This window comes from Barbus barbus (genome assembly GCF_936440315.1).
Source record: "Barbus barbus genome assembly, chromosome: 11".
NCBI classification, from domain to species: Eukaryota; Metazoa; Chordata; class Actinopteri; order Cypriniformes; family Cyprinidae; genus Barbus; species Barbus barbus.
In genome coordinates, this window is record NC_136739.1 from 17,791,532 (window position 1) to 17,897,499 (window position 105,968).

The 105,968-nt window shown below is 41.2% G+C and overlaps 3 protein-coding genes across 4 annotated transcripts; 1 reads left to right on the plus strand and 2 right to left on the minus strand.

Annotated features, from left to right (window-relative positions):
- Nucleotides 1–600: 600 nt before the first annotated feature.
- Nucleotides 601–73,403, plus strand: LOC306877412 (collagen alpha-3(VI) chain-like; the record flags this gene model as incomplete). Its single annotated transcript, XM_079429188.1, is given in 61 exon segments — nucleotides 601–1,102; nucleotides 1,701–2,315; nucleotides 2,419–2,481; nucleotides 8,073–8,687; nucleotides 8,791–8,853; nucleotides 14,722–15,336; nucleotides 15,440–15,502; nucleotides 27,095–27,694; nucleotides 27,899–28,498; nucleotides 32,431–33,030; nucleotides 33,156–33,721; nucleotides 37,715–37,782; nucleotides 37,842–37,996; nucleotides 38,547–38,710; nucleotides 39,389–39,497; nucleotides 47,508–48,086; nucleotides 49,574–49,614; nucleotides 49,616–49,690; nucleotides 49,693–50,203; nucleotides 51,412–51,956; nucleotides 51,998–52,481; nucleotides 52,607–52,722; nucleotides 52,726–52,728; nucleotides 52,732–53,224; nucleotides 53,328–53,542; nucleotides 53,546–53,662; nucleotides 54,006–54,119; nucleotides 54,234–54,326; nucleotides 56,040–56,111; nucleotides 56,203–56,229; nucleotides 56,347–56,391; nucleotides 56,478–56,531; nucleotides 56,627–56,689; nucleotides 56,817–56,882; nucleotides 57,313–57,366; nucleotides 57,709–57,744; nucleotides 57,898–57,960; nucleotides 59,921–59,983; nucleotides 62,467–62,529; nucleotides 62,830–62,868; nucleotides 63,007–63,057; nucleotides 63,506–63,541; nucleotides 63,650–63,712; nucleotides 63,794–63,856; nucleotides 64,204–64,236; nucleotides 64,330–64,366; nucleotides 64,618–65,111; nucleotides 65,713–65,815; nucleotides 65,945–66,646; nucleotides 66,761–66,863; nucleotides 67,037–67,089; nucleotides 67,175–67,435; nucleotides 68,207–68,287; nucleotides 68,504–68,584; nucleotides 68,960–69,031; nucleotides 69,236–69,316; nucleotides 69,550–69,624; nucleotides 70,692–70,877; nucleotides 71,351–71,413; nucleotides 72,311–72,499; nucleotides 72,600–73,403. Coding segments are annotated over 61 exon segments (12,297 nt in total). The 3' UTR covers nucleotides 72,641–73,403.
- An 18,664-nt stretch (nucleotides 73,404–92,067) lies between these two features.
- LOC306877326 (COP9 signalosome complex subunit 8) lies at nucleotides 92,068–102,769 on the minus strand. Of its 2 annotated transcripts, none has more exons than XM_079429028.1 (7): nucleotides 102,443–102,769; nucleotides 102,039–102,109; nucleotides 101,905–101,953; nucleotides 101,691–101,823; nucleotides 95,813–95,920; nucleotides 95,374–95,436; nucleotides 92,068–94,618 (listed from the first exon to the last, which is right to left on the minus strand). In XM_079429028.1, exons 1-7 carry the CDS (start codon nucleotides 102,512–102,514, stop codon nucleotides 94,539–94,541), a joined length of 576 nt encoding a protein of 191 aa, XP_079285154.1. In that variant the 5' UTR covers nucleotides 102,515–102,769; the 3' UTR covers nucleotides 92,068–94,538. The 2 variants fall into 2 exon arrangements, with proteins under 2 accessions (XP_079285154.1, XP_079285153.1); XM_079429027.1 differs by having other exon boundaries at nucleotides 92,647–94,618; nucleotides 95,813–95,950; nucleotides 102,443–102,570.
- Nucleotides 96,340–98,814, minus strand: LOC306877045 (tripartite motif-containing protein 54-like). The gene has a single exon (XM_079428567.1). It carries the CDS (start codon nucleotides 98,696–98,698, stop codon nucleotides 97,658–97,660), a length of 1,041 nt encoding a protein of 346 aa, XP_079284693.1. The 5' UTR covers nucleotides 98,699–98,814; the 3' UTR covers nucleotides 96,340–97,657.
- Nucleotides 102,770–105,968: the final 3,199 nt, after the last annotated feature.

The following is a 105,968-nucleotide window of genomic DNA, read 5'->3' on the forward strand; positions in this document are numbered from 1 at the left end:
AGGCCCATTCTACTAGAAGTATTGCGGCCTCCAAGGCCTTTCTGGCAGGGGTTCCCATGCAGGATATCTGCAATGCTGCTGGTTGGTCCACGCCCCTCACCTTTGTTCGGTTTTACGACCTTGATCTTAGGGCCACTCCCGGCTCCTCTGTTCTCTCGCCCTCGTTGTGCTCCCAGTGATACACACAGGGCAGGTATTTTGGAAGTCTGGAGGCGTGGGTATCTCGTTCCCCTAGCGCTTCGACGCAGCTCGAGTTCCTGGAAGGGAACGTCTCGGTTATGTATGTAACCCCGGTTCCCTGAAGGGAACGAGACGCTGCGTCTCGAAGCCATACTTCCTGTATCCCTGCGGGCGGTTGCTTCATTCCTGGAAGCAAACGCCGGCTCCACCGCACGTGCTTATATGCTTTCCGGTCAGTGACGTCACCCGCCTATGACGTCTCGCCCTTCCATTGGACACGTTACACTCTGGTTCAGAGCGCGGTCACGCTGTGGGCGTTCCCCTAGCGCTTCGACGCAGCTTCTCGTTACCTTCAGGGAACCGGGGTTACATACGTAACCGAGACGATCTTTCACTGCAATGCGTGACTTTGTTGAAAGGATGGTGGAGAGACTGAATGTGTCTGCGAACAGGAACCGTGTATCAGTGGTTCAATACAGCAGAGATCCAGAGGCCCATTTCTATCTTAACAGGTACTCAAAAAAGGAAGACATTCTTGAAACAATCAGGGGTCTGAGGCACAAAGGAGGTCCTTACCTCAACACTGGAGCAGCTCTGCAGTATGTGAGGGATAACATCTTCACAGTTTCTTCTGGCAGCAGACTTGTAGAAGGTGTGCCTCAGTTACTCATTCTGCTGAGTGGTGGAAGGTCATTTGATAATGTTGACACACCGGCCTCATCCCTGAAGGAGCTGGGAGTACTTGTCTTTGGGATAGGGTCAAGAGGCTCAGACAGCAGGGAACTCCAGAGGATCTCTCATGAGCCTAGTTATGCACTCTCAGTGAGTGACTTTGCTGACCTTCCCAGTGTCCAACAGCAGCTTTTCACTAACATTAATACAGTACTTGTAGAGCGCACGCCCATCACTACTACCATAATAGGTAAGAAATTTACAAATCAGTTTTGCTGTAGTTCCTTTTAGGTAAACTTTTTATATATATATATTATGCTTTACCATGCTAAAACCACGAATGTTATTTAAAAGTTTGTGGCTTGTTAAGGTGAGGTGTACTGTTCTCTTTTGTTCAACCAAATGAGCAAAAATTTCTAGTCTTTCACTAATGGAGGGTCCAACATCTTATCTGTTGACCATAATATCATAGAAACTATGGTATGGAGCATTACACAGCCTCCTTGCAGCACCTTGACAACCACCCTGCTAATGTATGACCTTAGTGAACATATGAAAATGTGCTTCATTTAGAACATTAAATGTCCTGATACCAATGAGTATTGTATAGCAAATTTTACATGCATTTCTTTATTCATAACTTTTCTTCCTTTAATATGCACAGAGGTTTGTAGTTGTATAAATATTTCCATTATTTTTAGTGCTTTTTGAGAGATCAGATTTTATATTAAATGTGTGTAGACCAGTGTTGCTCAGTCATGCTTTACATGATATGTATATAATAATTGTCCATAAATGTTTGTTTGTTCATTTATTTAGCCTGTTTTATTTTCTCTGATTTCCCCTAGGTCCTCAGCTCCCACAGGCCAAGGCTGCTGATATTGTGTTTTTGGTTGATGGCTCAATCAATCTTGGCAGGGACAATTTTAAAGAGGTCATGGAATTTATTCTTAATTTAATTGACTTGTTCTTCACTGAGAGAGACAATTTTCAGATTGGTCTAGCACATTATGCTACAGATGTGACCGATGTATTCTACCTGAATACTTACAAAAATAAGGATGACATTATTAATGCCATAACTCGAGCCGAGTACAAGGGAGGTCGGGAAATTAAAACAGGCAATGCCATTCGCCATGTTCAGAAAACACACTTTATCAAAGAAAGAGGCAGTCGGAAGGATGCGGGAATTCCACAGATCCTGATGGTTGTCACTGGTGGACGGTCAAGGGATGACAGCAAATCAGCGGCACTAGCTCTCAAAGACAGTGGTGTGCGCATCTATGCTGTTGGGGTGGGTGATATTGAGGACGAGCTCAATAATTTGGGCAGTGAAGCTACTACAGTGGCCCGAGTCAGCACCTTCCAAGAGCTCTCTGAACTGAATGAGCAGATTTTGGAAACACTGGATGATGAGGTGAAAGTAATAGGACTGTGCACTGGAGTAAAGAATGCCACAAGAGGTTTGTTTTTTTTAGGTTTTTTATAAAGTGAAAGTACATTTTAATTGCTCTAAACAGAGCTTTACTCTCAATTTGTATTAATTCTTAATTTTGTTTCTTACAGAATGCAAGTTGGATGTTCTTGTGGGGTTTGATGTGATCACTACAACTTCACCAACTGTAACCGGTATGTGCATGGCAGAACTTTATAGTACGCTGTGTCTCGTCTTTCTACTTAAGGCACTTCCTTTTTTCTTTTCTCTTTTTTTTTACCTTTTTTATTTGTGAGCATTGGGAATGTTAGGCAGAGCTTAGACTGTTAATCAGGTGGTAAACTCATATGACACTGTAAGAAAAAGTGATGAGGACTTTGCAGATCTTGATGAAGAAGTATTATTGCAGCATAGAAGTGACAAAGTACATGGAAAAAGTACCTTGTACCTTGCATCCAAAGTACCTTGGAGGCCGCCACACCTCGGGTCGAGTGTGCTCTGACTCCCAGCGGCAGGGGAAGGTCAGAGGTCTCGTACGCCAAATTGATGGCATCCACTATCCACCTGCTAAGAGTGGGCTTCGAAGCTGGAAGACCCTTCTTAGGTGGACCAAAGCACACGAGCAATTGGTCCGTCTTTCTCCACAGCAGCTCTGTGGATGTAAGCGTCCAGTGCTCGCACTGGACACATACAGTTGTGCCTTTCCTGGTCGGGCTCCCTGAAGGGAGGAGGACAGAAGGCCTGGAGTACGACCGGCTGTGGTACGACCGTCAGAACCTTCGGTATGTACCCCGCACGGGGGTAGAGGAAGACTTTCGCCGAACCGGGCGCAAAGTCGATATGCGAAGGGGCCACAGATAGGGCCTGAAGGTCACTCACCCTCCTCAGAGAGGTGATAGCCAACAGAAAGATGGTCTTGATCGTGAGGAGTCTATCAGTTATCTATAGGCTCAAAGGGTGCTCTGCCCAGAGCCTCTAGTACCACAGCCAGGTCCCACGTGGGGACATGGGGTCGTACCGGTGGCCTCAGCCTCAGCGCACCGCGGAGGAAACGTGTAGTAGGGGGTGTCTGCCCACTGACTGGCCACCACTAAGGGCGTGGTACGAAGAGATAGCTGCCACGTAGACCTTAATAGTGGAGTGGGTTAACCCTGCGGAGAAGCGGGCCTGCAGGAACTCCAGAACTGTGTGAATCGGGCAGTTGACTGGGTCGAGCTGGCGGTCCCCGCACCATGAAGTGAAGAGTTTCCACTTCAAGGCGTACAGTTTCCTCGTGAAGGGAGCTCTGGATTGGAGGATGGTCTCGACAACCTCGGTTGACAGACCGGAAGCTATGAGTTGTGCCCCCTCAGGGGCCACACCCACAGCCTCCACCATTCCGGGTGGGGGTGCACAAGGGTGCCCCCGGCCTGTGAGAGGAGATCGCTCCTGATCGGTACCGGCCACGGGGTGCCGTCGAGGAGAGAAATCAGATCCGAGAACCATACTCGGCCCGGCCAGAACGGCGCTACTAACAGTAGGCTGACCGCGTCCCGGCGCACTCTCGCCAAAACTCCCGGGAGCAGACGAAGCCTCGGCCAGGTCTGTACCATAGCATCCAGTCCCAGAGGCGCTGGAGGAGCTAGAGAGAACCAAAGGGGACATTGTGCCGACTCTCGAGTCGCAAAGAGGTCCACCTGTGCTTGGCCAGAAACCTTCCAAATCTGCTTCACCACCTGGGGGTGAAGCATCCATTCCCCGGGCCTCGGCCCCTGTCTCGACAGGACGTCTGCTCCGACGTTGCGATACCCAGGAATGTGCACAGCTCTCAAAGATAGGAGCTTGCCCTGGGACCACACAAGGATCTGGTGTGCCAGCTTGTACAAGGGGCGCGACCGCAGACCTCCTTGGTGGTTGATGTAAGAGACCACTGCCGTGCTGTCGGTGCGGACCAGCACGTGGCGATCTCTCAGGTCTGGGAGGAAGTGCTTGAGAGCACAGAACACAGCTAGGATCTCTAGCCAGTTGATATGCCACGTCAGGTGGCGACCACTCCACAGACCGCGGGCAGGGTGGCCACTCATGACCGCACCCCAACCAGTGAGGGAAGCGTCCGTCGCTAGCGAGACGCGGCGACAAGGAGCTCCCAGCACAGGGCCCTGGGACAAGAACCAGGGTTTAAGGCACGGATGCAGCGCCATGACACCTTGACAGCGCGGAGCGAGTTTCCCCTCAGGGAGACCCCCCTGGTCTTGAGCCACCACTGTAGGGGCCTCATGTACAGCAGGCCAGAAGGAATCACGCTGGACGCAGCTGCCATGAGCCCAAGCAGCCCCTGAAACTGCTTGACAGTGAATGGCTGGCCCTCTCGCACTCTCCTGACTGCCGTGAGGATCGACTCGATCCGAGCAGGGGTCAAACGAGCCTGCATCGTGGTCGAATCCCACACCACGCCTAGATAAGTGGTTCTCTGAACTGGAGAAAGCACACTCTTCTTGGCGTTTAGTCTTAACCCCAAATCTTTCATGTGGGCAAGAACGACATCTCGATGCCGAACTGCCAACTGCTCTGGTTGAGCAAGAATCAACCAATCATCAATGTAATTTAGTATGCGGATGCCTTGCAGTCGCAACGGGACCAGGGCCGCATCCACACACTTGGTGAAAGTGCGGGGTGAGAGTGCTAGGCCGAAGGGAAGAACCCGATATTGGTACGCTTTGCCCCCGAAAGCGAACCTCAGGAAGTTCCTGTGAGAGGGAAGGATGGACACATGGAAATAGGCGTCTTTGAGGTCTATCGTGACAATCCAGTCCTCGGACCTGATTTGAGACATGATCTGCTTGACTGTCAGCATCTTGAACTTCAGCGGTCTGACTGAGAGGTTCAAGAGACGCAAGTCCAGTATGGGCCTCAGCCCTCCATCCCTCTTCGGAACAATGAAGTACCGGCTGTAGAAGCCGGTGTACACTTCGTGAGGTGGAACCAGCTCTATGGCTTCCTTTTTCAGCAAAGTGTTGACTTCCTGTTCCAGGACCAGAGCCTGCTCGGGGCGGACCGTAGTCACACAGACCCCGTTGAACCGCGGGGGCGGCCCATCGAACTGGATGGAATAACCAGCCTCTATCGTCTGCAGGACCCAGAGAGACACGTTCGGCAGCCGTTGCCAGGCTGCCAAACGATCTACTAAGGGAATCAGTCTCTCGAGACTGACCTCTGGTGTTAGAGAAGCGGCCAGACCGCTGCCTCGCTGCGGCGCACCAACAGGAGACGCGTAATCTGGCGGCTGAGGCGAGTTTCTCAGTCCCGCTGAAATCACAGGCCGAAGAACCTGAGAGCAACGCAAATCCCTGGAGGGCACCTGAGGGGAAACGGTCACCGTGTGCCATGGTGTAAGCCGCTCCACCCCAGTAGGGGTCGCCCTCCGCGGTCCTGGGGCTCGCCCGTCAGGACCTGTTGCGCGAGGAGCTGGTATGCGGAGGAGGCTGCGCCCGCCCGGCAGCCGCCTCACATAACCTCTGCCCACAACCCGGGCACGAGCCTTTAAATGACGATGCCGCAGAGGGAGACAGATAGCTAGCAAGCGTCTGTTCAATCCGCGGCATCGCCGTGAACCCGCGCTCATTCAGTTCCCGCGGGAACGAATGGCCGGGATGAGAGGTTTCACCCGCGATCTCGACACCTCGGTGAGGAGATCGGGAAAATGGAAGGCTCGTGCGAGGAAGTGGCTCCTAAAACTGGGGCGAAAAAGGTGGCGAAACCTCATCAATGCTCGTCACATCAATCTCCTCGGAGGAAAAAGACGAAGCGTTGAGCCCTCGTCTCGGGGGGAAGATACCGCTTCCAAACCGTGAGACGGGGCGCCAGATCTGGCGAATATGGGAGGAGATAGGGAAATGCCCATCTGACTCTCGCCAGCCAGATCAGCCTTTTTTTCCGAGCCCCATGAGCGCAGCTGCCGACCGGCTTTATTTGTGTCTGTACAAACACTGGAGCTTACAAAGCTCATCGATGCCTTCCTCATCCACCTCCTCGGAGGAAGACAGGCAGGGCGTCGCGCCCTTTCTCTGTGGGAAGAGAACCGCTTCCAAGCACAGAGAGCGGGCGCTGGATCTGATGATCCATATGCGAGCCGTGCGAGCTCAGCCACCGCTCTGATTTTGCAAAAGCGGGACCGACAGCGCGCTTGGAGAGCTCGCTATTACATTGGAGCGACGGAGGCGGCGAAAACCTCGTCAACGCTCGTCTCATCAACCTCCTCGGAGGAAGAGAGATGCAGCGTCGAGCCCTCGTCTCTGGGGAAAGAGAACCGCTTCCCCACCGAGAGACGGGGCGCCAGATCTGGCGGATACGGGAGGAGATAGAGACATACCCGTCTCACTCCCGCCAGCCAGATCAGCCTGCGAGCCCCACGAGTGTAGCAGCCGCTCTGCCTCGGCAGCAGCGGGGCCAACACCGCGTGGGGAGCCGCTCACAGTGCAGGCACTCGGCTCCCTCGAGAGCCGGTGCCGCACCCAAGCAGACCACGCACAGATTGTGTGTGTGTCCCCACTCGTGATGTAACGAGGGCAAGGACTAACACACCACCTGAAACGCGATCTGGGATCGCCCCTCGTCTTTGCCTAGCTTAGGCATCTTCTCCTTTGTTTCTGAGACAAACAACACCAAATAGGACTTACAAGACAGAGAATCAGACTGACAACACACAGAGCGCTTGCTGAATGACAAAAAGCTGACGCGGGCTCCGCCGCACGTGCTTATATACTTCCTGGTCGTGACGTCACCCCACCCGTGACGCCTCGCCCATCCATTAGACTGGTTGTATACAATATTCAGAGTGCCGGTTACGCTGATGGCGTTCCCATAGCGTCTCCGGACGCAGCTCAATGTTCCTGGAAGGGAACATCTTCACAGTTTCTTCTGGCAGCAGACTTGTAGAAGGTGTGCCTCAGTTACTCATTCTGCTGAGTGGTGGAAGGTCATTTGATAATGTTGACACACCGGCCTCATCCCTGAAGGAGCTGGGAGTGCTTGTCTTTGGGATAGGGTCAAGAGGCTCAGACAGCAGGGAACTCCAGAGGATCTCTCATGAGCCTAGTTATGCACTCTCAGTGAGTGACTTTGCTGACCTTCCCAGTGTCCAACAGCAGCTTTTCACTAACATTAATACAGTACTTGTAGAGCGCACGCCCATCACTACTACAATAATAGGTAAGAAATTTACAAATCAGTTTTGCTGTAGTTCCTTTTAGGTAAACTTTTTTTATATATATATTATGCTTTACCATGCTAAAACCACGAATGTTATTTAAAAGTTTGTGGCTTGTTAAGGAGAGGTGTACTGTTCTCTTTTGTTCAATCAAATGAGCAAAAATTTCTAGTCTTTCACTAATGGAGGGTCCAACATCGTATCTGTTGACCATAATATCATAGAAACTATGGTATGGAGCATTACACAGCCTCCTTGCAGCACCTTGACAACCACCCTGCTAATGTATGACCTTAGTGAACACATGAAAATGTGCTTCATTTAGAACACTAAATGTCCTGATACCAATGAGTATTGTATAGCAAATTTTACATGCATTTCTTTATCCATACCTTTTCTTCCTTTAATATGCACAGAGGTTTGTAGTTGTCTAAATATTTCCATTATTTTTAGTGCTTTTTGAGAGATCAGATTTTATATTAAATGTGTGTAGACCAGTGTTGCTCAGTCATGCTTTACATGATGTGTATATAATAATAGGCCATAAATGTTTGTTTGTTCATTTATTTAGCCTGTTTTATTTTCTCTGATTTCCCCTAGGTCCTCGGCTCCCACAGGCCAAGGCTGCTGATATTGTGTTTTTGGTTGATGGCTCAATCAATCTTGGCAGGGACAATTTTAAAGAGGTCATGGAATTTATTCTTAATTTAATTGACTTGTTCTTCACTGAGAGAGACAATCTTCAGATTGGTCTAGCACATTATGCTACAGATGTGACCGATGTATTCTACCTGAATACTTACAAAAATAAGGATGACATTATTAATGCCATAACTGGAGCCGAGTACAAGGGAGGTCGGGAAATTAAAACAGGCAATGCCATTCGCCATGTTCAGAAAACACACTTTATCAAAGAAAGAGGCAGTCGGAAGGATGCGGGAATTCCACAGATCCTGATGGTTGTCACTGGTGGACGGTCAAGGGATGACAGCAAATCAGCGGCACTAGCTCTCAAAGACAGTGGTGTGCGCATCTATGCTGTTGGGGTGGGTGATATTGAGGACGAGCTCAATAATTTGGGCAGTGAAGCTACTACAGTGGCCCGAGTCAGCACCTTCCAAGAGCTCTCTGAACTGAATGAGCAGATTTTGGAAACACTGGATGATGAGGTGAAAGTAATAGGACTGTGCACTGGAGTAAAGAATGCCACAAGAGGTTTGTTTTTTTTAGGTTTTTTATAAAGTGAAAGTACATTTTAATTGCTCTAAACAGAGCTTTACTCTCAATTTGTATTAATTCTTAATTTTGTTTCTTACAGAATGCAAGTTGGATGTTCTTGTGGGGTTTGATGTGATCACTACAACTTCACCAACTGTAACCGGTATGTGCATGGCAGAACTTTATAGTACGCTGTGTCTCGTCTTTCTACTTAAGGCACTTCCTTTTTTCTTTTCTCTTTTTTTTTACCTTTTTTATTTGTGAGCATTGGGAATGTTAGGCAGAGCTTAGACTGTTAATCAGGTGGTAAACTCATATGACACTGTAAGAAAAAGTGATGAGGACTTTGCAGATCTTGATGAAGAAGTATTATTGCAGCATAGAAGTGACAAAGTACATGGAAAAAGTACCTTGTACCTTGCATCCAAAGTACCTTGGAGGCCGCCACACCTCGGGTCGAGTGTGCTCTGACTCCCAGCGGCAGGGGAAGGTCAGAGGTCTCGTACGCCAAATTGATGGCATCCACTATCCACCTGCTAAGAGTGGGCTTCGAAGCTGGAAGACCCTTCTTAGGTGGACCAAAGCACACGAGCAATTGGTCCGTCTTTCTCCACAGCAGCTCTGTGGATGTAAGCGTCCAGTGCTCGCACTGGACACATACAGTTGTGCCTTTCCTGGTCGGGCTCCCTGAAGGGAGGAGGACAGAAGGCCTGGAGTACGACCGGCTGTGGTACGACCGTCAGAACCTTCGGTATGTACCCCGCACGGGGGTAGAGGAAGACTTTCGCCGAACCGGGCGCAAAGTCGATATGCGAAGGGGCCACAGATAGGGCCTGAAGGTCACTCACCCTCCTCAGAGAGGTGATAGCCAACAGAAAGATGGTCTTGATCGTGAGGAGTCTATCAGTTATCTATAGGCTCAAAGGGTGCTCTGCCCAGAGCCTCTAGTACCACAGCCAGGTCCCACGTGGGGACATGGGGTCGTACCGGTGGCCTCAGCCTCAGCGCACCGCGGAGGAAACGTGTAGTAGGGGGTGTCTGCCCACTGACTGGCCACCACTAAGGGCGTGGTACGAAGAGATAGCTGCCACGTAGACCTTAATAGTGGAGTGGGTTAACCCTGCGGAGAAGCGGGCCTGCAGGAACTCCAGAACTGTGTGAATCGGGCAGTTGACTGGGTCGAGCTGGCGGTCCCCGCACCATGAAGTGAAGAGTTTCCACTTCAAGGCGTACAGTTTCCTCGTGAAGGGAGCTCTGGATTGGAGGATGGTCTCGACAACCTCGGTTGACAGACCGGAAGCTATGAGTTGTGCCCCCTCAGGGGCCACACCCACAGCCTCCACCATTCCGGGTGGGGGTGCACAAGGGTGCCCCCGGCCTGTGAGAGGAGATCGCTCCTGATCGGTACCGGCCACGGGGTGCCGTCGAGGAGAGAAATCAAATCCGAGAACCATACTCGGCCCGGCCAGAACGGCGCTACTAACAGTAGGCTGACCGCGTCCCGGCGCACTCTCGCCAAAACTCCCGGGAGCAGACGAAGCCTCGGCCAGGTCTGTACCATAGCATCCAGTCCCAGAGGCGCTGGAGGAGCTAGAGAGAACCAAAGGGGACATTGTGCCGACTCTCGAGTCGCAAAGAGGTCCACCTGTGCTTGGCCAGAAACCTTCCAAATCTGCTTCACCACCTGGGGGTGAAGCATCCATTCCCCGGGCCTCGGCCCCTGTCTCGACAGGACGTCTGCTCCGACGTTGCGATACCCAGGAATGTGCACAGCTCTCAAAGATAGGAGCTTGCCCTGGGACCACACAAGGATCTGGTGTGCCAGCTTGTACAAGGGGCGCGACCGCAGACCTCCTTGGTGGTTGATGTAAGAGACCACTGCCGTGCTGTCGGTGCGGACCAGCACGTGGCGATCTCTCAGGTCTGGGAGGAAGTGCTTGAGAGCACAGAACACAGCTAGGATCTCTAGCCAGTTGATATGCCACGTCAGGTGGCGACCACTCCACAGACCGCGGGCAGGGTGGCCACTCATGACCGCACCCCAACCAGTGAGGGAAGCGTCCGTCGCTAGCGAGACGCGGCGACAAGGAGCTCCCAGCACAGGGCCCTGGGACAAGAACCAGGGTTTAAGGCACGGATGCAGCGCCATGACACCTTGACAGCGCGGAGCGAGTTTCCCCTCAGGGAGACCCCCCTGGTCTTGAGCCACCACTGTAGGGGCCTCATGTACAGCAGGCCAGAAGGAATCACGCTGGACGCAGCTGCCATGAGCCCAAGCAGCCCCTGAAACTGCTTGACAGTGAATGGCTGGCCCTCTCGCACTCTCCTGACTGCCGTGAGGATCGACTCGATCCGAGCAGGGGTCAAACGAGCCTGCATCGTGGTCGAATCCCACACCACGCCTAGATAAGTGGTTCTCTGAACTGGAGAAAGCACACTCTTCTTGGCGTTTAGTCTTAACCCCAAATCTTTCATGTGGGCAAGAACGACATCTCGATGCCGAACTGCCAACTGCTCTGGTTGAGCAAGAATCAACCAATCATCAATGTAATTTAGTATGCGGATGCCTTGCAGTCGCAACGGGACCAGGGCCGCATCCACACACTTGGTGAAAGTGCGGGGTGAGAGTGCTAGGCCGAAGGGAAGAACCCGATATTGGTACGCTTTGCCCCCGAAAGCGAACCTCAGGAAGTTCCTGTGAGAGGGAAGGATGGACACATGGAAATAGGCGTCTTTGAGGTCTATCGTGACAATCCAGTCCTCGGACCTGATTTGAGACATGATCTGCTTGACTGTCAGCATCTTGAACTTCAGCGGTCTGACTGAGAGGTTCAAGAGACGCAAGTCCAGTATGGGCCTCAGCCCTCCATCCCTCTTCGGAACAATGAAGTACCGGCTGTAGAAGCCGGTGTACACTTCGTGAGGTGGAACCAGCTCTATGGCTTCCTTTTTCAGCAAAGTGTTGACTTCCTGTTCCAGGACCAGAGCCTGCTCGGGGCGGACCGTAGTCACACAGACCCCGTTGAACCGCGGGGGCGGCCCATCGAACTGGATGGAATAACCAGCCTCTATCGTCTGCAGGACCCAGAGAGACACGTTCGGCAGCCGTTGCCAGGCTGCCAAACGATCTACTAAGGGAATCAGTCTCTCGAGACTGACCTCTGGTGTTAGAGAAGCGGCCAGACCGCTGTCTTGCTGCGGCGCACCAACAGGAGACGCGTAATCTGGCGGCTGAGGTGAGTTCCTCAGGCCCGCTGAAGTCACAGGCGGTAGAACCTCAGAATAACACTCGCTGGGACCTGCTGTGCCCTGGAACTGCAGGGTTGGCAGACAAATCCCCGGAGGGCACCGAGGGGAGACGGTCACCGTGAGCCGCGGTGTAAGCCGCTCCACCCCAGTAGGGGTCGTCCTCCGTAGTCCTGGGGCTCACCCGTCAGGACATCGTCAGAGAAGCGGCCAGACCGCTGCCTCGCTGCGGCGCACCAACAGGAGACGCGTAATCTGGCGGCTGAGGCGAGTTTCTCAGTCCCGCTGAAATCACAGGCGGAAGAACCTGAGAGCAACGCAAATCCCTGGAGGGCACCTGAGGGGAAACGGTCACCGTGTGCCATGGTGTAAGCCGCTCCACCCCAGTAGGGGTCGCCCTCCGCAGTCCTGGGGCTCGCCCGTCAGGACCTGTTGCGCGAGGAGCTGGTATGCGGAGGAGGCTGCGCCCGCCCGGCAGCCGCCTCACATAACCTCTGCCCACAACCCGGGCACGAGCCTTTAAATGACGATGCCGCAGAGGGAGACAGATAGCTAGCAAGCGTCTGTTCAATCCGCGGCATCGCCGTGAACCCGCGCTCATTCAGTTCCCGCGGGAACGAATGGCCGGGATGAGAGGTTTCACCCGCGATCTCGACACCTCGGTGAGGAGATCGGGAAAATGGAAGGCTCGTGCGAGGAAGTGGCTCCTAAAACTGGGGCGAAAAAGGTGGCGAAACCTCATCAATGCTCGTCACATCAATCTCCTCGGAGGAAAAAGACGAAGCGTTGAGCCCTCGTCTCGGGGGGAAGATACCGCTTCCAAACCGTGAGACGGGGCGCCAGATCTGGCGAATATGGGAGGAGATAGGGAAATGCCCATCTGACTCTCGCCAGCCAGATCAGCCTTTTTTTCCGAGCCCCATGAGCGCAGCTGCCGACCGGCTTTATTTGTGTCTGTACAAACACTGGAGCTTACAAAGCTCATCGATGCCTTCCTCATCCACCTCCTCGGAGGAAGACAGGCAGGGCGTCGCGCCCTTTCTCTGTGGGAAGAGAACCGCTTCCAAGCACAGAGAGCGGGCGCTGGATCTGATGATCCATATGCGAGCCGTGCGAGCTCAGCCACCGCTCTGATTTTGCAAAAGCGGGACCGACAGCGCGCTTGGAGAGCTCGCTATTACATTGGAGCGACGGAGGCGGCGAAAACCTCGTCAACGCTCGTCTCATCAACCTCCTCGGAGGAAGAGAGATGCAGCGTCGAGCCCTCGTCTCTGGGGAAAGAGAACCGCTTCCCCACCGAGAGACGGGGCGCCAGATCTGGCGGATACGGGAGGAGATAGAGACATACCCGTCTCACTCCCGCCAGCCAGATCAGCCTGCGAGCCCCACGAGTGTAGCAGCCGCTCTGCCTCGGCAGCAGCGGGGCCAACACCGCGTGGGGAGCCGCTCACAGTGCAGGCACTCGGCTCCCTCGAGAGCCGGTGCCGCACCCAAGCAGACCACGCACAGATTGTGTGTGTGTCCCCACTCGTGATGTAACGAGGGCAAGGACTAACACACCACCTGAAACGCGATCTGGGATCGCCCCTCGTCTTTGCCTAGCTTAGGCATCTTCTCCTTTGTTTCTGAGACAAACAACACCAAATAGGACTTACAAGACAGAGAATCAGACTGACAACACACAGAGCGCTTGCTGAATGACAAAAAGCTGACGCGGGCTCCGCCGCACGTGCTTATATACTTCCTGGTCGTGACGTCACCCCACCCGTGACGCCTCGCCCATCCATTAGACTGGTTGTATACAATATTCAGAGTGCCGGTTACGCTGATGGCGTTCCCATAGCGTCTCCGGACGCAGCTCGATGTTCCTGGAAGGGAACATCTTCACAGTTTCTTCTGGCAGCAGACTTGTAGAAGGTGTGCCTCAGTTACTCATTCTGCTGAGTGGTGGAAGGTCATTTGATAATGTTGACACACCGGCCTCATCCCTGAAGGAGCTGGGAGTGCTTGTCTTTGGGATAGGGTCAAGAGGCTCAGACAGCAGGGAACTCCAGAGGATCTCTCATGAGCCTAGTTATGCACTCTCAGTGAGTGACTTTGCTGACCTTCCCAGTGTCCAACAGCAGCTTTTCACTAACATTAATACAGTACTTGTAGAGCGCACGCCCATCACTACTACAATAATAGGTAAGAAATTTACAAATCAGTTTTGCTGTAGTTCCTTTTAGGTAAACTTTTTTTATATATATATTATGCTTTACCATGCTAAAACCACGAATGTTATTTAAAAGTTTGTGGCTTGTTAAGGAGAGGTGTACTGTTCTCTTTTGTTCAATCAAATGAGCAAAAATTTCTAGTCTTTCACTAATGGAGGGTCCAACATCGTATCTGTTGACCATAATATCATAGAAACTATGGTATGGAGCATTACACAGCCTCCTTGCAGCACCTTGACAACCACCCTGCTAATGTATGACCTTAGTGAACACATGAAAATGTGCTTCATTTAGAACACTAAATGTCCTGATACCAATGAGTATTGTATAGCAAATTTTACATGCATTTCTTTATCCATACCTTTTCTTCCTTTAATATGCACAGAGGTTTGTAGTTGTCTAAATATTTCCATTATTTTTAGTGCTTTTTGAGAGATCAGATTTTATATTAAATGTGTGTAGACCAGTGTTGCTCAGTCATGCTTTACATGATGTGTATATAATAATAGGCCATAAATGTTTGTTTGTTCATTTATTTAGCCTGTTTTATTTTCTCTGATTTCCCCTAGGTCCTCGGCTCCCACAGGCCAAGGCTGCTGATATTGTGTTTTTGGTTGATGGCTCAATCAATCTTGGCAGGGACAATTTTAAAGAGGTCATGGAATTTATTCTTAATTTAATTGACTTGTTCTTCACTGAGAGAGACAATCTTCAGATTGGTCTAGCACATTATGCTACAGATGTGACCGATGTATTCTACCTGAATACTTACAAAAATAAGGATGACATTATTAATGCCATAACTGGAGCCGAGTACAAGGGAGGTCGGGAAATTAAAACAGGCAATGCCATTCGCCATGTTCAGAAAACACACTTTATCAAAGAAAGAGGCAGTCGGAAGGATGCGGGAATTCCACAGATCCTGATGGTTGTCACTGGTGGACGGTCAAGGGATGACAGCAAATCAGCGGCACTAGCTCTCAAAGACAGTGGTGTGCGCATCTATGCTGTTGGGGTGGGTGATATTGAGGACGAGCTCAATAATTTGGGCAGTGAAGCTACTACAGTGGCCCGAGTCAGCACCTTCCAAGAGCTCTCTGAACTGAATGAGCAGATTTTGGAAACACTGGATGATGAGGTGAAAGTAATAGGACTGTGCACTGGAGTAAAGAATGCCACAAGAGGTTTGTTTTTTTTAGGTTTTTTATAAAGTGAAAGTACATTTTAATTGCTCTAAACAGAGCTTTACTCTCAATTTGTATTAATTCTTAATTTTGTTTCTTACAGAATGCAAGTTGGATGTTCTTGTGGGGTTTGATGTGATCACTACAACTTCACCAACTGTAACCGGTATGTGCATGGCAGAACTTTATAGTACGCTGTGTCTCGTCTTTCTACTTAAGGCACTTCCTTTTTTCTTTTCTCTTTTTTTTTACCTTTTTTATTTGTGAGCATTGGGAATGTTAGGCAGAGCTTAGACTGTTAATCAGGTGGTAAACTCATATGACACTGTAAGAAAAAGTGACGAGGACTTTGCAGATCTTGATGAAGAAGTATTATTGCAGCATAGAAGTGACAAAGTACATGTAGTACCTTGGGTTCATCGGAGTCGGAATGAGCCCAGAACATCATAAGTTCTAACCTTTTATACATTTCCAGTTTACTACCCTACATGTAAATGAAGTTGCTCCTTTTGTAACAGTTGTAGTCTGTATGTTAATTACGTTCTGACACCCCTTTTGTCTGAGGTGGTTCTCAGTGTCCCACACCTGCTCTCATTTTACAATTGGTCACCTTTTGCTCAGGATGTGATCATCCCAAATGGTCTACAAACAACTGTTGACTTTCTTATTCTCTATAATAATTAAGCCATTTTGGGAAATGAGCATGATCAAACATATTGCGGAGTGGAAGCTGGGTCGAGGCAGACTATAGATTCTTACAACACTCTGAAGGTTAATAAACGTTTTCGACATTAATTGGCGTTAATGGTGCTGTTTTTTCCCCGTCCTAGCTGTTTACACCACGCCCCGAAAGGACGTAGTGTTTCTTCTGGACAGTTCAGATGGCACTAGGAATTCATTCCCAGCTATGCTGGGTCGAGGCAGACTATAGATTCTTACAGTCCCCTCATCACCTCATGCACACTGGTTATCGCTCCATCCAATCAGGCAAAATTTATCATAGATACTTTTCTCAAATTTGGCAAAATTACATACAAACATTTTTGGGGGGGTTTGGGAGAGGAGCACTTGAGAACCACAACAGCAAAAGGAATTTTCTAAATGTACTAAACATTATGACAGTACAAACATAGACAAAAGCCAGAGGAGCAAAAACATCAATCAACAGGCATCGTGCGTGTGTGTGTGTGTGTGCTGTTTTCTTCACGTGTGTTCTGTCCCTTTTATCAATGTGAACATCCTTTGTCCACATGTGTGTATTCAATAGACAATCCTGTATTTGAGTATGCATATATGTGTGTCTTTCTAGTGTCATGTGTAGTGAGTCTGTGTCTTTGTGCATTTCTTTGTGTGGGTATGTCCTTTGCCCACACGTTTTCCATCTTGGTGGAACAACTGCTGTCCATAGTCTCTGAAATGGTTTTATCTCGCCTGGTTTCTCTTTTCCATTTTTTTTATTATTTTCACTTTGAAAAAGTCCTTCTAGAAGAAGCAGTCATTGCTGTTGTTGCAGTTTGTGAACTTCCATCAGGCCCATCCATCCCATGGTGGGTCTCAGAGTTCTGAATCTTGAAGGTCTGGAAATCTCTGGATTTCTGGTTCTGATGATCACTCTGTTCTTTAAGAAGTCTTTTTCTTGTGGAAGTCCCCTGGCTCCACTAGTTCTGCTGGCCTTCTTGTCCTTCAGATGACCGAATCATCATTCTCCTGGAGGTTACACCTGTCAAGCAAACATCTCAATGCTTATACCTGAAACAAGATCGAAAAGAAGTCGCTGCCCCTCTTTCCCCCACAAGAATCTTTTCACATTTAAAACATCATTGTTACAGAAATTTAATCACAGAATGCAATTAAATCATTCCTCATACATTATATTTAAATATCAATGCCATTAACACATTTCTTATAAATTATAAAGAATCACCAATATCAATGCCATTAACACATTTCTTATAAATTATAAAGAATCAAGAATCACCCCCTTTTTGATAGTAAACATATTTTTCTAAAATATAATACTATCATAAAACCATTTCTCCAGTTCACATCAGCATCGGCTTGTGACTGAACTACAGTCATGTTGTTCATGCAGTGCTGTCTGGTAAGGTGTGAATGGCTTTGTAGGGTCCACCCATTTGGCCCAAGGAAGGTATCCAAATAGTGGATGAAGGTTTCCTGCGTGTTCGGTCTTTTCAATGTGCAAAATTCTTCAATTTAAGTTAAACTCTAATCTGACTCCATTTGATTATTTAATCTGACTCCATTTTATTCTGACCTCGTATTTAGCTTGAAATACCAATTGATTGCTTGTCTATTTCTAATTAGTATTCTTCTGATATTTGATTATTCTAGTTAACCCTTGACTTTATATTTACTCGTTCATTCGGTTGCTCATGTTGCTAACAAGGATGCAACGTAATCTACTAGAGTCAATAATTACAGAGTAAAACAGAATAAGGTCAAATGTAACCATTTATTATCAGTCAGGTAGATACTGTATGTATATGTCAATTCCACAGCAATTCAAAGAGATCAAATCATATCAATACAAAATATCGAATTCTCAAAGATAAATCTACAAGTAAAGAATGCATACCTGACTTTATAGAAATACATAGTGTGAGTATTGAGACACCACACTACGGGCTTCTGGCTACAGAATTCGCCCCGACCCTTTTGCAACATTTTCCTTAAGTACCTCAGACCAAGACCAAAACCCCTGAAATGTAGGCAGGAACTAACAATTTGAATTTGCTTTGATCAAGCCGAGTTAGCACCTTTTTGGGACAGAAGGTAATTTGCATGAAAACCACTAGGAGCTGATCCACTCTCTACAGTATGCAAAATATCTCTGAACTCTCAGGATCCGTATTACCTTTTAGTTTACTTCTTATAAGAATGAGACCATTGTACCAGTCGCCCTGAGACAATTCAAATGATACCAAACATGACTGTAAATAACACTTGTATTAATGTAGAATATTACATTCTTCTATTGACCATTCTGAGTGAGTTGAGTGAAGGGAAGGATGGATGAGGGGAAGAGGGGATGAAAAGGAGCTGATGCATATGTGAGAGAGGCATTTTCTCTCAGTGGGATGTGGAGACAGATGTCTGTATGTTAATGCACTGTGTGTGTGTTGTCCATCTCAGGAGTTAAAAGTGTCTGAGGTTCTGTAATTCTTACAGTTTTCCTCCCTTTGACCACGTGGGTCAATTCCAGATGATTCCCAAAGGGGTCACTTGTCAGACACTTGTTGTGGTCCTTGTGATGTAGTATTTGCAGTTGTAGATGCCTTTGGAAAGGCCTTTGTGTACACCAGTCTCAGCAGGTGCATGTAGCTTTGATTCGGCAGGTAGATGAACGGGTTCAGGGTTTCACCTGTCTGGTTGAGAACAACCTGTGTGCATAGTTCATTGAATCGATCCAGTCCTTTTATTACTTGAGTCGTTCCATCATGGAGAAACCTCTGTCTCTAGTGACACCTTCCCTAGGACTTTCTTGCCTCTTTTGTTGAATCTTGTCACCTCCAATTCTGCAGATTTCTGGGCAGACTCCAACAGGTGAAGGGTTCTCGCTGGTTACACACTGCTTTGTTTGAGACACTTAAACAGCATCTTAATGGCTCAACAACTGAACAATGATGAACTCGATGTCATTGAAAATGGAAAGAAAGCTGTGAGATTTGGCACAAGAACATATAACAAAGCAAAAAACATAACATCATGTCAACAAGTGCGAATGGTACATTGGGTCTCTGGTGTCTTTTGAGGTCTCATGTCATAAGGTGGTCCCATTTTAAAACAGCCAATTCCTCACTACCACTCTGATGGACTTTTAATGGTAGTGGAATTAAAGAATGCTTGGTCTGAGTGGCTTATATGAAAGTAGCAAAATGTCAGTGTACTTTACATGTTTATAAAGATGCTATGCATCATTAAAACATATGACAATAATAATAAATATTCAATCCCGATTACAAAGGTATAGACATATATATAATTCTCCGATGCAAGTCACCTAAGATTTCAAGGTAGTGATCTAAAGTGTGCTTATGTGTTTATACAAGAATGGAGATCCTGGATCCTTTGTAATAGTGTGTGTGTGTGTGTGTGTGTGTGTATGTGTGTGTCATGCAAGCTACGTCACATTCGATGGCATAGTCAAGTTGTAAATTTTGTAGCTGATCAACAGAAGTGCCCGCACTTCATATTTAATCATTTTCATAATATTTCTGTTATTAGTGATCTGTTGGGAAACCAGCGGGCCCTCTGGTTTGCCAAAACATCCCAATAACAATCAGAACGTTTAAATCTTTTGAATTTTCATGGCAGATTTGACTCTGCATTCAGAATTGTACATCATCGATTTGTGACAGTAGCCATGCAGATGTATTATGTTTTCCATGAGTTGGCAGATGGTTGTAAATCACAACTATTATGTGTGTCTTTCTGAGACTGCCATCATGAGATTAACTAAGTCCTATATGTGAGAATCTATGTGTTTCTGTCAGTGTGAAGATGGAAAATAGATCTTTAGTGGGGTACCACATTTGGAATCTAAACCATCATTGTCTTCTGTGATGTGTAGTGTTCAGACTGGACAGTCTAGATGAGGTGATGATGCGATGGGGGAAGTTTGTGTTCTGTGCTCATGTCTGGGAGATGGGTGGAGTCTAATCTACAACAATTTGTGTTGCAAAAATTTAGTTCCGGTGCTAATCCGGAAAGGCCATGCAGATATTTGTGTGGTAATGTACTATTGTGAGGTGTGACTGGCCTCTTGAAATGTCTGCACCCATCTCCCGCAATTTCAGGTTATATTCTAACAGTTCCGCCGTCCTGGATTGATGTATCTGGAATCAGGTGCCTTCCTGGTATCTCACTTTCAAGGAATTGCAGTGGTCAACCTGAAACAGAACCAAATACTGAGAGAACCACAGTTAATTTTGAGTATTTTTCACCTCCCTTTCAATATTTTTCTAGCAAATTTAGAAGATCAGGTGGTGTTATGTGGCTGTATTTTACTGTGGAATATTAATCTTAATCAGTCCTTCTGATCAGATTAAAATTTTGGTTGGTGCTACCCAGCGAAGAGTGAATTGGTTTGCATTCGCTTGTGCCACACTATTAAAATGAAAACCCAACTCCTCCCTCTTGGCACTGGGTAGTATATCAATCAAATAGAATTCACGTGTTAATTCATTTAAATGTTAAATGTTTAATTAAATTTAAAGGGCAGGTTCAGAGCTGATGCAATGCACAATCACTGTTTTTATGTTTCAAAGGACTATTTATTTCATTTAGTCTTGCTGATCATTTTCATTGTTGAGACAATTGTGAAATCACTCTGTGGCCACATGGCAATTCTATGCTCCTGTATCTGGTTTAACTGCAGCTATATGGAAAATAGCACAGTGTACCACTCAAGAGACAAACAAATTCGACATAGACACACACATGTAACTTAAAATTGCTATGCAATTCCAGTATTACAGTTATTCTAATTTCACACAAGACATACGGTCTAGCATGTATGTAACATCTACAACCTTAAACCTAAGTGCTTCGCACACTTACAGTACAGCAGTCATGTGTTTTATAAAGAATAAACTCAACTAGTCTATGTGCACATGTAGCACAAACAACTATAATGTGTGTAACATGCGCACATTGTGTTTAGCACAATTACAAATTTGAAAATTCAAACAGGATCATTGAAATTGGGATGTTTACATATTAAAGTCATCACTATTAAGCTGCTAGCCCACTAGCAAGTGAAGTCAACATCTGGAGGCCTTGCATGAGCAATGCAGTTACCTCACAAAGAGTTTTACATGAGGATGACTTTTTACATGTAAACAATTGATCTTCGCCTTTAGAAAGTGATATCCTATGTTTCAGAAAATAAGGTGGAGGTCTACCCCTTCCCAGTGACCAACATTTTTCCTCTGTATGGCCTGTTTTGAGACAGGAACTACAAAACCTGCTGTCTTCACCATACGGTTGTCTGCTGTGTTCTCCTGGAGTTTGAGGTTTTTCATGACTCCCTAATGCTTCCTTTACACCATGCATTCTGGTACATGACTCTGTGCTATTATGGTGCTGCATCACCTTAAGGACTGAAACTGGCACGCTATCTTGAGCAGTAGCACATGCTTTCTCTGAACTAAAAGTTCTAGATTTCCATCTGTTTTCTATCCTTGAACCCCAACACACTATCGTTCTGAACGTGTTTTTAGCTGGATCTACTCCGTTTGACAACGCATTTTGGACTGGAGTGCCAGCATTGTTCTTTATGAGTTTTAATAACGGTTCGTGATCACAGCTTTCATTTTCTAGACCGGAATTTTCTTTGTATGTCACCCACAGACGTTCAGCGTATGTTTCAAACGGCTCATTGCTGCCCTGTTTAATTTCTAGTATCCTGCTCCAATCCGCGCTCGTTGGTCCTCTCAGGTCTAGCAGTGCCAGTTTTAATCTTCCATATATAGCCTCGTCAGATTCATTATTGTTTTGCTTGACTACGTCTCCAGATTTCATTTGAGGGGTTAATTTTGATCGGAGTTCTTCCGGAATGGTTGATTTGCCATACATCCCTCGTTTCTAATTTGTACACTGTGGCTTGTAACATCAGTGCTTCCCAGTAGGGTTGGAATGGCCCTCTTTTGGGCATCATTCCCACGATCTGCTTATGTTTTGAACACTCTTCACATGTTAATGGGAGGCTAATCGTGGTTATTTCATCATTCGCGTTTGTCATGGTTTTGAGTACAGCAACTCTAGCTGACGTGGAGGGCTTTTCGCTGGGTTTAAGGTTAGCTCTTGTTATAATCGGACTTCGCTGACTTTGTTCATGTCTCTGAACGGGAGCTCGTTTACGAGTTTCTCTCCGTGTTTGACTCTCTAATGTGGCTACATCATCATCGTCACTATCGCTGTTTTTATCAGGATCAAAAGTTTCATCCAGTGCTGCTTGCTTAACTGCGGCCACTGGAAATCCGACATTGTCGCAACATTCTTCAAGAGCAGATATATAATTACTGCCGGTTTGGAGTTTCTCCTGAAGCGCATCTATTTTTCTCGCCATGTTTTCACTTTTCCTTGCCCAACCTTGTCTTTCGTATGTAAACGCCTCGACCTGTGCTCTTAGCTTTTGCAATTCATCCGAACGCACTTTCTCGATTTCTCTGATACTCGCTATTGTGCGCTCATTTTCGGCTAATGTTTCTAGGTCGTTTTTCCGAAGTAAGTAGACGATGGCAGCTGTTGTTTTTTTATCTTTTGATTTAGATGTCAATTTTTCTCCTTCTGCCAAAAACCAGGATATGATTTCATTGTTTTTCCACTTAAGGTTTAATCCTTTATCGTTTAAATGAAGAAGGATATTTTTTATATGCACAGCGTGAATTCCCATGATCTTTTGATCTGCACTGCTGCTGTACTGTCCCTGAAAAGCCATGTTTTCCAGCAAATTCTCCCCCCCCACCGGATTTCTACGGTCTCCGGTCTAACAATGGGTATGTCGACCCGTTCTAAAAATGTGTCTATATGTGAGATGCAAAAAGCTTTCCCTCAACACTCCTAAAAATAAAATGAAGGAACTTACCGCAGCAGTTGCAGACAGGGAAGAAGAAGCTCAAACCTCATGTCCTCCGTCAGTGAGAATCAAACCGAAATTCGCGCTGGAATGACGTCACTCCCCTGAGTAGGGAGATCACGTCGGGGTCACCACTTTGTAGGGTCCACCCATTTGGCCCAAGGAAGGTATCCAAATAGTGGATGAAGGTTTCCTGCGTGTTCGGTCTTTTCAATGTGCAAAGTTCTTCAATTTAAGTTAAACTCTAATCTGACTCCATTTGATTATTTAATCTGACTCCATTTTATTATGACCTCGTATTTAGCTTGAAATACCAATTGATTGCTTGTCTATTTCTAATTAGTATTCTTCTGATATTTGATTATTCTAGTCAACTCTTGACTTTATATTTACTCGTTCATTCGGTTGCTCATGTTGCTAACAAGGATGCAACGTAATCTACTAGAGTCAATAATTACAGAGTAAAACAGAATAAGGTCAAATGTAACCATTTATTATCAGTCAGGTAGATACTGTATGTATATGTCAATTCCACAGCAATTCAAAGAGATCAAATCATATCAATACAAAACATTGAATTTTCAAAGATAAATCTACGAGTAAAGAATGCATACCTGACTTTATAGAAATGCATAGTGTGAGTATTGAGACACCACACTACGGGCTTCTGGCTACAGAATTCGCCCCGACCCTTTTGCAACATTTTCCTTAAGTACCTCAGACCAAGACCAACACCCCTGAAATGTAGGCAGGAACTAACAATTTGAATTTGCTTTGATCAAGCCGAGTTAGCACCTTTTTGGGGCAGAAGGTAATTTGCATGAAAACCACTAAGAGCTGATCCACCCTCTACAGTATGCAAAATATCTCTGAACTCTCAGGATCCGTATTACCTTTTAGTTTACTTCTTATAAGAATGAGACCATTGTACCAGTCGCCCTGAGACAATTCAAATGATACCAAACATGACTGTAAATAACACTTGTATTAATGTAGAATATTACATTCTTCTATTGACCATTCTGAGTGAGTTGAGTGAAGGATGGGTGAGGGGAAGAGGGGATGAAAAGGAGCTGATGCATATGTGAGAGAGGCATTTTCTCTCAGTGGGATGTGGAGACAGATGTCTGTATGTTAATGCACTGTGTGTGTGTTGTCCATCTCAGGAGTTCAAAGTGTCTGAGGTTCTGTAATTCTTACAGCTTCTTCCTTATTTCCTTTCAACAGTGCCAACTGAGTTTCTAAACTGCATATCTTCTTAAACAAATCACGGTAGCCCATCCTTCTTTTGTGTGAAAAATGACACTGTCTTGCCATGTGTCCCATCCTTCCACAAGCAAAACAAAGCACTTCCTGATCTTTCCTACTTTTCTCCAAACAATGCCTTGCTACTTTGGTCTGTAGTTGATGTAAATCAATTTTTGGACCTGTTTTCTTAAAGGAAAATTTACATTCCCTAGAAATATGCCCCTCTTTGCCACATGAATAGCATACTGGGAGATTATTAGGATTATAAGGAGGTGGTCTCTCCTCGCTTTCTCCACTGACATGGTCTTCTCTTTTCCAAGAGACCTTACGACCACTATTCTGATATGGCTTTTTAGCACTTATTACAGACACAGAATGTGTTTTCTTTGTATTAGCATTATTACATTTACATTTACATTTATTCATTTAGCTGATGCTTTTATCCAAATCGACTTACAATTGCTATATATGTCAGAGGTCGCACGCCTCTGGAGCAACTAGGGGTTAAGTGTCTTGCTCAGGGACACATTGGTGTCTCACAGTGGATTCGAACCCGGGTCTCTCACACCAAAGGCATGTGTCATATCCACTGCGCCATCGCCACCCCTTATTATTGTAAAACTGTGTCATTTTTAGCAATAATGTCACTATAATCAGATTGAGGTGTCACAAGCATTGTTACAGCAGAACAAGGGTGAGTGGGTCACATTTGCTAATCAAGCCAGACTTGAAACGGACACCATTCTGAGTAATATCAGGATCGCCACTGAACGTTTTAAACGTCTCCAGTAGTCGTTCTGAAAATGTAGCTGGATGCTCCCCTTTCCTCATTTGAATTTCATATATTTTATCCCAGTTAACTGACATCACACCTAAGATTTCAAGCAATGCCTGTTTCCTCTCTGACTTATTTGCAGTTCTGTTCTTTACTTTCTGAGTTAAGGCTCCAGACAAAGTGTCAGGTACGCACATTCTTAACAAAACGCATGCATCGCCATCTGTAAATTTGTAAACCTCAGCATATTCTTCCAAGTTTTTAAAAAAAATCGAATGGATCTCGCTTAGCAGGGTCAAATTTTCCAATGTTGTTGATCACAGCTTCCAGTTCATTTGGATTAAACCCTCTGACCATAGTAGAGGTCATTGGTTCTTCTCCTTCCTCACTAGTACGCATAGTTGTAGTAGCATGAACTGGTGCCATAGGGAATCTATCTGTGCTGTCAGAATTGTGAGAGCTGAATGACTCAGAATCTCTTTCCCAACTCTCCTCTTCCTGCAAATCTAGCATTTCTGGAATTGGATTGCATAGCGTGACCCCTAACGGTGTCTTATGTTTGTTAGTTGTGCCATTCTTTATCATAAACTGACAAGCAATCTTTGCTTCCTCCAACTCATTGGACAATGCTTCTACAGAGGATCTAAGCATGTTATTGTTAGTTGTAAGACGTGTGATCTCATTCTGCATCCTAATCTTTTCTTCTTTCCATATTGTTTCACTTGCATGGTAATTTTTAGTAGATATTACTCCTGAACAGAGTCGCTCATTTTCAGCCTCTTGCTCATCTACTCTCCTCTTAGTTACTTTGTACGATGCAAAAACAGCTTGAAGTGCATTGACAATTTTTCCTTTTTTGTTCTTAGGCATTTTTGGATAGTTTTCAAATTTAGAGATGGCCCATTCATATGGTTTATCAATAATCTTCTCTATTCCATCAAACATTCCCTAAGTGCCATGTTTAGCGATGTATTTAACAATCATTTCTTCCATTTTCAAAACCTTATTGAACTACGTATGGTAATTCAAATCTTTTGTTCTCACTCTTTTTTTTTCTTTTTAAATGACTACACTTTATCTTTAAGATATCTGTTCGTCTATTTATTCACAGTCCCTGTGCTTTGGACGCAAATGAATAAAACAGCCACACTACGTCGGGCTTCTAAACCAACATTTTCACTTCTTTGCACATGGCCACACTCCGTCGGGCCTTAAACTTCACTACACTAAACTGTTAAAAATGCAACACTGTCACAGTACGTCGGACAACCACACTACTTCGGGTTTATGTTATATTTTTAAAACAGTTTACTTAGCCACAGTACGTCGGGCAAATCAACACTATAACACACGATAGTTATGAAATTATTCTGTGACCACAATGCGTCGGGTCAATTCGGTTACTTTAGAATTTCATCAGAACTATCACAACTTCACAGTCAGTTTCAATTACGTTAGAAACTTAAACTCTGTTTCAGTTACTTTAGAAACAATAGGTCTAATACAGTTCTGCTACCACACTACGTCGGGCTGATTCAATTACTTTAGAATCTTAACAGAATTATAACACACCAACACCAAGTTTCAGTTACTTTAGAAACTTTGACTTAAGCACTTTGCTTCAGTTACTTTAGAAACAACAATTCCAATACAACTCTGCCACCACACTGCTTCGGGTTGATTCAGTTCCGTTAGAATCTTAAACAGAATTAGTAAAGAATAGGCTTAAGAACTCCTCCTGCTGATACTGGCTAAACCAGACTGTCTTCTGTCCTTAAAATTTTATTTTCTACATGTAAATTAAGTTGCTCCTTTTGTAACAGTTGTAGTCTGTATGTTAATTACGTTCTGACACCCCTTTTGTCTGAGGTGGTTCTCAGTGTCCCACACCTGCTCTCATTTTACAATTGGTCACCTTTTGCTCAGGATGTGATCATCCCAAATGGTCTACAAACAACTGTTGACTTTCTTATTCTCTATAATAATTAAGTCATTTTGGGAAATGAGCATGATCAAACATATTGCGGAGTGGAAGCTGGGTCGAGGCAGACTATAGATTCTTACAACACTCTGAAGGTTAATAAACGTTTTCGACATTAATTGGCGTTAATGGTGCTGTTTTTTCCCCGTCCTAGCTGTTTACACCACGCCCAGAAAGGACGTAGTGTTTCTTCTGGACAGTTCAGATGGCACTAGGAATTCATTCCCAGCTATGCGTGACTTTGTGCAAAGAGTAGTGGAGCAATTCCACATAGAGGCCAACAGAGACCGTGTTTCTGTGGTACACTACAGTAGAGATGCTGAGGTCCATTTCTATCTGAACAGCTACACGACAAAGGAAGAAGTTCTTGACCGTGTCAGAGGCCAGAACCACAAAGGAGGCAGACCCCTCAACACGGGGGCAGCTATCCGATATGTCAGAGACAATGTCTTTACTGACTCCTCCGGCAGCAGGTGGCTGGAGGGTGTTCCGCAGATACTGGTTTTGCTTTGCGGGGGAAGGTCATCTGACAGTGTTGATGCAGCAGCCTCCTCTCTGAAAGAGCTTGGCGTTTTGACCTTTGCAATAGGATCGAGGGGCTCCGATAGCAGAGAATTGCAGAAAGTTTCATATGACACCAATTATGCTCTGACCATATCCGACTTCAGGGAGCTTCCAAATGTCCAAGAGCAGCTGCTGGCCTCTGTCCAGGCTGTTCCAATTCCCATCACTCCAATTTCACCAACAATCACTGGTATGTGTATTGTAGAGCTTTACAGTATGCTGTCTCATCTTTCTAATTGATGTATGTTTTTTACATCATTTAGTGCACAATCTTAATGCTTGTTAGCAAAAGCCTAGAAACGTCCCAATAGCAGACTTTAACATGCCTATTCCTTCAGAGTATATCAGATGTTGAGTTGTCACATGACTTTGTGCTCCATTTCCATATCCATAGCTGAGCAAAGGAGGGTTAGGAGGGATGTAGTGTTCCTGATGGATGGTTCAGATGGCACTAGGAGATCTTTCACTGCAATGCGTGACTTTGTTGAAAGGATGGTGGAGAGACTGAATGTGTCTGAGAACAGAGACCGTGTATCAGTGGTTCAATACAGCAGAGCTCCAGAGGCCCATTTCTATCTTAACACTTACTCAGAAAAGGAAGACATTCTTGAAACAATCAGGGGTCTGAGGCACAAAGGAGGTCCTTACCTCAACACTGGAGCAGCTCTGCAGTATGTGAGGGATAACATCTTCACAGTTTCTTCTGGCAGCAGACTTGTAGAAGGTGTGCCTCAGTTACTCATTCTGCTGAGTGGTGGAAGGTCATTTGATAATGTTGACACACCGGCCTCATCCCTGAAGGAGCTGGGAGTGCTTGTCTTTGGGATAGGGTCAAGAGGCTCAGACAGCAGGGAACTCCAGAGGATCTCTCATGAGCCTAGTTATGCACTCTCAGTGAGTGACTTTGCTGACCTTCCCAGTGTCCAACAGCAGCTTTTCACTAACATTAATACAGTACTTGTAGAGTGCACGCCCATCACTACTACAGTAATAGGTAAGACATTTACAAATCAGTTTTGCTGTAGTTCCTTTTAGGTAGGCTTGTTAAGGAGAGATGTACTGTTCTCTTTTGTTCAACCAAATGAGCAAAAATTTCTAGTCTTTCACTAATGGAGGGTCCAACATCGTATCTGTTGACCATAATATCATAGAAACTATGGTATGGAGCATTACACAGCCTCCTTGCAGCACCTTGACACCCACCCTGCTAATGTATGACCTTAGTGAACGTATGAAAATATGCTTCATTTAGAACACTAAATGTCCTGATCAGGGCTCTGAACCGGTTCAAGGAACAAAAACGAAAATCGGAAACGAACGAAATTTTGACTGGAACAGAACCGGAAACAGAAACTAAATCAAATTTTGTAGTTCCGAACAGAATCGAAAATTTGAAATGGCCATTAACCGGTTAATAACGTTATTTTATCGTTCCATTTAATATTTTAAATTTGCTGTCAACCAATCACGAATTCAAGTAGTACAGACTATACAAATGTGATGCTGACGAATCCAGCGAGTGAAATGACCGCCCGTGCTCAGCTGTGAACCCTAGTCGCAATGGCAATGAATTCTGCTACCATCTGTTTTAATGGAAAATCTGACAGGGTAGCACAAATCGTCAGAACACCGGCGTTAGTGTTTATCCGACGTCAGTGTAAGATGTATTCAACAGATCTTACACACCAGCGGTGCTTCGATGAAAGTAAAAGCCAATAAATAATATTTTTGTAGGCTATACGTCGAGAATATGGAAACATTTGGATTTGTGCCGAGTGAGAGAGGTAGGCATCAGTTTCACCTTTAATTTGTTTTTGGAATGACGTTTTTATAGCCTATAGGCTATCCTTAAGTTTAGAGGATTTGTTGTAGAGAGAAACTAAATACTGTGTTTATTAGGGATGTGCGGGTCTAGTCGACTAGTCGACTAAACGGTACAGCTCCTACTAGTCGACACTGAAAACAATAGTCGATTACACGAGAGAAAAAAAAAAAACCCAAAAAAACATTTTATCATTCAAATTACCATCATTTTAACTTTACATTTTAAAACATTTTAAATAAGTTAAAATAAAACTTTTGAAAAAGAATACATATCAAAATATTTAAATATTTTTAAAAGCATATCTGGGCAGAAACTAAATTTTTACCTCAGACCTCTCATGCCTTGTCTTCACATCAGTTGCGGCGAGCTTAGAATGACACACGAAAGACCTATGCGTTAGCTTGGAGGCTAGCCAAAGCCAGCAATGTCAATCTTTCATACGTCGCTGCGGTCCGTGATCCCATGCACGCAATCTATTCTTCTGAACGAAGACCCACTTCGGTGGTGCTGCGGGATTTCCAGGCTCTTTTCGAAACTCTCTGCGTGCCTGTTACTTCAGTTCCTGCCGAACGAGTTATTTTTTGTTTGTTTTTTTCAAGTGCAGAATCGTCTAGTCCAGTCTTTCGCCAGACCACGTTAACAAATGTGCATGGAGTAAGTAAAACTAGCATTCTTTTGTTTTTAGACAATATAGCCAACATGAAGTAAATTTTGTAAAGCCATTTTAATGCTATTCCTTGATAAACGTTCCTATTTTTTTTTTACTTTTGTTTTTATATGTTGGCTAACTTTATATGAAAATGAAGAATTCTGTCAGTCTATTGATTGATTTTCAGCCGATCTGAATAAATAAGCTATGCACCGGTTTATGTTGAGTGTTAGAGCCCTGCAAAATTATTTTTATATTGTAGACATCTATCGATTAGTGATGAAAAAAAAAAATCACCGCGCTGGTGGAAACAACAGGAGACCACACGACTGAGAGCAGCTCGATGGTGTTTAGTGTCCCGCAGCAGCAGCAGGTGACTTCAGCGCAGCGGAATAGTTCTGCGTTCAAATGCACGCAATAGGCTAAAGCTTGCTGCAAAACCCCAGCAAACATAACCATGACTGTGTCTGCTGGAAATAGTAAGGAGATATTTGAACTATTTACTAATAAACTAATGTTTTCTGAGTCCGTGTCGCAAGGATGAAGTTGCTGATCCTGACTCACCGTCTCCTCATTAGATGCGCCTTTAGAGAGAAATGCATCTTTATTGATTATGATTAAGATTATAATAAAAGAGTTTTTGTTTTCAATTTTTTATTTCGTTAAGTGATCATTTAAAGCTTTCTATAGATATATTTATCATGTCTGTGAGGCATGTATTCGCTCAGCTTCGTTTTTTATGAAGCGCTCCTGTTCAAGACGAGACGGCAGAAAGCACATCATGTTTGTTTTCTTTGTTTTATAAAAGAACTACCTTTTGTTGGTATTGTGAGTGCGCACAAATACAAGTAGACCCTTTAAAGGTCGGAATGATGTATTATTCTTACCTTTATCAAACAAACAAAAAATGACGGCGTAGGCTATTTTAATTAGTTTCCACTGAAAGCAATCCAAGTGTTTGCTGGTGCCTCCATGTCCTGCAGAGCGCGCTTTAGCTTCCACTCTCTGCACAAACTTACATATAGGCTAGCGCACATTATTATTATAGCAGGTTTAACGTTTAAACATTGTTATATACTTGAACTGTTTTAGTATATCTATAGATTTTATTTTAGGCAAGTTGTGATGATATGAGAAGGCTAAATTTATCAAACATAGGCTATGATCAGCTCATGCCGCTGACCGCTTGGTCGTTACTTCAAAAAAAAAAAACGTATAGGCTATTTAATGAACAAAAATGCTCCCAACGTTTTTCTAAATTAACTTAATAAAAAAACAAAACAAAATATAATAATTTTGCCATTACACACAAAACGGAACTATTTTAATAGCCGAAACAGTAATATAAACTGTTTTAGGAGAAGGGGGCGGGCCTAGCCTGAGCGTCTCGGGCCAGGGCCGGGCTAGGGCCTAAATTTGAGGGCCGTGCAGGGCTCTGTTGAGTGTATGCTCTTTATTTTTTTCTGTTTAACGACCGCCTAATATTAAATGATGATAACGCGAGGCAAGCATAATCATGACCTATTTTTAGCAGAATTAATTGAGGGATTTGACAGTGTGATTCAAAGATTTAAGTATTTCAAGTGTAGGCTGTTATATAGACACACACACTTTTTTTGCCATTTTTTGGGGGTTTCTAGCTTTTAGACTAGTCGACTAGTCGGATACAAAACTTCCATTTAAACGACAGTCAAATTAGTCGTAGCGCACATCCCTAGTGTTTATAATGTTTGTAAACATTTTTGATTTACCGGCATTTTAGCCTACATCATTTCTGAATAATAGGCTAATAAAATGCAGGCTTAGCCTTTGTTTTTTTCCCCTTAAAACATTTTATACAAGTAGTGTTTTTTTTTTTTTTTTACAATTTGCAGCAAACATCTTTAAAAAATTCTTTAATGTCTTTAAAGCATTAATAGATTTTTTTATTTTGTTTAGTAGCCTACATTTAGAAATGTAAAAATCTAGAAAAGATGATGCTGTATAGCCTATTAGCACAGCGGGTTAAGATACCATCTCTTTCTGTATTTTTATATATCGATTCTGCTCGGAGTGAACCGATTGACATTATTTTTCGTTTTCAAGCCCTGGTCCTGATACCAATGAGTATTGTATATTGTATAATTTTACATGCATTTCTTTATTCATACCTTTTCTTCCTTTAATATGCACAGAGGTTTGTAGTTGTCTAAATATTTCCATTATTTTTAGTGCTTTTTGAGAGATCAGATTTTATATTAAATGTGTGTAGACCAGTGTTGCTCAGTCATGCTTTACATGATGTGTATATAATAATTGGTTGTGTTAAAACCATTGTTTAAGGTTAATCCACATTAGCAGAGCATTTGATGCCAAATTTAATCATGTCATGTTTACTTTTACACACGCACATAGCTTTAATAGATTATGCAGAAATTTATTAGTAAATGTATTAATTTTTGTTTCTTATCAGTCCCACTCAGTCTTGGAAGAAAGGACATCATCTTCCTCATTGATGGCTCTGATAGTGTTGGACAAAGTGGTGTTGCTCACATTCGTGACTTTATGTTGAAAGTGGTTGATCAGCTTGATGTACGACCTGACCAAGTTCGCGTAGCTCTTGTGCAGTATGGTGAAAGGCCTAAAACTGAATTCTCTTTGAACTCTCATGACAACAAGCAATCTGTAATCTCTGCAATTAAGAGATTGCGCCATATGGGTGGACGCGGTGCTGATCTAGCTGAGGCAATAAAGTATGTCATTCGAAACGAACTCCAGGCATCTGCTGGGGTACGTCTAACACAGGCGTCCCAGCATTTAGTCGTGCTAACTGGTGGAAGATCAACCTCCGATGTATCTACTTATGGCCCACTGCTCAAAGACTCTCGTGTCAATTGTATAGGAATTGGTGCAGAAAATGCAGACCTAAAACAGCTGGCACAGATTACTACCACTACTGATGATGTCCTGCAGGTGGCTGCTTTCCCAAATCTTCCGAACATACAGAGCAAGTTTATAGCCAGACTTAATGGAACAATTATAGAGGAGACTCCCACTGACAATGAAGATACAGGTAGGTAGAGATTTAATGTCATTGTTATGGTAGACATACTTTACATGATGTGTATATAATAATAGGCCATAAATGTTTGTTTGTTCATTTATTTAGCCTGTTTTATTTTCTCTGATTTCCCCTAGGTCCTCGGCTCCCACAGGCCAAGGCTGCTGATATTGTGTTTTTGGTTGATGGCTCAATCAATCTTGGCAGGGACAATTTTAAAGAGGTCATGGAATTTATTCTTAATTTAATTGACTTGTCCTTCACTGAGAGAGACAATCTTCAGATTGGTCTAGCACATTATGCTACAGATGTGACCGATGTATTCTACCTGAATACTTACAAAAATAAGGATGACATTATTAATGCCATAACTCGAGCCGAGTACAAGGGAGGTCGGGAAATTAAAACAGGCAATGCCATTCGCCATGTTCAGAAAACACACTTTATCAAAGAAAGAGGCAGTCGGAAGGATGCGGGAATTCCACAGATCCTGATGGTTGTCACTGGTGGACGGTCAAGGGATGACAGCAAATCAGCGGCACTAGCTCTCAAAGACAGTGGTGTGTGCATCTATGCTGTTGGGGTAGGTGATATTGAGGACGAGCTCAATAATTTGGGCAGTGAAGCTACTACAGTGGCCCGAGCCAGCACCTTCCAAGAGCTCCCTGAGCTGAATGAGCAGATTTTGGAAACACTGGATGATGTAGCATCTGCTTATGATCCTTGAAGGTCATTGGGACTTTATGTCTTAAGAGACCCCTTTTAACCTTTGGACATTTGCATATAATTCACAGACCTGGGCCCATATTCGACATTTATATGGGTGCTTAATTGCCAGTGGTTGTCCCCCCTCTGTCAGATGCTAAGCAGAATTGACTATCTGTTCTCTCCATCGGACTTCAAACACATTCCAAGAGAACTAAATGACCCTCGGTACCAGGCCCTGACCAGTGGAATACCTCCACGAGTACAACACACACACAACACACACGCATATAGATATTTCCTTTACTTAGACCATAATTATTCAGTTACAAAGGTATCTGGTATAGGCATGTGTTGTTTGTGTGTTTCCTTATTATATTAGCCTAGTGACCACTCATTATTTGTATTAGTAAGCTGTAAACACTAATTTTCAAGTGTATGAATGGATCTCTGGTTTAATATATGTTAGATGTCTCTTTCTTGATATCAAAATGATCTGCTCTTTATTTCTCAAACAACGATGTACACTATGTGAACGTGAAATACATTATGTATTTGTACTGTACTGTGGGAAGAATAATACCGATCGAGCAGAACAGTCATAAAACATGCAAATGAGGTGTAAGTGAGACAAAGAAACACTTTCCCGCTGAAACTATGTGCCTTGCTATTGGTCAAACTGACCAAAAGTGGGGGTTACTGGATCCAGATAAAACTTCTTCCACACCCAAAAGGGATGTCTTATTTTTACCTTCGGTGCCCTAGAGACATCGTGGAAACCTCGCGACTCCCCTTTCGGGGGGAGTCCGAGCTCCTGGCAGCTTTGAGCTCAGTAACTTTGGCGATTTAACTTGGGACCAATCAACCCGTGGCGGGAATGACGAAGCTTTCACTTCTAAAGGAATTCATCAAGAATTAAGAAACACATTATACAGGCACCTGGACACTTTACTCAGCATCAACAAACCAGTGCAAGTAACCGCTTGTTAACTGTTTAGACGCGCTTCTAGGCTTCGACCCCTTTTGATTAAGGTGATGTAATTCTTTGATGGTTTTAACAGGTTGTGTTTAGCTGATGTGCAAATCCTCTCTCTCTCTTGCGCACGAGTGCGCGCTCTCTCTCTCTCTCTCTCTCTCTTCCGCTCGAGCGCGTGCTCTCTCTCTCTCTCTCTCTCCCTCCATGCCTTCCTTGCGTTGGCATCTATGTTTAATGTGTATATGTTTGTGTTTAGTTCAATGTTGTATGTACCCCTGTAATGTAGTTTAATAAACATCCATATGTATTCACACTTGGTTGTCTGTGTCTGCACCTCACAGAACGATGTCACTTTAAAGTTCCGGTCTTGTTACATGCTAATGAGCGATGTATTAAGAAGGAAATAATTTTTTGTGACCAGAGAAATAATTTTCCTTAGAGTCAATAGACGATTGAAACTGTGCGTACTGCAGACAAACAAATAATTTTATTGTACTATTAATGCTACAGTTAATTCCTGAAGATGAATATATAATTGATAACAACCCGTTATGATAAATTATGTTCATCTCACTTTGAGCTAATTTGCTACAGTTTGGTGGAGGACGCGGGCAATGTTTTAAACCTGGCTCACTGAGAAACCAGTCACTGTTAATGACGTAAGTTAACTGCTGTTAATAAATTAGACCCTATAAAACAACCAAACCTTTTATAGTGTGTCTTAATGCTAATTTATCCGCCCTAAAGTGAGCGAAGAAAACCTCTTTTAGCGCGAAGAAGATAGCGAGCGATGTTCCTCGCTTATCTTAAAATTAAGGCCTTATTATGAATAGCTAGATGGATGCCATTGTTCCAATGCCATACAACTAGACTATTACTCCCGTGGGTTTAATCATTAGCGTAGCTCACTAATGCATGCCCCCTCGCCGACCACGGAGCAAAATTAATCTTAGAATACTGCAGGTCAGTGTCAGATTAATGATAACTGGGAGTCAAAATCTTGATTAAGTAATTGTTGCAACAACCGCATAAGTCCAAGATATCTGCGAAGAAAACCCAGATCGGCAGCGTGTATAAATAGTTTTATATTAAGTTTAACTGATCCCGGGCAAAGAAATCTCCACTTTCAGTTTTGAACAGCATAAGTTCCAGATATCTGGCGAAGAAAACCCAGATCGGCAGCGCGTATAAATAGTTTTATATTAAGTTTAACTGATCCCGGGCGAAGAAATCCCCACTTTCAGTTCTGAACAGCATAAGCCCCATGTCTGACTAACTCTCAGATCGGCAGCGCATAGAGTTTTAGATTAAATCTATTTAATATTGGGCAAAGAAAACCCCCACTTTCGGGGTTTTGTTTTAAACCGCGTAAGTCTCTCCTGAACAGATAAAATCTCTTCAGGATAGCGGCTTCAGTTTAGCTGTGTGATGAGAAAAAAAAAAGCTCACTACAGTTTTGGTAGGTCGTCTGTTTATTGTCACGTATCATTGCATTCATATTAATCCATTGATGTGATGCAATTGATGGTCGATTTAATGGTTTAATGTGTTGCCATTGTCTGTGAAGTGAACGCGCTGTGTAAGTTATGAATGAAGTGTGAACGACAGACTGAGTGCGAGATTCCCATACATGTTTACATCCAGCTCACGTGCTCCGCACACACCGGCTGTTAAGCGTGCATCGGTTTCTTAGCAACGTCTGACCCCGGAAGGTGATAGCGAGGCCTTTCCGGTTTAAACTCAAGATGGCGCACACGTCACAGACTAATGTAAACAGACCACTGCAGGTAGCCAAAGCTACCGCACTAACGGCCCTACATGGATAGAAGCTAAAGCCATTACCTCAGCTGTTAGCTGTTAGCATCTGACTAACACTTAGAGAAACAGTGTGTGTAAAGTGTAACATTTCCCTTCCTCCCTCTACACTTTCTTCTGTTGGGCTGTCAATTACTTTGGTCTCCCCCCACATGCTTTTTTTTTATTTGTGTAGTTTTTATTTTTACTGTGTTAATTGCAGTAATTATTTATTTATTTTATTTGGGCTTATTTTATTTAATCTACTCCAGTCTGTAGTTAAGTCTAGCTACATCTATTGAGGAAAATTTAATTTACTTAGATTTTAAATCTATTTAAAACAATTTTCCATTTACTTTCCTAAGCAATTAGGACATTCTAACTTCGTTTCTAATTTTCGATTCTACTTAGTTACCCTTTTCCTCTCCTTCCCCTATAGGCATAGGCATAAGCATAGGCAATTCTAGCCACCGCGGTACACAATGAGCCCTCAAATCTATTAGTGGCCAACCGCAAACCGGCATCAAGCTGTTTCATGTATCCTAGACGCTTAATCTTTTTGGTGTCCCCTCTCAATGTTCCCTGTTAGGTAGCATGCCCCCTGGGGCTTGGGCAGTGAGCTGACGAATCATCCATGGGAGTTCTCGGTGACTGGACTCCTCTGCCCGACCTACCCAACATGTACTGGGGGGGGGGGGGGGGGGGGGGTGCTCTGTCTGTCCAGCTATCTTTCTCATCACCTCCCTAGGCAGTACAACCCCAGAGAGCCCCGCTCTGCAGTCTTTGTCACAGCCCCTAGAGGTGCTAGTAAGCCCTTGACTTCCAACTATCCCTTTCTAGGTTTGAATTTTGATTTATTTATTAATTTCGGTTCTGTCTGTTTTAGTTGTTTTTGTGGGCCTGGAAACCTAACCTGTTTGAACCATCAGAAAATACTTGGTAATAACGTTGATAAACCGAATAGCCTAAGTCATTAAATGACCCCCTAGGTTATCACCCATCAACAGTGTTACTCATAGTTTTGGGTGCTCACTCACACCAATTATCCTCTCCTGCCTTATCAGCCACGATATTTAAGTGTTTAGTTTGCGTCACTAACTGATCACACCAGTTAACCACGCAACACATAGCCCCAAATATTTTAGCTCAATAAATCTTTATGGACTTGCATTGGTTTTTGTTATGCTTTTCCCTCTCCACCTGTGTTCCACCTGTGTCCAGGTCATCCAGTCCTGCCACCCACCTGATCAGCCAAAGGATTGGCTGAGCACTGCAACCGATGTCCTCCGGTCCGGGACCACTCCTCAGCACCTGAGCGAAACAGCTGGATGACAACCTGAACTGGCAGACAGACCATGAGAGAGCACAGCCACAGAGAGCCATCCAGGATCATCGGTGCTCTTGCCTACATCCGCAACATCCATTTAACGCTGAGCGAAAGATGCTTCAACCACAAGGAGGCCCAGAGGAGCGGGAGCGTGTGCAGACCTGCTGGACCAGCAAGTGACAGTGGATGAAGAGGCCGAGGAGCTACAAGAGGAAGTAGAAAGTTTCAGCATGCCTCTACAAAACCCACACAGACACTGAGCACAAAGAGCATCTGGAATAAAAGCCAGAGAGGCTCCAGCAGGCTGAAGCTCTCTTAAGTACTGACCCAGGCGAACCAAAACAACGCCTGTGAATGCCACCTGCAAGCAGCCTGAGTTGAAATCCAAGTCTCTGCTCAGCAACGCTGAAACTTCAAACACTAACCAACCAAGTCAAGGTGAACTCAACGTCACAAATGAACTAAAATAGGCTTGCAGACCACAAGGTGAACAGAAAGGGAAAACACAACACAGAATTTCCCCTGACAAGCCGGCCCAGGCCCCCCAGCCAAGAGTCCAAACCTGCACAGGGGGGCGAGAGCCCACTGTTCACACGTCACCAGCCAGCAATGGGGGGGGGGGGGGTGCAGCGATGATTCCAGAGGATCACTGCAGACACACACACCGATCACCACCCATCATGGCCTTCACCTGCACAGTGACCACCTGACATCTGCGCAACGCAGCCCATATGCCCTACAGAGAACGCAGCGCTGCCTCCATAGAGACTGTTAAAATCCTGCCTATCTCTGCAAAGTACCCAGAACTGACTCTGGAGAGCACACAGGCCAGCAACAGAGATCCTGAGGACATAAAAGAAACTGATCCTGAGAGTGGCTTCCCCAGCAGGGCAAACAGGATATATCAGACTATCAGACTTTTAACTACGAGTGGCATGAGAAACCAACAACCCACCAGAAAGCCCTCCTACTAAGAGAAATGCCCAGATCTTGGCAAACAGTCTCTCACCACAGAGACGTCCATCCTGACACCAGATGGTCATGTCACCCAAACAGCACATCAGCAGACAGCTGATCATCCACGACAGACCAAAATACACATACGGCCAACTCCCCTGTGCCTGACCATCAGCTCCATGAGACTGTACACCCTGTGTACATACCCCAAATGGACAAAAGCTCTCTTGTCACCAACATGGACCTGCCACATGGTTTTGAGCCCAATGGACTTTAAGCATTCATAGAATTGGCCTCAAGTGCGGGAACGTTCACATTTCCAACCAGCCAAGTCATCTGAAGTGCAATGCCAGGTCACAAAGATCAGGCCTGACATCTCAGCTGGTCGCGAGAATTCAGTCTCAAGGTCAGACCAGCCCATGACCCCGACTCCTCCTGCTCTTACATCTTGAAAGGCACATCACTGTGATAGATGCTTCATCAGAAAGTCAACACAGTTCCTAACCAGCAGGAACAGCATATCCGTGATGGTGCCGGTCCCAAGCACCAGACAGAGCACTGAGCAACAAACCTGAAATCTCACCAGCAGAAACCCTCTTGACACGTCCCAGCTGTTCTCAGAGCTGAACAGTGTGGCTACACCTGAGACAGTAGAGATCTTGAGGATTCTAAAGGAGCTCATTCAGAGGAGGCCCCGTAAAGGAGGAAAAAAAATGGACAGTACAAACTCCTTATAAGTGTGATAACTGAAATGAATGACCGCCCAAAGTGCCCACCAGCTGAACACTCACCCAGATCTCTGCTAACCAGCCACATCGCCGAGTAATGGCATCACCCAACCACTTCATCTGATGGCTGCACATCTAGGATGATCCAACACCTGTCAGCATACCGGTCACCACACAAACCCGGTACGAGGACTCCTGAGGAACCCAATTGAAAAGGAGGGAAACCAGTAAACAGCATGTTGGAAAACAAGGCGAGACTTAGAGATCTGGTGACCCTGTAGTAAATCCAACTTTTATGTCACTTTCAACTTCTTGGCAGACCCCAAGCTGATGCTCAGAAACAGAACTGAATGAATGAATGAATGATGCATTTATATAGCGCTTTATTGTGTATTGCTGTACACCCAAAGCGCTTTACAATCATGTGGGGGGGTCTCTCCTCAACCACCACCAGTGTGCAGCATCCACTTGGATGATGCGACGGCAGCCACAGCACAACGGCGCCAGTGCGCTCACCACACACCAGCTACAGGTGGAGAGGAGAGAGAGTCATAGAGCCAATCAAGTGTATGGGGATTATTAGGAGGCCATGATAGACAAGGGCCAGTAGAGGGAATTTGGCCAGGACACCGGGGTTACACCCCTACTCTTTACGAGAAGTGCCATGGGATTTTTAATGACCACAGAGAGTCAGGACCTCGGTTTAACGTCTCATCCGAAAGACGGTGCTTTTTGACAGTATAGTGTCCCTGTCACTATACCGGGGCGTTTGGACCCACACAGACTGCAGGGTGAGCACCCCCTGCTGGCCTCCCTAACACCTCTTCCAAAAGCAACCTAGTTTTCCCAGGAGGTCTCCCATCCAGGTACTGACCAGGCTCAACCCTGCTTAGCTTCAGTGAGCAACCGGTCTTGGGCTGCAGGGTGATATGGCTGTGGCTATATCTGTAACTGAACTCTTAAGGCCCAGAGGTGTGCACTGAACATGCAGCAATACATGCATACCACCTTCTCAGTGATAAAGAGCCACTGGGTCACATTGACACTTTGCTGAAATTGAGACAGCCGAAACCCCAGGCTGAAGTGCGAGAACCCCTGCCACTCCAGCCAGACAGGCCACCCAGACAGACTGTCAGGTCACCGAGGTCACGAGAAAATCTCACAGCCAGCCATGAGGACATGACCTGAAGTATCACACGCTTCAAGGCACTCACTGAGCACACACCAGACCGGCCATCACAGCAAGTGCACAAGTTCCCTATGAGACCTTGCAACCCCCTGAGAAATCCCTGTAAAGTGCCAGAACTTCCGGCCAGAGCACACCAGACGTTTACTCTGGTAAAAATGTGAGACTGTAGTACCAGAATACTCAAAAGGGGAATGGACAGCAACAGTGTGACACACAGACAGCGTGGCCAAACCCTCAACCACACACCTTCAAAGGAAATGAGGGAACCTGGCCCCACTCTGTGCCACACCCCCTTTTCTGAGAGACATCCTGCATCTGCCGACAACTGCTAGTGCCTAAGCTGCTCGTCACAAGAGGCAATGATGCAGAGCTAATGTCAACTATGTGGACTCACTCAAGACCACATTACATCATCAAACTCAAATGGCATCTGCACTCTACACCATGCCTGATTTACTCTCATCCCAAGGAGTTTCATCTGACAGCTGGATTCACCAACTACTGCCTTAGTCCTGGTCTAAACCAACAAATGGCCAGAACTAAAGGGGGGTTGCCCACTTCAGCAGAACACTGCTCCCAAAGGAGAACTAACTACTCAGATGACAAAGAAGCCCTGCTCTGAACTTCATGAACCACCCAGCGATTCTCCAGTTCAATAGAACATGGAAAGTGATCACAAAGACATGCCGCCAACCTGTAACGGCCCTCAACAGCCAAAGCAGCGGTGCAGAGGACCAACGCACTCAAAGCCACATGGTCACTGGCCTTTTAAGGATGCAATGTGGAGGCATGGTGTGTCCAGAGCAGGTGTTTGTGGGTTAACAGCAAGCGTGGAGAGCTATGGTCTCAACCAAGACCCGCCCACCCACCCATGACATGGCAGCCGTAACCAACAGGAGACCAACGTTTACTTCCATGGTACCCACCTCGCAGCCCTGGTGCTAACCTTATGACTATCCATGGATGGCATTGCCTAAAAAAAACCTCTGACTGATCTATGACACTTATTCTTGGCCACCTCCCTGACCCCTCCAACCACCCTATCACATCGGCTCAACTGGCTGCTGCTCCAGTCCTCACTCTGCTGCATGACATCAAACACATGCTGCGTGTGCTGAGCTACATTCTATAATATGTCCCTGATGACTACACTGCGCCACAGCTTGTGGTGCCACAGTGACAAAGGGGGGTCAGGTTAATGTATGCCCACAACACATCACGTGCTGGACACCACAGTACCAGAGACACTCAAGAGACACTAAAACAAGTGGCATACGGGGCTGGCATACAGCAAGATATAATATGTCAATGCATGTCAGGTTGCTGTCAATTCTGAACAGCAAATTGGAACCACAAGGCCCCACTACAACACACTCCACTTTGGGTTCGCAATCACTGAAATGACACTTAGCTGTTTCACCACATATGGGCCTATAACACCATACAGATCTGTGTCGGTCCTCACTTTCCAGTCTGCCAGCATGTCACAGACTGCAAACCCCATTGCCCAAGGAGGAGATGTGAACACCTGGCTAAGAGGCATTACACATAGTCTTACTCACAAGACCATTGAACTTTTAATATTCTGAGTAATAGTCACGATTCGGAAGAGACTTCTGACACACGACCCAACCCAGAATCACCACCACGGGGAGCTGAACAAGGCCATCAGTTCCCTAAGCTACGCTTTCACGGCCCAGCTAACCCTAAGCGACGAGCACAGCACCCATCGTCAGAAGGAGCTGACACATGCCCAAAGCCGCATAGACAAGCTGACAGTGAAAGTCCAAGATGATTTCAGGCATTAGACCACTGAGTTCCTGAGAGAGCTGTTGCACATATCACGCTGCACAGACAAGCTCGAAGTGAAAACCCAGGATAAACTCAAGGAACTAGACAGAGTGAAGCAGGAAACAAAGGAAAAAGTTGAACAGCTCCAAGAAGCCCTTGCAGTTGCTGAACATGACCAACGAGAACTAAAAGCTTCCCAGAAAGACATGAGAAGACATCTACAGTCTGCAGAACAGCGACAAGAGAAAGCCAAAACTGACCTTAAAACAAAGACTCTAAAACCAATGCTCTGAAAGACCACCTGAAAAGGAATTAGAGCCAAGAAAAGCGGAGCCCTCATTAGCATTACCACCGCTGAGCAGAACGGGGTCCCCCATACAAGAATTGGTACATGATGGAAGCAGTGAATGGGCACAAACAAAACATCACCAGCCCTCATCACAGAACTCTTCCCTTCTAGCAAAATAAGAAAGCCCCTCCATGCAGACCCTGAAGCTGCACATGAGACGACTCTTAATTGAATTTGGCGCTCTCTCCTGAAAGCGTGACGCACGCTGTGACGCAGCTGTCATCTAAGGGGGGTGTAACTTAGCGATCTGCTTTTTCTGCTTTTTTTTTTTTTTTTCTTCAACATTTTTTATATGTGTGTGTGGGGAATGTGGCCGTGTCTGCATGATTATCATCTGTATGGACGCACATCAGTGTGTTTATTACCGACTCTATGACAGCTATCATTGTGATTCAATGATCAGTTATTATTGATTATATGGCCCATCTGTTTGATTATCATCTGTATAGACGCACATCAGCGTGTGATTACTGACTGTATGACTATGTCTGCCAGTATCAGTTTATGTCTGGCAATCAGAATATATACTTCAGTATACATACTATATACAAAGCATTTTTTTTCTTTTTTTTTTTTTTTTTCCTTTTTTATTACTCAATTATTTTTGTATTTTTTAGTGCTCAAATAAATCACTTATATGATGTCTAAAATTCTGTCTATTATTCTATAATTGAAAAACTATGCAGGAATATGTATAATGACTAAAATAGTTTGTATAATTCTGCAATACATTTGGTGGTTATTTTTCCTCAAACAGGGGGGCTGGGGGGACTATAAATAGTTTCAGAAAAAATATTGCAGGAATCTCATTTTTCATGGTATCGTCTTCAAATTTGAAATATAAACTCATGAGACACGTGGCTTTCAATCCATCCCTTTTCTGGATTGCTCCAGGACTTATTTCATGTATTTGCATATGAAATAAAAAAACATTTTTCAAGGCATGTCAGTGTCTATAACTTTTTATCTTTTTGAGCATTATCAACTCTGGATGATGGATAGTAAAGCCTAGAGTGTCATCTTTCCAAAGATACCTAATTTGTTTGTGTAGCACACTTTGTCAGGAACTGTTACCATTTTAATTTAGGTATGTTATTTTTATCTGTGAGGCCCCAAATGGGGGGTGATGGCTAACAGGTTAAAGACCTTGACAAACTGGCTAAAATGTCACCCAGTTTGACCGAACGCTGCAGAAGGCCAAGATATCCAGAAGTGGAAGCTCACGTGACTGACGGAGACAGGTAACACCACCTCAGATCCACATCCAGTCCTGAGAGTCAAAGGTCTATGAACAGGTGCACGGCTGCACTTCCTCAGACCTTTGAACGGAACCACCGGAGAAGAGCGACCCAGGCGGAGGCAATGCTGAACGTGACTAAGGTTAACACCCAAGCTGAGGATCCAAAGGCTGAGGAAGATTAGAAACCACCTGTCATCTGTCCGTTGTGATCTACCTGCCATCTGACCTTCATGATCTACCTGCCATTTGACCATTAAGATCCACTGTTGTCTGAAGATGTCTCCAGGTGAACATCTTCAGCCAAAAGGGAGGATATTCTGTAGCATCTGCTTATGATCATTGATGGTCATTGGGACTTTATGTCTTAAGAGACCCCTTTTAACCTTTGGACATTTGCATATAATTCACAGACCTGGCCCCACATTGAACATTTATATGGGTGCTTAATTGCCAGTGGTTGTCCCCCCACTGTCAGATGCTAAGCAGAACTGACTATCTGTTCTCTCCATCGGACTTCAAACACATTCCAAGAGAACTAAATGACCCTCGGTACCAGGCGCTGACCAGTGGAATACCTCCATGAGTACAACACACAAACAAGACACACGCATAGAGATATTTCCTTTACTTAGACCATAATTATTCAGTTACAAAGGTATCTGGTATAGGCATGTGTTGTTTGTGTGTTTCCTTATTATATTAGCCTAGTGACCACTCATTATTTGTATTAGTAAGCTGTAAACACTAATTTTCAAGTGTATGAATGGATCTCTGGTTTAATATATGATAGATGTCTCTTTCTTGAAAACAAAATGATCTGCTATTTATTTCTCAAACAATGATGTACACTATGTGAACGTGAAATACATCATAAGATTTTTACTGTACTGTGGGAAGAATTACACCGATCGAGCAGAACATTCATAAAACATGCAAATGAGGTGTAAGTGAGACAAAGAAACACTTTCCCGCTGAAACTATGTGCCTTGCTATTGGTCAAACTGACCAAAAGTGGGGGTTACTGGATCCAGATAAAACGTCTTCCACACCCAAAAGGGATGTCTTATCTTTACCTTCGGTGCCCTAGAGACACCGTAGAAACCTCGCGACTCCCCTTTCGGGGGGAGTCCGAGCTCCTGGCAGCTTTGAGCTCAGTAATTTTGGCGATTTAACTTGGGACCAATCAACCCGTGGCGGGAATGACGAAGCTTTCACTTCTAAGAATTCATCAAGAATTAAGAAACACATTATACAGGCACCTGGACACTTTACTCAGTATCAACAAACCAGTGCAAGTAACCGCTTGTTAACTGTTTAGACACGCTTCTAGGTTTCGACCCCTTTTGATTAAGGTGATGTAATTCTTTGATGGTTCTAACAGGTTGTGTTTAGCTGATGTGCAAATCCTCTCTCTCTTGCGTGCGAGCACGTACTCTCTCTCTCTCTCTCTCTCTCTCTCTCGCCTCTCTCTCTCTCTCTCTCTCTCTCTCCCCCCCCCCCCCCCCCCCTCCATGCCTTCCTTGCATTGGCATCTATGTTTAATGTGTGTATGTTTGTGTTTAGTTCAATGTTGTATTTACCCCTGTAGTGTAGTTTAATAAACATCCATATGTATTCACACTTGGTTGTCTGTGTCTGCAGCTCACAGAACGAGGTCACTTTAACGTTCCGGTTTTGTTACATGCTAATGAGGGATGTATTAAAAAGGAAATAATTTTTCGTGACCAGAGAAATAATTTTCCTTAGAGTCAATAGACGATTGAAACTGTCCGTACTGCGGACAAACAAATCATTTTATTGTACTATTAATGCTACAGTTAATTCCTGAAGATGAATATATAATTGATAACAACCCGTTATGATAAATTATGTTCATCTCACTTTGAGCTAATTTGCTACAATGATGAGGTGAAAGGAATAGGACTGTGCACTGGAGTAAAGAATGCCACAAGAGGTTTGGTTTTTTTAAGCTTTTTATAAAGTGAAAGTACATTTTAAGTGTTCTAAACAGAGGTTTACTCTCAATTTGTATTAATTCTTAATTTTGTTTCTGACAGAATGCAAGTTGGATGTTCTTGTGTGTAAGAATTACAGAACCTCAGACACTTTGAACTTCTGAGATGGACAACACACACACAGTGCATTAACATACAGACATCTGTCTCCACATCCCACTGAGAGAAAATGCGGGAAAACGCCTCTCTGAAATATGCATCAGTTCCTTTTCATCCACTCTTCCCCTCACCCACCCTTCCTTTCACTCAACTCACACAGAATGGTCAATAGTAGAATGTAATGTTTGCATTAATGCAAGTGATATTTACAGTCATGTTTGGTATCATTTGAATTGTCTCAGGGCGACTGGTACAATGGTCTCATTCTTATAAGAAGTAAACTAAAAGGTAATACAGATCCTAAGAGTTCAGAGATATTTTGCATACTGTAGAGGGCGGATCAGCACCTAGTGGTTTTCATGCAAATTACCTTCTGTCCCAAAAGGTGCTAACTCGACTTGATTAAATTGCAAATTACAATTGTTAGTTCCTGTCTCCAGTTTGGGGGATGTTTAGTCTGGTCTGAAGTACTTAAGGAAATTTGGCAAAAGGATCAGGGCGATTTCTGTAGCCAGAAGCCCGTAGTGTGCTGTGTCAATACTCACACTATGTATTTCTGTAAAGTCAGGTTTGCATTCTTTACTCATAGATTTATCTTTGAGAATTTGATGTTTTGTATTGATATGATTTGATCTCTTTGAATTGCTGTGGAATTGAGATAATACATACAGTATTTACCTGACTGAGAATAAATTGTTACATTTGACCTTATTCTGTTTTACTCTGTAATTATTGACTCTAGTAGATTACGTTGCATCCTTGTTAAAGACATGAGCAACCGAATGAACGAGTAAATATAAAGTCAAGAGTTAACTAGAATAATCAAATATCAGAAGAATACAAATTAGAAATAGACAAGCAATCAATTTGTATTCCAAGTTAAATAAGAGGTCAGAATAAAATGGAGTCAGATTAAATAATAAAATGGAGTCAGATTAGAGTTTAACATAAATTGAAGAACTTTGCACACCGGAAAGACCGAACACGCAGGAAACCTTCATCCACCATCGGAAACCTTCTTTGGGCCGGATGGGTGGACCTTACATGTGGGTTTGATGTGATCACTACAACTTCACCAACTGTAACCGGTATGTGCATGGCAGAACTTTATAGTACACTGTGTCTCATCTTTCTACTTAAGGCCCTTCCTTTTTTCTTTTCTCTTTTTTTTTTTTTTTTACTTTTTTATTTATGAGCAGTGGGAATGTTAGGCAGAGCTTAGACTGTTAATCAGGTGGTGAACTGATATGACATTCTGAAGCTTAATAAACGTTTTCGACATTAATTGGCGTTAATGGGCTGTTTTTTCCCCGTCCTAGCTGTTTACACCACTCCCAGAAAGGACGTAGTGTTTCTTCTGGACAGTTCAGATGGCACTAGGAATTCATTCCCAGCTATGCGTGACTTTGTGCAAAGAGTAGTGGAGCAATTTCACATAGAGGCCAACAGAGACAGCAGAGATCCAGAGGCCCATTTCTATCTTAACACTTACTCAAAAAAGGAAGACATTCTTGAAACAATCAGGGGACTGAGGCACAAAGGAGGTCCTTACCTCAACACTGGAGCAGCTCTGCAGTATGTGAGGGATAACATCATCACAGTTTCTTCTGGCAGCAGACTTGTAGAAGGTGTGCCTCAGTTACTCATTCTGCTGAGTGGTGGAAGGTCATTTGATAATGTTGACACACCGGCCTCATCCCTGAAGGAGCTGGGAGTGCTTGTCTTTGGGATAGGGTCAAGAGGCTCAGACAGCAGGGAACTCCAGAGGATCTCTCATGAGCCTAGTTATGCACTCTCAGTGAGTGACTTTGCTGACCTTCCCAGTGTCCAACAGCAGCTTTTCACTAACATTAATACAGTACTTGTAGAGTGCATGCCCATCACTACTACAGTAATAGGTAAGAAATTTACAAATCAGTTTTGCTGTAGTTCCTTTTAGGTAAACTTTTTTTATATATATATTATGCTTTACCATGCTAAAACCACGAATGTTATTTAAAAGTTTGTGGCTTGTTAAGGAGAGATGTACTGTTCTCTTTTGTTCAACCAAATGAGCAAAAATGTATAGTCTTTCACTAATGGAGGGTCCAATATCGTATCTGTTGACCATAATATCATAGAAACTATGGTATGGAGCATTACACAGCCTCCTTGCAGCACCTTGACAACCACCCTGCTAATGTATGACCTTAGTGAACATATGAAAATGTGCTTCATTTAGAACACTAAATGTCCTGATACCAATGAGTATTGTATAGCAAATTTTACATGCATTTCTTTATTCATACATTTTCTTCCTTTAATATGCACAGAGGTTTGTAGTTGTCTAAATATTTCCATTATTTTTAGTGCTTTTTGAGAGATCAGATTTTATATTAAATGTGTGTAGACCAGTGTTGCTCAGTCTGTGTTGATTGATTAGATTTTTCGTTTATAATTTCTAGAATTTCTAATAGTTTTCTCTAATGTATTTATGATTCATTAAGGCAAATCAGGAGTGTGGGATGTGAATTTGTTTGGGTTTTTTCCCATTAAAAAATGTATATATATATATATATATATATATATATACATATAAATGTGTGTGTGTGTGTGTGTGTGTGTGTGTGTGTGTGTGTGTGTGTGTGTGTGTGTGTGTGTGTGCATGTGCGTGTGTGTGTGACCCTGGACCACAAAACCATTCATAAGGGTCAATTCTTAATTGAGAAAAATTGAGATTTATGCATCTTCTGAAAGCTGAATAAATAAGCTTGTTAGGATAGAACAATATTTAGCTGAGATACAACTGAATTTCTTGAATCTGAGGGTGCAACAAAAAAAAATCTAAATATTGAGAAAATCTCCTTTAAAGCTGTCTAAATTAAGTCCTTAGCAGTGCATATTACTAATCAAAAATTATGTTTTGATGTATTTACAGTAGAACATGTACATGTATCTTCATGGAACATGATCTTTACTTAATATCCTAATGATTTATGGCATAAAAGAAAAAAAGAAAAATCGATAATCTTGACCCATGCTATTTATGACTGGTTTTGTGGTCCAGGGTCACATATAAAACATATGCTACTATGGTTGCTCTCCAAGGTTACAATGTATCATGGTTGCAGTGTTTTAAGTTCAATTGAAAATGACACCTTGCACATCTGGCAATTCCAGGTGGAAACAAAATACAGAATGATGATACAAAACTTGCTGATACAATGTCTAACCGTTAGGTAGTGGAATCAAATGAAAATTAGTTATGTTCACCTATCTGAAACAAAGGGTTGTACAGTTCATGTAATGATATTCATACTGTTGTTGGTGGGTGTGTATACAGACTGGCCCTTGTCTAGTCAGCAACATTTGATATTAAATCAGATTTTTTTTTTTTTCATTTTAGTGGCGACCCAAGGACCTAAGAAGGACATCATCTTTGTGATTTGATGGCTCTGAAGGTGTTGGCAGAGAGTTCCCAATTATCCAGGACTTTGTGCGCAGAGTTGTGGAGAACCTCAATCAAAAGGTAAGTTGGTGATGAGTGAAGGTGTCCTAAAGATCCGAGTAAGCGTGGTGCAGTATGGAGATTCCCCGTATGCAGATATATACCTCAACTCACACAGGACCAAAGAAGGTGTCCTAAATGGCATTAAAGAACTCCGACAACGAGGGGGGAGACAGCGTAACCTTGGTCGGGCCATTGACGTTGTTAGTCGTGAAGTTCTGGCTTCTAGACGTGGTGGAAGGAAACAGGAGGGAGTTCCACAATTTGTTGTTGTGATTTCAGGAGGAAAAGCAACAGACAATATAAGAGCAACTGCAACTGCACTGAAAAAGTCAGGAGTCGTCCCCTTTAGCATAGGAACAAGAGACGTGAACACTCAGGAATTGCAGGTGACATCTTATGTCCCCAGATTTGCCTACACAGTTGATGACTTGCCTGGACTATATACAATTCAGGACACACTCATAACCACCCTGACAGAGCTATCTAGTGAGGACTTGGCCAAATTGCGCCCTGAATACCCTCCAGGTAACTGCAATCATTTCACATTTGGGTTTGGGTTGATGTGGTAATGCTGCTGAAAAGGCCAGCATAGACCAGAATACATTTCCATTCCCAACTTACCTTTTGATATCTGGTCCAGCAGGTGGTTAAACTTAGTTCTTAATCTTAGTTCTGTTTTAAATTTAAGTTTGTGAAATTGGTTATCCAGTATGGTCTATCACTTATTGCTTGTTGACCAAGGAAGTCTTGCTGTTGTTAACCTAGTTAAGAAGCTTGCTAGAAACACTACCATTCTATGCTGGTAACAGCATCTAAAATGCAAAATGAATATCACCAGCTATGTTGGTCTTTTCAACAGTGATAGCAAAGTGTTCATGACATACATTTTTATTATATTCCTTAAAAGTCTGTTTATAGTCACTCGTTGCACTACAGTCATAATTTAGTAATACATGGCCATTTTCCACCCATTCTCTAACCATATGAATCAAATGCTCAGTTTTGCTGCTGCTTTTTATTTAAGACTTCAATTTTCACTGTTATGATTGGCTAACATTTTTGCATAGGAAAAATGTGTCCTTATTCTTGTTGCTCTCCGAAATTGTATAAAGCCTGCTAATCAGATTAGAAATTATTAGATCAAGAAAGTGCTTTCCACTGTTGCGTGCAATATGCAATGGAATGGCTAAAAAGACAACATTAATTATGGTCAGCTTCTCCATCAGCTTGTGGTTTTAAGGCATTCTTGACACAGCAGCAAAACACAGCACTCATGGTGGGACACACTGAAACAGCCAGACCTGCTGCAATGGTCAAAGGCTCACATCAATTAAAATAGCGCAAACAGTTAAAGTTCTTAACACAGTACTCATGACAAGATGCACTAAAATAACTGGACAAAGATACCAATCTAACTCATATTTACATTTAAATTTATAAAATAGATAGGATATTAATAGAACAAGTGCTTACATCATCTCATCTAGTGTAAAGCAACTCAGAGCAGCAAAACATATTCAGTTGATAAAGTCCTTTTTTAAAACTAATTGAATATACCTGACATTTGCATAGAACTAACTGAAGAATTGAGAAAATCGGTTCAAAATTTGCACCACAGTTTGTGAATCCTGTGGTCAGACTGTCAGGTACAATTGTGTATTAATTAAGATCTATTTATTATTGTTATATTTATTTTTTATGTCCAATTTTCATCTCTTTATTTCAAAACATAGAGACTGTAATTCCAGTACCAGTACCTCGTGGAGATAAAAGGGACGTTGTTTTCCTTATTGATGGCACAACAAAGATGCGGAGTGAGTTCCCTGCCATAAGAGACATGGTTCAGCGAGTGGTGGAGAAGTTAGATGTGGGTCTAGACAATGTGAGAGTCTCAGTTGTGCAGTACAGTGATGATCCCAAACTGGAGTTTCTTCTCAATGAGCACTCCACCAAGGAGGAAATTCGCCAGGCAATACGAAGAATGAGAAGCAAAGGTGGCAATCAGCTTAACACTGGCCAAGCTCTGGAATATGTTTCAAAGAACATCTATCAAAGATCAGCCGGAAGCCGTGTAGAAGAGGGTGTGCCCCAGTTTCTCATCTTGGTAACCGGAGGAAAGTCAAATGATGATGTGTCTGGCCCTGCTAACCAACTGAAGTCATGCCGCGTTGCTCCCTTAGCAGTTGGAGCACATAATGCTGATGAAGAGGAACTAAAATTAATTTCCTTTAGTCCAGAATTAACATACACCATTAGAGACTTCCAGCAACTTCCAAGAGTGGAGCAACAGCTTTTAACCAAAGTCAGTACCATGACCAGAGATTAAATTGTGCAGCTCTTGTGCAGTATGGTGAAAGGCCTAAAGCTGAATTCTCTTTGAACTCTCATGACAACAAGCAATTTGTAATCTCTGCAATTAAGAGATTGCGCCATATGGGTGGACGCGGTGCTGATCTAGCTGAGGCAATAAAGTATGTCATTCGAAACGAACTCCAGGCATCTGCTGGGGTACGTCTAACACAGGCGTCCCAGCATTTAGTCGTGCTAACTGGTGGAAGATCAACCTCTAATGTATCTACTTATGGCCCACTTCTCAAAGACTCTCGTGTCAATTGTATAGGAATTGGTGCAGAAAATGCAGACCTAAAAGCAGACCTAAAACAGCTGGCACAGATTACTACCACTGCTGATGATGTCCTGCAGGTGGCTGCTTTCCCAAATCTTCCGAACATACAGAGCAAGTTTATAGCCAGACTTAATGGAACAATTATAGAGGAGACTCCCACTGACAATGAAGATACAGGTAGGTAGAGATTTAATGTCATTGTTATGGTAGACATACTTTACATGATGTGTATATAATAATAGGCCATAAATGTTTGTTTGTTCATTTATTTAGCCTGTTTTATTTTCTCTGATTTCCCCTAGGTCCTCGGCTCCCACAGGCCAAGGCTGCTGATATTGTGTTTTTGGTTGATGGCTCAATCAATCTTGGCAGGGACAATTTTAAAGAGGTCATGGAATTTATTCTTAATTTCTTAAATTAAGAATAAATTGACTTGTTCTTCACTGAGAGAGACAATCTTCAGATTGGTCTAGCACATTATGCTACAGATGTGACCGATGTATTCTACCTCAATACTTACAAAAATAAGGATGACATTATTAATGCCATAACTCGAGCCGAGTACAAGGGAGGTCGGGAAATTAAAACAGGCAATGCCATTCGCCATGTTCAGAAAACACACTTTGTCAAAGAAAGAGGCAGTCGGAAGGATGCGGGAATTCCACAGATCCTGATGGTTGTCACTGGTGGACGGTCAAGGGATGACAGCAAATCAGCGGCACTAGCTCTCAAAGACAGTGGTGTGCGCATCTATGCTGTTGGGGTGGGCGAGCTCAATATTTTGGGCAGTGAAGCTACTACAGTGGCCCGAGCCAGCACCTTCCAAGAGCTCTCTGAACTGAATGAGCAGATTTTGGAAACACTGGATGATGATGTGAAAGGAATAGGACTGTGCACTGGAGTAAAGAATGCCACAAGAGGTTTGGTTTTTTTACGCTTTTTATAAAGTGAAAGTACATTTTACGTTTTCTAAACAGAGGTTTACTCTCAATTTGTATTAATTCTTAATTTTGTTTCTGACAGAATGCAAGTTGAATGTTCTTGTGGGGTTTGATGTGGCTGCACAGAACATCTTTGCTGCTCAGAAAACATTAGAAACAAAGGTGGCTACAATTCTCCAACACATTACCCAGATGCAGCCCATCAGCTGCACTTCTGCCCAGGTTCCCTTAATACAAGTGGGCATGCTAGCAATGGACTCTGCCTCTGAACCTGTTCAGCTGGACTTCACCAACAGATAGACAGAGCTTATTGAGCCCTTCAAGGCCCTCCGAAACCGTGGACCTTTTGTTCTAAATGGTGCCACAATCAAAGCGTATGCTGATAGATTCAAAAGTCAGCCTTCAGATAGTGTCAAGGTACATCCTTTTCATTCAGGGCAAATTTTAACCTTAAAATCTAACCATATTGTATGTACTGGTTCTCTGTATATTTATAAACAATTGTATTTGTATTATATGATCCACTTAACTGATGGATTAGATGCCCAGTATAATATCATGAAAGAGCGAGTTGAACTGATGCGTTCAGCTAGTAAGAGTAATCGTGATTATAGATAAGAAAATGTTTGACAAATTTCATTGCTTCACACTCAAATATCGATAGGTTGTATGTTCAGTTTCTGTATTTCTCTACTCACCAAAACATTTTAATATTTTTTTTTCTTAAGGTGTCAGTGGTTTCATCCTTGTTGCACTGGAGAGAGTGCCACGATTTGAGGATGCAGTTCTCTTGGAATTTGGCCGTGGCTTTAGGTGCACACGACCTCTGCGTGTCAACCTCATGGACTTGGATTATGAACTTCTGGAAGAACTGGTGAGAACTGTCCTAATTGCTCAGTCAAATAAGATCACTAATGTATGGCCTACTACAATGACAAAGACAGCTGAATATGTTTGTCTAATATTATTTTGGTTGTCTCTTTTTAAGGATAATATTGCTGAGCGGGAATGTTGTTCTGTTCCATGCAAGTGTAATGGCCAGAGAGGGGACAGAGGAGCTGTTGGTGTTCCTGGACCAAAGGTCAAATTCATTCTTCGAGAAACAACATATTTTTTGTAATATTTCAAAAAGTGAAACTTTCATATATATTTTAGATTCATTATATGTAAAGTAAGACATTTCAAAAGTGTTTTTTTATTTTATTTTGATGATTAGAGCTTACAGCTCATGAAAATCAAAATCCAGTACCTCAAAATATTAGAATATTTCCTAAGATCAATCAAAAAAAAGGATTTTCAAAGCAGAAAAGTTCAAGTTCTTTACAGTATGTTCATTTTCGCGCTCAATACTTGGTCGGGGCTTGTTTAGCACAAACTCCAGCATCAGTGAGGTGTGGCTTGGAAGCGATCAGTCTGTGGCTCTGCTGAGGCACTATTGAGTCTTTAGCTCGTCTGTATTGTTGGATCGACTGGTTCTCATCTTTCTCTTGAAAATATACCATAGATTCCATATGGGGTTCAGGTCAGGCATGTTGGCTTGCCAATCAAGCACAGTAATGTCATGGTCAGCAAACCACTTGGAAGTGGTTTTGGCACTGTGGGCAGGTGCTAAAGTCCTGCTGGAAAAGCAAATCAGCATCTCCATAAAGCTTGTCAGCAGATGGAAGCATAAAGTGCTCCAAAATCTCCTGGTAGACGGCTGCATTGACTCTGGACTTGATAAAACACAATGGATCAACACCAGCAGACGTCACGGCACCCCAAATCATCACTGACTATGGAAACTTCAAACTGGACTTCAAGCAGCTTGGGTTCTGTGCCTCTCCAGTCTTCCTCCAAACTCCAGACATTGATTTCCAAATGAAATGCAAAATTTTTATTTATCTGAAAAGAGGACTTTGGACCACTGAGCAATAGTCCAGTTATTTTTCTCCTTAGCCCAGGTAAGATGCTTCTGACGTTGTTTCTGTTTCAGAAGTGGCTTGGTAGCCCTTTTCCTGAAGACATCTGAGCTTGGTGACTCTTGATGCACTGACTCCAGCTTCAATCCACTCCTTGTGAAACTCTCCCAAGTTTTTGAATCAGCTTTGCTTGACAGTATTCTCAAGCTTGCGGTCATCCCTGATGCTTGTGCACCTTTTACTACCCAAATTCTTCCTTGCAGTCAACTTTGCATTTAATATGCTTTGATACAGCACTCTGTGAACAGCCACTCCTTTCAGTAATGACCTTCTGTGACTTACCCTCTTTGTGGAGGGTGTCAATGATTGTCTTCTGGACCATTGCCAAGTCAGCAGTATTTCCCATTATTGTGGTTTCAAAGAACAAGAGATACCCTGAATTTATACTGTAGAGATGGTCGTTTAATGATACTCAAATATAAATATTCTAATATATTGAGATACTGGATTTTGACTTTCATGAGTTGTAAGCTCTAATCATCAAAATTAAAACAAAAAACTTTTGAAAATGTCTTACTTTACATGTTATGAATGTAAAATATATTTGAAAGTTTCACCTTTGCATATGCATATACACACCTTTTCCATTGTTTTGGTAACATGTTACGGAATGCATGTGTTAGTTCATGAATTTAAACCACAACACTGGAGTTTCTTTTCTATTTATTTTAATGTTTTTGCTCACAAATACAATAAAATTCTCTCCCTATCCAATATCAATCATCAACATAAGAATTCATCATGAACAACCTGAAACTTTGCTGTTGTTATTAAATCAGAGTGTATATTTTAGTTAGATGGCAACATTTTGCCAAAAAAAAATATTTTATCAGGGAGAGAGAGGTCCACCTGGTGTAAATGGAACTCAAGGATTCCAAGGATGTCCAGGTCAAAGAGGTGTTAAAGTAAGTTCAGCTAAATTTCACTTGAGGTGGCACATTATGGTTAAAATATATTACGTGACTAATCCAATGTATTTATTTTACTTTTATTTAGGGATCTCGAGGATACAGTGGTGAAAAGGTAAGAACTCCTTATTTACTATGACATGATTACAAAAGTGTTATGTATAATAATATATTACCATGATTAACATTAACATAAGAATATGTTTAATTGATAGCATTTGTTTTGTTTTAGGGTGAAACTGGAGAGATTGGTTTAGATGGAATCAATGGAGAGGAGGTCAGCTATTTTTGATTTTGTTATTAGTGATCAATAGTTTGTACAAATCTTTGTGTATGCCTATAAAATCTGTTGTTGTCTTTCAGGGAACAAGTGGCATTGCTGGCCCTCCAGGAGATAGAGGAAACCCTGGCCAAAGGGTAAGTCATGTAGAATATAGTTATGGGTAGGGTCATGAGGAATATATTCAAAATAAAGAAATATGGTTTATCTGATCTTTTTGGTGTGTTTCTAGGGACCTAAAGGGGCCAAAGGCCAGTCAGGAGATGTTGGTCAGACTGGAATCCGTGGTGATCCCGTATGTATTATATACATAGTCAGATATGTCTGCTCTCTTATTTACTCAAGGATTTGACTTTATTTAGAATGAGTATATCTTCCTTTAATAATTAAGGTTGATGCTGTTGTTGTTGTTGTTGTTTTAGGGCATTCCAGGAAGAGACAACAACCAGAGGGGACAAAAAGGTGATCCAGGCGATGCTGGCCCACCGGTATGGTCCAATTTTTTTTTTTTTTTTTTTACATAATACTGTATGTCATTCTGGTAGATTCTTATTTAATTCTAATAACTCTATTTAATTAATTATGTCTGGTCAGGACTGTAGCACATGTTCACACATCAATATTGTAAAGTACCAAGCTTCATATCAAGCTTTGTTTATAGTTCTGCAATATAATCTAATTAAAAATCATATAAGTTGTTTTATTAATTATTTCTCATTTGATTAAACTATTATTTCTCATTGCATATAATTTTAGCTTCTGGTCATGGTCAAACTTTAAAACTTGGCCAAGCTGTACTTATAGTATTAGTTGTTGCACATTTTGTTAGTGTGTCCTATTAAATGTGTGTTTGTGTCTATGTGAATAAAATCCACAACTTTAATGCATTTTTGAAGTTCACTGAAGTGTTTTCTTTAGGGAGAGCCAGGAGTGGACGGAAATAAAGGAGGACCTGGTGAACCAGGCAGACGGGTATGCTTCCTTGACCAAAGAGAATGTCTTTTCATATTTACCCAGCAGTACTGAATATGCTAAGATCCTTTCAATCAGTTCATAAATAATCTCTTAAAAACCCAAAACAGCTCAATCATATGTTTAGAATCTAAAGAGTTCAAAGAAAACTGTTATAAGAATACATTTCTGAATTAGCTTTGACAGCTATTCATATTAGTACTTAGTATCAATCAGTAGAATCAATTTCACATCTTGTTGTCTATGGCAATACATTATTTGAAATGTTATGTGTAAGATCCATGAAATGTTGAATGACAGATGTTCTGTTCATAATCTTATTTACCTTCTTTTTTGAATTAGGGCCCTGATGGTAGAAGAGGGCCTCCTGGTCAAGCGGTGAGTACACATATAAACTATTTCATGCCATTGAGGGAAATTAACATTATTTTAATACTCTCACAGAGATTCATCAAGAGCTGTAGTTTATGGGTTAAACAGTTTTTTTAATTCATTTGAATTTGTTGAATTTATTGATGGTCCTATTTTTAGGGTGCTCCTGGAAGACCAGGAAGTGATGGTTTACCAGGAGAGACAGGAATTGGAGGATCTCGGGTAAATTAATCAGCTGCAAAAAAAAAAAAAAAAAAAAAAGTAGTTGTGCTAAACAAAAGACAGATGTTGTATATGCATACATAATGGTTTAATCTGGTTTACAGTCTGGTTACATTTATTTATTGTGTATTGTGGCGGGAGGAGCCAACGACAGACACAGTGGGCGTGGCGTCAAGCCTCGGAGAGGTTTTTATTAAACAAAACATTAAAATAAAGTGTCCAAAGGGGGAAAAGTGTCCAAAATAAACGGGGATCTGGTGTCCTCGTCGTGCTGCGGGGCTGTGCAGGAGGGCAGTGTTCAGGAGGGAAGGGTCCAGGTAAGGGGCGGAGTCCGGCGGCCGCACGCGCTCCCGTCTGGAGGTCCCGGGGCGCGGGTGACGGCGGCTTCTGTGGCGGCTTCGTCCAACTCCTTCATCCCCGGGTGCTCGACGGGATTCCACGGCCCGGCGTCCTTGCCCGACGGCCGTATCGCGGGTGCAGTGTCGGCCGGACTGCGGGTCCGGCCGCTCGCGTCTCTGACGGCGGCAGGTAGTTCCCTCTACGCTCCCTTTCCTGGACCCACGAGGACACCAGCGTGCATGCACGGGGAAGAGACCGGTCTCTCGAGGAGAGGCGCGCTCGGCGTTTAAACGGCGGCGGTGATGAGGCTCCATTCACGTCAGGTGCGCCTCATCACACGCCGCCAGCCCTGCGTGTTCAGCGCCCCTCCTCTCTCACACACCCACTCCCGTCGGGAGCCTGGTGAAGGGCGGCGAATACGGGACGGGGTGGTGATGATGGACAGGGGGGAGGCAGCCGACTCGTCACATCCCCCCCCCCAAGCGACATCCCCGTCCGAGGGTCGCCGCCCACGCGGGAGTGCTACCTTCCTCAACCAGGCTCCAGCGGTCGGAGTGGGCGGGGCAGGGATTCCTCTCCGGGCAACTCTCCCTCTCGCACCGCGCCGGAACCGGGACAGAGAAACCGGGTATTAGTTGTCAGCCTCAACCAGCCACAGGGTAAATGACCAATAGAAAGAACGTCACTTACCCCTTCGGTGGCTGGGAGGCTGTCCCCGTCGTTCCTCTGTCCCCGTGCGGGTTCCACGGCTTTTTGCGAGCGAGAGGGGATGACGTCATCAGATGTTGCCCAACTGCGCTGTCTAGGCTCCGCCTGCCCGCATTCTCCACCACTGTGGCGGGAGGAGCCAACGACAGACACAGTGGGCGTGGCGTCAAGCCTCAGAGAGGTTTTTATTAAACAATATTTAAAATAAAGTGTCCAAAGGGGGAAAAGTGTCCAAAATAAACGGGGATCTGGTGTCCTCGTCGTGCTGCGGGGCTGTGCAGGAGGGCAGTGTTCAGGAGGGAAGGGTCCAGGTAAGGGGCGGAGTCCGGCGGCCGCACGCGCTCCCGTCTGGAGGTCCCGGGGCGCGGGTGACGGCGGCTTCTGTGGCGGCTTCGTCCAACTCCTTCATCCCCGGGTGCTCGACGGGATTCCACGGCCCGGCGTCCTTGCCCGACGGCCGTATCGCGGGTGCAGTGTCGGCCGGACTGCGGGTCCGGCCGCTCGCGTCTCTGACGGCGGCAGGTAGTTCCCTCTACGCTCCCTTTCCTGGACCCACGAGGACACCAGCGTGCATGCACGGGGAAGAGACCGGTCTCTCGAGGAGAGGCGCGCTCGGCGTTTAAACGGCGGCGGTGATGAGGCTCCATTCACGTCAGGTGCGCCTCATCACACGCCGCCAGCCCTGCGTGTTCAGCGCCCCTCCTCTCTCACACACCCACTCCCGTCGGGAGCCTGGTGAAGGAGCGGCGAATACGGGACGGGGTGGTGATGATGGACAGGGGGGAGGCAGCCGACTCGTCACAGTATGTACAAATATTCACACCTGCCTTGAAATAAAATGTTCAATGTTATAATCAAAGAGAAAATATATATTATATATAATATAAATATTGCGTATCTGTACTTGATTCAGGGTCCAGCTGGACCAATTGGAGCACCTGGTATAAGAGGAGAGGATGGAAACCCTGGTCCAAGGGTAAGAGATGTTCAAGCATGTTCTTTTTCTTGTTTTCTATGCTTTCTAAAAGGATGATTGTATCAATAATAATGACCATTCATCTCTGTTGTATACATCCACCCAAAGGCTAATGTGAAAAATGCATCCGACATTCTATGTAAAACGGTGCATTTTAATCGCTGTAAAATTGAGAAATCAATTAGCCATTTTGATCAATATGTGGATTGTCCAACCAGATGTGGGAAATATGTGGATCTCTGTTATGGGTCTATTAAAGGGGCTTATAAATCATTTTTGAGGGCCCCTTTGGGCCTGTCTGATCATCATGTTGTTTATTTGGCCCCTGTTTATAAACCTGTCCTGAAAAGGGAGAAAACTGAGAAAAGATTAGGTCCTGTGTGGTCGGAAGACTCGATTCAAGAGCTGATGGGATGTTTTGAAACTTTAAATCTGTATGCACTGATTTAGATGATCTCACAGAGACTGTGACTAATTACATTGTATTTTGTGAAGATCTGGTCATTAAAAAGAAACCTCGTATAGTATTTCCGAACAACAAACCATGGATTACTAAGCATGTTAAAAATGCTGTTAATCTGAGAAATATTTATTATAAACAAGGTGATAGTATTTGGTACAGAGAGGCCCATAAATTGGTGAGAAATCAGGTGAGATTAACCGAATTGCGGTATACGGAAAAGGTAGAAACCATGTTTATAAGTGGGGAATCTAATTTATCTTGGGATGGAGTGAAGTCTATAATTGGAACTAAACAGAAGACAAAAAGTATTACTCTAGGTGGGAAATCTGATCATGAATTAGCAGATGATTTTTATTTATTTTATACATGTTTTGATACTCATGATTTTACATCCGAATTGTCGAAGTATGGTGGGAATATTGTGACTTTGGACACCTCTGTTAAATTTCAAATCAGTGAAGCTGATGTACGTAGCTGCTTTGGTCAGGTTAAAGAAATGAAAAGTCCAGGCCCTGATCATATTAGTGGAAGATTGTTGAGGAATTGTGCAGAGCAGCTTTCAGGGATTTATTTATTTATTTTTAATAAATCAATGCAACTTTCTAAAGTCCCTCGTCTTTGGAAAGATTCCATAGTAGTGCCAATTGCAAAAAAAAAAGTAATCCTGTTTCTCTTAACGATTATAGGCCTGTTGCACTCACTTCCCTTGTTATGAAATCTTTTGAAAAAATAGTTAGGAAGGGGATCTTCGCCTTAACACAGTCAGCACTTGATCCTATGCAGTTTGTGTACAGATCAGGTAGAGGAGTGGAAGACGCCACTTGTACCTTACTAAATATGATTCTAAAACATTTGGAAGGTAAAAATAATTATGTAGGTTTGCTTTTTATAGATTTTTCTTCTGCTTTTAATTGTGTTCAACCACATATTCTGGCGAAGAAACTTGTTGAGAATTTAAATTTAGACTTAAATATTGTGTGTTGGTTAGTGGATTTTTTAACTAGCAGATCCCAAAGAGTACGTGTTAATGTTTTTTTTTTTTCTAATGCAATGTTGTTTTCTACTGGTACCCCACAGGGTTGTGTTTTGTCCCCTCTCTTGTTGTCTTTATATACTGATGACTGTTGGAGTGTTTTTGAGGGGAGACACATTATAAATTTGCAGATGATTCTGTGATTGTGTCTTTCCTTACTGGATCAGACGGGAGTCATGGTCCAGTGGTAGATCATTTTATTCAATGGTGTGATGCATCATTTCAAAACATTAATGCTTCTAAAACAAAAGAGATGTTCATTGACTTCCGTAAGAAGAATATTGTACCTGTGCTGCCTTTTGTCATTAAGGGGCATCAGGTAGAATTGGTCAAGGAGTACAAATACTGTGTAAGCTAAAATTTGAGGCAAACACTGATATGATTAGAGGGATTTTTGAGGAAACTTCGAACTTTTCATGTGGATGTTTTTTATGAAGATGTTTTATACTTGTTTTATTGAATCTATTGTGAGCTTTTCTGTTATTTGTTGGTATGGCAATTTGAATGTAAAGAGTAGGGGAAAGTTGAACAGTATAGCTAAAATATGCAGTAAGATAGTGGGGACTGATTTAAGGACTATCGCACACATTTATGAACAAGGTGACTAAGAAGGGCCAGTTAGTCCTTTCTGATGTCACCCATCCTTTGTGTGATGAATTTCAACTGCTTCCTTCTGTTCAGAGATTTAAACTCCCTTTGTGCAAATCAAACAGATACAGGAATTATTTTGTACCGGCAGCGATTGTGTTTTTAAATTATTTATTAGAAATGTGTTTTTTTGTTTTTTCTTTTGATTTGTGTTGAGTGGCTGCTATATGTGCATGTATACTGCTGTCTACATGAAGAATTGCCTTTTTTAAGGACAATAAAGTTAACCTACCTACCATTTGGGTTTTATTACTTATTAAAAGAAAAACAATATATATATATATATATATATATATATATACTGGTTTCTATGATGAAAGCTTTAATCTTATTTTTTAGGGGCCAGGAGGACTGCCAGGACCTGCTGGAGAAAAGGGTAGAAGAGGTGCCGTTGGCCGGAAGGTACTGGTTATCTTTAACAACATTTAGCAATTCATCGCAAGGCAGTTGCACTCTCATGTTCCAGTTACCATTGGCAAGCTTAAGAAATGTTTTAATGAAAACATCTCAGTGTCAACTGAAAGTAAAGCTTCTGGGGAGTTTGTATTTATACAGTTTGGGAAGAGGAAATGAACTCACATTTTTGTTAAATTAAGTGTGAGGATTAGGGTGCTCTTTCAGCTGTTAAATGTATGACCATTGCACCTTTTATACATTATTATTTATACAATTATGATTCACTTTTTCTCATTCACTCTAAAGGGTGAACCAGGGGAGCCAGGACCTAAAGGTGCCATTACAGTCTGCACAAATAGATTGAATAGTAATAAACATTACTTCCATATTAAAACATATAGCACATTGATTATTTATCAGATCAATCTACTGTATGTCAGCAGTTTAGCCTAGATCAAACTAAGTAGTTTCTTATGTATACAGGGTGAAGATGGACGAGATGGGTTTGGTATACCTGGACCCAAAGGACGAAAGGTGAGTGTGTGTATGTGGAAAGGGTTTAAACAATGTTTTTTGTGCTTTTTCAATGAATCATATAGAATTGTTGTGCATGCGCCTGTGGAACCTTCCAGAGTTTACATGCAGTAGGCAATTAAAGTCACAGTTACAATATCTTATATAATATCTTATAAGGGTCCCTGCTCACGTGATTGAACATGCAGTAGTCCTGCTGAAGGGAGGCATGAGGACTGCAGATAAACTGAGCAATGGAAAGAGTAATAAACAGCATTGTCCTTAATGTAAGATACCTAAGACAGTGCTACTGGGAGGCTCATTATTCCATTTCTGATCATCAAATGCCTGTGAAACTTGTTCAGTTTATGTCTCAGTTGTTGTATCGTTTTACGTTCATACATGCTATATACATGTTACTCAGCAAAACATGTATTTTACACTGAACACTCTTTTAATGATATTTTAGGGTGATGAAGGTTTCCCTGGTTTCCTTGGTCCAAAGGTGAGATTACTGAAGTTATCTGCTCCTTTGAATGTTTTACAGTATATAGTAGTACTGCAGTGCAAAACAGTAAATGTAACTAAATGTTAAATCTGAATTGATTCAAAGGGGGAAGCAGGTGACCCTGGTTCAAAGGGAGGACCTGGACCTAGAGGAAACAATGGCCAGAGAGTGAGTAATATTGATGGAACTATTTTTAAGTGGGTCATAACGTCCATACTGCTGGTAATCACTAATAATATGTTTGTGTAGGGTACCTCAGGGGAACCTGGTGGACCTGGACAAAAGGGAGATATTGGATACCCAGGGCCCTATGTAAGCACCATACTTTAATATAATACTGCTTTAAAAGTATATTTAAAAAAATAAATAAAAATAAATAATACATAAATTGTTACAAGTCTTTAAATACAGGAATATTGACAACAAGGTGACTAAGTTGAGTAATGATTAGGGATGTTCTTTCTTACAAAGTGTACAATTCTCTCTGCAAGTCATAAGCTTTGATTTACTCAAGCTGTTAAATAAAAAAAAAAAAAAAAAAACTAGTGACAGACATTAGTTTGGCGCTCAAAAATGCTCAGTGGAATAAATCCAGATTGTTCTACCCAGCTGTGTTCAGCTGTTGAGAAAGTGATTTTTTTTTCTGTTGTCAAAAACAGGGTCTAAAAGGACCCAGAGGATCTGGTGCAGTGGTATGTACTTTTTCCTTTCTTTCACTGTATAAGTGACTTTATTGTTTAGGAACCTGCTTGAAACATTAATGCCAAATATTTTTGTCCTCACAGCAATGTGATCTGGTCAAGAAAATTAGGGATAACTGTCGTAAGTATAGTGATTGTACAGTGTCTATTTATGCTGTCTTTCTTATAGTTTGAGTTATATCTTTATATACCTTCTAATAATTATACTTTTACATTTTGAAATCGTTCTCTATTTTTTTTTTTTTAGCCTGCTGCTTTGGTAAGTGAATAGTGTACAATCTCTTCTGCATTTGCACTGTACTGTTAGGGTCACATTTTAAAGCATTCATTGCATAAAACTGTACTTCAGCTTTTGAGTTTCTGAATCTCCAGGTGCTCAGGAATGTCCCCTATACCCTACTGAGTTGGCCTTTGCCCTGGATGCATCGGATGGTGTATCACGCCCTGCTTTCAACAACATGCGTGACACTGTTCTCCGCCTGGTCAGTGACATCACTATTGCTGAGAGCAACTGTCCCCGAGGTGCCCGTGTTGCTCTAGCACTCTACAACAATGAGGTGACTACTGAGATCCGCTTTGCAGATACCCAGAAGAAGCGATCACTTGTTGAGCGAGTTCAAGGGCTCCAGACTCAGCAGACCCGTAAGCAGCGCAGCTTGGAGACAGCCATGAACTTCGTCGCACAGAACACATTCAAGAGAGTTCGCAGTGGGTTCCTTGTGCGCAAGGTTGCTGTTTTCTTTGTCAACGGCCCTGTTACAGTAACTCAAGAATTCAGTGCCGCTGCTTTGCGCCTCTACGATGTAGGAATTTCCTCTGTATTCCTTCTTAACCGTGAAGATCGCCAACTCACAAGAGCTTTGCAGGTAGGGGCAGTAGAAGGGCAAGTATTGTAATTTGTAAGAAATAACTTTTTTTCCATTTGCATTAGTGTTGGTAAAGGTTTTTATTCATGTAGTATGCTTCCTCACTCCTCTGTGGTTTCATCAGCTGTCCCTTGTCCTTATACATCAGAATCCTGTTTAGAATGTCGACTCAAGACAGTAGTTGATCCTCAGAAAACAATTTGTAACAGTAGTTGTTTCATTGCCCCAGTATATAAGCTTCAACCCTTTGCACTGAACTGCATGTATAGTATTGGGCATTAATGCTTAGTTGGGCTTAAAAATTTCAGGTCGTATGCACAGTAACTGTGATTTTGAATAATTTGTTAAGTAACTTCACGCCTTCATTTAGGTAACATCCAAATCGATTTGCAGCTTCCATAAATTTGCAGTGTTTGACGTTAAATGGGGGGAAATGTCAATCACTTGGGCAAATTATCTGTAACTCTACACAAACTCTATCTGACAGGTTTAATTAGTGTTTTAGTGAATCAGAAGTAAATAAAGTAAAAACCTGACAGCCAGTTGCGTTTGGCATAAAAGAAAACATACCATTAAGGATGTTACATTTACTCTGTTTCAGCTTAACAACACTGCTTTAGCCCAGATTATCGTTCTACCCTCACCTGGAAGTGCTGAATACAACAATGTCATCAAGAAGATCATGACCTGCCATATCTGTCTGGGTAAAACTGTGTTATCATGTACAACAGAGTTCAACAAACAAGAAAAGCCACCAACATTTTTAACACTGCAAAACAGTAGCAACAGAGAATGTTTGAATGTTGTTTTTCTTTTTTAACTTTTTTTTTCAGATTTCTGTGCCCCGGATCAGATGTGTGATTATGTCCCATCACGTGGAGTACGGGACCGGAGGGATCCCACCACTGACTTGGACATCGACATGGCCTTTGTTCTTGATAGTTCAGAGAGCACCTGGCCCTCCGTATTCATAGAGATAAAGCAATATGTGGCTCTAATGATAGAACAGCTAGAGATGTCCCCTGAGCCAGCCAGCACTACTCATCATGCTCGAGTAGCACTTGTTCAGCATGCACCTTATGAATACTTGCACAATGGCAGTGGCATTCCCATCAGCGTGACCTTTGGTTTGACAGATCACAAGTCACCAAACAGTGTTCGAAGCTTTCTACAGGATAAGGTCCACCAGCTTGAAGGAGGACGGGCCCTTGCAGATGCTCTTGAAGGCACTGTTGAACATGTGTTTGAGAAGGCGCCACATCCCCGCCATTTGAAGGTATTAGTTCTGTTGGTGACTGGACCAGTTGAACTGCATGAGGAGAGGATAGTAAGGGCAGCCACTGAAGTCAAATGCAAAGGATACTTCATAGTGGTGATGGCAGTTGGAAAGCTGTTCAGTGCAGGTGATGTCCGTGTCTTGGCCCAAGTGGCAAGCGAGCCTTCAGATGTATTCTTCAAGAGGGTGGATAGACCTTCAGGCTTCTATGATGACCATATTCAGACATTTGCCAGACTGTTGCCCAAGTACCTTGGCCGTAAGTCAAATCATTTTTTTTACATGTTCAAAATGTCCATTGATGTATTAGCCTGTCATTTTGTAGCAGGTACCAAGAACTGTTATTTACAGTTTCATCATTCTTTCTATATAGTTGAAAATGCTTTCTACTTGTCACCTGAAATCTCTAAGAAGTGTCAATGGCATCAGAGTGACCAGCCACACAAATTCCCATTCAGTTTGCCAAAAACAGAAGAGTGAGTATATTTATGAGCAATGTGGTCTGTAACCCGCATATGTGCACTTTAGATGTTACGTCTGCATAGACCAAAAACAAATCACAAGACAGCAGGAGTTGCTAAATAATATAATTATCATTCATATTGAGTTAATACATTGTGTGAATGTTGCTGTGGTGTCTTTTTTCCAGGAAACACCAGAAGCATCATGGACAGCAGGAGGTTCATGACAGAAAACATAAAGGTACTGACATTATGCACTGTAGGTTGTGGGTATTTGTTTATAGAGAAATGTTTGGGGTTGAATTCTGGTGTATGTTGGTGTCCAGAAACAGGTATGGAGAAAATGCATCTGGTTAACGTCACCTCCAGCGGATTCTCCCTGCAGTGGTTGAGTGGCGATTCAAATGCCACCCATGAGGTTACTGTGACTCGCCTGAAGGATCATAGTTTGGTGCTGAGGAAAAATGTGACCGGCAGCCATCTCTCCATTTCTGAGTTGGAGGCAGCCGAAACCTATCATGTAGTGGTCAATACTCACAGTGTCAATGGTCATGTTGCCAGCACCTACAAAGGCATTGTTCCCACAAGTAAGCTCATGTTTTTTTCACATAAATTACTCTTTGATTATGAATTCATGGAACATGTCGTGTAGATGAAATTATAAGTATGAATTGATAAGTAATGAAATGAAAAGAAATGCATTAAATGAACAGCTAAAAAATAAATTCTGACATATACTTTATTATGAAGCAGTATGATTTTTATGTATTTCAGTGGAACACACAACTAGTTATTTAACAGAATGTGCATACTGTTCTGTTCCATACATTGATTCATTTAGACTTAATTTCAATTGCTATATGGAACTTCTGCTGCAGATTAAGTGTTGTACATTTTTGATAGAAGATACAAGAGCTTCCTCCTATGCATTCAGCAGGAAACACAGTGCACTTAGCGCCACAAAAGGAGAATAACTAGGCTTAAACCTTATTTGGTTAGCGAAGAATATTTGTGACCTTTTCTGGAAGACTAGATTTTCAGTGAATAGCAATTTACGGCCTTTTTCTTACAAGCGTTTTGGGTGGATTTGTAGAGTACAAATCATATGGGCTACTTCTTTTTTCTTTTTGAAGCTGGCCGGCCCTAGTTCTTATTTTCTAGTGCAAAAAAGTAGACTGGATGTTCTGCTAAAAAAAAACATTTCATGTTCCCTGATCATTAAATTTGATCATTTCAATGTCAATAAATTGAATCGATGACAATTTTATTTAATTATTTATTTATTTTCATGAACTGTCCTTTAATGTTGGCCAGTGCTGGATGGGGTTAACTTTACATTTATTCTTCATATTCAACAGAATCAGCACATCTGAAGGTCCTTACTGTAAGTGATGTGATTGGGATTGTGCCCTCTGCACCCTTGAGTAAACCAGAAACAAGTAAGTGACACAGAATTAGCTTCACAGATTATTTATTTATTTATTTTTCGCACATTTGATATACTGTAGTATAACAGAGCTATGTGTTTTTTTATGACTCTAGCTTCCGTATTGTTACATAAAGATAGTACAGAATAAGAATGCTTTAAATCTTGCCAGAACACTATGAGCACTCTATCTAGATCTAGTTATCCTTAAATGTGTCTTTTTAAACAGAATCAGCAGAACAAATAATACTTAATGCTAGTGAAATGATGGGGATGATGTCCACTGCACCCTTGAGTAAACCAGAAATTAGTAAGTGAAAGAATATATCACCAGGACACTTTTTAATAAACATTTATATATATATATATATATATATATATATATATATATATATATATATATATATATATATATATATATATATATATATATATATAAATTAATAGAAACTAAAATTAATGATCATTATTTTTTTAAATTAATAAATTAAAATATTTGTATAAATTAATAAAAAAAATATTTATTAATATATTTTATTAAATAATAACGTTTTTTAATAAAAATGCTTTTGATAGACCTTGTACACCAGTACACAGTTGAGAGTTTGATGAGAAATTATTTATTATGACCAAAACCTATGATTTCTGCAGGATCTATAGTTAACCTCGGATTTCTTTTGAACAGAATCAGCAGAACAGAAGGTTCTCACTCCAAGTGAGGTGATGGGGATTGCACCCTTAAGCAAACCAGAAATTAGTAAGTGACAGAATATATATCACCAGGAGATTTTTTTTTGTTGTTTTTGAATATGGGATAACATGCAAAGCAGAGAAAATACTGTTTTTAATAGACCTTGCTCTCATACAGTACATAGTTGAGAGTTTGATAAGAAAGCATTCATGATAACTGAAAACTATAATTTCTGCATTATCTAGTTAACCTCAGATTTCTTTTGAACAGAATCAGCAGAACAGAAGGTTCTTATTCCAAGTCAAGTGTTAGAGATTGCACCTTCTGCACCCTTAAGTAAAGCAGAAATTAGTAAGTGACAGTATTTGCTCTATAATCTATATAAGCAAGAGGATTTTACTCCCATACGTACAAAGAAACATACAGCTTTTGTATTTGGAATCGAAACCAAACAACACTATGAACACATCTAATTCATTCTTAGTGCATTCTTCCATTCTCCCAAGTATTAAAGCATTAATGTTGGCTGAAAGCCATGAGGTTTGTGGTATCTAATTTAACTGAAATCTGGTCTTTTTCAACAGAAACGGCAGAACAGAAGGTTCCAAGTGAAGCCATGGGGATTGTGTCCTCTGCACCCTTAAGTAAACCAGAAATGAGTAAGTAATGCTGAGGATTAACAGCGAAAGGATCTTTGCATGTTAAAAATAGCAGATTCTTTTATTATTATTCAAATCCACAAACAAGCAGCACATGGATCAGCTCAGTTTTTCATTTACTTGTTTGTGAGCAGACAAGTATTTTATTTGATACTTTTTGACTTCTTTAAATCATATATGAAAGCAGCATTGTGAGTGCTTTGGGATTAAAAAACATATCCTTAGAGGTTTCCTGTGTTTTAGAAAAGTCAAAAATCGAATGTCTGCATATACAATATTCTTTGTACTGATTGTTTTAAAGGCAAAACAGATACATTTGTAAATTTACAAGTCAGAGCATCTTATAAAACTGCGTGTTAAAGGGCGTTTTTAAAATTTTTTACAGAATCTGTAAATGATGATTTCTTAATTCTGTTAGGTCGAAGGCCTCCGGCATTGCAAAACAATGAGATCATTGTTTTTATTAGCTGGAAATAGGGAACCCTATTTAATTCAGAAACTAATAAACTAACCTAAATTGTATTGAACCAGGCATCGTTCGACTTGATAACCCACTAACAAAGTGCAATACTTACTTTGAAAGGGGAAAATGGTTGTTTCACATAAAAGGCAGGTTTACACTGTAAGGGTTATGAAGCAGAGATTTGTGCGATGGCCCCAGCACACACACAGTTAATGAGACTGAAATCACAGTAATTACCTGCAGATGGCTGATGTATAGCACATAAATCAAATGAACTGGAAAAGGTATATAAAATATAAATGTGTTTCAAAATGCTTTTGCCAACAAGGTCACTGTTTCCTTTTTTTGTGACCAGGTATTTGACAGTGCTGATAATAATGAATGCATTTAGAAACATTATTCCTATTTTATCCAAAGATATTTAAAAACGTAATAACGTCTTTGTAAATAGCAAACATAAAGTTTTAGCAGTACAGTTTGAATTCAAGCTTGATTTGATACTAATATTTACTGACTATGTTCATTTTACTGACAACACTAACTTTGTCTTTCCTTTTTCATGATAAACCCTCTTTGTTTGTCTCCATTTGTTTGCATGTTTCAGTTAACAATCTTATGGACCCATGTTCACTTGAATTTGATATTGGACTGCCATGCAAAGATTTCCAAGCTAAGTGGTACTTTGACAGAAAGAATGGATTCTGTACACAGTTCTGGTATGGAGGTTGTGGAGGAAATGACAATAGGTTTGAGACTGAGGCTGATTGCCTCAAACGCTGCATGAAGCCAGGTATGTGTGCCCTTTGAACCCTTGACCCGATCCCTGCTGCAATTGATTTGTCCTGTTATTTCTATTTCAAAAACGTCACGATTGAGCCATAAAATTATGAATTATGAATATTTAAAGCTGAGTATACATGTTGCAGTACTCAGGGTCTTAAATCCCAAAACAAGATGAAACTGAAACAATCTATAGTTACAAAATTAGATAAATTATCATTTAGATGGTTAATTTAAACTAAAGCATGTACAGCACACTAAATGCAGTGCCTTGCTCAATGGTACAGTGATGTATAATGTATGATCCAAGTACTAACTCTCCAGCACACAAATATAACCTTTGTTGTATTACTAGCCTAGGTTAGCCTTGTGTTACTTGGCTACTTGTGGCTTCTACCAAAGCAAGCACCCTTAAAAGGAAGTACTATCAAATGAAATATAGGAAAATTCTTGAATTTTTCTTTTTTTTTCTGACTACCGCAGTGGCTGAACCTAAAGCAAGTGATGAGCATGTCAAAGCTGTTCTCCCCCCAGCTCCAGCTCCAGGTCAGTCCACCGGTTACACTAACATCTAGAAACCTTTTCTTCAGTATTTTTCAACAGTCATGAAGTGTTGCAATTCTGTTACAGGACCATTTTCAAAAAAATGCTTTACTGAGAGCAATACATTTTAAATTCAGAAGAGATTATTTGTAGTATTGTCAAGTCACCTTTATTTTTATATTGGTTTATAACAATAGAGATTTCAATGCTGCTTCACAATATTAAACAGGAAAGGAATTGAATCAATGATGAAAACTTTACAAAAGAGACCAATCCAAATTCTGCTATAGCAGCTGTATCAAGACAATAGTGTCAGTTCAGCTCCAAGTAAGTTCAGTGTTGGTTCAGTTTAACTGTGTGAAGTTAATTTATTGTGAAGCAATTTAGCAGTAAGCAGCTACAGTATACTAAAGACAGTACTGTTGTTATTCAGTTTGAATAATGCCTGTGCATTGGTTTACACAAGAGACATCCTGTCATGGATAAAAATGCATAAAATATGTTCCATGTGAAGACTAAGAACTGCTTTCTTGCGAAAGACCTTGGCAAGTCATGTAACTCACTTGCCTTAGTGAATAATACTTTTTAATGATTCCAGGAAATAATTGCATCTAAATTCTAATGTAAATGTTATGTTAAGTGAACTGAAAGATTTATATAGCTATAGAAATTATTAGGGTAAAATATGTGGTTGCAAGAAATCACGTTGAAACACCACTGTCCCGAGATGATCAACTCTGAAGCCAAGCCATCTAATTAACAAAACAAACCTGCCATTTTTCAAAACCTCACTGAAATCTTCAGTATGCAATGCAATTATCGAAAAAAAGTTTTTGCAAATAATTAGATATTCAATTAAAATTCTGTCATTTTTCTCATCCTCACTACACCGTCTAACAGCTGCCCTGCGCTCCAGTGTGGATATCTGCAAGCTACCAAAAGAAGAGGGCTCCTGTGCTAAATTTGTGCTTAAATGGCATTATGACCCACTTAGTGGAAACTGTACCCGCTTCTGGTACGGAGGATGTGGAGGGAACCAGAATCGCTTTGATACACAAGATGAGTGTGAGAAGACTTGTGGAAAAGCAGGTGTGTTTACTTCTAAAAATAAATAGCATGTCAAGGTAATTTTAGTGTAAGGATAGATTGATAAAGGCGGCATTACTTTAACATTGTTTGTTTTTAACAGTACCTGTAAAACGAGGGATCATCGCTGCTGTTAAAGCATAGGAACTAATGAAGACTGTAAGCTAACCGCTGACAACACTCAGAGGATATAGCACCTAAAACAAGAAGCACAGCCACAGCCAAGATGCCTGCACTGGAGCTTGCCAGAGGATTAATTCAAAGAAAACCTTGAAGTAGTATTTTCCACATAAGAAAAAAGCAGAACAAGTTTGTTTTTTTGTTTTTTTTTTGTTTGTTTTATGCTGGTGCTACATTCTGTTTTTTAATTATTATTATTATTATTATTATTATTTCATGTGTGTGTGGGTTTGAATAAAACCCATTGTAAATGTCCAGGGCAATTTTAAAAAAAAATGTTATGCTGTTTTAATCATGTGGTTTGCTTGTGGAAATATCTTGATCAAAACATATCAGTAAATCTTTGTAGTTATGAGACAAGTTCATGACCATTTAGTTCCATTTTAGAAAATTTTGCTAAATTACTTCAGTCCCCTTATTACGTTTTTTAATTTTTTTAACTGCTTGAGAGGAATAATTTTAATTGCTCTTTCTGGTCATGCCGCTGGAGATCTCCACTGACTCTAAAATCTCCAAACAAATATTAGCTTGATGTTCGATAAAATGAACATCATCTGAAACCTAGAAAGTAATTTCTTTAAATAAATATGCATTTTTGGAACCATTGCCTTACAAGTTTTGGTTTCAAAAAGCAATTGGAATGTATTTTTTAAACTGTATGTTTTTTTTTTTTTTTACTTTGTATTTCACTTGGAAATGGGCAGATATAAATAAATTAGTCTTTATATAAAACTTTGATTTTGATTGTGATTTTTTATTTTATTTTTGTAATGCATTACAGAAGATTCACATTTAAAAGAGTCATGCTGTGAAGAATATTATTTTATTAGTCTGATCATACAAGAAATAAATGAACAGATGTGACCTTTGCATGCTCAAAGGAAAGCATAGTGTTTAATTCAGGACATACTGCATTGGCATCTTATATTTCAGAGTTACAATAACAAGATTGTCCCTTTCCTTTATCCCGCACACATACACAACTTGACACGTAAGTTCAGACTTTGAAAAGTAAGATAAAATGAATCAGCTTGTTGAAAGTGCAGGAATCTGTGCATATTAAAAATAGGTCAGCTACTGATTTCCTCTGTTCCACCGAGGCTGTAATTTCCTCTCTCTCCTTTTATCACACTGGAAATTACCCCAAATCAAGACTGTTTGGGGAGGACAGGCAGCTTCATCAGCAGATGTTTTGTAAATCAAGTTCTATGGCAACTAGAGATAACAAACTTTGAGATAAATTTCACTGTGAACTCTGTGACCCACTTTAGACAGATTAAAATTTCTTACATTTTCATAGTAGCACTTCCTTAAAACTTTCCAAAACCAGTTCCAGTCTTTCATATTCATAAAATGAAGTTATTGTAAATTGCTTAAAATGGAGAAGTGTATAATCTCCATCAACAGTTGAGTCAATAATGCATTAATTATCCATTTTTCCATTCTTAAACTGCATGTCACATCTTATAAACAATTTACAAAGTGTCTCTTTCTGATTTGTTATCCACACGTGTTGCATTTTTCTCTGCCAGTCTGTTTGTAAATCCATCACAGCAGCATATACGCATTATGTTCAATCCTGAACAATCTGCACATGGTTATGTGGATTTTGCAGCAGTCCTTCCCATGCTGAGGTTAACTGTGTGAGAAATGCATCAGTGCTTAAGTCATACCAATAGTTTCCTGCAGAGCTCAATGCCAGATTTTTTCAATGCTAAAAACCATTTTTAAGATTATTTTTATTCCTGGTTTTATGCAATTGTAACCAGCACGTCGGATTATATCAATGAAAAGGAGAAAAAAATATCTACTGGGTCTGAGCTCACCAAATATGTATAATTTTCTGTTACAGTATTTGGAGTCTCGGGTTCGGGATCTCACACTAAACACAGAATATAAAAAAAAATGTGTCTATGAAATGTGTCTGCACTTGTATTAAATTCAGATCCCAGTTTAATCACTAACTGCTTGAATAAGGCACATACACAGAAATCAGTTTTAAAGTGCACTTTTTGTATTCAATGTCTTTGGTTATGTCTTCCTTTTATATACTGCACTGCAACATGTTTGAAACCTTTTCACATTCAAAAGAAAATTAGTTGATCACATTTCAACCACTGAACAGTAACGCTCCCAGTCAACAATTCCAATTGAAGATGGAGGAAAAGAAAATAAATGAATAAAAAAAATACAAATAATAATAATAATAATAATAATATGGAAACAACCAAAGTATGTGGATGAATACCAAAGTCCTGAATGAAGTAGGAATGTTTTTGGCTCAGTTCAGTCAATGCGTGTATGAGTGCCTACAAAATCCTTGCCGGAACGAACGATCTGTAATGAAATCCAACTCATTTCTCCTCTCCTGGCACGAATCCATAACGACCACGACGCGATGAATCAGTCCGGTCTCATCAAGCACACACGGCATCCACTGAGTACTAATGCAACAAAACAGTTCAGGAATATATTTAAAGAAAAAATGGCGAGGATGGAAAAGATTAAGCAACAGCCGAAATGCGGCTCATATCTCTCTCAACACGAGCTGGCGCGCAAGTGACGTCAGCCAAAACTTCATTAACTTCACATAACATTGACAACTTAAAACTTACAACATTATTTCCCAAAATAACTGTATAAACATGTTAACAATTCTAGTAATATAATGAGAACACTTTACGTTTGTCCACTTCGAGAACAGAATTAATCATCCACATCATCTTACATTAACAAACTAACATACTTGACATATATGCGAAAAATAAGAATAACATTGACTTACCTAATGCAACAAAACAGTTCAGGCATATATTTAAAGAAAAAATGGCGAGGATGGAAAAGATTAAGCAGCAGCCGAAATACGGCTCATATCTCTCTCAACACGAGCTGGCGCGCAAGTGACGTCAGCAACCATCGACGCACTGGTTTAATAGTTAATTCTGTTTCGCAACAAAATTAAATACAAATATAAACATATATATTTTCCATGCCTGAACGTGTTATGCATTAGGGAAAAAAATACATACATGAAAAAATAAATTCTCAATTATCAGAAATATGAATTATTTGTGTCAATCAATCCATCAACTCAATTATTTGAGTGGGTTACATCCTCCCCTGCTCAAAAACTCTGATGTCCTCATCAGATACTTAATTAATGGTCTGACCCCTTAAGGCTAAACAACACTTAATTCTGAGTTTAGAGATTTAATTTGAAAGATGACCCATAAGGCTAAACAACAGTTCACCCTGAGTTTGTTGCACTCTCATCTGCTGTTGCATCATTTCAAGTACTTGACTAAAATAGTTGGGTTGTGATTCTACATTTACACTTTGCCGCACACATTGTGCTTTCCAACCAACATAATCCTTCAATTTACTTGGGGGTCTCTTTTCTCTTTGGGACCTTCTTAAACCAAAAAGAGAATCATGTCTCTCTTCAGCACTCAACTCATGTTGTACTGACTCATCAGCAACTTCCTCCACTAAAGATGAAACATCTTCCGCTCCTTCCATCTCGCAACTGTCTGAAATCCACATGGGAGCAAAAGATCTCTGTGAAGGACACGCTCAGGGCCATCACCATTCTCAGGCTGAACGACGTAAACCGGGATATCTGTATTTGGCTGCTTTGTCACCACATATACAGTGGATTCCCAGCGATCTGCGATCTTGTGTTTTCTTCTAATGTTGACGTTCCTTACCAAGACACGATCGCCAACATCCACCGAAGCAGCTGTAACTTTCTTATCCCATCTGGCTTTATTCATCAATTGCCTCTTTTCAGTGTTTTGAATGGCCAGTTGGTATGCATACCTCAGTCTTCGCTTCAGCTCACTGACATAATGAGTGTGAGTTTTGGAATTATACCCCTTCAGGTTAATCCCGAAACAAAGGTCAATTGGAAGACGAGGTTGGCGTCCGAACATTAAAAGAAAAGGAGACTCACCAGTTGCGTCATTCCTAGTACAATTATATGCGTGCACTAAGGGACGAACATATTTTCTCCAATGTTCCTTTTTCTTATCACTCAGGGTTCCCAGTAGATCAAGCAGGGTTCGGTTAAACCTTTCTACTGGGTTTCCCCGTGGGTGATAAGGTGTAGTGCGGGATTTTACCCCAGCTATTGTACACAACTTCTTCACGAGCGCAGACTCAAAATTGGCCCCCTGATCACTATGTATTCTTTTTGGGAAACCAAAATGGCAGATCAAGTTCTCCCACAACACTGAAGCCACAGTCTTGGCCGTTTGGTGCTTTGTAGGAAATGCCCAGGAGTATTTTGTGAAATAGTCAGTGATGACTAAGATGTTACGAGTGTCACTTGAGTCTGGCTCTAATGAAAGGTAATCAATACAGACTAGCTCCAAGGGAGAATAAGCTTTGATGTTCACTAGCTCTGCAGCCCTTTGAACACGGGCCTTTCTCTTGATACATCTCTCGCAAGCTCTGCACTTTCTCTCCACAGATTCTGCCATTTTAGGCCAATAAAATCTGGCTCGTGCAAGCTCCAAAGTTCTTTCATAACCCATATGCCCAGTTTCATCATGAACTCCTTCAAGAGCTCTGTCTCTAAAACTAGAAGGAATGACCAACTGCCCATATTTTTGTCCATACTGATCGGATACCACACGGTACAGCACACCATCTAGAAAACTTAATCTTGGTCTTTCCCTCAGCATTAGACTCACTTCTTTCGACTCTTTGAGTCTATCTGCATGAGTTAAAGTTTCTCCAGACTCTACAAGACTAATTACCCTACCAATGGCTGCATCCTCTCTTTGTAGCTTGTACCAATCAGCCGGAGCCATACTAGGCAGAGCAGTCTGTCCAGGCAAGTCTTCTGGATCTACCAAATCATCAGGAACTACATCTTCATCGCAAAGTAACATCTCCACAGCCGGACTTGGGATAACCCTGCCTTCCAGCGAGTCTCCCTCACATCGCTGTGCAGTATGCACCTCACAAAATACATAATGTTGCAAACACACAGCTTTGATCTCTTCCTGACCAAATTTCTCAAACTCCGTAGATGCACATTCTGCTTTGCTCAACAAACTCGCAATTCGTTCATCTATCTGGATGGTCTCTGCATCATCAGTAAGTGGTTCTTGAGGACGTCGAGATAGCCCATCCGCATCTACATTAGTTTTGCCCGCTCTGTACTTTATATCAAAATCGTACATTGACAAAGCTGCGAGCCATCTATGGCCAGCCGCATCCAATTTAGCCGTCGTAAGCACATACACTAACGGGTTGTTGTCAGTTAGCACGGTAAACTTTGTGCCATACAGAAAATCATGAAATTTTTCGCACACAGCCCATTTAAGGGCTAAATATTCTAACTTGTGCACAGGGTAGTTTTTCTCACTTTTCGACAGGCCGCGGCTGGCATAGGCAATCACTCTAGTCTTTCCATCCTGAACCTGATATAAAGCGGCGCCAAGGCCATTGACGCTGGCATCAGTGTGAAGAATATAGGGTAGCTTCCAATCTGCAAAACCCAGAACAGGCGCAGTTGTAAGCTTCTGAATTATAGTGTCAAATACAACTTGACACTCATCATTCCATTTCGCAGCAAGAGACTGCTTTGCCCTTAACACGATAAGATGGTGATAACCGTCTAGTGGAAAATTCGCCTTGGAGTAGCCCATTCAGAGGCTTAACTATCCGGGAATAGCCCTCAACAAAGCGCCTGTAGTATCCGGCAAACCCTAGGAATCCCCTCAGATCCCTGACAGTCTTCGGAATGGGCCATTCCTTTATGGCACAAATCTTGTCTGGATCAGGGTGTATACCTTGGGCAGAAATAACATGCCCCAGATACTTGACTGAAGTCTGAAAAAATCTACACTTGGAAGGTGCCAACTTCAGTCCAAAAGCAGAAATCCTTTGGAGAACCTTCATGAGCCTATCCTCATGCTGTTCAAGTGTGTCTGAAAAAATTAAGTCATCAAGAAAAGCTATGACTTCCTGCAAATTCAAACCTGCCATGACTTTCTCCATGGTTCTTTGAAATGTTGCAGGAGAATTTGTCAGTCCTTGTGGTAAACGTCGAAATTGCCAGTTTCCAAATGGCGTAGTGAATGCTGTTTTGGGACGGTCACTTTCTTCTACCTCCAACTGATAGTATCCACTTTTTAAATCTAGGACCGAAAACCACTTAGATCCTGACAACAAAGTGAACGTCTCCTCAATCCTTGGGAGAGGATATGCGTCTCTTTTAGTCAGTTTATTGAGTTTACGATAATCAACCACCATTCTTAAATCTCAATTTTTCTTCCTCACCAGTACAACTGGGGAAGCATAAGGACTGTTAGATTCCTCAATGATCTCACTAGCAAGCAAATCTAACAGATGTTTCCTCAAATCTTCAAAGTCAGCTGGAGAGACCCGACGGGTACGCTCTTTAAAAGGAGTGTGGTCAATCAGCTCTATCCGATGTGCTACACCTGACACATGTCCCACATCAAGATCATGTCTGGCAAACGCACTTGACACTTCCCTGTTTATTCTTTCAATTATGTGAGCTTTGAACTTCCCCGAAATAGGAGAGTCACTAAAGTCCAGAGTCACAGGATCATTGGACTTAACCAAAAGGTTTGCCATCAGGGATGTGGTGACTTGTGAAGTGCCAGTATCATCTAAAAGAGGTACAGACTTAATCCAGTCTACAACTGAACACTCAGCAACCACTCCCTTTGGCTGTAGGGTCACATTGTGATCTGAAACATTTCGGATGACTATCTTGACTTTATTCCGAGCACTGAGCTCTGCTTGTATCAATTTGCACTCTGCAACTAAACCACCGGGAATAGGATGCATCAAGGGGTCATCAATAATCATCGTCCTGTTTATGCCACAATCTTTCACCCGATACACCCCGGTCACCTCACACTTTTCCCCTTTACTGATAGTTACAGACTTCCTGCCTGACAATCTAACTGGGGTAGTTTGCTGCACTTGTTTACAGGGTGTCGAAGTACTGTCACACAAACGATAAGCAGCCATCCAATTGGCACTGATAGGCACATACTGTAGATACTCATTTTCCTGCAGCAGCCTACAGTCTTGAACAAGATGGCGGAGTACATTTGTACCCACTAGTAAGGGCAACCGAGCACTTTAGGCCTGATCAGGGCAGACTAAGGCTAGTGCAGCAACAACTGCATCAGTTCCACAAGTAGACTTAGGAAACTGTACATCTATTTCGATGTACCCAATGTAGGGAACTATTTGTCCCGCAGCTCCCTCAACCCGAATGAGGTCTCCCATAGAGGTAATGCTCCTATGGCGTAAGTACTGCTTGTAAAATGATTCGGCTACACAAGTCACTTGGGATCCAGTGTCGATTAAACAGTGACACTCAATCCCATCCACCCAAGCTTTACTTTCCCAAGGTTCCCCAATTAGACCATTAGGAACCTGGTTACTCTTTTGTATGGAACTTTTCACAACTTCAGCTTCTGTTCGTTCCACAACAGAAGCTACTCCGAGTTTAAATGAGCAGTGGGTGTCGTCATTTTGGTGGGAGAACTCCTCTGCTCGTGCCTCTGCAATAACTTTTGCTGCACCAAGGCTGCATTCACAGGGTTAGTGCAATATTGCAAATAATGAGAGTCCTCACCACAGCGGTAACAGAATCCTCCCATAGGTGGTGACTTAGGTTGATTTTGAGGCACAGTGTGTGATGGTTTCCCTCCTTTGCCTCTTTTCTTCTTAGCTCCACTGGCCTGAAGTTGATCATGCTCCTGTTTATTCACCAAGACTGGTTTCTGTGCTTTAGCTTTAGCCACCTCAGTTTCAAGCTCCTTTATACGTCTTGTCAATGCCATACTGTCTTGCACTTCCTCAGGGTTTGTTGTGCATCCTTGGTCGACAGTAACATGCAATTGGCTCTGTGCTCTAGTGGGAGGTGTACATAAGTGGCGATTCATACGTTTCTCCTTAAGCTGCTTTTCATGCTCGTAAGACCTCAGTTTGAATAGCAAGCTAGAATAGCTCAATTCAGATTGTGATGCATCTGTTAACAAATCTTTAAGACGCAACTGGGTTATCAGGACTTCATCCCAGCAACCTCTGATGAACTGTTTGAGAAGCAGAGTGTCAGAATGTTTGCCAACCACTCCCTTCTTTTCAACCACCTCTTGCATTAGGGAATGAAGCCGTCTCAAATAATCAGAGGGGTTCTCACCCCTGTTCTGGTGTCTCTATAAACTGAATGTACAGCTCATCTCCACCAGTGACACTACCATAAGCCTTTTCAAGCTCCTGCACATACACTTCTGGTGGTGCATTGGAACCTGCCCCGAGAGCAACATTAAGAGCCGGAGGGAGAAGGCTATCCAAGATGTATCTTCTCTTATGCCTCTCCATCTGAGAAGTGTCTGAAAGTAATTGCCTAGCATATAATTGCCACGTGGTGAAATCGACTTCCCCATTGGGCTTAGGGTGATGTCCAGAAAACAGTCTCAATTTTGGGGTAGAGGGGACTTGTGCCTGATATTCAGTGTCATGCTTCACCACGTGTTCCACCACCAATCGCTGGACCTCTTGTGGTATGGTGAAAGTGATTGGGGTTTCGTTTATCAAGTTTCCTTCCATAGGGGATGCATCATTTTGAATTGCAAACGAGACTTTTGATGCTGAATTTGTGGTTACAGTCGGCATCACTCGAGGCCTTGCATCGTTAAATGCTCTTGTAGCAGGGGTTGAAGTTATAGGGCCTCTGTCAGCATTATCAGCCTTGTGTGCAAGCTTAGTCACCACCTGCTGACTTAAATCATTTACATTTACACAATGCAGTTTGGCCAAATTTTCGATCTGCGCCATCAGCTGATCTGCCATATCATCCAAAGTCTGAACAGTGTCTCTCGGTACTGGTGTTGGAGCACTAGAGTCCCATCTCACATACTTTATCGGTCTACCATCTAGTGGCACAACACCCCATACATTTTGGCAGTCAGCATTCAAATATTCTTCTTCAGCAATCAATGGGGTGGTAACCTCCTGAAATTCACAAAGAAGCTCCCCTGAGGATCTGTCACCTAGCCACTCTATTTTCTTCACCTCATCAAGGTGGTCAAAGAATCTCCTCACATCTGTGAGAGTAGTGTTTGGAGCTACCTTAGTAAGTATTACAGACCTCTCAGGATCAAAATTATATTGCTTGCACAGATCCATTGTGAAAAGAAAAAGAGGAACTCAAATCCAATAAATGTATTGACAAAAAAAATATATATATATTCAAAGCAGTTAGGATCAAAATCTATTACAAGTGCAGCCCCACGTTGGGCGCCAAATTTTTCTCTCTCTATTCTGTAACCAGCATGTCGGATTATATCAATGAAAAGGAGAAAAAAATATCTACTGGGTCTGAGCTCACCAAATATGTATAATTTTCTGTTACAGTATTTGGAGTCTCGGGTTCGGGATCTCACACTAAACACAGAATATAAAAAAAAATGTGTCTATGAAATGTGTCTGCACTTGTATTAAATTCAGATCCCAGTTTAATCACTAACTGCTTGAATAAGGCACATACACAGCAATCAGTTTTAAAGTGCACTTTTTGTATTCAATGTCTTTGGTTTTGTCTGCAACATGTTTGAAACCTTTTCACATTCAAAAGAAAATTAGTTGATCACATTTCAACCACTGAACAGTAACGCTCCCAGTCAACAATTCCAATTGAAGATGGAGGAAAATAAAATAAATGAATAAAAAAAATACAAATAATAATAATAATAATAATAATAATAATAATATGGAAACAACCAAAGTATGTGGATGAATACCAAAGTCCTGAATGAAGTAGGAATGTTTTTGGCTCAGTTCAGTCAATGTGTGTATGAGTGCCTACAAAATCCTTGCCGGAACGAACGATTGAAGAAACTTTTCCTTCCTTACGAACGATCTGTAATGAAATCCAACTCATTTCTCCTCTCCTGGCACGAATCCATAACGACCACGACGCGATGAATCAGACCGGTCTCATCAAGCACACACGGCATCCACTGAGTACTAATGCAACAAAACAGTTCAGGCATATATTTAAAGAAAAAATGGCGAGGATGGAAAAGATTAAGCAGCAGCCGAAATGCGGCTCATATCTCTCTCAACACGAGCTGGCGCGCAAGTGACGTCAGCAACCATCGACGCACTGGTTTAATAGTTAATTCTGTTTCGCAACAAAATTAAATACAAATATAAACATATATATTTTCCATGCCTGAACGTGTTATGCATTAGGGAAAAAAATACATACATGAAAAAATAAATTCTCAATTATCAGAAATATGAATTATTTGTGTCAATCAATCCATCAACTCAATTATTTGAGTGGGTTACACAATGACTCACTGTGATGGCAAGATGACGTTCTCCACATCATCAATGTCTCGTGTTTCAGTTGCTCTTGCTAATGTATGTTTGGTAACACTTTAGATTAGGGAACACATTCTCTATTATCTAAGAATTTTCCCTCAAGAAACTTCTGATGTGCTGCTTCTTATTAATAGTTAGTCAAGGTACTTGTTAAGTTGAGATATTGGGTCAAGGGATGAAGAATATGGTCAAGCAGAATAAAGCATTAATATGAGCCTAATACTGTAAGTACTAATAAACACTCTATATGCTAGTAATATGCATGCTAATAAGCAACTAGTTAATAGTGAGAATTGGTCCTTAAAATAACGTGTTACCATACATTTCATACATTATGATGTTTTTACATTCTTCTTCTGGTTTTATTAAACAGACGTTATTGTTTCTTGTGAACTACTGTAATGAAAAAACAATGCACAGTACTGTTGACAGTGCTAAATCAACAGTTTATTGCATTGATATTTTTCAGAAGATTTTGGCACTCTGCTGCATTCTTTTTCATAGGTCTTACACAGCCATACTAAAAATATTTCTCAATACTCTGAATTTTCAAGAATATGGCATATTTATACAGTGTCTTTCAATATGTAACCATTCAGAGGTGCTTTAAAAATAATTGATAAATTTGCATTTCATGCATATATTTTCTTCCTACTGAAGAAAATCTTATTCCTGACACTGGATTTTTTTTTAATTAAATCTAGAGATTTATATTCATCTCTCAACAACTATCTTAAGGCATCATGAAACAAGTTCAAGAAAGGAGTGGAAAAAGGAAGTATTAATATGTTCATAAAGTAAGGAAAAGAGCTACAGCAGTGTGAAATAGATATGACTACACTCTGAATATCAACAGGGGATTACAAAAGGTCTGTACGGTTCAGATATCTAAGTAACAGAGTATGCATATAGTTCTCCTGGTTCATTTCAATCTAATTCAAATGAGAAGTTCAAGCTCCTTTGCTCTGCGACTTTGTGCTCTGAGTTTATCAGGCTCAGTATATGACTCATCATAATGGCATTTTGGCTTTCCACGGGTGCAATAAAAACAAAAACCAACCATATATTTCAGTTCATAAAAGGGCTCACCATAAGTCCAATTAATTTATCTGCAAGCTGCATCACAAGGAAAAACTGTCTCCATTTGTCTGATCGTGGGAGCCAAGTATTTCATGGCACCGGCACAGTATCTCTCTCCAAGGTCATTGGCACCTTAGTGTAACATGATTTGTCTGCAATTTGTTACGCATTTTTGCTTTGCGTTTGGTGTGAAGAGGCAATAACAAATCAAACAGGAAAAAAATATATAAAAATCAAAACAAAAATCAATTTGTTGTATGTACACATAAGTGTAAAACAATAACTTTAAACATGTATTTTAATCTAATAATTGTAGTTACTAATTTGATACATTTTATTTTCTTATTTAACATTTATTGCTAAAAAAAATTGTATTGGTAACTTGTATTTGTGAAGTGACATTCAGCCAAGTATGGTGACCCATACTCGGAATTCGTGCTCTGCATTTAACCCATCACGCGTGCACACACACAGCAGTGAACACACACACACCGTGAACATACACCCGGAGCAGTGGGCAGCCATTTTATGCTGCAGCGCCCGGGGAGCAGTTGGGGGTTCGGTGCCTTGCTCAAGGGCACCTCAGTCGTGGTATTGAGGGTGGAGAGAGCGCTGGACATTCACTCCCCCCACCTACAATTCCTGCCGGCCGGAGACTCGAACCCGCAACCTTTGGATCATAAGTCCAACTCTCTAACCATTAGGCCACGACTTCCCCTAACATTTTTTTTTTTTATCTGGTATTTACCCAATCTGGTATTTACCCAGATATTCAAAATTCAGTTTGAAGATCAACATGAAGGTTAAAATAAGAAAAACTAAATAAATAAAAATAAGATTACAGTTTTGGCCTTACCTCATTTCCTTTCCCTCTGAATGATGAAATGTTTTGGGGGGGAAATAGTCTCTAATCACAATTATGATAAACTGATGTTTGAATGCAAAAATGGTAGCAGATTGCCTGTTTGCCTCTTCTTTGAAAGACAAAGTACCTTAATTAAACTGTAAGAAAAAAATATGTATATCAAGCCATAGATGTAAACTGCATTTTGCTGTTTAGAAGAGAATAAATTGAGCATTTAGGCTCCTGTGGCATGCTGTACATCACTATAAGTCTTTCTGAGGAATCTGCTGTCAGAATGGTATAATATGAACCCAAGTTTAATATTTAGAGCTAGGTTACTGTTACAATAATTTTATATTATTTAAAAAGTAAAAATAAATATTTTGCTTTTATTACACAGCTGTACATAACTGTCCATTTATTTAGTGAACAGCACCATTATGTCCACCTCAGCATAGCTAAAATTGCATCCCACACTCATCTTCAGACTTCTACCCCCAGAACACTGATTAGCCCTCAACCCACAGACATCCCCCTGCTCCAGATGAAAGATGGGAAAGGGCTTTTTCCACTGACTAGTAACATCCTGATGCTTCTCATCTGCCTCCGTTTAGGGTCTGGAAAAAATTGCAAGTCAGCCAGCAATGAGACACCAAATGCTCCCATTCTTTGGTCCAACACGACCTCGGACAGGGAGAAGCAGGCCAGAAGGATATTCTCCACAGATATCTGTATTTTTCCCATGCACGTATGGAAATTTCTGGTGAAACATTTTGAAATACACACGTTATCTTGTGCTACTGATTATTCTAAATGACCCACTCTATCTCAGTGACTGAAATAGAAAAGTAACAAGCAAATGATTGGAACTAATTGTGATGAGAACTCTGGCTGCTTTGGTTAGCACATCTGCCTTTCCATATCCTGACAAACTTCAGCTTCTAGGAAGCATTATGTAATTTCTTGGCCTGTACATGTTTGGGTTTGAAGCCCATGGAAAAGTACTCTAAACTTTATGGAGCAGTGGCATGTTGAAATAACAAGAACTTTCTCAGTAATGTTTAAAGTGTTGAAAATGAGATGTCTCATTATTCTCATTAGTTTTAGAACACTGGTATTTTCACCAGCTAAAATGGTGTTAAGTCAGTTATTTCTATCTTTTGCTGTAGTGTGTCAGTAGGAAATCAGTTTACATTTCCAAACATTCATTTTGCCATTAATTGTAATAATCCAATGAGATTTGCACTTCCGCAAATGACGTCACTTGCAGTATTTTTTTATTTTATTATTAATTATTTTTAGAATTGAATCTCTCAACATTTTACACAAGTAGCCAGGTGGTGAAGACAAAAAAAAATAAACTAAATTACAATGTCACTTGCAATCTCCGCGTGCACTTTTTGCTACCTGTGACGTCACTTGCAATCCACACAAAAAGCAAAAAGTCCCCACCTGGCTACTTGTGTAAAATGTTGACAGATGAAATTTAAAAAATAATTAATAAATACAATAAAATTAAAAATAAAAAAGACTGCAAGTGACGTCACTTGCGGAACTGCAGGTGTCTGAGAGTGCAAGTGCAAGTCTGCAGCCAGATCCTATTGGAGAGGTCTGATCTCTTCATGAAGAAACAGAACAAACTGAGACAGACTAAATCCAGAAGAACTGTGGCAACGTCTCCAAGATGCTTCAAGCAACCTACCTGCAAAGCTCCCTGCATGAAAAACTATGCCAAGTGCACCAAGAACAAAAGCTGCTTAATATGCAAAGGATGGTCACACCAAATGTTGATTTCAATTTAGTTAATAGAAGTTAATCGATAAAGAAAATCTATTTATGACATTATTTTTTACAGCATCCTGATTTTACAGCATTTTTACACAAGTGCCTAAAACTTTTAACTGTACTGTAGCTTTGCAGGTATAGGTTTCTTGAAGCATCTTGGAGACGTTGCCACAGTTTTAGTCTGGATTTAGTCTGTCTCAGTATGTTTTGTTTCTTCATGTCATTCCAGACAGACCGGATGATGATGAGATCTTATCTCTGTGTGGAGCACTGGCTGTTCTCAGACTCTGATCTGACTCTGCTATTATACTATTTACAATATGTTGTAGGCCTAATAAGACAGTCACAACGCTTAAATCTGAAACAGACTTTTTGATGGGGCATAACTGCAGGGGCCCTGGAAATAGCTGGTAAATGAGTTTTTTTCCTATTGGGTGGGCTTCAGGTCATCTGTCCAGGCAGCACAGTTGATAATTACACTGTGTCCATGCAACTCGTGATCAAAAAGCACAGGTTGTATGAATTATTTGGAACACCCAGACAGCTGAACAACTTCAACAAACACACAACGTAAGATCAATAAATTAAGAATGGGATACAATCTTGGCTGACAGCTAAACCCCTGCCCAAAGAAAAACAATGACAATAGATATTTGTAGAAAGAAGATAAATCTTTTTCTTTTTATCTAAGATCAAAATACTGGAGCTAAAAGGCACAACTGATTGGAGCCTAACGAAAAGCAGCTGCTGTTTGTTTGACTGTCTTAAAATAATTGTTTTTTAATCCTTGTGAGCTCATCTTACCATGGAGAAGAACCTAAAACATTTGCTATATGGACTGCAGTGTGTTTTGTATTCGGATGCCACCTTCATGTGTGGTGCACTGGTGTTCATGTTGGTCTGACCGCTTCCGTAGTTTACATACAGAGACATAATGACAAAGCAATGTTATCCACCTCTGACTTTTTATGGACTAACAGGGCATGTGAAATACACAAAAAATCTGCTAAAATTAGGGAATTCCATATGGGGTAAATTAAATGAGTCACTCTTTTAACTGCATGAGGTTGTAAGCATTGCACATTCTTTAATCACAGTGTCTACCCCTCCCCTGAATCATCAACAACAATTAACTCTAAAATGTTCAAAGATTTTATCGTTTTACACCATAAATTAGTCAGAACAAACAGCTTCTTCAGAATATTTGGTCACACTTTATATTAGGTGGCCTTAACTACTATGTACTAACATCAAAAAATAAGTACAATGTACTTATTGTGGCCATATTGTCTTGCAAAACACTTTTGCTGCTATTTAGGTGGGATACAGGTAAGGTTAGGGACAGGTTTGGTGGTATGGGTAGGTTTAAGGGTGGCTTAAGGTGTAAGGGATGGGTCAACAGTTTAATTATAAATGTAATTACAGAAATTAATTACAGATGTAACTACATAATGGTATTTTTAAAAATGTAAGTACAATATAAAAACATGTATGTACACAATAAGTGCATTGCATCAAATGATTAATTTAAATGTAAATGCATAGTAGTTAAGGCCACCTAATATAAAGTGGGACCGAATATTTTGACCGCGGTCAAGCCAGCCGCAGTTCAGGAAAACACGGCCAAGCCAGCCGCGACTGAAATTAATTACGCGTATTACTATATTTACGGTAATTGCAGGCCCAACGTATTCAGAGCGCTTTTCATTCTAGACGCCCAGAATTGAGATATAATTACATTTTTCGTAATTTTTTGTTTGTTTTATGTAAATCTTCTTAATATTCGTGTAGAAAGGGAAGATTCGTAGAAAGGGAGATATGGGACATTAATCGATTTAGAGGGATATGAAGACACAATTTCTAATAAGTAGATTAAATGAATGGTCAGTTCTTATACAGGACATCCCATATGCACACCTCATATGAAACCATTTTACTGCAGCATTTTTGAGATATGGGACATTGTTCAATTTAGAGGGGGATAAAGAGCCCATTTCTAATAAGTACAAGAAATGAATGGTCAGTTCTCATATGGGACGTCCCATATTATATGCATACCTCATATGAAACCATTTTACTGCAGCATTTTTGAGATATGGAAAATTATTACATTTAGAGGGGTATAAAGACACCGTTTATAATAAATACAAGAAATGAATGGTCAGTTCTTATATGGGACGTCCCATACTATATGCACACCTCATATGAAACCATTTTACTGCAGCGTTTTCAAGATATGCGACATTATTCAATTTAGAGGGGTATAAAGACACCATTTCTAATAAGTACAAGAAATGAATGGTCAGTTCTTATATGGGACGTCCCATTCTATATGTATTCTTCATATGAAACCATTTTACTGCAGCGTTTTCGAGGTATGGCACATTTAGAGGGCTATGTGTACTGGACATAGCATGCATCTGAATACAACAAATACAACAAAATGCTATTTAACCAAAGAATTAGAATCACTGTCTATTTTTTAAAAGGCACATAATACATGAGGGGTACCCAATCCTTTTTCAGGAGATCTACCTTCCTGCAGAATTCAGTGTCAGTCCTGCTCCAACAAGCCTGCCTGTAACTAATTAAGAGTCAGGAACAATAGATAGAGTAGGTTTGGAGCTGAACCTTTAGTGAGATCTCCAGAAGCAAGACTGGGCATACGCTATGACCCATCCATGTTCCAAACTGCTACAGAGCAAAGACTCCATATTAAGTGTCCTGAAACTGTGTGTTCATTTTAGCTGTGCTGATAGAGTAGGAGGTACCTAGCATGCAAAGCAAAGGCCATTATTGTTATCTACATATTTATATTGATGTTTCTATAAGCCTCAAAATTGGAGAAATAATGTACTGTCTTTAAGATCTTTGTTGAATTTGGATGCAACTTCAAACTGCCACAGTACACAGACTTCTCATTTGGTGTGCTGAAAAAGTAGGAGGTACTTTTGGAGAAATAGCCTTTTTTTACTTATTTGAAATAATATTTATAGTTTTCAATACTGGAAAATTTGTGCAATGTCTGAGAATTGACATGACTTTGAACTCCAAATTGCTACAGTAAAATGTTTTTAATATAAAGGGTGCAGATATGGGAGGTCCATTATAAAATTTGGTTGTTGATTTTTTTGGTACTTGTCAGAAAGCATAAATGTACAGTTGTATAATTCTATAATTGAAATAATAGCATGCACTTTAAAAATGATACAGTAAAATGTTTTCCTCTGATGTATGTATAGAAGATGGGAAATGACTTATAAGAATCAACTGTTTTTGTACTTAGATTACACGTAGATTAGACCTCTCTATAAGCCTTTGAAGTCAAATATAATGGTGCATTTCTCTAGGTAACACTTTATTTTAGGGTCTCTTAAGTTGCTGCTTATTAGCATGCATATTACTAGAATATTGGCCATTTATTAGTAGTAAATAAGCACATATTAATGCCTTATTCTATAATACCTTATTCTACATTCCTAATCCTACCAAATACCTAAACTTAACAACTACCTTACTAACTATTAATAAGCAGCAAATTAGGAATTTATTGAGGGAAAAGTCATAGTTAATAGTGAACAAGTGTTCCCTATTCTAAAGTGTTACCTTTCTCTAAAGTGTCTCAGCAAAATAGCTTCATATATGAATTGACCACTCGTGACTTCTACTTAGCCAAAAATTAGATCTTTGTAGCCCTCTAAAGTGTTGTAATATTACATATCTCTAAAATTCTGCAGCAAGCTGTTTTCATATGAGGTGTGCATAAAATTTGGGATGTCCCATATATGAACTGATCGTCCATTTCTTCTTATTAGAAATGGGGTGTTTTCGGGACACTGAAATGAGACAATTAGCACATTACTCTGCAGTAAAACGCTGCAGATTTCATATGAGGTATGTAGATAGCATGAGACGTCTTGTATATGAACTGATAATTTTTTTCTTCAATTTATTAGATGCCCTCTGAAGTTGAATAATGCAACATTTCTTCAAAACGGTGTAGTAAAAATGATTAATATGAGGTGTGCATATAGTATGGGACGTCTCATAAAAGACCTGACTATTGCTTTTTTCTACTTATAAGAAATGGTGTCTGTATACCCCTCTAAATCGAATGATGTCCCAGATCTCAAAAATGCTGCAGTATAATGGTTTCATATGAGGTGTGCATATACAGTAGTATGGGATGTCCTCTATAAGAACTGACAATTCATTTCTTGTACTTATTAGAAATGGTGTCTTTGTACCCCTCTAAATCGAATAATGTTCAAATATTTTGAAAACGCTGCAGTAAAATGGTTTCATATGAGGTGTGCATTGTGGGACGCCCCATATAAGAACTGACCGTTAATTTCTTGTATTTATTATAAATGGGGTCTTTATAGTCCTCAAAATTTAATAATGTCCCATATCTCAAAAATGCTGCAGTAAAATGGTTTCATATGAGGTGTACATATAGTATGGGATGTCCTGTATAAGAACTGGCCAATAATTTATTCTACTTATTAGAAATGGTGTCTTTATAGCTCTCTAAAGTGTATTAATGTCCCATATCACAAAAATGCTGCAGTAAAACGGTTTCATATGAGGTGTGCATATAGTGTGGGACGTCTCATCTAAGAACTGACCGTTAATTTCTTGTACTTATTATAAATGGTGTCTTTATAGTCCTCAAAATGTAATATTTTCCCATATCTCAAAAATGCTGCAGTAAAATGGTTACATGTGAGGTGTGCATATAGTATGGGACGTCCCATATAAGAACTGACCGTTCATTTCTTGTAGGCTACTTATTAGAAACGGGGTCTTTATAGTCCTCAAAATTTAATAATGTCCCATATTTCAAAAATATGCTGCAGTAAAATGGTTTCATATGAGGTGTGCATATCTGTTTAAGAACTGACCACTCATTCCATCTACTTATTAGAAACGTGGTCGTAAAACCGATTAATGTCCCATATCTCCTTTTCTACGAATTCTTGCAATGAAATGCAGGTAGAAGAATATAGTAGGCCTAATACAGATACAAAGACAGCAATAAATAACACGAATATTAAGCAGCTGATCATAAAACAAACAGAAAAAAACACGAAAAATGTAATTACATCTAAATTCTGGGCGTCTAGAATGAAAAGCGCTATTGAATGAATAAATTCAATCGCGGCTGGCATGACCGTGTTTTTCTGAACTGCGGCTGGCTTGACCTTGCTATTTTAAAACACTACTTCTGTCTCACAAAAGCACACACAGTTTTAATACTTCATAGGTTGGAGAGAAAAAAAAAACTATGACTCATCCACCCACATGGAAACATTTAACCTTCACATGCAGCAGGATTTTTGTTTATTTAAATTCAGTAAATCTATTACTCAGTGTTTTGACAAATAAACCTTCTTCCTCAATGGTTCATAACGCTCTCTATCCATAAACAGAACGACAGCACTGGGGAGATGTTCAGATTTGAGGGATGGCAACACTTACAGTGCTGAATGGAAATATTAAACAGATGCAGAAAATGTGCGACATTACAACTCTGCAGGAGACAAAGCCATATCACCATTTTAAGTAACACACTTTTTCTGTAACAACAGCAGAAAATGCTTAAACATTCTCTACAGATTCATTCCCATACGTTCAGACTTCATATTGTTGAGAGACAAAAATATGACATTCTTTTCAAAGAGGAGAGCTTAAGATATGTTAATGCAAAGGAGGATTCGAAATATGCTCACCTTTACTGCACGTCACCTCTGTGGCATGTAGCATGATGGGATACAGACATAACCCTTAACCCTTGCAAAAGTCGAACTCATTAGGAATGGCCAATAGCACTTTACGAACATCTGTCGAAGAGATAAGATCTGGCTTTTTTAAACCTTCCTCAGGGAGCTTGTTTTATTTGAAAGCAAAGAAAAACACTACCATAACAATGCTGATTTATCATTTGTCAAGGAGAATTCACAAAGCAAGCAAAAAACACCAACTTTAAAAGTTCAGGAGTGGATATCAGTTACATTTGGCCTCACAAATGGCTCAACAGTTTTACACACGGACCCCAGCTGCTCCAGTAAAGCCTGTGTCTGTGACCCCTGACCGCTCCTGATGTCAAAGACTTTAGTTCAGCTGGTCTGCATTTATTACCGTTTGATGTTAGTGTAAGGTCAATGATGATCTCAGATCACAAAACACGTCCTTTGAAGGGCTTTTTGCACTTGATCATACAGCTTAAAATATATGAAATAATATAGAAATATAAAATCAAAGGAAATTAGGCTGGTCCAAGTAATAATTAAAACAAGGTCTGCAGGTTTAACACATTCACCTCTCAGGAGTGCTAGGTTTCAGACTACAAAGAAAGTCCTGCCAGTCTTGGTCACACTGCAATAAAGCATATGGGAAATTCATGCACAACCAAATGAGGCATCTGTCAACATTCCAACATTTTTTGTTTTAGAGAACAGACTAAACTGAAGTGCGCAGGATTATGTTGGAAGTCCAAAGGATTAGAAACAGAGTATCCTTTAAAATATTCAGAAATGAAATATGCCAAGTATAAACATAACGGTTCAGGCACTGAAGTAAAAGTTGAAGGTTTTATGCCAGATAAGGGCAAACAGTGAACTTGCCAAGTGCCAGAGAGCCAACTCTTTTCCAGTGACCTTGGGCAAGATGCTAAACCTGAGGGCACTCAGAAACTTAAACAAGTCCATTACAATAATATCTGCCAAGTCAAAAACCGGATAGGCCCAGGTTGGTGCAACCTCAAAATGTAAAAAGATGAGCAAATGCAATATAGAAGATAAAATTCAAAGACAAGCATGGTAAAATGGATGAGGTTAACATTCTCAGAGTACCATATGTACCCATTCTGTCAGCGCATATGGATCAAACTTTTATTCTCAAGCTGATAGGATGTGTCAGTGGCCAACAGCTGGTATGTTTCCTCTCCTTTTTCAAATCCACTCTGCGTGAGAATCCAAGGAGGCAGTGCAAAACATCTGAACAGCAGACAGACAGAGATGCACTGTCAACAAAACACTTGTCAGACAGTGGAAAACATCTTAAATACAACTGTACACCTCCAAAAATAATCTGCTTTGAGCTGTCGGTTGTTTAAACAATACCTTTGCTAGAAATGACAAGTTTTTTTCCCCAGCTATCATAAACTGAACTATTCCTTCATTGCCAGCTCTGCTTCATAACAGGACTTACATAAGCCTATTATTCTATAACAAAAACAACATAAGAAAACAAAAGAGACTATTGGTTAAATGAATGCATGGTCTCAATAATTGCAAAAAGAAGCCATTTTGACTGATGTGCCAAAATTTATGACAAAAATGTAATTACACATCTGGACAAATGTGGCTGTTCTGATGAGTGATTTTGTCTTAACCATCATGAACCATCATCTTTGTTAATATGAAATTACATAAGGACCCAATTTTGACCTGTAACATCAAAACAGCACAAAAATCCTGAACAATATGTGCATATAGTGAAGTATTTATGCTGAAAAACAATCATTTACAATATTGACAGCAATGTCATACTCCAAAGTAGATGTAAAAGTTTTACAAGTAAAACAATTTGGAAACTTTTCTACATCACTGTGGCTGACAAGTTCAAGAAGCAAAACAAACAAAAGATGGTGGCTCCATCACTGAAGCAGGGCAGATGAATGTGTGTGAAGGGTCCTGGACACCACAGGTCTCAGTATTTGAGAAGTGGTGAGGAAGAGGATGGAAGAGGTTGGAGTGCTTATCAGTTCTCAAGAAAAGCCACGTAGTCGGTAAGTCTGGCCAGCTGTTGTTCATTTGGAACCAGAGAGACTGGGGGCGGATCTGGAGAAAGAGGAAGGAAGGCAGAAGAGAAACATGAGAGAAGGGGGAATTCCTTCAAGTCCTCTACAATCTGCTCTATAACACATAGACATATGAATGTAAACAAAGTTGTGCACAGAACAAGAATATGTGCGCAACAGAGTCCTTTACACATGTAACTACTTATGCAAGTAAGAAAAATGTCATGGCAACTGTGTTGAATTAATAAACATCAGCTGCTTTTAGTGAAAGCTGCAGGTCATCAGTACTGGGAGTCATTTCTCAATCATCAGTTATTTAAATGCATTACAGACATCTGCACTCTCACGAGGCCAGTGTACAAACCCAGATGCTGCTTGTTCCTGTTGCTTTGGAATAAATGTGTCTCATAAAAACAGTTCTCAATGGTTACAGGCGAACACAGAAAAGCTGTGTGCACAAAAACACACAACACAAAGAACAGCATAATTCAGAAAGATGAATATAAGATGACCAAAACGAATTAAATTCTTGTTGTTTACTAAATTAAGGAATCTTTAAGAAACTGAGAGCCAATCAGCAACAAACATGAGAGCAGGATGAAAATGGAGTCTAAATGAAGTCACCAATTCACGTGCTTATGAAAAAAAAAAACCACGCAGAACCGTTAACTCATTGGAACAAGCTCTTTGTACAGAGGAAGAGCCCTGAATGAAACCATATGGAGGAATGAGTCATAGAGTGGGGGGAAAAACATCTGTTCTTATTGGTAATAAGAAGTGAAACAGTGCCTCCACCTGGTTTCTGTGGCATGATCATCCTGGTGTTTGGATCTGCCTGCCACCCATGGCCAACTACACCTTAAAAGAAAGAGAAACAGACATTTATATTACAAAGACAATAGAAGGTTGTTCACATTTATCTCTAAACCAATGCAAGCTGTTTTTGCAGAAGATCAAGAAATCATCACAGCCAAAGTGAATTACTTTTATTCTATTGATGACCAAGCACGTGATTATACTGAAAGAACTGCAGATTTGTTTAAATGTATTTTTTCAAAATATGAAATACTGATTGGAATAGACAGAATAAGCAAAAAAAAATTAAAACAAAAATAAAAATAAGATTGGTTAGTTGGTATAAGAATGATCTGAACGGGAAAGGAAAGGTAGAAAAAAATCCATAAATCCAGTACAAAATATTAATTATTTAATTAATAACAATTGTTTAATGTACCTTTGACCGCCTCTTCTACAGAGTATCCCACGAAGGCAGCAAAGTCCTCTGCACTGATAGAGGTGTAGGCTTGCGCTACTAGCCCATATGCCCTCCTACGGGTGGACTCTATAAGAAACACAAAGTACAAGAGAAAAACTAAAGTATTTTTAAAAAGGTGATAAACATTCATTAATTTCCTTTCATTCTGCAAACTTTGCACCATGGTTGCACACACCCAAGCAAGGACAAGTAAAGAAGGTACTGGTGACAGTGAAAGTAGCATAACAAACCTTAGGAAAGTGCACTAAATCATTTTTTATGTTTCATATCAGTACAAAAGTGGTATTAAACTTTATTCTGACAGCAGTTCACACCAAGTTGGGTAATATATACACATATAATAAATAAATCTGAGGTGTGAAAGACCAGTGATCAAACAAGGGGGTTTCATGAAAGTGTCAGTAAAGATATTGGTTACAATTATTATTATTTTTTATTTTTATTTTTTTCACTTTCTTTTCATAATTTTTTTATTTTTTAAATGTACCACGGTTGCCACAGAAATAAATAAGAAATGTTTCTTGAGCACCAAATCAGCATTTCATATTATGATTTCTGAAGGATCATGTGACACTCAAGACTGGAGTAATGGCTGAAAATTCAGCTTTGCCATAAACTATAATCCAAAATCTATTAAAATTGAAAGCAGTTATTTAAAATCGTAATAATATTTTTAATCATATAAATGCAGCTTTGGTGTCTATTAATGTATTTGTCACTTTTGATTACTGCAACAGACTTCAAGTACTTCAAGAAACAAAGTAATTGTAAGTGACATTATCCATTAACCCAGGGTAACTTAGTTAAATATATTGTTTTGGAAAATTACTTATATGCTCCATTATAGCAAACACAGGAGTATGTTTGAAGGCTAAATAAACAGCAACCGTGTTTAGTAATAGCTACATGTATGCAACACCAGGGAAGTCAGGAGTGACTACAAGCCCGCCATTTGGAAATTCCATACAGACAAGAACATGTTAAACAAGGATGCCCTCTACAGAAAGAAATTCAGATTGACTCAACGTGTGAAATATGTCTGGTCTTAACACCTCACAAGCAACAAATTACATTTGGAGGATTTTTGCATGTTGCTTGTTTATTTTTAGTGCTTGTCAATGCATGCTAGACAACCTGACTCCCAGTTCCTGATTTCTCACTCGCCTTGACCTGCAATCATGAATAGCAAGAGCTGCTGAGCAAGGCAGTGCTGGGGGAGGTGAAAGCAGTGTTCATCTGTCCTATTCTGGTATTCTACCCCCAAGGTCCCCCAGCCATATCTCGCCCTCTTACCTTTTAAAAATAGCATGTGCCTTTAACCAGATAAGAAAGTTGAGGACGAAGAGTGCACAGAGTTTACTTGTAAACAGTAACCTTTGTAGTAATTCCAAGATATTCTGTTTAAACTGCTCCTTAAATTTGTCATTTGCTTTGTACTGTACATCTCATAAAATAAAAATAATTTTAAAATAAATAAACTCATCTCAATACATTTGAACATTTTATTTCATATCAAAGCATTAAGATATTGAACATACAGAACTACATAGCATTGTTGTTACAGTATGTGGTTAAGTAAAACATGAACAAGTAGGAAGATAACTTCTAAACAGCAACATTATAAAAAGTATAAAAATGGCACCTAGTTCTGAAATATTCTTATAATCATATAAGTTGAAATGCTGACACTGCTTAGCAGTGATATCCCAACATTAAACCTTCTTCTTTCTCATTGCTATTGTCCTTGCTTCATCTTCTTGTCCTTCATCACATCCTATTTGCCCTCTATGACACTATTCCCATTCACTCCTCTTCCTGATCTTCAGCATCTTCAAATTCTTCATCATCATCTCCTCCAAAGTCCATCTTGGACAACAAAGTCTCCACTTGTTCTGTATCCAGAGTGAAATGGTCCATTTTTTCAAAGCCTGGCTCAGGCCTTTCTTCAGCCAATGAGCTCTTCGCCACATCCTTTGTCTGAGTGATCAGATTCTTGGAGGCCAGCAGGAAATCTGCAGCACCGCTTTGCTCCAGCGCCTGCACTGCCGTGTCCGTCAACTCTGTGGCTGCCTGAAGACGATCCCCATAACGCCTGGCCAGATTCCTGAGGGCAGCTATCTTCTCATCCTGCTCCTTGCTTATACGTTCCAAGAGGGCATTCTTGCGCTCTTCCAAGGCTGCATACAGGGAATCGAAGCATTCACCAAGCCTTTGCTTGGCACGTTGAGCATTGTCCTGAACAGCTGTGCAGGCCTCCTCCATCTGGTTAAGCAATGCTTGAAGGCGACCATTAACTGCTACAAGAGCATCGATGGCATTACTCAGCTCTCCTTTTTGAGCCTGATAGACACTAGCAAGTGGTGACACCTCACAGTCTTTATGTTGGCCGAAGACCTTACACATGGAGCAAGTGGGAATTTGGTGAGTCACACAGTAGATGTTGATCTTCTCATCCTCGTGCTCTTGGCACATTGGTTCTTTAGAGCTTTTGGGTTTTATCTGCGTTTCTGTGGTGCTGCCACCACCTCCACCTTCCTGCTGCTGTTTGTATATGTCAATTATGTTCTCAACTAGAAGATTTCTCTGAAGTCCATGCACGCCATGACGATCAAGAACCACTTCAAAACGGCAAGTAGGGCACCGGAAGACACCACCAGAGAAACGATAAGGGTTTCGAGAATCATAAAGATCACTAGCACATCCACGACACAGGTTATGCTGACAGGGCAGTATCACCACCGGTTTGGTGAACATGTCCAGACAAATCGGGCAGCTTAGTTGTTTCTCAAGGCTCTCCATAGAGTCAGGAGGCCCCAACAAAGAGGAAGATCGCTGAATGTCCATGTTAATGGTCGCTTTGTAGCCTTTTGCTGTATAACTACAATGGCTGTCTTCACCCAAAAAAAGTTACAAAATAAGCTGTGGCACAGCAGTAAATGATTCCCTGCAGTTGTCAGATCTGTTCTGGGGCAAAGTGGCCCTGGTCTTTATACTACCCTCAGCCAGTGGGTGACATGCCATTCCTCCAACCAATCAGAGAACACATTTCTATCCACTTGTTTTCAAGATTCCTTTTTGGAGAAGCAAAAGCCCCCACCCCTTTAAACCCATGTGTTGTGTCATGATGATAAGGGTAACACCCCTACCCTTTCCTGTACAGTGAGATTTCAATGTTGAAATAATGGAGGGGTGACAAACAAGTTTCATGTCAAGAAAACAAACCCTGTCCGTTACAAAACAATCTCTGAATATTTATTGCTAATTTCTGTCCTGCACAGAATAATTACGATATTTTTCACAAGAAGAAAACATTAACTGTACACTAAGAACTCTACTCTTGACTTGTCACCTTAAATAGATGACCAAATACCGAAAACAACAACAACAAAAAAGAATACACATTTACCTACACCATTCTTTTTTATATTCCTTGTATTCTGAGGATATTATATTTAATTTTGTGGAACAACCCACAAATCACTCGAAATGTTTGATTTTTCAAAATTAATTATTGTTCAAATATTCTTGAGTAATTTGCTGGTAAAAAAACAACAACAACTGTTGATGTCTTAAAACACAGTACATAGGGAACCCATGAACACATGGAAAGGGTTATTTTTAACCTATCCTTGGCTTGGGTGGGTCAGGTGCTGGCACGTGGGGATCAAATGAAGGCTGTGTTTTAGCATGATCCCCGAAGATACTATATTAAATATGGTTAAGAGATTGCAAAAGAACTGTTGCCATCTTACTTTTTAACAAGAAAATTACAAAGTAGTGATAAAGTAACTTAGTTTTTAATTGACCCTGCAAACAGTCATCATTCAAAGGATTCACACTTGGCCTGTGAATATGCTAAGTTAATGCCTGAGCTAAGTTTAGTCCTGAACCACTTCAAATGGAATCTGGGAACAAGATATGTGCCACTGCCCAGGGTAAATGTTCATTTTTTCTTACACATCCATCCACATTCAATAGTGACCACACATTTTGATCCTTGTAAAAGAGAAAGGTAATCACACAGAACCACATATAACATGTCGTGTACAAACTTTACTTCAAAAATCAAACTAAATCTGACAGTAATTAACTTGAAGTAGAGGTTGATTGACAAGAGTTACAAAAACCTGTATTTTCATTCTCTCTCTCCCTTACAAAAAAAAAATCCAATCCAAACAATTTAGCCATGTAGTAAATTATAAAGACAAAAAACACAGGCATGGAAGTGCACAGAACATTCTATCCAGTTACATTGTCTGAATCTGTCTAGGCACAAATACAGGTGCATCTCAGAAAATTAGAATATGGTGAAAAAGTTCATTTTTTCTTGTAACTTATTTCAAGAAGTGAAACTTTCATAGATTTTACATTCATTACATGTAAAGTAAAACAATAGAGCTTACAGCTCATGAAAGTCAAAAATCGGTATCTCAAAATATTAGAATATTTCCTAAGATCAATCAAAAAAAGGATTTGCAAAACAGAAAACTTCAAGTTCTTTACAGTATGTTCATTTATGCACTCAATACTTGGTCGGGGCTCCTTTAGCACAAACTCCAGCATCAGTGAGGTGTGGCATGGAAGCGATCAGTCTGTGGCACTGCTGAGGCACTATTGAGTCTTTAGCTCGTCTGTATTGTTGGATCGACTGTTTCTCATCTTTCTCTTGAAAATATCCCATAGATTCCATATGGAGTTCAGGTCAGGCATGTTGGCTGACCAATCAAGCACAGTAAAATCACGGTCAGCAAAGCACTTGGAAGTGGTTTTGGCAGTGTGGACAGGTGCTAAAGTCCTGCTGGAAAAGGAAATCAGCATCTCCATAAAGTTTGTCAGCAGATGGAAGCATAAAGTGCTCTAAAATCTCCTGGTGGACGGCTGCATTGACTCTGGACTTGATAAAACACAATGGACCAACACCAGCATACGTTACGACACCCCAAATCATCACTGACTGTGGAAACTTCACACTGGACTTCAAGCAACATGGATTCTGTGCCTCTCCACTCTTCCTCCGGACTCCAGACCTTGATTTCCAAATGAAAATGAAAATTTACTTTTACCTGAAAAGAGGAATTTGGACCACTGAGAAACAGTCCAGCTCTTTTTCTCCTTAGCCCAGGTAAGATGCTTCTGACGTTGTTTCTGTTTCACAAGTGGCTTGGTAGCCCTTTTCCTGAAGACGTCTGTGTGTTGTGACTCTTGATGCACTGACTCCAGCTTCAATCCACTCCTTATTAAGCTCTCCCAAGTGTTTGAATCAGTTTTGCTTGACAGTATTTTCAAGCTTGCGGTCATGCCTGTTGCTTGTGCACATTTTCCTACCTAATTTTTTCCTTCCAGTCAACTTTGCATTTAATGCTTTGATACAGCACTCCTTGAACAGCCACCCCTTTCAGTAATGGCCCTCTGTGACTTACCCTCTTTGTGGAGTCAGCAGTGTTCCCCATTATTGTGATTTCAAAGAACAAGTGATACCCAGAATTTATACTCTAGTGATGGTCATTTATTGAAATTCAAATGTAAATATTCTAATATTTTGAGATACTGATTTTTGACTTTCATGAGCTGTAAGCTCTAATCATCAAAATTAAAGTGTTTTACTTTACGTGTAATGAATCTAAAATATATGAAAGTTTCACTTTTTGAAATACGTTACAAGAAAAAATTAACTTTTTCACCATATTCTAATTTTCTGAGATGCCCCATGTAGATCTCTCCTTTACCCCATACTGCCATTTGCTGGAAACACAGCTGTTTGTTTTATATCAACAACTTTATTGTTGGAATACAGAACAAAATACAGCATAAACTCCAAACCACATGATCTCAGTACCTCTTAAAGCTTCCATCACAGGGAGAATGCTTTCAGACCACTGGTAAGCAGCAATAGTTGTGTAGATCCCTGGAAAGTCTCGCTGCCAGATACGCTGTCCTACGGCCCATATAGCAGCCAGCTCTGGGTTTGCCTGTAATTAAAATCTGTATCAGAGACCTGAAATTCATTTTTGCTTTATGTTAGACTAATTGGATCCAAATTTAAAACTCACCGTTTTGATTGCCTGTGGTACCCGTTTCCAAAGGTATCTGGCATTATTCCTGCATAAAGCAAATGCCTGTTATGAGAGAATCAACTGATAATGTAAATATGAATTAACATTAAATATATATGTAACATACTCACATGTCATTGTGCAGGAGATACAGGACTAGTAACTGGGAATACACTTGAGGCGTAGCAATGCCACCAGGAGCCTAGGATACAAGGTAAATGATGAATATTAAATAGATGAATATGACAACTTACATATAAACTGTCAGACAAACATGCCTGTTATACAATAACAGATAACTACGTCCAAGGAAAATTATTACTACACACAAAACTTCATATACACTCACACATAAGTTACATTCCGCAATAAAAACAATAAATTTGTATTTGTTTTATCTTATATTTATGCCTAGAGTTGTCTTTACATGACTAGTGTTGTTCAGCTGACAACCAAGTTACTGTAGCAGTTTACCAGATAACAAACATCCGCGGAATTAAAGCATTAATATATAAATCTCGCCGTCTATTTTTACCTCCAGCTCTTGAGTTTCAAACTGCAACAGCAGCTTTTCATCAAATTCAGCCATCATGACAGACACGGGCATCTTTTACAAGAGCTTCATATGCTAACGGCTAAGGAAAACAAACCCGCTGCTGCTCTGACTCCTCACTGACACCTGCTGGACTGGAGAGCAAAGACGCCACTACACACTCCTAGATCCTGGAATAGTTGACCTTACCTATTATTTTGGATGTTATAGCTGGAAAACACAAATTTGGGGAAGTACTGGAGACTAGTTTGAATCCTATTTAGCACGGAAGTTAAAGAGTTGCTCTTTCAGAGACCCATTTGAGTATTCTGTTAAAGCAGTACGGGACAGATTAGAGGCAGCAGCTCTGTGAACTGCTCTTCTCAGAACAGCATAATATTGTTGACTTGATTGACTGTTCTGATATTGCTGGCCAGCTGCTCACCAGGTTTATGTCTAGTGAGAAGAGCATGTCTACAGATCTCTCTCGCTGTCTATAATCCACCTTTCATAGCACTGTATTTAGAAACACGTCTCCTAAATCAGATCCTTACTGTGACATCTATGCTTACACATGGAGAAGTTTGGAAATTTAAGACTTTCTGAAATCGCACAAAATTAAAATAGGTTGTATTGTGAGTGTGATACAAAATTTACAATTTATTAGAACACTTTGTTTTGTTGCTCCACTCTAGTAGATTCCACTGTGGGTTTGCAGTGTAAATGCTCACGCCAGTCTTATAAACATTTAGATCAACTTACAGTTGGACCTGTCTATATTTAGATGTAACCACCGAGAACAACAACAGATGCGCCACATATGCAAATTATTACAGTCTCAGGCTGAGTGTGGAAGGGGAAACCCCCACTGAAAGTCGTATCAAACCATGTCAGACGACATTGTATTAGATTACCCTGTTGAATCAGAATTTGTTAAGGCTCTTAAAGAAGCACAAAGTAAGGCGGACTCTACATGTCTACAGACCCTTCTCACAGAGGCAAGCAAAGAAAATCCAAATATCATCATAGAGTTGTCAAATGATGATTGGATGAAAGACCCTGATGTTGCGCTCCCCCCAGCTGTACTGCTGGGTAAGTACAACACAAACATGCCTTGGTTGATGCTGGAAAATGTATGATTAAATGCACACTGTTGAAGTTTTACTAGAGTTTGGTTTTCACACTTACAGTGGGGGAAAAAAGTTATTTGATCCCCTGCTGTTTTTTTTTTTACTGTTTATTGAATTTTATTCTGTGGAACAGTAGTACAAAACAAAAATCAGCTGTACAAATTTAGAACCCACCTCAACCCATCTCACCCCCTGGTAGACTTAAAAAATAAATAAATTAATTAATTAATTAATTAAAATAAAATAAAATAAAATAAATAATAATAATAAAAAATATATAAATTAATATTAATAGATAAACAAATAACAATACAATATTTTTTACAAAGATTTTAGCAAAGAAGCCAACATTAAAAGCTGAATGCCATGAATTAACAGTTTTCACATTAGATCCATGTATACGAGAAGTAGAGCGTTCCATTGAGATAATGTCCAACAAATACACAGTCCAGGTTCGTCTGTTCATTGTGTGAGGAGGATTCCAACGGTTGACCAGCTATTTTTTTGCTGCTGTGAGAGCAGCTAACAGTAAATATCTTTGTTGAATGGACAAGGTGAAGTCCCAAAAGTCATTCATGAAAAAATGGCGCAGAGTCAAACATATCTCAGTACCCAACAAATATGATAGGTCCAGTGAGAGCTGAGTCCAAAAAGGGGAGAGAGAGGGACACTGCCCCAAAAAAAATGTAGAAACGTTCCTAAAACTCCTTGGGAACAGAGATTACACTTAGGAGAAGACAACAGATTCATATAAAAACATTTAATTGAAGTCAAGTAAACCCTATGCAGCAATTTCCAATGAATCATTTGGTGATTAGGGTTTTTAGAAGACAATTTAAACATACCCCATATCTGATCTGAAAAATAAAACATGCACATCCTCATTAAGATTCTTAGCCCAAACAGTAGTAATAGATAAAGGTTTGTATGAATGCTCAAGAAGAAAGAGATAGATGACTGAAGCAGAGGAGGGAGATTCCTCAGAAGGAAGGATTAGTTTGCGCAAACGGTGAACAGGCAGTTGAGAGCTCCAAGGCACCCCATATGCCCGTAGGGCCAATCTAATACGCAAATACATAAAAAAGGAGGTGCTTGGCAGATTATATTGAGTTTTAAGATTCTGGAAGGATTTTAAACCACTATCATCAAAGATATCTCCCAGAGTGTTTACTTTACTATGAGTCCATTGCGGACAATGAAATGTACTGCCTGATAAAAGGTTATTATTGTGGAAAATAGGCGAATGCCTATGCCATTTTGTAGCTAGTTGTGAACGTCTTTCAACATCCCTCCATGTGGAGAGGAGGTGGGTTACAATGGGGCCAACTAAAGGGCGGAGGGAAAAGGCTTGAGCATACAATCTAAAATTAGGGAAAGAAAGACCTCCATGTAATCTACATCGTTGTAAGGTAGTCAGTTTAATACGAGGACGTTTCCCATCCCATATATACCATGAAACACATGCATCTAGTTTGTTCCAGTAGCCAACCGGTGGAGCGAGAGGAATCATGGAAGAAAATAAATTTATATTTCAATTGTGGGAGAACATTGATTTTAATCACCGATATACGGGCCTGAAAAGAAGTAGGACGACGAGACCAATTCTCCAAATCTGAGGATACTTTGGCTAGAATACCATTATAGTTTTTTGAGACGATTTCCTGCAGGGAAGGAAAAACATCTATCCCTGAGTACTTAAAGTTTTGAACCAATGGAATAGATATAGAAAGGGACATGGAATCAATTTTAGAATTGAGGGGAAGTAAACATGACTTACTCCAATTAATTTTAAACCCTGAGAGAGATCCAAAATGGTCAAATAAATTCAGCAAATGAGGAATAGAATGTGACAGCTTCTCCAAAAACAATAAGATATCATCAGCAAACAAAGAAATATGATGATGAGTATTCCGTATAGCCAAGCCGTCGGCAGTTTTTGTTTGTCGGCCGACTAAGTTTTCTCAGTGTGTTCCGTGGCGTCGGCTGAAGTTGGTCCTCGTCTGCTTTTTTTCGGCATCGGAGCTTGTCGGTCAGTCAGGTCATCTGATCATTCTGATTGGCTGTTCAGCTGGTGAACCAGTGCATGAGAAAAGCTCAGAACGGACGCGCTACTTGGCCTTCGTGTGTCGAGCATCGGCTTGGTGTGTCAAGGGCAACTTTGGACCCAGACGCTACCGACGTGAGCCGACCCCGTAGTCTGCTTTCGTCGCCACTAGTTTGTCGGCGTCGGCTTGGTGTGGGAGAAATAGGCTTATGGCTTGGCTTATGGGAGAAATAGTTTCAGATTGTCGGACTGCTTGAGCTAAGGGTTCCAAGGATAGGGCAAATAACAGAGGAGACAGCGGGCAACCCTGACGAGTACCTCGATGTATAAAGAATGGGTTAGAGCGAACAGCACC

What these genes read in the sequence shown, in the direction of transcription:
- LOC306877045 (XM_079428567.1), bottom strand. Translation starts at nt 98,698, where the DNA reads ATGGACATTCAGCGATCTTCCTCTTTGTTGGGGCCTCCTGACTCTATG.
- LOC306877326 (XM_079429027.1), bottom strand. Translation starts at nt 102,514, where the DNA reads ATGCCCGTGTCTGTCATGATGGCTGAATTTGATGAAAAGCTGCTGTTG. An exon ending in TTGAAACTCAAGAGCTGGAG is followed by an intron (nt 102,110 to 102,442) that starts GTAAAAATAGAC and finishes CTTGTATCCTAG; the next exon opens with GCTCCTGGTGGCATTGCTAC. An exon ending in TACCACAGGCAATCAAAACG is followed by an intron (nt 101,824 to 101,904) that starts GTGAGTTTTAAA and finishes TTTTAATTACAG; the next exon opens with GCAAACCCAGAGCTGGCTGC.